Below are 144,179 nucleotides of genomic sequence, written 5' to 3'. Positions count from 1 at the left end.
TGGTGCAGAATATGATGGAGATGTTTCCAGCATGTGACAGTGGCGGCAGGGAGGGCAGTTCCTCCAGTAGGCAACCAAGTTCTCACCGGTCCACACAAACGAGGGGCACACTGTCTAAGGTCTGGGACACCTTGATGGCACCCCCTCGCCAAAGTGCCGCCACGGAGGGTCCTAGTGTCACCAGGCGTGAGAAGTATAGGCGCATGTTGCGGGAATACCTTTCCGACCACAGCCCTGTCCTCTCCGACCCCTCTGCGCCCTACACGTATTGGGTGTCGAAGTTGGACCTGTGGCTTGAACTTGCCCTATATGCCTTGGAGGTGCTGTCCTGTCCTGCCGCCAGCGTCCTATCTGAGAGGGTGTTCAGTGCAGCCGGTGGCATCATCACTGACAAGCGCACCCGTCTGTCAGCTGAGAGTGCCGACCGGCTCACTTTGATAAAAATGAACCACCACTGGATAGAGCCTTCATTTTTGTGCCCACCTGTGTAAAGCACCCCAACATGAAACTCCATGTCTGTACTCAACCTCTCCAATTCCTCCGCATCCTCATACTCATCCACCATAAGCGTTGCACAATTCTGCTAATACTAGGCTCCCTCCAACATGATTTCCCCCAACTCTGCTGGTTAGAGGCTCCCTCCACCCTGATTTCCACCAACTCTGCTGGTTAGAGGCTCCCTCCACCCTGCTTTCCCACAACTCTGCTGGTTAGAGGCTCCTTCCACCATGAATTTGCCCAAACTGGGCTGTTTAGAGGCTCCCTCCACCATGAATTGGTCCAAACTGGGCTGGTTAGAGGCTCCCTCCACCATTAATTGGTCCAAACTGGGCTGGTTAGAGGCTCCCTCCACCATGAATTTGCCCAAACTGGGCTGTTTAGAGGCTCCCTCCACCATGAATTTGCCCAAACTGGGCTGTTTAGAGGCTCCCTCCACCATGAATTGGTCCAAACTGGGTTTTTTAGAGGCTCCCTCCACCATGAATTGGTCCAAACTGGGGTGGTTAGAGGCTCCCTCCACCATTAATTGGTCCAAACTGGGCTGGTTAGAGGCTCCCTCCACCATGAATTGGTCCAAACTGGGCTGGTTAGAGGCTCCCTCCACCATGAATTGGTCCAAACTGGGGTGGTTAGAGGCTCCCTCCACCATTAATTGGTCCAAACTGGGCTGGTTAGAGGCTCCCTCCACCATTAATTGGTCCAAACTGGGCTGGTTAGAGGCTCCCTCCACCATGAATTTGCCCAAACTGGGCTGTTTAGAGGCTCCCTCCACCATTAATTGGTCCAAACTGGGCTGGTTAGAGGCTCCCTCCACAATTAATTGGTCCAAACTGGGCTAATTAGAGGCTCCCTCCACCATGAATTGGTCCAAACTGGGTTTTTTAGAGGCTCCCTCCACCATGAATTTGCCCAAACTGGGCTGTTTAGAGGCTCCCTCCACCATGAATTGGTCCAAACTGGGCTGGTTAGAGGCTCCCTCCACCATGAATTTCCCAAAACTTGGCTGTTTAGAGGCTCCCTCCACCATTAATTGGTCCAAACTGGGCTGGTTAGAGGCTCCCTCCACCATGAATTGGTCCAAACTGGGGTTTTTAGAGGCTCCCTCCACCATGAATTGGTCCAAACTTGGCTGTTTAGAGGCTCCCTCCACCATGAATTGGTCCAAACTGGGGTGGTTAGAGGCTCCCTCCACCATTAATTGGTCCAAACTGGGCTGGTTAGAGGCTCCCTCCACCATTAATTGGTCCAAACTGGGCTGGTTAGAGGTTCCCTCCACCATGAATTTGCCCAAACTGGGCTGTTTAGAGGCTCCCTCCACCATGAATTTGCCCAAACTGGGCTGGTTAGAGGCTCCCTCCACCATGAATTGGTCCAAACGGGTTTTTAGAGGCTCCCTTCACCATGAATTGGTCCAAACTTGGCTGTTTAGAGGCTCCCTCCACCATGAATTGGTCCAAACTGGGGTGGTTAGAGGCTCCCTCCACCATTAATTGGTCCAAACTGGGCTAATTAGAGGCTCCCTCCACCATGAATTGGTCCAAACTGGGTTTTTTAGAGGCTCCCTCCACCATGAATTTGCCCAAACTGGGCTGTTTAGAGGCTCCCTCCACCATGAATTGGTCCAAACTGGGCTGGTTAGAGGCTCCCTCCACCATGAATTGGTCCAAACTGGGTTTTTTAGAGGCTCCCTCCACCATGAATTGGTCCAAACTGGGCTGGTTAGAGGCTCCCTCCACCATGAATTTCCCAAAACTTGGCTGTTTAGAGGCTCCCTCCACCATTAATTGGTCCAAACTGGGCTGGTTAGAGGCTCCCTCCACCATGAATTGGTCCAAACTGGGGTTTTTAGAGGCTCCCTCCACCATGAATTGGTCCAAACTTGGCTGTTTAGAGGCTCCCTCCACCATGAATTGGTCCAAACTGGGGTGGTTAGAGGCTCCCTCCACCATTAATTGGTCCAAACTGGGCTGGTTAGAGGCTCCCTCCACCATTAATTGGTCCAAACTGGGCTGGTTAGAGGCTCCCTCCACCATGAATTTGCCCAAACTGGGCTGTTTAGAGGCTCCCTCCACCATGAATTTGCCCAAACTGGGCTGGTTAGAGGCTCCCTCCACCATGAATTGGTCCAAACGGGTTTTTAGAGGCTCCCTTCACCATGAATTGGTCCAAACTTGGCTGTTTAGAGGCTCCCTCCACCATGAATTGGTCCAAACTGGGGTGGTTAGAGGCTCCCTCCACCATTAATTGGTCCAAACTGGGCTGGTTAGAGGCTCCCTCCACCATTAATTGGTCCAAACTGGGCTGGTTAGAGGCTCCCTCCACCATGAATTGGTCCAAACTGGGGTTTTTAGAGGCTCCCTCCACCATGAATTGGTCCAAACTTGGCTGTTTAGAGGCTCCCTCCACCATTAATTGGTCCAAACTGGGCTGGTTAGAGGCTCCCTCCACCATGAATTGGTCCAAACTGGGTTTTTTAGAGGCTCCCTCCACCATGAATTTGCCCAAACTGGGCTGTTTAGAGGCTCCCTCCACCATGAATTGGTCCAAACTGGGTTTTTTAGAGGCTCCCTCCACCATGAATTGGTCCAAACTGGGCTGGTTAGAGGCTCCCTCCACCATGAATTGGTCCAAACTGGGGTGGTTAGAGGCTCCCTCCACCATTAATTGGTCCAAACTGGGCTGGTTAGAGGCTCCCTCCACCATTAATTGGTCCAAACTGGGCTGGTTAGAGGCTCCCTCCACCATGAATTTGCCCAAACTGGGCTGTTTAGAGGCTCCCTCCACCATTAATTGGTCCAAACTGGGCTGGTTAGAGGCTCCCTCCACAATTAATTGGTCCAAACTGGGCTAATTAGAGGCTCCCTCCACCATGAATTGGTCCAAACTGGGTTTTTTAGAGGCTCCCTCCACCATGAATTTGCCCAAACTGGGCTGTTTAGAGGCTCCCTCCACCATGAATTGGTCCAAACTGGGCTGGTTAGAGGCTCCCTCCACCATGAATTTCCCAAAACTTGGCTGTTTAGAGGCTCCCTCCACCATTAATTGGTCCAAACTGGGCTGGTTAGAGGCTCCCTCCACCATGAATTGGTCCAAACTGGGCTGGTTAGAGGCTCCCTCCACCATTAATTGGTCCAAACTGGGCTGGTTAGAGGCTCCCTCCACCATGAATTTGCCCAAACTGGGCTGGTTAGAGGCTCCCTCCACCATGAATTGGTCCAAACTGGGTTTTTTAGAGGCTCCCTCCACCATGAATTTGCCCAAACTGGGCTGGTTAGAGGCTCCCTCCACCATGAATTGGTCCAAACTGGGCTGGTTAGAGGCTCCCTCCACCATGAATTTGCCCAAACTGGGCTGTTTAGAGGCTCCCTCCACCATTAATTGGTCCAAACTGGGCTGGTTAGAGGCTCCCTCCACCATGAATTTGCCCAAACTGGGCTGTTTAGAGGCTCCCTCCACCATGAATTGGTCCAAACTGGGTTTTTTAGAGGCTCCCTCCACCATGAATTGGTCCAAACTGGGCTGGTTAGAGGCTCCCTCCACCATGAATTTCCCAAAACTTGGCTGTTTAGAGGCTCCCTCCACCATGAATTGGTCCAAACTGGGCTGGTTAGAGGCTCCCTCCACCATGAATTTCCCAAAACTTGGCTGTTTAGAGGCTCCCTCCACCATGAATTGGTCCAAACTGGGCTGGTTAGAGGCTCCCTCCACCATTAATTGGTCCAAACTGGGCTGGTTAGAGGCTCCCTCCACCATGAATTGGTCCAAACTGGGTTTTTTAGAGGCTCCCTCCACCATGAATTTGCCCAAACTGGGCTGTTTAGAGGCTCCCTCCACCATGAATTGGTTCAAACTGGGCTGGTTAGAGGCTCCCTCCACCATTAATTGGTCCAAACTGGGCTGGTTAGAGGCTCCCTCCACCATTAATTGGTCCAAACTGGGCTGGTTAGAGGCTCCCTCCACCATGAATTTGCCCAAACTGGGCTGGTTAGAGGCTCCCTCCACCATGAATTGGTCCAAACTGGGTTTTTTAGAGGCTCCCTCCACCATGAATTTGCCCAAACTGGGCTGGTTAGAGGCTCCCTCCACCATGAATTGGTCCAAACTGGGGTTTTTAGAGGCTCCCTCCACCATGAATTTGCCCAAACTGGGGTGTTTAGAGGCTCCCTCCACCATGAATTTGCCCAAACTCTGCTGGTTAGAGGCTCAATCCACCCTGATTTTCAAAACAAATGTTGGTGCCAACCTCAACTTACTACAAGGGCCAAATTCACTGCTGGTGACAAGCTCTCCTCACTGCAAGTGCCAAATACACATGTTTCAAGGTGTTTTCCTACTGTCAGAGAGGTGGTATTGAGTGTGTAAAGTGTGTAGTTGTTAGGCTGTGATGTTGGGGTAATAGAGGGTCTTTGGTGTGTTAGATGCCCCCAGACATGCTTCCCCTGCTGTCCCAGTGTCATTCCAGAGGTGTTGGCATCATTTCCTGGGGTGTCATAGTGGACTTGGTGACTAGAGATGAGCGAACACTAAAATGTTCGAGGTTCGAAATTCGATTCGAACAGCCGCTCAATGTTCGTGTGTTCGAACGGGTTTCGAACCCCATTATAGTCTATGGGGAACAGATACTCGTTAAGGGGGAAACCCAAATCCGTGTCTGGAGGGTCACCAAGTCCACTATGACACCCCAGGAAATGATGCCAACACCTCTGGAATGACACTGGGACAGCAGGGGAAGCATGTCTGGGGGCATCTAACACACCAAAGACCCTCTATTACCCCAACATCACAGCCTAACAACTACACACTTTACACACTCAATACCACATCTCTGACAGTAGGAAAACACCTTGAAACATGTGTATTTGGCACTTGCAGTGAGGAGAGCTTGTCACCAGCAGTGAATTTGGCCCTTGTAGTAAGTTGAGGTTGGCACCAACATTTGTTTTGAAAATCAGGGTGGATTGAGCCTCTAACCAGCAGAGTTTGGGCAAATTCATGGTGGAGGGAGCCTCTAAACACCCCAGTTTGGGCAAATTCATGGTGGAGGGAGCCTCTAAAAACCCCAGTTTGGACCAATTCATGGTGGAGGGAGCCTCTAACCAGCCCAGTTTGGGCAAATTCATGGTGGAGGGAGCCTCTAAAAAACCCAGTTTGGACCAATTCATGGTGGAGGGAGCCTCTAACCAGCCCAGTTTGGGCAAATTCATGGTGGAGGGAGCCTCTAACCAGCCCAGTTTGGACCAATTAATGGTGGAGGGAGCCTCTAACCAGCCCAGTTTGGACCAATTAATGGTGGAGGGAGCCTCTAACCAGCCCAGTTTGAACCAATTCATGGTGGAGGGAGCCTCTAAACAGCCCAGTTTGGGCAAATTCATGGTGGAGGGAGCCTCTAAAAAACCCAGTTTGGACCAATTCATGGTGGAGGGAGCCTCTAACCAGCCCAGTTTGGACCAATTAATGGTGGAGGGAGCCTCTAACCAGCCCAGTTTGGACCAATTCATGGTGGAGGGAGCCTCTAAACAGCCAAGTTTTGGGAAATTCATGGTGGAGGGAGCCTCTAACCAGCCCAGTTTGGACCAATTCATGGTGGAGGGAGCCTCTAAACAGCCAAGTTTTGGGAAATTCATGGTGGAGGGAGCCTCTAACCAGCCCAGTTTGGACCAATTCATGGTGGAGGGAGCCTCTAAAAAACCCAGTTTGGACCAATTCATGGTGGAGGGAGCCTCTAAACAGCCCAGTTTGGGCAAATTCATGGTGGAGGGAGCCTCTAACCAGCCCAGTTTGGACCAATTAATGGTGGAGGGAGCCTCTAAACAGCCCAGTTTGGGCAAATTCATGGTGGAGGGAGCCTCTAACCAGCCCAGTTTGGACCAATTCATGGTGGAGGGAGCCTCTAACCAGCCCAGTTTGGGCAAATTCATGGTGGAGGGAGCCTCTAAAAAACCCAGTTTGGACCAATTCATGGTGGAGGGAGCCTCTAACCAGCCCAGTTTGGGCAAATTCATGGTGGAGGGAGCCTCTAACCAGCCCAGTTTGGACCAATTAATGGTGGAGGGAGCCTCTAACCAGCCCAGTTTGGACCAATTCATGGTGGAGGGAGCCTCTAACCAGCCCAGTTTGGACCAATTAATGGTGGAGGGAGCCTCTAAACAGCCAAGTTTTGGGAAATTCATGGTGGAGGGAGCCTCTAACCAGCCCAGTTTGGACCAATTCATGGTGGAGGGAGCCTCTAAACAGCCCAGTTTGGGCAAATTCATGGTGGAGGGAGCCTCTAAAAAACCCAGTTTGGACCAATTCATGGTGGAGGGAGCCTCTAATTAGCCCAGTTTGGACCAATTAATTGTGGAGGGAGCCTCTAACCAGCCCAGTTTGGACCAATTAATGGTGGAGGGAGCCTCTAAACAGCCCAGTTTGGGCAAATTCATGGTGGAGGGAGCCTCTAACCAGCCCAGTTTGGACCAATTAATGGTGGAGGGAGCCTCTAACCAGCCCAGTTTGGACCAATTAATGGTGGAGGGAGCCTCTAACCACCCCAGTTTGGACCAATTCATGGTGGAGGGAGCCTCTAACCAGCCCAGTTTGGACCAATTCATGGTGGAGGGAGCCTCTAAAAAACCCAGTTTGGACCAATTCATGGTGGAGGGAGCCTCTAAACAGCCCAGTTTGGGCAAATTCATGGTGGAGGGAGCCTCTAAAAAACCCAGTTTGGACCAATTCATGGTGGAGGGAGCCTCTAACCAGCCCAGTTTGGACCAATTAATGGTGGAGGGAGCCTCTAAACAGCCAAGTTTGGACCAATTCATGGTGGAGGGAGCCTCTAAAAACCCCAGTTTGGACCAATTCATGGTGGAGGGAGCCTCTAACCAGCCCAGTTTGGACCAATTAATGGTGGAGGGAGCCTCTAACCAGCCCAGTTTGGACCAATTAATGGTGGAGGGAGCCTCTAACCACCCCAGTTTGGACCAATTCATGGTGGAGGGAGCCTCTAAACAGCCAAGTTTGGACCAATTCATGGTGAAGGGAGCCTCTAAAAACCCGTTTGGACCAATTCATGGTGGAGGGAGCCTCTAACCAGCCCAGTTTGGGCAAATTCATGGTGGAGGGAGCCTCTAAACAGCCCAGTTTGGGCAAATTCATGGTGGAGGGAGCCTCTAACCAGCCCAGTTTGGACCAATTAATGGTGGAGGGAGCCTCTAACCAGCCCAGTTTGGACCAATTAATGGTGGAGGGAGCCTCTAACCACCCCAGTTTGGACCAATTCATGGTGGAGGGAGCCTCTAAACAGCCAAGTTTGGACCAATTCATGGTGGAGGGAGCCTCTAAAAACCCCAGTTTGGACCAATTCATGGTGGAGGGAGCCTCTAACCAGCCCAGTTTGGACCAATTAATGGTGGAGGGAGCCTCTAAACAGCCAAGTTTTGGGAAATTCATGGTGGAGGGAGCCTCTAACCAGCCCAGTTTGGACCAATTCATGGTGGAGGGAGCCTCTAAAAAACCCAGTTTGGACCAATTCATGGTGGAGGGAGCCTCTAACCAGCCCAGTTTGGACCAATTCATGGTGGAGGGAGCCTCTAAACAGCCCAGTTTGGGCAAATTCATGGTGGAGGGAGCCTCTAAAAAACCCAGTTTGGACCAATTCATGGTGGAGGGAGCCTCTAATTAGCCCAGTTTGGACCAATTAATGGTGGAGGGAGCCTCTAACCACCCCAGTTTGGACCAATTCATGGTGGAGGGAGCCTCTAAACAGCCAAGTTTGGACCAATTCATGGTGAAGGGAGCCTCTAAAAACCCGTTTGGACCAATTCATGGTGGAGGGAGCCTCTAACCAGCCCAGTTTGGGCAAATTCATGGTGGAGGGAGCCTCTAAACAGCCCAGTTTGGGCAAATTCATGGTGGAGGGAGCCTCTAACCAGCCCAGTTTGGACCAATTAATGGTGGAGGGAGCCTCTAACCAGCCCAGTTTGGACCAATTAATGGTGGAGGGAGCCTCTAACCACCCCAGTTTGGACCAATTCATGGTGGAGGGAGCCTCTAAACAGCCAAGTTTGGACCAATTCATGGTGGAGGGAGCCTCTAAAAACCCCAGTTTGGACCAATTCATGGTGGAGGGAGCCTCTAACCAGCCCAGTTTGGACCAATTAATGGTGGAGGGAGCCTCTAAACAGCCAAGTTTTGGGAAATTCATGGTGGAGGGAGCCTCTAACCAGCCCAGTTTGGACCAATTCATGGTGGAGGGAGCCTCTAAACAGCCCAGTTTGGGCAAATTCATGGTGGAGGGAGCCTCTAAAAAACCCAGTTTGGACCAATTCATGGTGGAGGGAGCCTCTAATTAGCCCAGTTTGGACCAATTAATTGTGGAGGGAGCCTCTAACCAGCCCAGTTTGGACCAATTAATGGTGGAGGGAGCCTCTAAACAGCCCAGTTTGGGCAAATTCATGGTGGAGGGAGCCTCTAACCAGCCCAGTTTGGACCAATTAATGGTGGAGGGAGCCTCTAACCAGCCCAGTTTGGACCAATTAATGGTGGAGGGAGCCTCTAACCACCCCAGTTTGGACCAATTCATGGTGGAGGGAGCCTCTAACTAGCCCAGTTTGGACCAATTCATGGTGGAGGGAGCCTCTAACCAGCCCAGTTTGGACCAATTAATGGTGGAGGGAGCCTCTAACCACCCCAGTTTGGACCAATTCATGGTGGAGGGAGCCTCTAAAAAACCCAGTTTGGACCAATTCATGGTGGAGGGAGCCTCTAAACAGCCCAGTTTGGGCAAATTCATGGTGGAGGGAGCCTCTAAACAGCCCAGTTTGGGCAAATTCATGGTGGAGGGAGCCTCTAACCAGCCCAGTTTGGACCAATTAATGGTGGAGGGAGCCTCTAACCAGCCCAGTTTGGACCAATTCATGGTGGAGGGAGCCTCTAAACAGCCCAGTTTGGGCAAATTCATGGTGGAAGGAGCCTCTAACCAGCAGAGTTGTGGGAAAGCAGGGTGGAGGGAGCCTCTAACCAGCAGAGTTGGTGGAAATCAGGGTGGAGGGAGCCTCTAACCAGCAGAGTTGGGGGAAATCATGTTGGAGGGAGCCTAGTATTAGCAGAATTGTGCAACGCTTATGGTGGATGAGTATGAGGATGCGGAGGAATTGGAGAGGTTGAGTACAGACATGGAGTTTCATGTTGGGGTGCTTTACACAGGTGGGCACAAAAATGAAGGCTCTATCCAGTGGTGGTTCATTTTTATCAAAGTGAGCCGGTCGGCACTCTCAGCTGACAGACGGGTGCGCTTGTCAGTGATGATGCCACCGGCTGCACTGAACACCCTCTCAGATAGGACGCTGGCGGCAGGACAGGACAGCACCTCCAAGGCATATAGGGCAAGTTCAAGCCACAGGTCCAACTTCGACACCCAATACGTGTAGGGCGCAGAGGGGTCGGAGAGGACAGGGCTGTGGTCGGAAAGGTATTCCCGCAACATGCGCCTATACTTCTCACGCCTGGTGACACTAGGACCCTCCGTGGCGGCACTTTGGCGAGGGGGTGCCATCAAGGTGTCCCAGACCTTAGACAGTGTGCCCCTCGTTTGTGTGGACCGGTGAGAACTTGGTTGCCTACTGGAGGAACTGCCCTCCCTGCCGCCACTGTCACATGCTGGAAACATCTCCATCATATTCTGCACCAATTGCCTGTGGCAAGCATTGATGCGATTGGCCCTCCCCTCTACCGGAATAAAAGACGAGATGTTGTTTTTATACCGGGGGTCAAGGATAGCAAAGATCCAGTACTGGTTGTCCTCCATGATTTTGACAATACGCTTGTCGGTTGTAAAGCACCCCAACATGAACTCAGCCATGTCTGCCACAGTGTTAGTTGGCATGACTCCTCTGGCCCCACCGGAAAGTTCAATCTCCATTTCCTCCTCATCCTCCATGTCTACCCATCCGCGCTGCAACAATGGGACGATTCGAAGTTGCCCGGAAGCCTCCTGTATCACCATCACATCATCGGACAACTCTTCTTCCTCCTCCTCCTCCTCCTCCTCCTCCTCCATTAAACGCAGTGAAGCGGACAGATGTGTGGACCTACTCTCCAGCTGTGACGGATCGGATGCTATCCCTAACTCCTCTGTGTGATCTGAGTTATCCCTGATGTCAATCAGGGATTCTCTCAGAACACACAAGAGCGGGATTGTAAGGCTCACCATCGCATCCTCAGAGCTCACCCTCCTTGTGGACTCCTCAAAGACCCGTAGGATGTCACAAAGGTCTCTCATCCATGGCCACTCATGGATGTGAAACTGAGGCAGCTGACTTTGTGGCACCCTAGGGTTTTGTAGCTGGTATTCCATCAAAGGTCTCTGCTGCTCAACCACTCTATTCAACATCTGAAACGTTGAGTTCCAGCGTGTGGGGACGTCGCACAAAAGCCGGTGTTGTGGCACATGCAGGCGTTGCTGGAGAGATTTTAAGCTAGCAGCGGCTACTGTCGACTTGCGAAAGTGGGCGCACATGCGCCGCACTTTCACCAGTAGCTCTGGAACATTGGGGTAGCTCTTTAGGAAACGTTGCACCACTAGGTTGAAGACGTGGGCCAGGCATGGAACATGTTGGAGTCCGGCAAGCTCCAGAGCTGCTACCAGGTTCCGGCCGTTATCACAAACGACCATGCCTGGGCCCAGGTGCAGCGGCTCAAACCATATTGCCGTCTCATCGAGGAGGGCATCCCTCACCTCGGAGGCAGTGTGCTGTCTGTCCCCCAAGCTGATCAGCTTCAGCACAGCCTGCTGACGTCTACCAACGCCAGTGCTGCAACGTTTCCAACTCGTAGCTGGGGTCAATCTAACAGCGGAGGAGGAGGCGGTGGCGGAGGAGGAGGCGGAGGAGGAGGCGGTAGAGGAGGAGGAGGAGGGGGGTGTTCTTCTCGTGTCCCTGCCAGGAATGTTAGGCGGGGAGACGAGGTACACCGGGCCAGTTTGGGAAGCAGTCCCAGCCTCAACTACATTTACCCAGTGTGCCGTCAGTGAAATGTAGCGTCCCTGTCCGCATGCACTTGTCCACGCGTCGGTGGTCAAGTGGACCTTTGTGCAAAGCGCGGAACTAAGGGCCCGCCTGATGTTGAGTGACACGTGCTGGTGCAAGGCGGGGACGGCACACCGGGAGAAGTAGTGACGGCTAGGGACGGCATAGCGAGGTGCCGCAGTTGCCATCAGGTCCAGGAAGGCGGGAGTTTCAACAAGCCGGAACGCCAACATCTCCTGGGCCAGCAGTTTAGCGATGTTGGCGTTCAAGGCTTGCGCGTGTGGGTGGTTAGCAGTGTATTTCTGCCGCCGCTCCAATGTCTGAGAGATGGTGGGTTGTTGTAAAGAAACGCCTGATGGTGCCTTTGATGGTGCAGGAGAAGGAGATAAGACAGGACCAGGGGAGGATGAGGTAGAAGTCAACAAAGTGGCGGAGGCAGATGAAGTGGTGTCCTGGCTCGTCCTCTGGAGTGCATCGCCAGCACAGTCAGCAGTGGCAGTGGCAGAGGCAGAGGCAGAGGCAGTGGCAGTGGCGTGAACGGCAGGCGGCCTTTGTCCTGCCGTTGCTGCCTGCCACTGATTCCAGTGCTTGGATTCCAAATGACGGCGCATTGAAGTGGTGGACAGGTTGCTCTTCTCAGAGCCCCTAATCAATTTCGAGAGGCAAATTGTGCAGACAACACTATATCTGTCCTCGGCGCATTCCTTGAAAAAACTCCACACCTTCGAGAAACGTGCCCTCGAGGTGGGAGTTTTTCGGGGCTGGGTACGAACTGGAACATCTTGGGAGATTCCGGGTGTGGCCTGGCTTCGCCTAAGCTGCTGACCTCTGCCTCTGCCTCTAGCTACCCTTTTTGGTGCTGCACCTGCCTCAACATCCACACTACTTTCCCCGCTTGACATCCCCCCTGTCCAGGTCGGGTCAGTGTCCTCATCATCCACCACTTCCTCTTCCAACTCCTGTCTCATCTCCTCCTCCCGCACAATGCGCCAGTCAACTGGATGCCCTGACGGCAACTGCGTCACATCATCGTCGATGAGGGTGGGTTGCTGGTCATCCACCACCAAATCGAACGGAGATGGAGGAGACTCTAGTGTTTGAGCATCTGGACACAGATGCTCCTCTGTTAGGTTCGTGGAATCGTGACGTGGAGAGGCAGGTTGAGGGACAATGAAAGGAGCGGAGAACAGCTCTGGGGAGCAGGGACAGTTTGGGTTATTGTTCTGTAAAGCTTCGGAATTTTGGGAGGAAGGAAGACAAGACTGTTGGGTAATAGGAGGAGAGGAGGCAGAGTCTGACTGGCTGCTGGACAATGTGCTGTAAGCGTTCTCTGACAGCCATTGCAAGACCTGTTCCTGGTTCTCGGGCCTACTAAGGTTTGTACCCTGCAGTTTAGTTAATGTGGCAAGCAACCCTGGCACTGTGGAGTGGCGCAATGCTTGCTGCCCCACAGGAGTAGGCACGGGACGCCCTGTGGCTTCACTGCTACCTTGCTCCCCAGAACCATTCCCCCGACCTCGCCCACGGCCTCGTCCACGTCCCTTTCCGGGAGCCTTGCGCATTTTGAATTCCTAGTTAGAAATTGGCACTGTATACCAGTAGTAAAAATTGTGGGTGCACGTAACCCCAATATATTCTTTGAATTCCCAGTCAGACACTGGCACTATATGGCAGTAGCAAGAAATGAGGGTATTTGTATTCCCAATATACTCTTTGAATTCCCAGTCAGACAATGGCACTGTATACCAGTAGTAAAAATTGTGGGTGCACGTAACCCCAATATATTCTTTGAATTCCCAGTCAGACACTGGCACTATATGGCAGTAGCAAGAAATGAGGGTATTTGTATTCCCAATATACTCTTTGAATTCCCAGTCAGACAATGGCACTGTATACCAGTAGTAAAAATTGTGGGTGCACGTAACCCCAATATATTCTTTGAATTCCCAGTCAGAAACTGGCACTATATGGCAGTAGCAAGAAATGAGGGTATTTGTATTCCCAATATACTCTTTGAATTCCCAGTCAGACAATGGCACTGTATACCAGTAGTAAAAATTGTGGGTGCACGTAACCCCAATATATTCTTTGAATTACCAGTCAGAAACTGGCACTATATGGCAGTAGCAAGAAATGAGGGTATTTATAACCCCAATATATTCTTTGAATTCCCAGTCAGACAATGGCACTGTATACCAGTAGTAAAAATTGTGGGTGCACGTAACCCCAATATATTCTTTGAATTCCCAGTCAGACACTGGCACTATATGGCAGTAGCAAGAAATGAGGGTATTTGTATTCCCAATATACTCTTTGAATTCCCAGTCAGACAATGGCACTGTATACCAGTAGTAAAAATTGTGGGTGCACGTAACCCCAATATATTCTTTGAATTACCAGTCAGAAACTGGCACTATATGGCAGTAGCAAGAAATGAGGGTATTTATAACCCCAATATATTCTTTGAATTCCCAGTCAGACAATGGCACTGTATACCAGTAGTAAAAATTGTGGGTGCACGTAACCCCAATATATTCTTTGAATTACCAGTCAGAAACTGGCACTATATGGCAGTAGCAAGAAATGAGGGTATTTGTATTCCCAATATACTCTTTGAATTCCCAGTCAGACAATGGCACTGTATACCAGTAGTAAAAATTGTGGGTGCACGTAACCCCAATATATTCTTTGAATTACCAGTCAGAAACTGGCACTATATGGCAGTAGCAAGAAATGAGGGTATTTATAACCCCAATATATTCTTTGAATTCCCAGTCAGACAATGGCACTGTATACCAGTAGTAAAAATTGTGGGTGCACGTAACCCCAATATATTCTTTGAATTCCCAGTCAGAAACTGGCACTATATGGCAGTAGCAAGAAATGAGGGTATTTGTATTCCCAATATACTCTTTGAATTCCCAGTCAGACAATGGCACTGTATACCAGTAGTAAAAATTGTGGGTGCACGTAACCCCAATATATTCTTTGAATTACCAGTCAGAAACTGGCACTATATGGCAGTAGCAAGAAATGAGGGTATTTATAACCCCAATATATTCTTTGAATTCCCAGTCAGACAATGGCACTGTATACCAGTAGTAAAAATTGTGGGTGCACGTAACCCCAATATATTCTTTGAATTCCCAGTCAGACACTGGCACTATATGGCAGTAGCAAGAAATGAGGGTATTTGTATTCCCAATATACTCTTTGAATTCCCAGTCAGACAATGGCACTGTATACCAGTAGTAAAAATTGTGGGTGCACGTAACCCCAATATATTCTTTGAATTCCCAGTCAGAAACTGGCACTATATGGCAGTAGCAAGAAATGAGGGTATTTGTATTCCCAATATACTCTTTGAATTCCCAGTCAGACAATGGCACTGTATACCAGTAGTAAAAATTGTGGGTGCACGTAACCCCAATATATTCTTTGAATTACCAGTCAGAAACTGGCACTATATGGCAGTAGCAAGAAATGAGGGTATTTATAACCCCAATATATTCTTTGAATTCCCAGTCAGACAATGGCACTGTATACCAGTAGTAAAAATTGTGGGTGCACGTAACCCCAATATATTCTTTGAATTCCCAGTCAGACACTGGCACTATATGGCAGTAGCAAGAAATGAGGGTATTTGTATTCCCAATATACTCTTTGAATTCCCAGTCAGACAATGGCACTGTATACCAGTAGTAAAAATTGTGGGTGCACGTAACCCCAATATATTCTTTGAATTACCAGTCAGAAACTGGCACTATATGGCAGTAGCAAGAAATGAGGGTATTTATAACCCCAATATATTCTTTGAATTCCCAGTCAGACAATGGCACTGTATACCAGTAGTAAAAATTGTGGGTGCACGTAACCCCAATATATTCTTTGAATTACCAGTCAGAAACTGGCACTATATGGCAGTAGCAAGAAATGAGGGTATTTGTATTCCCAATATACTCTTTGAATTCCCAGTCAGACAATGGCACTGTATACCAGTAGTAAAAATTGTGGGTGCACGTAACCCCAATATATTCTTTGAATTACCAGTCAGAAACTGGCACTATATGGCAGTAGCAAGAAATGAGGGTATTTATAACCCCAATATATTCTTTGAATTCCCAGTCAGACAATGGCACTGTATACCAGTAGTAAAAATTGTGGGTGCACGTAACCCCAATATATTCTTTGAATTCCCAGTCAGAAACTGGCACTATATGGCAGTAGCAAGAAATGAGGGTATTTGTATTCCCAATATACTCTTTGAATTCCCAGTCAGACAATGGCACTGTATACCAGTAGTAAAAATTGTGGGTGCACGTAACCCCAATATATTCTTTGAATTACCAGTCAGAAACTGGCACTATATGGCAGTAGCAAGAAATGAGGGTATTTATAACCCCAATATATTCTTTGAATTCCCAGTCAGACAATGGCACTGTATACCAGTAGTAAAAATTGTGGGTGCACGTAACCCCAATATATTCTTTGAATTCCCAGTCAGAAACTGGCACTATATGGCAGTAGCAAGAAATGAGGGTATTTGTATTCCCAATATATTCTTTGAATTCCCAGTCAGACAATGGCACTGTATACCAGTAGTAAAAATTGTGGGTGCACGTAACCCCAATATATTCTTTGAATTACCAGTCAGAAACTGGCACTATATGGCAGTAGCAAGAAATGAGGGTATTTATAACCCCAATATATTCTTTGAATTCCCAGTCAGACAATGGCACTGTATACCAGTAGTAAAAATTGTGGGTGCACGTAACCCCAATATATTCTTTGAATTCCCAGTCAGAAACTGGCACTATATGGCAGTAGCAAGAAATGAGGGTATTTGTATTCCCAATATACTCTTTGAATTCCCAGTCAGACAATGGCACTGTATACCAGTAGTAAAAATTGTGGGTGCACGTAACCCCAATATATTCTTTGAATTACCAGTCAGAAACTGGCACTATATGGCAGTAGCAAGAAATGAGGGTATTTATAACCCCAATATATTCTTTGAATTCCCAGTCAGACAATGGCACTGTATACCAGTAGTAAAAATTGTGGGTGCACGTAACCCCAATATATTCTTTGAATTCCCAGTCAGACACTGGCACTATATGGCAGTAGCAAGAAATGAGGGTATTTGTATTCCCAATATACTCTTTGAATTCCCAGTCAGACAATGGCACTGTATACCAGTAGTAAAAATTGTGGGTGCACGTAACCCCAATATATTCTTTGAATTACCAGTCAGAAACTGGCACTATATGGCAGTAGCAAGAAATGAGGGTATTTATAACCCCAATATATTCTTTGAATTCCCAGTCAGACAATGGCACTGTATACCAGTAGTAAAAATTGTGGGTGCACGTAACCCCAATATATTCTTTGAATTACCAGTCAGAAACTGGCACTATATGGCAGTAGCAAGAAATGAGGGTATTTGTATTCCCAATATACTCTTTGAATTCCCAGTCAGACAATGGCACTGTATACCAGTAGTAAAAATTGTGGGTGCACGTAACCCCAATATATTCTTTGAATTACCAGTCAGAAACTGGCACTATATGGCAGTAGCAAGAAATGAGGGTATTTATAACCCCAATATATTCTTTGAATTCCCAGTCAGACAATGGCACTGTATACCAGTAGTAAAAATTGTGGGTGCACGTAACCCCAATATATTCTTTGAATTCCCAGTCAGAAACTGGCACTATATGGCAGTAGCAAGAAATGAGGGTATTTGTATTCCCAATATACTCTTTGAATTCCCAGTCAGACAATGGCACTGTATACCAGTAGTAAAAATTGTGGGTGCACGTAACCCCAATATATTCTTTGAATTACCAGTCAGAAACTGGCACTATATGGCAGTAGCAAGAAATGAGGGTATTTATAACCCCAATATATTCTTTGAATTCCCAGTCAGACAATGGCACTGTATACCAGTAGTAAAAATTGTGGGTGCACGTAACCCCAATATATTCTTTGAATTCCCAGTCAGAAACTGGCACTATATGGCAGTAGCAAGAAATGAGGGTATTTGTATTCCCAATATATTCTTTGAATTCCCAGTCAGACAATGGCACTGTATACCAGTAGTAAAAATTGTGGGTGCACGTAACCCCAATATATTCTTTGAATTACCAGTCAGAAACTGGCACTATATGGCAGTAGCAAGAAATGAGGGTATTTATAACCCCAATATATTCTTTGAATTCCCAGTCAGACAATGGCACTGTATACCAGTAGTAAAAATTGTGGGTGCACGTAACCCCAATATATTCTTTGAATTCCCAGTCAGAAACTGGCACTATATGGCAGTAGCAAGAAATGAGGGTATTTGTATTCCCAATATACTCTTTGAATTCCCAGTCAGACAATGGCACTGTATACCAGTAGTAAAAATTGTGGGTGCACGTAACCCCAATATATTCTTTGAATTACCAGTCAGAAACTGGCACTATATGGCAGTAGCAAGAAATGAGGGTATTTGTATTCCCAATATATTCTTTGAATTCCCAGTCAGACAATGGCACTGTATACCAGTAGTAAAAATTGTGGGTGTATATAGCCCCAATTCTATTGCTAGGGGACTTGCAGGGTATTTCTGGGGTGAAGGTGGGGGGGCACACCGTTGGAACGGGTATCGGGGTATATATCGGGTATACGGGAATACACTGACAGTGTATTCCATTCAGGATCCTGGGAAAGCTGGGTTGCGGCGATTGAGCCCGTCAGTGCCACGTTACACTGACAAGCTTCTCCCTGGAATTTAGCTCTTACAAGAGCTGTTGGTTGTCTTCTCCTTCCTATCCTAGCCTGTCCCTGCCTACCCAGAATCTAAGCCCTAGCTAGCTGGACGGAAACCTCCGTCCTCGGTGAATTGCAAGCTCAGAATGACGCGAAGCTGGGCGGCGCTGTTCTTTTAAATTAGAGGTCACATGTTTTCGGCAGCCAATGGGTTTTGCCTACTTTTTTCAACGTCACCGGTGTCGTAGTTCCTGTCCCACCTACCCTGCGCTGTTATTGGAGCAAAAAAGGCGCCAGGGAAGGTGGGAGGGGAATCGAGTAATGGCGCACTTTACCACGCGGTGTTCGATTCGATTCGAACATGCCGAACAGCCTAATATCCGATCGAACATGAGTTCGATAGAACACTGTTCGCTCATCTCTAATAAAGACCCCAAATGTGATTATTATCCATTATACTTGTATTTGATTGATAAGGTTTTCCAGGAGGGTATTCTAAATAAACTTGGAAAACCCGCCAGGGAGACCGATTATCTCTGGAATTAATTCCCTTACTTGCAACTACGGTTGAGCGATCGTGTTCGGAAAAGATCGGATTCCGATCAGCGAGCGAGAAAATTTCACAATCGGAATTTCGAACACGATCTTTTTAGGTGGGATCGAGATCGGTACTATTTCCCACAATGCTTTGCTTAGCCTTCACACTGAGTATACGCTCCGCTTATTCTGAGTGGAGTGTATACTCAGTGTGAAGGCTCCACTGCGGTTCCATAGGAATGAATGGAAGCAGCCGGCACACAGCCTTAACCCCCTGCGCGCCGGCTGCCTCCATTCATTCTAATGGTAGACTAAACTAACATCTCTAGTAGCTACTTACCTACAGAGTCGGCTGCTTCGGTGCCCAGTGTTCTCCTTCTTCTTCCACGCTGCTCTTCTCGCCTCGCTGCCCCCGCCTCCCATGTTAGTGTTTAAAGAGCTAGGAAGGCGGGGCTTGTGGCTTAGGAGAGTGTGGGCGGGGAGACGTGACGTCTCCCCATCCAGTACCCGCCCACACTCTCCTAATCTGGGAGGCAGAGGACAGCGAGGCGAGAAGAGCAGCGTGGAGCGGCAGCGAGGCGAAGAAGAACACCGGGCACCGGAGCAGCCATCTCTGCAGGTAAGTGGACACCAGGGAGCACTAAGTAGCCAGAGGATTTTAAAAAAATCCTCTGGCTACTTAGTGATTCACTACATAGCGTGGATTCTAACAATTACAGCGTTCAATTGTTAGATTCCATGCTGTATAGTGAATAGGATTGCTTTTAAAATCCGATCTCCGATTAATAAAAAAATCCCATTGACTTGCATTGGGATCGGAATTGGTGATCGGATTTTAAAATCGATCCTGAAAAGTCAAGATCGGCTCAACCCTACTTGCAACCTGTCCCACTACATAGATTTGTCATTATAGGAATATGTTATTAACCTCCAATCATGCCTTAGAGACTCAGCCAGTCTCACATTGGATTTATTATCCATTCCATGGAAACCACCTATAGATGGGACACCTTAGACGTCACTGCTCTGTACATGTAATAGTATGTTTTCTACAAGATGATTCAATCTTACGACCACTAATCTTGTTTATGTCATGATTGTGATGATGTTACTATTATTATTATTATTATTATTATTATTATTAGTAGTAGTAGTAGTAGTAGTAGTAGTAGTAGTGTATCATGTGATTATTATATCATGTGATGTTATTATTATTATTACTATATCATCCAGTTAATTTTTTGTCCTAAAATCCATAACTCTGTTATCTAACCTTTTCAAAAATTTTCTAAATTTGATCTAGTTGTGGATAACAATATTGAAAAATTGTTTTCTATGCGTTATTATACTGTCCAATTCCTTGTGATCCCTCCTATTTTTTACACCCCAGAATATAATAGTTTACCGGTGGTGGCCATTTTAGTTAGTCTCAGACATATTCCAGATTGTTCGGTTTAGTTAACCAGAACCCTCTTTCCAAAAGGTGAGAAGTCTGCACAATCACGTAAGCATCAGGAGTGTAGGTGCAGACATCTTTCCTTATGACGAGAGGGTTCCACTCTAGCACCACAACCCACTTGAAAATGGGGTGCAATATGGCGAAACGCTGTTTGACACTGTGTGACGGTTGTTTTGAATAAAGAGTTGTGTGTCGTAAAAATTTTTGGGTGAGCGCGTTGCCTTATATCTCGATTGGACTCCACCACCTTATTATATTATATTATTTTATTATATTATTTGGCTTAGTGGAAGAATTGCAATATTTTTAGCAATTTTAGAGAACATGAAACATTTAAAAGAAAACTCACCAAAATACTTAAGAATATTTTTTTAACGTAAAACTTGATTAAAAATTCTTGCATTGGGGCTGAAGAGTGGATGTCGCAGTTGCCGTATCTGCATACATTTTGGATGTGGGTTTGATACATTATTTCTTTTTGTGTATGGGTTATATTCTTTTGTCCTACTTTTGTACATTTTCTTAGTTTAATTACATATGGGCATCATTCCTTAATTAATTTATTTCGCTCATTGGTTGTCTATTAGTTATGTTTTGGTATATTGTTATTATTAAATTTATTATTTGGGATATTATTTGGGATACATTTTGGGATTTTTTTATGGATTATTTTGTATTTATTTATTTTGGTACATTTGATGGATTTATGTAGGTTCGTAAAAATAAAATTACACTGGAGTCACTCCCAGACTTATGTAATATAGAACTATGCCCATAATAATGAGTCCCAGTCACGCCCATTGTGACGTCAATGGGCATGTATTGGTGTGATAGTAGCCAGGCTGGCAGGCAGCCTGATCAAAATGAAGCAGGGGCTTGCTCTTGCAAGCCCATAATCGTAGGTCAGAAGCCAGATAGCTCTTGACATATATATGATGTCAATTACCGTCGCTCAGATGAAACTGAGGGTTTACCGTACCCTCGGGAATGTGTTTGAAATCCCATTGCTTAAACCAGCAGGTTTTACAGTCCCAAGATGAAAACTACACTTTTTGAAAGCTACGGCCGTCAAAATATCCCCCCTAACCCACATATGGGCAAATTCTATTTCTTGAAACTGTAGGGAACGTGGGACCTGTTATGTTTTTTCCCAGATAAGTTTACTGAGAGATCAATCCTCCTCCCGAAGGATGTTTCCCACACAGTCAAGGAACCTATGTCTAAATTCTCTGATTGACCAATAAGCGCGCCCTGTATCATTATGGATGTATATTAAGGGTAGCATGCGACTCTCCATTCATGTACCGGCATCTACCATTCAGATACATTATATCAGTAAGTAGAGAGAATAAAATAGTCAAAAACAATTGTAAGAAAGTGACAGGAAAAGTCCTGGAAGGACGCTATATCTCCCCTAGAGTCCTCTCATATGTCTGGTGAGTGAGGGCTTCAAGAGCTGTAGTAAAGCATATGGCTGTATTAACCCCTTCTCATCCCACTGTAGGAAGGAGCCTTCATGTACAGGTGGGAGCAGTTAGGCCTAATCACAGGCCTATAAAGCCTCTCCAGACTTCTGTCCTGGGCAGTTCCTGGGGGAGAGTGGTGGAGCCAGGTCCTGTCCATCCAACTGAAAACTGGTGAGACCAGTGGGTGCTTCACAGCTTGTATTTTTGTTGATTTGTTTTGTCCGTGTGGTTGAAGCAAGCCACACGTATAGACAGAGTGCTTCTGTATAGTTAGTCGCCTAGCCGGGCAGGTATTTGTGTTTGTTTTTGCCTGAAGTAAAGGCCTGTTTATTTTGTTTGCCAGCACCTTTAAACCTTTTTGCAAAATAAACGCACAGGGGTAAAACCCTGTTCAAACTGATTTTGGTGTCTGTCTCTGACTGTCTGGGTCCGCTGCTGCTACCGCTGAGCCTATCTCCCCCACACAATATATTAACCTATTAATGTGTAACAAAAATATACTTACACAGTAATGGTGTACTTACCAAGCTGCACTTCAGCCTCACAAGCAGATATAAGAACCTTTTACGCTGCCAGAAAGATCCCGATTGAATATTTCGGCGACTTCTGTTATGTATAAATGTAACAGGTCAAAGAAACAGGATCGACCAGTTTTTAAACTGTAATAAATTAAATGATACAGCAGCGGCTTAGACCCTGTGATATGGGTGTGGTAGTGACATCCTAGACCCTGCCCTATCTTGTTCATCAGACATGAAAAAAAGATCAACCAGAGGCAGCACACTATTGGCAAATAAGCAAGGTGGAGTGCGGACTGTGAATATGCCAATGTGCATGTGCGAATGAGGCCATAGATAGCCACTGCCTGGAAGTATACAATCAATGACCAGTGGTGAAGCAGTTAATTAGGATAGCCTCTCTCCATACAACTTGCTAGGAACCTCATTTGGGGGATGGGGTTGTGGTCCGCTATTTAGGTTGTCCTACAGTCCTATGAAAAAGTTTGGGCACCCCTATTAATCTTAATCATTTTTAGTTCTAAATCTTTTGGTGTTGCAGCAGTCATTTCAGTTTGATATATCTAATAACTGATGGACTGATTGAAATGAGGTTTATTGTACTAACAGAAAATGTACAATAAACAAAAATTTGACCGGTGCAAAAGTATGGGCACCTCAACAGAAAAGTGACAGTAATATTTAGTAGATCCTCCTTTTGCCTCTAGTCGCTTCCTGTAGCTTTTAATCAGTTCCTGGATCCTGGATGAAGGGATTTTGGACCATTCCTCTTTACAATACAATTCAAGTTCAGTTAAGTTTGATGGTCGCCGAACATGGACAGCCCGCTCTCAAATGATCTGAAAACAAAGATTGTTCAACATAGTTGTTCAGGGGAAGGATACAAAAAGTTGTCTCAGAGATTTAACCTGTCAGTTTCCACTGTGAGAAACATAGTAAGGAAATGGAAGACCACAGGGACAGTTCTTGTAAAGCCCAGAAGTGGCAGGCCAAGAAAAATATCAGAAAGGCAGAGAAGAAGGGCAGCCCGCTTTTTTTTTTTTTTCCATGAGCGACACGCAAAAAAACAAGCCTGGCGGTCTAAATAGACCTCCATTGTGAGGGGGCGGATTATGATGTGGATTTCACACCATAATCTGCCTCCTCTGTGCCCGTGTGAACGGGCCTTAATTTTGCTACAGTTATGATTCGGAATGTACATACCTGATATGCATTATGTATTCTCATTGCTACAAATCAAACATAACTTAAACATAGTGATTAATCACAAAAGCTCTCTTCCACAAAATCTGCTGAACCCCCCCCCCCCTTGCTCACACACAGCCTGAACCCCCCTATCATGCTCACACACAGCCTGAGACACTGCCCATCTTGCTCACACACAGCCTGAACCCCCCTATCATGCTCACACACAGCCTGAACCCCCTATCAGGCTCACACACAGCCTGAACCCCCCCTATCATGCTCATACACAGCCTGAACCCCCCCTATCATGCTCACACACAGCCTGAACCCCCTATCATGCTCACACACAGCCTGAACCCCCCTATCATGCTCACACACAGCCTGAACCCCCCCTATCATGCTCACACACAGCCTGAACCCCCCTATCATGCTCACACACAGCCTGAACCTCTCTATCATGGTCACACACAGCTTCCCCCCTCTTGCTTACACATGCTGTCTCTTCTCTCCATCTTACCTTCCAGTTTCCATTCACTGCAGCTTCCTCTTCCTGTGTAACTCGGCACTGTACTGAATAGCTCCGTCCACAGAGTCCGATCACATGGTCATGACATCATCACAGGTTCTTCAGCCCACTAGGATCTACCCTGCTGCAAAACGTAGCGTGGCTTCTCAGCTGCTAAAACCATCGGAAATATGTATATTCCGATGGCTTTAGGCGATCCCTGTGTTTTGGTCGTTCGACCGCCACCGGGGTCGCGACCCACAGGTTGAGAACCGCTGCAATAGACAATATCCAGCAAAGCAGGTTATTGAGGTTATGAATAAGGGCTCATTCACATCTGCGCCCGGCACTCCGTTATGCAGGTTTCCGTTTCCTGCATAAAACAGAGCAGGAGATGGAAACCTGCAGGATTGGGTGAGAAAGATGTCCGGCAGTGAGCGTTTTATGCTCTCCGCCGCGAAACCGGGTTTTTTAATCCGGACACAGAGTCGGACATGCAGTACTCTGTGTCCGGATTAAAAAAAAAAACGGTTTCGCGGTGGAGAGCATAAAACGCTCACCGCCGCTCACGGCCGGACCCGGTCTGTGCTTTCCTTCTTCTTGCATGTAGAAGACGGAAAGCACAGAACGGAGACCCTGAACGCAGGTGTGAACCTAGCGTAAGGAGACATACAGAGCATCTCCGAAACACGACAGCCGTTTATGAACAACATATGGTTTACATTTTGCTTCAAGCCGAGGGGGCTGTATTTCCATGCATTGGTTGATTCCATCACAAGCAACGTTTTGGATTCTGGAAATCACAAGTTCCGTGAATGGGCTGTTGTTTCCCCCTTTCCCTATTCCTTGTTTATCTTTACAAGACAAGCCTGGGAGCCTTCAATAGACTGCTGGCTGCCTGGCTAATGGACCACCACCCCTGGATCTCATTTGGGCGATGGCGATCCTATTCAAAATGGCTCCACCCTTTTCCAGCTAGGAAATTGGAGCCTTGGTCATGTTTGACTGAGGCATCAGTAGGGGTAATGCCTGAAATCAGTTCAACCTGACATATTGGCGCTTCTTCTACTCTAAGACATGGAATGGGGGCATGTGAAAAGCCAGACAGGGTCTGGTAGGGGGTGGCTTAGCTATCAGGGGAACAGATAGCCTCTGTGCATCAGGTTGTCCTGTTAGCAGCACTCTGTGTATGAGAATGGAGGGCACTGAAGTAAGGCCCCACCCGGCATCAGTGGAATATAAAGAAGATTCACACAGCTCAAAATTAAAGGGGTTGTCATGTTTCAGCCAAAAAAATGTTATGCTTTGTATAAATTCTCCAATGTACTTTCTGTCTCAGTTCCTCACGGTTTGTCTTTTTTAGTGCCTATAAATCAGACCATGGTACCATGGTCATGTCATATACAGTCCATGGTCATGTCATATACAGTCCATGGTCATGTGATATACGGTCCATGGTCATATGATGGACACACAGGTGCAAAGCTCGTTACAGTAACAGCAGTTATCAGACCTGTGCCTGATAACGAGCTGTGCACCTGTGTGTCCATCATATGACCATGGACCGTATATCACATGACCATGGACTGATTTTTATCCACTGGAAGTAAATGAATGAACAACAACAACAACAACTGGAGATATAGAAAACCCTGATGAATAAAGAAACTATATTGGAAAACTCAGAGCACTTTAGGCTAAAAGTACAATGTCCCTGCCTAGGAAAGACTAGATGTTGCCAAACAACCCCAAGCAGAGCCCCCAACCTCTGAAATACCTCCTCCTGCATGTATACTGTCCAACCACTCCAGATTCAGCGGGGCACACATTCTGTCCCTCTTTTTGTGCTTTGAAACTTAGGATGTATTTATGTGCATGTGTAGCTGATCGGAGCCCAACACCATCTTTCGTAAGTTACAGCAAAGTGACTTTCTAGTGTTCCCTTCCAATTGATGCATTTCCTAGATATATCTATTCAGTTACAACTAATGGTGACTAGAGATGAGCGAACACTAAAATGTTCGAGGTTCGAAATTCGATTCGAACAGCCGCTCAATGTTCGTGTGTTCGAACGGGTTTCGAACCCCATTATAGTCTATGGGGAACAGATACTCGTTAAGGGGGAAACCCAAATCCGTGTCTGGAGGGTCACCAATAGAGATGAGCGAACAGTGTTCTATCGAACTCATGTTCGATCGGATATTAGGCTGTTCGGCATGTTCGAATCGAATCGAACACCGCGTGGTAAAGTGCGCCATTACTCGATTCCCCTCCCACCTTCCCTGGCGCCTTTTTTGCTCCAATAACAGCGCAGGGTAGGTGGGACAGGAACTACGACACCGGTGACGTTGAAAAAAGTAGGCAAAACCCATTGGCTGCCGAAAACATGTGACCTCTAATTTAAAAGAACAGCGCCGCCCAGCTTCGCGTCATTCTGAGCTTGCAATTCACCGAGGACGGAGGTTTCCGTCCAGCTAGCTAGGGCTTAGATTCTGGGTAGGCAGGGACAGGCTAGGATAGGAAGGAGAAGACAACCAACAGCTCTTGTAAGAGCTAAATTCCAGGGAGAAGCTTGTCAGTGTAACGTGGCACTGACGGGCTCAATCGCCGCAACCCAGCTTTCCCAGGATCCTGAATGGAATACACTGTCAGTGTATTCCCGTATACCCGATATATACCCCGATACCCGTTCCAACGGTGTGCCCCCCCACCTTCACCCCAGAAATACCCTGCAAGTCCCCTAGCAATAGAATTGGGGCTATATACACCCACAATTTTTACTACTGGTATACAGTGCCATTGTCTGACTGGGAATTCAAAGAATATATTGGGAATACAAATACCCTCATTTCTTGCTACTGCCATATAGTGCCAGTTTCTGACTGGTAATTCAAAGAATATATTGGGGTTACGTGCACCCACAATTTTTACTACTGGTATACAGTGCCATTGTCTGACTGGGAATTCAAAGAGTATATTGGGAATACAAATACCCTCATTTCTTGCTACTGCCATATAGTGCCAGTTTCTGACTGGGAATTCAAAGAATATATTGGGGTTACGTGCACCCACAATTTTTACTACTGGTATACAGTGCCATTGTCTGACTGGGAATTCAAAGAATATATTGGGGTTATAAATACCCTCATTTCTTGCTACTGCCATATAGTGCCAGTTTCTGACTGGTAATTCAAAGAATATATTGGGGTTACGTGCACCCACAATTTTTACTACTGGTATACAGTGCCATTGTCTGACTGGGAATTCAAAGAATATATTGGGAATACAAATACCCTCATTTCTTGCTACTGCCATATAGTGCCAGTTTCTGACTGGGAATTCAAAGAATATATTGGGGTTACGTGCACCCACAATTTTTACTACTGGTATACAGTGCCATTGTCTGACTGGGAATTCAAAGAATATATTGGGGTTATAAATACCCTCATTTCTTGCTACTGCCATATAGTGCCAGTTTCTGACTGGTAATTCAAAGAATATATTGGGGTTACGTGCACCCACAATTTTTACTACTGGTATACAGTGCCATTGTCTGACTGGGAATTCAAAGAGTATATTGGGAATACAAATACCCTCATTTCTTGCTACTGCCATATAGTGCCAGTTTCTGACTGGTAATTCAAAGAATATATTGGGGTTACGTGCACCCACAATTTTTACTACTGGTATACAGTGCCATTGTCTGACTGGGAATTCAAAGAATATATTGGGGTTATAAATACCCTCATTTCTTGCTACTGCCATATAGTGCCAGTTTCTGACTGGTAATTCAAAGAATATATTGGGGTTACGTGCACCCACAATTTTTACTACTGGTATACAGTGCCATTGTCTGACTGGGAATTCAAAGAGTATATTGGGAATACAAATACCCTCATTTCTTGCTACTGCCATATAGTGCCAGTGTCTGACTGGGAATTCAAAGAATATATTGGGGTTACGTGCACCCACAATTTTTACTACTGGTATACAGTGCCATTGTCTGACTGGGAATTCAAAGAATATATTGGGGTTATAAATACCCTCATTTCTTGCTACTGCCATATAGTGCCAGTTTCTGACTGGTAATTCAAAGAATATATTGGGGTTACGTGCACCCACAATTTTTACTACTGGTATACAGTGCCATTGTCTGACTGGGAATTCAAAGAGTATATTGGGAATACAAATACCCTCATTTCTTGCTACTGCCATATAGTGCCAGTTTCTGACTGGGAATTCAAAGAATATATTGGGGTTACGTGCACCCACAATTTTTACTACTGGTATACAGTGCCATTGTCTGACTGGGAATTCAAAGAATATATTGGGGTTATAAATACCCTCATTTCTTGCTACTGCCATATAGTGCCAGTTTCTGACTGGTAATTCAAAGAATATATTGGGGTTACGTGCACCCACAATTTTTACTACTGGTATACAGTGCCATTGTCTGACTGGGAATTCAAAGAATATATTGGGAATACAAATACCCTCATTTCTTGCTACTGCCATATAGTGCCAGTTTCTGACTGGGAATTCAAAGAATATATTGGGGTTACGTGCACCCACAATTTTTACTACTGGTATACAGTGCCATTGTCTGACTGGGAATTCAAAGAATATATTGGGGTTATAAATACCCTCATTTCTTGCTACTGCCATATAGTGCCAGTTTCTGACTGGTAATTCAAAGAATATATTGGGGTTACGTGCACCCACAATTTTTACTACTGGTATACAGTGCCATTGTCTGACTGGGAATTCAAAGAGTATATTGGGAATACAAATACCCTCATTTCTTGCTACTGCCATATAGTGCCAGTTTCTGACTGGGAATTCAAAGAATATATTGGGGTTACGTGCACCCACAATTTTTACTACTGGTATACAGTGCCATTGTCTGACTGGGAATTCAAAGAATATATTGGGGTTATAAATACCCTCATTTCTTGCTACTGCCATATAGTGCCAGTTTCTGACTGGTAATTCAAAGAATATATTGGGGTTACGTGCACCCACAATTTTTACTACTGGTATACAGTGCCATTGTCTGACTGGGAATTCAAAGAGTATATTGGGAATACAAATACCCTCATTTCTTGCTACTGCCATATAGTGCCAGTTTCTGACTGGTAATTCAAAGAATATATTGGGGTTACGTGCACCCACAATTTTTACTACTGGTATACAGTGCCATTGTCTGACTGGGAATTCAAAGAATATATTGGGGTTATAAATACCCTCATTTCTTGCTACTGCCATATAGTGCCAGTTTCTGACTGGTAATTCAAAGAATATATTGGGGTTACGTGCACCCACAATTTTTACTACTGGTATACAGTGCCATTGTCTGACTGGGAATTCAAAGAGTATATTGGGAATACAAATACCCTCATTTCTTGCTACTGCCATATAGTGCCAGTGTCTGACTGGGAATTCAAAGAATATATTGGGGTTACGTGCACCCACAATTTTTACTACTGGTATACAGTGCCATTGTCTGACTGGGAATTCAAAGAATATATTGGGGTTATAAATACCCTCATTTCTTGCTACTGCCATATAGTGCCAGTTTCTGACTGGTAATTCAAAGAATATATTGGGGTTACGTGCACCCACAATTTTTACTACTGGTATACAGTGCCATTGTCTGACTGGGAATTCAAAGAGTATATTGGGAATACAAATACCCTCATTTCTTGCTACTGCCATATAGTGCCAGTTTCTGACTGGGAATTCAAAGAATATATTGGGGTTACGTGCACCCACAATTTTTACTACTGGTATACAGTGCCATTGTCTGACTGGGAATTCAAAGAGTATATTGGGAATACAAATACCCTCATTTCTTGCTACTGCCATATAGTGCCAGTGTCTGACTGGGAATTCAAAGAATATATTGGGGTTACGTGCACCCACAATTTTTACTACTGGTATACAGTGCCATTGTCTGACTGGGAATTCAAAGAATATATTGGGGTTATAAATACCCTCATTTCTTGCTACTGCCATATAGTGCCAGTTTCTGACTGGTAATTCAAAGAATATATTGGGGTTACGTGCACCCACAATTTTTACTACTGGTATACAGTGCCATTGTCTGACTGGGAATTCAAAGAGTATATTGGGAATACAAATACCCTCATTTCTTGCTACTGCCATATAGTGCCAGTTTCTGACTGGGAATTCAAAGAATATATTGGGGTTACGTGCACCCACAATTTTTACTACTGGTATACAGTGCCATTGTCTGACTGGGAATTCAAAGAATATATTGGGGTTATAAATACCCTCATTTCTTGCTACTGCCATATAGTGCCAGTTTCTGACTGGTAATTCAAAGAATATATTGGGGTTACGTGCACCCACAATTTTTACTACTGGTATACAGTGCCATTGTCTGACTGGGAATTCAAAGAGTATATTGGGAATACAAATACCCTCATTTCTTGCTACTGCCATATAGTGCCAGTTTCTGACTGGTAATTCAAAGAATATATTGGGGTTACGTGCACCCACAATTTTTACTACTGGTATACAGTGCCATTGTCTGACTGGGAATTCAAAGAATATATTGGGGTTATAAATACCCTCATTTCTTGCTACTGCCATATAGTGCCAGTTTCTGACTGGTAATTCAAAGAATATATTGGGGTTACGTGCACCCACAATTTTTACTACTGGTATACAGTGCCATTGTCTGACTGGGAATTCAAAGAGTATATTGGGAATACAAATACCCTCATTTCTTGCTACTGCCATATAGTGCCAGTGTCTGACTGGGAATTCAAAGAATATATTGGGGTTACGTGCACCCACAATTTTTACTACTGGTATACAGTGCCATTGTCTGACTGGGAATTCAAAGAATATATTGGGGTTATAAATACCCTCATTTCTTGCTACTGCCATATAGTGCCAGTTTCTGACTGGTAATTCAAAGAATATATTGGGGTTACGTGCACCCACAATTTTTACTACTGGTATACAGTGCCATTGTCTGACTGGGAATTCAAAGAGTATATTGGGAATACAAATACCCTCATTTCTTGCTACTGCCATATAGTGCCAGTTTCTGACTGGGAATTCAAAGAATATATTGGGGTTACGTGCACCCACAATTTTTACTACTGGTATACAGTGCCATTGTCTGACTGGGAATTCAAAGAGTATATTGGGAATACAAATACCCTCATTTCTTGCTACTGCCATATAGTGCCAGTGTCTGACTGGGAATTCAAAGAATATATTGGGGTTACGTGCACCCACAATTTTTACTACTGGTATACAGTGCCATTGTCTGACTGGGAATTCAAAGAATATATTGGGGTTATAAATACCCTCATTTCTTGCTACTGCCATATAGTGCCAGTTTCTGACTGGTAATTCAAAGAATATATTGGGGTTACGTGCACCCACAATTTTTACTACTGGTATACAGTGCCATTGTCTGACTGGGAATTCAAAGAGTATATTGGGAATACAAATACCCTCATTTCTTGCTACTGCCATATAGTGCCAGTTTCTGACTGGTAATTCAAAGAATATATTGGGGTTACGTGCACCCACAATTTTTACTACTGGTATACAGTGCCATTGTCTGACTGGGAATTCAAAGAGTATATTGGGAATACAAATACCCTCATTTCTTGCTACTGCCATATAGTGCCAGTGTCTGACTGGGAATTCAAAGAATATATTGGGGTTACGTGCACCCACAATTTTTACTACTGGTATACAGTGCCATTGTCTGACTGGGAATTCAAAGAATATATTGGGAATACAAATACCCTCATTTCTTGCTACTGCCATATAGTGCCAGTTTCTGACTGGGAATTCAAAGAATATATTGGGGTTACGTGCACCCACAATTTTTACTACTGGTATACAGTGCCATTGTCTGACTGGGAATTCAAAGAATATATTGGGGTTATAAATACCCTCATTTCTTGCTACTGCCATATAGTGCCAGTTTCTGACTGGTAATTCAAAGAATATATTGGGGTTACGTGCACCCACAATTTTTACTACTGGTATACAGTGCCATTGTCTGACTGGGAATTCAAAGAGTATATTGGGAATACAAATACCCTCATTTCTTGCTACTGCCATATAGTGCCAGTTTCTGACTGGGAATTCAAAGAATATATTGGGGTTACGTGCACCCACAATTTTTACTACTGGTATACAGTGCCATTGTCTGACTGGGAATTCAAAGAATATATTGGGGTTATAAATACCCTCATTTCTTGCTACTGCCATATAGTGCCAGTTTCTGACTGGTAATTCAAAGAATATATTGGGGTTACGTGCACCCACAATTTTTACTACTGGTATACAGTGCCATTGTCTGACTGGGAATTCAAAGAGTATATTGGGAATACAAATACCCTCATTTCTTGCTACTGCCATATAGTGCCAGTTTCTGACTGGTAATTCAAAGAATATATTGGGGTTACGTGCACCCACAATTTTTACTACTGGTATACAGTGCCATTGTCTGACTGGGAATTCAAAGAATATATTGGGGTTATAAATACCCTCATTTCTTGCTACTGCCATATAGTGCCAGTTTCTGACTGGTAATTCAAAGAATATATTGGGGTTACGTGCACCCACAATTTTTACTACTGGTATACAGTGCCATTGTCTGACTGGGAATTCAAAGAGTATATTGGGAATACAAATACCCTCATTTCTTGCTACTGCCATATAGTGCCAGTGTCTGACTGGGAATTCAAAGAATATATTGGGGTTACGTGCACCCACAATTTTTACTACTGGTATACAGTGCCATTGTCTGACTGGGAATTCAAAGAATATATTGGGGTTATAAATACCCTCATTTCTTGCTACTGCCATATAGTGCCAGTTTCTGACTGGTAATTCAAAGAATATATTGGGGTTACGTGCACCCACAATTTTTACTACTGGTATACAGTGCCATTGTCTGACTGGGAATTCAAAGAGTATATTGGGAATACAAATACCCTCATTTCTTGCTACTGCCATATAGTGCCAGTTTCTGACTGGGAATTCAAAGAATATATTGGGGTTACGTGCACCCACAATTTTTACTACTGGTATACAGTGCCATTGTCTGACTGGGAATTCAAAGAGTATATTGGGAATACAAATACCCTCATTTCTTGCTACTGCCATATAGTGCCAGTGTCTGACTGGGAATTCAAAGAATATATTGGGGTTACGTGCACCCACAATTTTTACTACTGGTATACAGTGCCATTGTCTGACTGGGAATTCAAAGAATATATTGGGGTTATAAATACCCTCATTTCTTGCTACTGCCATATAGTGCCAGTTTCTGACTGGTAATTCAAAGAATATATTGGGGTTACGTGCACCCACAATTTTTACTACTGGTATACAGTGCCATTGTCTGACTGGGAATTCAAAGAGTATATTGGGAATACAAATACCCTCATTTCTTGCTACTGCCATATAGTGCCAGTTTCTGACTGGGAATTCAAAGAATATATTGGGGTTACGTGCACCCACAATTTTTACTACTGGTATACAGTGCCATTGTCTGACTGGGAATTCAAAGAATATATTGGGGTTATAAATACCCTCATTTCTTGCTACTGCCATATAGTGCCAGTTTCTGACTGGTAATTCAAAGAATATATTGGGGTTACGTGCACCCACAATTTTTACTACTGGTATACAGTGCCATTGTCTGACTGGGAATTCAAAGAGTATATTGGGAATACAAATACCCTCATTTCTTGCTACTGCCATATAGTGCCAGTTTCTGACTGGTAATTCAAAGAATATATTGGGGTTACGTGCACCCACAATTTTTACTACTGGTATACAGTGCCATTGTCTGACTGGGAATTCAAAGAATATATTGGGGTTATAAATACCCTCATTTCTTGCTACTGCCATATAGTGCCAGTTTCTGACTGGTAATTCAAAGAATATATTGGGGTTACGTGCACCCACAATTTTTACTACTGGTATACAGTGCCATTGTCTGACTGGGAATTCAAAGAGTATATTGGGAATACAAATACCCTCATTTCTTGCTACTGCCATATAGTGCCAGTGTCTGACTGGGAATTCAAAGAATATATTGGGGTTACGTGCACCCACAATTTTTACTACTGGTATACAGTGCCATTGTCTGACTGGGAATTCAAAGAATATATTGGGGTTATAAATACCCTCATTTCTTGCTACTGCCATATAGTGCCAGTTTCTGACTGGTAATTCAAAGAATATATTGGGGTTACGTGCACCCACAATTTTTACTACTGGTATACAGTGCCATTGTCTGACTGGGAATTCAAAGAGTATATTGGGAATACAAATACCCTCATTTCTTGCTACTGCCATATAGTGCCAGTTTCTGACTGGGAATTCAAAGAATATATTGGGGTTACGTGCACCCACAATTTTTACTACTGGTATACAGTGCCATTGTCTGACTGGGAATTCAAAGAGTATATTGGGAATACAAATACCCTCATTTCTTGCTACTGCCATATAGTGCCAGTGTCTGACTGGGAATTCAAAGAATATATTGGGGTTACGTGCACCCACAATTTTTACTACTGGTATACAGTGCCATTGTCTGACTGGGAATTCAAAGAATATATTGGGGTTATAAATACCCTCATTTCTTGCTACTGCCATATAGTGCCAGTTTCTGACTGGTAATTCAAAGAATATATTGGGGTTACGTGCACCCACAATTTTTACTACTGGTATACAGTGCCATTGTCTGACTGGGAATTCAAAGAGTATATTGGGAATACAAATACCCTCATTTCTTGCTACTGCCATATAGTGCCAGTTTCTGACTGGTAATTCAAAGAATATATTGGGGTTACGTGCACCCACAATTTTTACTACTGGTATACAGTGCCATTGTCTGACTGGGAATTCAAAGAGTATATTGGGAATACAAATACCCTCATTTCTTGCTACTGCCATATAGTGCCAGTGTCTGACTGGGAATTCAAAGAATATATTGGGGTTACGTGCACCCACAATTTTTACTACTGGTATACAGTGCCAATTTCTAACTAGGAATTCAAAATGCGCAAGGCTCCCGGAAAGGGACGTGGACGAGGCCGTGGGCGAGGTCGGGGGAATGGTTCTGGGGAGCAAGGTAGCAGTGAAGCCACAGGGCGTCCCGTGCCTACTCCTGTGGGGCAGCAAGCATTGCGCCACTCCACAGTGCCAGGGTTGCTTGCCACATTAACTAAACTGCAGGGTACAAACCTTAGTAGGCCCGAGAACCAGGAACAGGTCTTGCAATGGCTGTCAGAGAACGCTTACAGCACATTGTCCAGCAGCCAGTCAGACTCTGCCTCCTCTCCTCCTATTACCCAACAGTCTTGTCTTCCTTCCTCCCAAAATTCCGAAGCTTTACAGAACAATAACCCAAACTGTCCCTGCTCCCCAGAGCTGTTCTCCGCTCCTTTCATTGTCCCTCAACCTGCCTCTCCACGTCACGATTCCACGAACCTAACAGAGGAGCATCTGTGTCCAGATGCTCAAACACTAGAGTCTCCTCCATCTCCGTTCGATTTGGTGGTGGATGACCAGCAACCCACCCTCATCGACGATGATGTGACGCAGTTGCCGTCAGGGCATCCAGTTGACTGGCGCATTGTGCGGGAGGAGGAGATGAGACAGGAGTTGGAAGAGGAAGTGGTGGATGATGAGGACACTGACCCGACCTGGACAGGGGGGATGTCAAGCGGGGAAAGTAGTGTGGATGTTGAGGCAGGTGCAGCACCAAAAAGGGTAGCTAGAGGCAGAGGCAGAGGTCAGCAGCTTAGGCGAAGCCAGGCCACACCCGGAATCTCCCAAGATGTTCCAGTTCGTACCCAGCCCCGAAAAACTCCCACCTCGAGGGCACGTTTCTCGAAGGTGTGGAGTTTTTTCAAGGAATGCGCCGAGGACAGATATAGTGTTGTCTGCACAATTTGCCTCTCGAAATTGATTAGGGGCTCTGAGAAGAGCAACCTGTCCACCACTTCAATGCGCCGTCATTTGGAATCCAAGCACTGGAATCAGTGGCAGGCAGCAACGGCAGGACAAAGGCCGCCTGCCGTTCACGCCACTGCCACTGCCTCTGCCTCTGCCTCTGCCACTGCCACTGCTGACTGTGCTGGCGATGCACTCCAGAGGACGAGCCAGGACACCACTTCATCTGCCTCCGCCACTTTGTTGACTTCTACCTCATCCTCCCCTGGTCCTGTCTTATCTCCTTCTCCTGCACCATCAAAGGCACCATCAGGCGTTTCTTTACAACAACCCACCATCTCTCAGACATTGGAGCGGCGGCAGAAATACACTGCTAACCACCCACACGCGCAAGCCTTGAACGCCAACATCGCTAAACTGCTGGCCCAGGAGATGTTGGCGTTCCGGCTTGTTGAAACTCCCGCCTTCCTGGACCTGATGGCAACTGCGGCACCTCGCTATGCCGTCCCTAGCCGTCACTACTTCTCCCGGTGTGCCGTCCCCGCCTTGCACCAGCACGTGTCACTCAACATCAGGCGGGCCCTTAGTTCCGCGCTTTGCACAAAGGTCCACTTGACCACCGACGCGTGGACAAGTGCATGCGGACAGGGACGCTACATTTCACTGACGGCACACTGGGTAAATGTAGTTGAGGCTGGGACTGCTTCCCAAACTGGCCCGGTGTACCTCGTCTCCCCGCCTAACATTCCTGGCAGGGACACGAGAAGAACACCCCCCTCCTCCTCCTCCTCTACCGCCTCCTCCTCCGCCTCCTCCTCCGCCACCGCCTCCTCCTCCGCTGTTAGATTGACCCCAGCTACGAGTTGGAAACGTTGCAGCACTGGCGTTGGTAGACGTCAGCAGGCTGTGCTGAAGCTGATCAGCTTGGGGGACAGACAGCACACTGCCTCCGAGGTGAGGGATGCCCTCCTCGATGAGACGGCAATATGGTTTGAGCCGCTGCACCTGGGCCCAGGCATGGTCGTTTGTGATAACGGCCGGAACCTGGTAGCAGCTCTGGAGCTTGCCGGACTCCAACATGTTCCATGCCTGGCCCACGTCTTCAACCTAGTGGTGCAACGTTTCCTAAAGAGCTACCCCAATGTTCCAGAGCTACTGGTGAAAGTGCGGCGCATGTGCGCCCACTTTCGCAAGTCGACAGTAGCCGCTGCTAGCTTAAAATCTCTCCAGCAACGCCTGCATGTGCCACAACACCGGCTTTTGTGCGACGTCCCCACACGCTGGAACTCAACGTTTCAGATGTTGAATAGAGTGGTTGAGCAGCAGAGACCTTTGATGGAATACCAGCTACAAAACCCTAGGGTGCCACAAAGTCAGCTGCCTCAGTTTCACATCCATGAGTGGCCATGGATGAGAGACCTTTGTGACATCCTACGGGTCTTTGAGGAGTCCACAAGGAGGGTGAGCTCTGAGGATGCGATGGTGAGCCTTACAATCCCGTTCTTGTGTGTTCTGAGAGAATCCCTGATTGACATCAGGGATAACTCAGATCACACAGAGGAGTTAGGGATAGCATCCGATCCGTCACAGCTGGAGAGTAGGTCCACACATCTGTCCGCTTCACTGCGTTTAATGGAGGAGGAGGAGGAGGAGGAGGAGGAGGAAGAAGAGTTGTCCGATGATGTGATGGTGATACAGGAGGCTTCCGGGCAACTTCGAATCGTCCCATTGTTGCAGCGCGGATGGGTAGACATGGAGGATGAGGAGGAAATGGAGATTGAACTTTCCGGTGGGGCCAGAGGAGTCATGCCAACTAACACTGTGGCAGACATGGCTGAGTTCATGTTGGGGTGCTTTACAACCGACAAGCGTATTGTCAAAATCATGGAGGACAACCAGTACTGGATCTTTGCTATCCTTGACCCCCGGTATAAAAACAACATCTCGTCTTTTATTCCGGTAGAGGGGAGGGCCAATCGCATCAATGCTTGCCACAGGCAATTGGTGCAGAATATGATGGAGATGTTTCCAGCATGTGACAGTGGCGGCAGGGAGGGCAGTTCCTCCAGTAGGCAACCAAGTTCTCACCGGTCCACACAAACGAGGGGCACACTGTCTAAGGTCTGGGACACCTTGATGGCACCCCCTCGCCAAAGTGCCGCCACGGAGGGTCCTAGTGTCACCAGGCGTGAGAAGTATAGGCGCATGTTGCGGGAATACCTTTCCGACCACAGCCCTGTCCTCTCCGACCCCTCTGCGCCCTACACGTATTGGGTGTCGAAGTTGGACCTGTGGCTTGAACTTGCCCTATATGCCTTGGAGGTGCTGTCCTGTCCTGCCGCCAGCGTCCTATCTGAGAGGGTGTTCAGTGCAGCCGGTGGCATCATCACTGACAAGCGCACCCGTCTGTCAGCTGAGAGTGCCGACCGGCTCACTTTGATAAAAATGAACCACCACTGGATAGAGCCTTCATTTTTGTGCCCACCTGTGTAAAGCACCCCAACATGAAACTCCATGTCTGTACTCAACCTCTCCAATTCCTCCGCATCCTCATACTCATCCACCATAAGCGTTGCACAATTCTGCTAATACTAGGCTCCCTCCAACATGATTTCCCCCAACTCTGCTGGTTAGAGGCTCCCTCCACCCTGATTTCCACCAACTCTGCTGGTTAGAGGCTCCCTCCACCCTGCTTTCCCACAACTCTGCTGGTTAGAGGCTCCTTCCACCATGAATTTGCCCAAACTGGGCTGTTTAGAGGCTCCCTCCACCATGAATTGGTCCAAACTGGGCTGGTTAGAGGCTCCCTCCACCATTAATTGGTCCAAACTGGGCTGGTTAGAGGCTCCCTCCACCATGAATTTGCCCAAACTGGGCTGTTTAGAGGCTCCCTCCACCATGAATTTGCCCAAACTGGGCTGTTTAGAGGCTCCCTCCACCATGAATTGGTCCAAACTGGGTTTTTTAGAGGCTCCCTCCACCATGAATTGGTCCAAACTGGGGTGGTTAGAGGCTCCCTCCACCATTAATTGGTCCAAACTGGGCTGGTTAGAGGCTCCCTCCACCATGAATTGGTCCAAACTGGGCTGGTTAGAGGCTCCCTCCACCATGAATTGGTCCAAACTGGGGTGGTTAGAGGCTCCCTCCACCATTAATTGGTCCAAACTGGGCTGGTTAGAGGCTCCCTCCACCATTAATTGGTCCAAACTGGGCTGGTTAGAGGCTCCCTCCACCATGAATTTGCCCAAACTGGGCTGTTTAGAGGCTCCCTCCACCATTAATTGGTCCAAACTGGGCTGGTTAGAGGCTCCCTCCACAATTAATTGGTCCAAACTGGGCTAATTAGAGGCTCCCTCCACCATGAATTGGTCCAAACTGGGTTTTTTAGAGGCTCCCTCCACCATGAATTTGCCCAAACTGGGCTGTTTAGAGGCTCCCTCCACCATGAATTGGTCCAAACTGGGCTGGTTAGAGGCTCCCTCCACCATGAATTTCCCAAAACTTGGCTGTTTAGAGGCTCCCTCCACCATGAATTGGTCCAAACTGGGCTGGTTAGAGGCTCCCTCCACCATGAATTGGTCCAAACTGGGGTTTTTAGAGGCTCCCTCCACCATGAATTGGTCCAAACTTGGCTGTTTAGAGGCTCCCTCCACCATGAATTGGTCCAAACTGGGGTGGTTAGAGGCTCCCTCCACCATTAATTGGTCCAAACTGGGCTGGTTAGAGGCTCCCTCCACCATTAATTGGTCCAAACTGGGCTGGTTAGAGGCTCCCTCCACCATGAATTTGCCCAAACTGGGCTGTTTAGAGGCTCCCTCCACCATGAATTTGCCCAAACTGGGCTGGTTAGAGGCTCCCTCCACCATGAATTGGTCCAAACGGGTTTTTAGAGGCTCCCTTCACCATGAATTGGTCCAAACTTGGCTGTTTAGAGGCTCCCTCCACCATGAATTGGTCCAAACTGGGGTGGTTAGAGGCTCCCTCCACCATTAATTGGTCCAAACTGGGCTAATTAGAGGCTCCCTCCACCATGAATTGGTCCAAACTGGGTTTTTTAGAGGCTCCCTCCACCATGAATTTGCCCAAACTGGGCTGTTTAGAGGCTCCCTCCACCATGAATTGGTCCAAACTGGGCTGGTTAGAGGCTCCCTCCACCATGAATTGGTCCAAACTGGGTTTTTTAGAGGCTCCCTCCACCATGAATTGGTCCAAACTGGGCTGGTTAGAGGCTCCCTCCACCATGAATTTCCCAAAACTTGGCTGTTTAGAGGCTCCCTCCACCATTAATTGGTCCAAACTGGGCTGGTTAGAGGCTCCCTCCACCATGAATTGGTCCAAACTGGGGTTTTTAGAGGCTCCCTCCACCATGAATTGGTCCAAACTTGGCTGTTTAGAGGCTCCCTCCACCATGAATTGGTCCAAACTGGGGTGGTTAGAGGCTCCCTCCACCATTAATTGGTCCAAACTGGGCTGGTTAGAGGCTCCCTCCACCATTAATTGGTCCAAACTGGGCTGGTTAGAGGCTCCCTCCACCATGAATTTGCCCAAACTGGGCTGTTTAGAGGCTCCCTCCACCATGAATTTGCCCAAACTGGGCTGGTTAGAGGCTCCCTCCACCATGAATTGGTCCAAACGGGTTTTTAGAGGCTCCCTTCACCATGAATTGGTCCAAACTTGGCTGTTTAGAGGCTCCCTCCACCATGAATTGGTCCAAACTGGGGTGGTTAGAGGCTCCCTCCACCATTAATTGGTCCAAACTGGGCTGGTTAGAGGCTCCCTCCACCATTAATTGGTCCAAACTGGGCTGGTTAGAGGCTCCCTCCACCATGAATTGGTCCAAACTGGGGTTTTTAGAGGCTCCCTCCACCATGAATTGGTCCAAACTTGGCTGTTTAGAGGCTCCCTCCACCATTAATTGGTCCAAACTGGGCTGGTTAGAGGCTCCCTCCACCATGAATTGGTCCAAACTGGGTTTTTTAGAGGCTCCCTCCACCATGAATTTGCCCAAACTGGGCTGTTTAGAGGCTCCCTCCACCATGAATTGGTCCAAACTGGGTTTTTTAGAGGCTCCCTCCACCATGAATTGGTCCAAACTGGGCTGGTTAGAGGCTCCCTCCACCATGAATTGGTCCAAACTGGGGTGGTTAGAGGCTCCCTCCACCATTAATTGGTCCAAACTGGGCTGGTTAGAGGCTCCCTCCACCATTAATTGGTCCAAACTGGGCTGGTTAGAGGCTCCCTCCACCATGAATTTGCCCAAACTGGGCTGTTTAGAGGCTCCCTCCACCATTAATTGGTCCAAACTGGGCTGGTTAGAGGCTCCCTCCACAATTAATTGGTCCAAACTGGGCTAATTAGAGGCTCCCTCCACCATGAATTGGTCCAAACTGGGTTTTTTAGAGGCTCCCTCCACCATGAATTTGCCCAAACTGGGCTGTTTAGAGGCTCCCTCCACCATGAATTGGTCCAAACTGGGCTGGTTAGAGGCTCCCTCCACCATGAATTTCCCAAAACTTGGCTGTTTAGAGGCTCCCTCCACCATTAATTGGTCCAAACTGGGCTGGTTAGAGGCTCCCTCCACCATGAATTGGTCCAAACTGGGCTGGTTAGAGGCTCCCTCCACCATGAATTTGCCCAAACTGGGCTGGTTAGAGGCTCCCTCCACCATGAATTGGTCCAAACTGGGTTTTTTAGAGGCTCCCTCCACCATGAATTTGCCCAAACTGGGCTGGTTAGAGGCTCCCTCCACCATGAATTGGTCCAAACTGGGCTGGTTAGAGGCTCCCTCCACCATGAATTTGCCCAAACTGGGCTGTTTAGAGGCTCCCTCCACCATTAATTGGTCCAAACTGGGCTGGTTAGAGGCTCCCTCCACCATGAATTTGCCCAAACTGGGCTGTTTAGAGGCTCCCTCCACCATGAATTGGTCCAAACTGGGTTTTTTAGAGGCTCCCTCCACCATGAATTGGTCCAAACTGGGCTGGTTAGAGGCTCCCTCCACCATGAATTTCCCAAAACTTGGCTGTTTAGAGGCTCCCTCCACCATGAATTGGTCCAAACTGGGCTGGTTAGAGGCTCCCTCCACCATGAATTTCCCAAAACTTGGCTGTTTAGAGGCTCCCTCCACCATGAATTGGTCCAAACTGGGCTGGTTAGAGGCTCCCTCCACCATTAATTGGTCCAAACTGGGCTGGTTAGAGGCTCCCTCCACCATGAATTGGTCCAAACTGGGTTTTTTAGAGGCTCCCTCCACCATGAATTTGCCCAAACTGGGCTGTTTAGAGGCTCCCTCCACCATGAATTGGTTCAAACTGGGCTGGTTAGAGGCTCCCTCCACCATTAATTGGTCCAAACTGGGCTGGTTAGAGGCTCCCTCCACCATTAATTGGTCCAAACTGGGCTGGTTAGAGGCTCCCTCCACCATGAATTTGCCCAAACTGGGCTGGTTAGAGGCTCCCTCCACCATGAATTGGTCCAAACTGGGTTTTTTAGAGGCTCCCTCCACCATGAATTTGCCCAAACTGGGCTGGTTAGAGGCTCCCTCCACCATGAATTGGTCCAAACTGGGGTTTTTAGAGGCTCCCTCCACCATGAATTTGCCCAAACTGGGGTGTTTAGAGGCTCCCTCCACCATGAATTTGCCCAAACTCTGCTGGTTAGAGGCTCAATCCACCCTGATTTTCAAAACAAATGTTGGTGCCAACCTCAACTTACTACAAGGGCCAAATTCACTGCTGGTGACAAGCTCTCCTCACTGCAAGTGCCAAATACACATGTTTCAAGGTGTTTTCCTACTGTCAGAGAGGTGGTATTGAGTGTGTAAAGTGTGTAGTTGTTAGGCTGTGATGTTGGGGTAATAGAGGGTCTTTGGTGTGTTAGATGCCCCCAGACATGCTTCCCCTGCTGTCCCAGTGTCATTCCAGAGGTGTTGGCATCATTTCCTGGGGTGTCATAGTGGACTTGGTGACCCTCCAGACACGGATTTGGGTTTCCCCCTTAACGAGTATCTGTTCCCCATAGACTATAATGGGGTTCGAAACCCGTTCGAACACACGAACATTGAGCGGCTGTTCGAATCGAATTTCGAACCTCGAACATTTTAGTGTTCGCTCATCTCTAGTCTTTATCCAATTCAATATAATATGATGTATCTGATAATATTCTAAGGGCTTCTTGAAAGTATTCAGTTATTTCTTGAATCACAACTCCACCACCCTTACCTGCTCCTCTTATAACTATTGCGGTGTTATTTATCAGAGATGTAAGGGCTGTACATTCACCTTTCGGGAGGTTGCCTTTAGGTCGGTAGTCCCTGTGGTCAAGCTGCCTCAGATCTGAAGTGACCGTGGCACATAAGGTTTCTATGTTACATCCTTTATGATGACATCTGGTTATGGTGGAAAAACCATTTAACGTGTTCCCTTTAACCCCAACTAAACACATAGTATAATACTTAATATTTAAAGGGGTTGTGCAAAATTAGAAAACATGGCTGATTTGTTTCTCCAGATGTGACATCACATCTGTTGGTCACATAGCCATGGTGCAGTTCAGTCTCATATGTATTTAACTGGGACTGAGCTGTAGCATTACCATGTGACCAATGGACGTGAGATCACTTCCTGAGAGGGTTAAAGCCTCCAATAAAGTTAAAGTTAAATCATCCAATAAATTTCCCCCAATATTTTTAATGTATTTGACAGATTTTTACAAACCAACAGCGGCCAAAGCTCATATCATCATGGCAGTCCAACTGTTCAAGAAGACGGCGTTTTCTTCAGTATTTCAAAAATATATGTCTCCAGTCTCTAATGAAATCATGAATTTGGTTCAATCGTATGTAAAAGATAAAGTAAGTGACTACTCCAGCCATATTGTCTATTTGTGTTTAAACCGGGTAATTTTGTCTTGACTTGAAGATATTTTTCCATAGAGACAGTTGTCATTTTTTATTGCTGATAACTATAAGAGAATTGAGAAGCATCTTACCTAACTTACATTATGTTCACATTATTTTGTTCAGCGATAGGGAAATCTCCAGCAACCACTTCATAACCGCCATATACTACATCAGTTCTCCATGTGAAGTCCCATATACAGTTCTCATATACTGCACATTAGATTAAAGGGGTTGTCACAGTAGGAATTTATGCCCTGTCCTCAGGATAAGTCAAAATTGGCGATAGATAGGGGTCCAAGCATTGGCATTCCCATTCATATTAAGAACACATTCCCATCTCCACCATGTGAATGGAGTAGCAAGTCCCTCCAAGACTACTGGAGATTGCTGGGTGCTGTTCTTAACAATCTCTAACCATAGGGAATAAATAGAGACGCAATGAGCACACACAATTTGGTTGCACAATCCCTTTAACGTCAGAAGAACTTGCAATTAGAAAATAATTTTGCAATGCTAGACAACTGTCATGCTGTTGTCATCTCCTGTGATAGCTAAATTGCCCTGAGAACAACAAGATCCAGCATGTAAAATTCAACTTCAACTCATGTCACCCCACATATACATGATAGTTGTCTAGCACTGCCAAAATTGGCAGGTTCTTCTGATGTTAAAAGGATTATGTAACCAAGTTGTGTGTGCTCATTTCATCTCTATTCATTCTCTATGGCTAGAGATTATCAAGAGCAGAGTCCAGTAGTTCTAGTTCCAGTTCTAGTAGTAGTAGTTCTAGTTCTAGCTCCAGTAGTTTCTACCATCTATAACACAATCAAATCCTTTACTTTTCGGAGGAAATAAGCTTCCACCAGTGGTGGTCCCTTCCCTTTCACCATTCAGATGCTGAGCTTGAGCCAAACTTTGATGGTCAAAACATCTAGTTGTCGGCAGTGGTGAACCTACCCCTGACGCCGCCTGAGGCGAACTACAGAAAGCCGCCCCCCTTCCCCCCTGGGAGGAGGGGGCGGAGCGTAGGGGCGTGGTGGAGCAAAGGGGCGGGGCGAAGCGAAGGGGCGGGGCTTAGCGCCGTTCGCAGGCAGAGAGCAGGCACGGAGAAGACCTGCTCTCTGCCTGAGCGTGCGGGGAGGCTGCTGGAGAAGCACTGCTTCAGCGGCCTCCCCAAACCACCGCTCGGTGCTAAGCCAGTCCAGGACAGCTTGTCCTGGACTGGCTTAGATAATCAAAAATGCCGCCCTCCCTGGGGTCCTGACATAGCGCCGCCTGAAGCGCTCGCTTCAGGTCGCCTCATGGGAGGTGCGGCGCTGGTTGTTGGCCAAACAAAATTGAAGGTGACCACTGTAAATATACCACTTGAGGTAAATACGTTTTCAATTCACCATATAGTTTTCTGTACTAATGTAGCAGGTGTCTTATGATATAATGTCCATTTTTGGTAAATATCCGTTATTGTGGATCCTGATGGATATAGTAATGGTTATACATGTGAATAGATAATTCTTTGCCATTTAAGCAACTACATATACAAAAAAGAAAACCAAATGATACCTGTATGTACCTACTATTTGCCATGGCAGTGTAACAAACATAATATATATGGAAAACATTTTGTTCTATAAATATACTCTGGCTTTCTCTTTAGACAAATGGGCAACCACTAGAAATGGCGGTGGATGTCGGCTGTGGGTCTGGACGTTACACTTTACCTCTAGCTCCTCACTTCAAGAAGGTCCTGGGAATAGACCTTAGTGACTCCCAAATAAATTTGGCTAAACAAAATGCATCAGCAGACAATGTGTCATATATGTGAGTATTATACAGGATTTACATCAGTTCTGTTGGTATAATAGGATTAGATGGTATAAGTCACACTGGCAATCCTCTTTCTTCTATCTATAGGGTGGCCCCGGCTGAGAAGTTGCCCCTGGAAGATGCTTCTGTGGACCTGGTGACTGCTGCTCTTGCTGCTCATTGGTTCACAGTAGATAAATTTGCCCATGAAGCAGTCCGAGTACTGAAGACAAAAGGGTGCTTTGCTGCGCATGCTTTTTATCCAGCCACTGAGCTTGAATACAAGGACTTATCACATGACCTAAATGTAGTGATGTCAGAGGTAACATACTGGTTTATTTTAGTCATAATGCTGATAAAATTGATATACCTTCATTTCGTATATTAAAATTCTGATGATGAAATTCCATTGGGTATTATTACTGTGGGATCTAATCCCTGGGATCAGAATGAGGGTCTTGACCACCAATCAAACAGGGGGTTACAAGTGCTGATGGGTGGGCACAGGTCTACCATACTTAGGATCTGTAGGAGCTTCAGTGGTCAGATTCCTGCTGATCAGACACATAGCAATGAGAGTTCAAATCTCAGGACGACCTCTTGAACCCATTCCTGCACCATGCTGTTCACCATGCATAGAGCTGACCTAGCACCATTAAATGGCAATTTTCAGCTGCAACGTACAACTGACACAATAGTGATAGGTGTTCGCACCAATTGTATTTAACCCCTTATACAGGGGCGTAACTTGAGGGTTGAAGAGGGTGCAGTTGCACTGGGGCCTGGGACCCTTAGGGGGCCCATAAGCACTGGCAACATTATTGAGATTGCAGCTTCCATCTGGCCAATAAGCCAAGGATACCCAGAGATTACCCTAACCACACTAAGGTGGATGAAACTCCTTAGCACCCGTAACCATCACTATCAAGAATTCACTGTAAGGGAGCCCCGAACAAAAGATTGCACCTAGACCCAGAGGTGAACCATGGCTTTCTGCCGCATGAAGCGGACGTCAGAAAGCCCCCCCTGGAGGGGGTGGGGTCTAGTGGAAGGGGCGGGGCCCGAGCGGAGGGGGCAGGGCCGAGCTGAGCGAGCGTCTTTAGTAGGCAGAGAGCAGGCAGGGAAAGGACCTGCTCTCTGCCTGAGTGTGAGGGGCGGCCGCTGGAGCAGCGCTGCTCCAGCGGCCTTCCCAATCCACCGCTCAGTGACGGTGACCCTAAGCCAGTCCAGGACAGCTTGTCCTGGACTGTCTTAGGTCAGTAAAAATGCTGCCCTCCCCGGGGCCCTGGCATAGCGCCACCTGAAGCGGTCGCTTCAGGTCGCCTCATGGGAGGTGCGGCACTGCCCAGGCCCACAAAAGTTTAGTTATGCCATTGCCTTTATATGCCACAGTCTCTGTTAAAAACAGCATGTAATTGGTGACTGCTCATTTGCCACTCCCATGTTATAGGTAGGGGGCGCTGATGTGTTGAGGCAGGACCTAATAGGTTGGCTGTCAGCATTATACTGACCACAATAATATGCCGCTATAAACTAGTATTGTAGTTTATTATTAGAATTATTTAGTCTTGTCCCCTACTAGAACCAAAAAAGTAAAAAATAAAAATAAAACAAAATCTTAAAAATCTTACAAAAATATAAAACAAATATCCCCTGTTGTATAGGCTTCCCAAAATTGTCCTAGTGAAAAATACGATCTCACAAAAACAAGTGCTCAAAGAGCTATACAGACTGATAATAAAGTTATCAGCACTGCAGATACCCAATATCTACTGAATATAGGGGATCTGCAGTGCTCCTGTTCCGTTGGGAAGGGGTTAATAGGAGCACTGCAGATCCCCTATATACAGCTAGACTGAATTCCACGTGGGGAAAAAAAGAAACAGTCCTCAAGCTCAGGGAAGGGGCAGACAGACAACCAAAACACCCCCTCCCCTTCCCCAGCATCTACTGCACCCAAAAACTCTGACCATTTTAATTTTTGAAATTCTCCAGTAGCTGCTGCATTTCCCCCCTCGGCTTATACTTGAGTCAATAAGTTTTCCCATTTTTTTGTGGTAAAATTAGGGGGTCGGCTTATATTCGGGTCGGCTTATACTCGAGTATATACGGTAGTAATTTTCTGTATACTGTATGCAAATACTGACTGTATACTTATTGGGATTGGGTCTAAAGTCAGCACCAAATTGGGTAATTCTGTATTGTACCTTTTGGGGACCTATAATTTTATTTTTATTTTTTGCAGGTATGGGATACTTTGTTCCAATATAATGTTAATGCTAAAATCATAGGACATATGTTTTGTCAGTATAAAACCATATATCAGGCTATTCCACTAGAAGACAAGGAATGGTAAGCTTTACGTATTTGATGTCTGCTTTAGGGCTCAGCTCTAATGTGAACATGTCCAGCGGTTAGCATAATATTCAAATAAAATCACCTTCTAAATAAATCACCAGAATATATTTTTCAGGATCACAGATATACCAGTCAAAATTGAGATGTCCATTCCTGAAATTATTGGATTTATCCAGTCAGTGGTTATGTTTCAGATATTCCTAGCGAAAGATATGAAAAAAGCCGAACAATTTCTTATACAGACTGAAAACAGGTACCGTATACATTCATTACAGGCTTTCATGACCTTCTTTTGCATATTGCATTTTATGGGCCTTTATACTCTAATAATTCTCCGGGACCAGAAATATGGAGCAATTCTAATATAAACTATGAAGATACAAAACCGAATTAGAATTAATCCAGATTAATCTAGTGAAGTTATACAGTGACTAAAGTTTCTATTAGACCTAAAGATATTTTTGATCTGTTTTTCATCAGCCTGACCATTCCCCCGGCATATATTTTCATTGTCCCTTACTACATAGGGCAATGAGCTGCCATCGGACTATGACATACATAACATACATGTATGACATTAGCCTGGAAGGAGTGTATAAAGTCACCTCTGAAGTATGCCAATCGTTACCGTGGCAATCAGGGTTTAAATTGGGAAAAAAAATTAGGGGGAACGATGGAATAATTTACTACCCCCCCACCTCAACCCTGATTCCGACCAACCTCCCACCCTTGCACACACTATTATGCCCCATAGTGGCCCCTGCACACAGTATTATCCCCCATAGTGGCCCCTGCACACACTATTATGCCCCATAGTGGCCCCTGCACACAGTATTATCTCCCATAGTGGCCCCTGCACACAGTATTATTGCCCTATAGTGGCCCCTGCAAACAGTATTATGCCCTATAGTGGCCCGTGCACACAGTATCATGCCGCATAGTGGCCCCTGCACACAATATTATGCCTCATAGTGGCCCCTGCACACAGTATTGTGTCCCATAGTGGCCCCTGCACACAGTATTATGCCTGATAGTGGCTCCTGCACACAGTATCATGCCACATAGTGGCCCCTGTACACAATATTATGCCTCATAGTGGCCCCTGCACACAGTATTATGCCTGATAGTGGCCCCTGCACATAGTATTATGCCTGATAGTGGCCCCTGCACACAGTATTATGCCTGATAGTGGCCCCTGCACATAGTATTATACCCTATAGTGGCCCCTGCACACAATATTATGCCTCATAGCGGCCCCTGCACACAGTATTATGCCCCATTGATGTGAACTACAAGACAATCATACACAATCGTACCCATTCGTCCACATTTAAAACCTTTGCTTTTGCCCATGTAAATATCAAGGATACTTATGCAATTTTGCAATATTACATACCATATCACTAATAGAGATTGGTGATCTTTGTAATGGAATACCTATAGGATAATAAACTTAATAATAAAAACTTAATAAACACATAACAGTCTTATAAAACACTAGACATAATTTCTATAATGTTACAGATTACGGGAGATACTTGGAGAAGAGGCCGATTCTGCCCGGCCAACTGCACATTTCAAGCACTACTGTGTCCTGGCTTGCAAACATTAAGATGAAGACCTGCCGAGTCCACGTATACAGTCCTATGAAAAAGTTTGGGCACCCCTATTAATCTTAATCATTTTTAGTTCTAAATATTTTGGTGTTTGCAACAGCCATTTCAGTTTGATATATCTAATAACTGATGGACACAGTAATATTTCAGGATTGAAATGAGGTTTATTGTACTAACAGAAAATGCGCAATATGCATTAAACCAAAATTTGACCGGTGCAAAAGTATGGGCACCTCAACAGAAAAGTGACATTAATATTTAGTAGATCCTCCTTTTGCAAAGATAACAGCCTCTAGTCGCTTCCTGTAGCTTTTAATCAGTTCCTGGATCCTGGATGAAGGTATTTTGGACAAACAATTCAAGTTCAGTTAAGTTAGATGGTCGCCGAGCATGGACAGCCCGCTTCAAATCATCCCACAGATGTTCAATGATATTCAGGTCTGGGGACTGGGATGGCCATTCCAGAACATTGTCATTGTTCCTCTGCATGAATGCCTGAGGATTTGGAGCGGTGTTTTGGATCATTGTCTTGCTGAAATATCCATCCCCGGCGTAACTTCAACTTCGTCACTGATTCTTGAACATTATTCTCAAGAATCTGCTGATACTGAGTGGAATCCATGCGACTCTCAACTTTAACAAGATTCCCGATGCCGGCATTGGCCACACAGCCCCAAAGCATGATGGAACCTCCACCAAATTTTACAGTGGGTAGCATGTGTTTTTCTTGGAATGCTGTTTCTTTTTGGACGCCATGCATAACGCCTTTTTTTATAACCAAACAACTCAATTTTTGTTTCCAAAATGAAGCTGCCTTGTCCAAATGTGCTTTTTCATACCTCAGGCAACTCTATTTGTGGCGTACGTGCAGAAACGGCTTCTTTCTCATCACTCTCCCATACAGCTTCTATTTGTGCAAAGTGCGCTGTATAGTTGACCGATGCACAGTGACACCATCTGCAGCAAGATGATGCTGCAGCTCTTTGGAGGTGGTCTGTGGATTGTCCTTGACTGTTCTCACCATTCTTCTTCTCTGCCTTTCTGATATTTTTCTTGGCCTGCCACTTCTGGGCTTAACAAGAACTGTCCCTGTGGTCTTCCATTTCCTTACTATGTTCCTCACAGTGGAAACTGACAGGTTAAATCTCTGAGACAACGTTTTGTATCCTTCCCCTGAACAACTATGTTGAACAATCTTTGTTTTCAGATAATTTGAGAGCGGACTGTCCATGTTCGGCGACCATCAAACTTAACTGAACTTGAATTGTTTTGTAGAAAGAAATGGTCCAAAATACCTTCATCCAGGATCCAGGAACTGATTAAAAGCTACAGGAAGCGACTAGAGGCTGTTATCTTTGCAAAAGGAGGATCTACTAAATATTAATGTCACTTTTCTGTTGAGGTGCCCATATTTTTGCACCGGTCAAATTTTGGTTTAATGCATATTGCGCATTTTCTGTTAGTACAATAAACCTCATTTCAATCCTGAAATATTACTGTGTCCATCAGTTATTAGATATATCAAACTGAAATGGCTGTTGCAAACACCAAAATATTTAGAACTAAAAATGATTAAGATTAATAGGGGTGCCCAAACTTTTTCATAGGACTGTATGAAGCTTTCTTTTTTATCATACTGAATAGTGCTGACTTCAGTAATACAACAAGTTGATTCATGAAATGTAGAAGATAGTATTACCTAGCAGGGGCAGAGAAAAGGGATAGGCAGAACACCAACTGTTTCTCCTCCTCTTCCAAGTCAACATCAGTCATCCAAAATGAAAAATCTCTGCTCATTTCAGCCGCTCTTACATTGTAAAAAACACTCTGCTTAATTTGCAGCGAAGAAACGGTCTATCTCCGGTCTGCACCGTCTTATCTGCAACATTCCAACTTAGTAGAATGTCACCTTAAACATGGTTTAGCATCTGTGTGAGCAGAAAAAGTCGGTGAACGATTATTGTATGCAGAAGACCACAGGGAAAATGTGTTACTTCAAGATACATCATTGGAGGCTCATGAGGATGCTAGAGCTCAAGCCCTTTGAGGAAGCCACCAAATTTGTCAGCAGGGACGACTGCAGCATCAGAGAAGTGATCCCTCTGCTGTATATCTTACAGGAAACTCTTACACTCATGCAATGGGGGAGATAAGAAGAGGAACAGTCTCCACCTCTTAGTCAACATCATCACCCAATGTTGATAGAGAAGGATGAGGATCCAGGTCTGGGTCATTATGGTAGAGGAACTGGGAATCCTATCCTGAAAGAGGGGATTCTCCTTAATATGTCACAGGCACAGCCAGGGGAGGAGGTTGACCCTTATCTGTTTCAAGAAGAAAATGATGACGACAACCACACTGGCCAAGAACACCAACCATGGCAGGACCTTGTGTCCGCGAATACAGTGGCAAGCATGGCAGACTGTACGCTCCAAGTATTATTAGCATCAATAAGGGGATGAGTACTCAATGGCATGGCTCTCGAACCTTCAGCAGGCTGTTGGTTGTATATCCAACTTGCCACAGATTTTAGGGAGGATTTTTAAAGAGAAGTTTCCGGGTCCATACAATCTGCTGGAGCAAAAAAACCTGGCAAAGATTCCACGTCAAAATCAGCCTGCAACACTCTGTGTGAACATACCCTAAAAGTCAGAGGTTTGCCTTTTAGAATTCATAGGCTTGCTTATAAATGAGCCCGGGTTATATCAGAAATATTGGCAGTGTATGTAGAGGTTGTATCAACCAATTGAGTGCTAAGATTTATTTCTGTAGATCTGTGTAAGTAATATGAACGGCTCTTTGTCACTCAGATAATAAAACTGGAAATGTTCACAAATAGCTACATACTTTGTATTTTATACTTTACCAAACGTCACCATTACTATTATTGTTTTATAAACTGGTACCATAACATTTATGGGTGTTGAGATTACTTTGCTTGTATTCTGTCAATATCGAGTCTCTATTGATTCCTGATATTAGGATGTATAGCAGCAGGTTCTTCCACCAATGGAGCCACTCTGCGACACGTGTAACGACGGCGTTCTGTTTCCACTGTCATAGTACGTGAATAGCAGAAGCTGCCACCTAATCACCATTGCTATTCAGTGTTTTGTCCATGTTCCTCAATGTTGCTATTCTTGTGCAGTTCCTGTTGCTTGACCTACAGTGAAGCAGACATGTCTTCCCTCTCAGGTATATCCTATATTCAGTTTCACTCCCAACTTCCTGCCTTAGCAAATCTTCTAACATGGTAGACTTGTTATAAGGTATGCTTGTTCCTGACCATGTTCCTGTCCTGATGCCTAACCCTTGGATCGTACCTGTTTGCACATTCCTAGCATCCACCTTGACCAACTGCACAGATCTAAATTGATTGACCACTAAACTGTAGGTACCTGCACTGACCATCTGCCTGGCACTAACAGTTCTCTTGTCTGACCCATGTATCTTGGCACACATGGGCTGCTATTAACAACACCAGGAACACCAGGGTGATCAGCGAGTCTGCTTTGACAATGTGCATAGAGGTTAGTTACAGTGAAACAATTTTGTTGCACAATAGGTTTACAACTACTCTACAAGATGCCAAATGGCAAAGACACAAAAACCACTTTGGGGTATGCACCATATAATATTGGCCAAAGAAAGAGCCAGTGTATTCATATTTGCATTCAATTGAGAATACTGCGGCTTCACAAGGTAGATTTTGACATCAATAGGATTGCTGCCAGAGACTATAAGAACCAATATTCATTCATTCATTCATTCATTCATATGGTTTTAAAGATTTTCTCTAACCATCTCAGTGTTGTCTTCATTGGTTGCCAATGGATATGACCATGAACTCAGGGACTTTCCATGTTCTAGCACTTGTCAGAAACCTGTCCATGATCTCTCCATTGTGGCCAGGATATCAGGTAGGAATAGTGTATGTATGAGAAGATAATTCAGCCACAACAAGGAAATCACAGCTGGGTTTCAGAGTATAGAAAGTTCTTGCATTCATGGTTGTATACATCAGCAACCAATCAAGACAATCTATGGTCAACACTGAAAATCTATGATCTTCTTTTCTTCTGATCTTCTTCTCTGAAAACTACAGGGTAACAGTATGATGTCACTTCATCACTTGGATGGGTTGAGAATCACTCTCTTAAAAACTGTTCACTACTTTCCATGAGAACACTTTAGTATCTCTGTTCTTTAGGTAAGAGCTATTTAAGTCTGACCCTCCTCACTTGTAGACCCGTTGTTCTGACTGGCCATGCTGGTTGTTTGGTTGTCAGAAGATGTCCACCCCTGGATACTTTGTAGTGAGACACGCTTTCTTTGCAATCACACTGTAGAGTCTGAAATCTATTCCATAGTTGGGGACATCGATCACGTGGGACTCCGTCCTGGGAAATGAATACACCTGACTCTCTCACCGCCTGGCACGGCAGGTCCCTATGGGGCCAACTTTGTGGGTCAAGGTTGGAGTTACTGAGTTTAGAAGCTATGCTCCCACTGATGGCTTGTGGTGTGAGCCAGGCTTGTGGTGTTTCACTTCCACGACGAATGGGGGGGTCAACTCAGAGAGACGTTTAGCAAGCAACTCTTGAGAATCCATACACATAATGTAGTATACAGTGCAAGCCATGAGTCAGCGAGGCACACTTTGATGCTGGAGTCTTTTGGTTGGTCTTCTATGTGGTATTTTAGATAATGTCTCAGCACACCCTAGGAAATAATCCGGGTGCCTGTGAAATATGTGTTGTATTCAATCTCAGCAGAATAAAATTATCATGGAACGTTCTTATGATGCAAAAAGTCAAGTGGTTTTATTACCATTACATTAACATAATTGGCACCACAGAAATCCAGTACAAAGTTCCTGTGGATCCTCACTTCATCCTTCCATGATATTCGCTGATTAAGGTGGAAACATCAAAATGTCCATTTTTGAATATCTAAACTGGAACTTTATACTGGACCCTGAGGCCGGATATCTCTTCCTCATATGCGAGATTTATGGGGTTATTTACACTGTGCCCAACATCTACTGCCCCAGCACTTAACACAGAAAGTTCACAGAGGTTTCCTCTGCAGACTTTCTGGTTTAATTATATCTATAGGAAAACCCCCGGTGCTTCCATAGGTACAATTGACATGCTGCGGTTTCAAAAACAGCAACATTTTTAGAAATTGCAATTGAAATTGTGTGTCCGTTGCGTGTATTTTAACGCAAAGTGGGGATAGCATTCGCTAGAATCCCATCCACGTTGCTGTGACTGTAAAACACCATATTTTTTTCTGCGGGTCAACATTTATGTCACATGGGGCCCTGGGTCTTAAACTTCTGACAGGTTGGTATAGGTACCCTGCCTGGTTATATGTTAATAAATTTGCCGACTCCCCTACATACTGGAGATGCAACTCGGACAATAGTACTTTAACTCATCTGTGGTGGTTCTTTCAAACGCTGACCCTCTTCTGGAAGGCAGTCAAGATGGAGCTACACCACATATGCTTTAAAAACTTCACTCTCTCCCAATACCTCATGATCTTCTTCTGCCCAATTACAGCCCTAGACCTTCACTCACAAATGTTGATTTTTAATCTCTTGGCTACGGCTAGGATTCTAATCTCACTAGCTTGGCACCAATAGACCCTTCCATCTCTTGACCAATGGATTGCAAAGTCCCACCGAATAGAATGATTTGAAGAGCTACAAAATTGGTAGAAGAGAACACACGCTACTTATATAAAAACTTGGCACCCATGTTTAGACAATAGGTAAACCTGGATTAACATCTCCTATCTGGGCGACAGTGACACTCCACCTGATGGCTTCCTGCTGGAGAACCTAGACTAGAGATGAGCGAACACTATTAGAAACAGCTGTTTCGATTAACACACTCTCATAGAAATGAATGGAAGTAGCCGGCACACGGGGGGTCAATCGTCTGGCTGCCGGCAAAGTCTGCGTGCCGGCCGCTTCCATTCATTTCTATGGGAGCTTGCTATTCGAAACGGCTGTTTCGAGTAGTGTTCGCTCATCTCTAACCTAGACCTTATTTGGTTTCTGTTCATGTTTGCTGATATTACACGTCTCTCCTTTTTTGCACTGTCACCACTTTTGCCTTACTTTACATTACATTGCCATATTTTCTCTGTTTAGTGCTATTTCTGTCAATAAACTAAGAACTGAGGCTCCATTCACACACAGTTTTTTGACGAGGAAAAAATCCGCTTCAGGAATTAGAAAATGCTTTTTCCTCCAGCACAGTGTATGGACCTTGAAAAAACTGCCAGCGTTTTTTGCCAATTCCACGTGGATTTTCCACCTCCCATTGACTGCGTTGTTTTTTGCAGGTGAAATCCGTCTGAAGGAAGCTTTTTTTCTGCTAGCGGAACCTATAGAACTCTATGGGGAGGCGTTTTTTCCACGTGGATTTTTTTTTTTCTTTAATGTAGATTGTGAGCTCTATATAGGGATCACAATGTACATTTTTTTCTTCCAATCAGTATGTCTTTGTAGAATGGGAGGAAATCCACGCAAACACGGAGAGAACATACAAACTCCTTGCCATTGTTGTTGCTGACGGATTTCGAACCCAGGACTCCAGTACTGCAAGGCTACAGTGCTAACCACTGGGCCACCGCGTTGCCCTTGTCCACATGGATTCTGAGCGTTAAAACCCTTGCCAAAAATCTCCTTGTGAATGGATCCTTATAAAATGCAGCAAAATCTACAACACAAAAACTGTGTTTCAACAATGCGGGGTCTCTGCCTTAAAGTCGATGCAGGGCTATAACACAGGTCACCGGTATGGTAATAACCAATAAACCAGAGTTTTTCCTTTTACTGCTTGTTAGCCTACAGGTAGCATGTGCTATTCATTAATGCAACTAAAAACTCCATGTGGTTTCTCAGCAATACAGCGCTGTACACACCAGTCTTATATATTTGCTCCCTTTTTAATCCACACCTGTCTTTGTTTCAGAAACTGAATCCAAACACATGTACATGGAAACCCACCTTTCGGTCTGATTCACTTTGCAGAAAATAAGACACCACCTCCAAGGTAGAACAAATGTGAGCAGGCACTTGCCACCATGGGTGCAATACAGATTAACACAAAAACTGCAGCAGTACAATGTAAGAGACGGTAAAACACGTGCAAATAATAAGCATGGAAAGCTTAAACCGTATTACTGCTATGGGAGTGGGGTGTGGCCTCCTCCATGTTGGACTTGTCTTCCTCCCATCTGACCAAGACTACAAAAGAGCATGTCTGTGGGGGCTGCTTACCCTGTGTTCACATTGTAGGTCTCAGTTCTTGCCTGAGAGAGGTATGTCTGTGGTTTCAGGGCAGGTTGGCTCTCACAGTTTGATCACAATGTGCTCTGAGAATGTAAAATGTATATACAAAGATATTGGGGGTTATCTATCATCAGCCACTTTTTTGGCAGGTTTTCTGTGGTGTACATTTAGGACATAGGCGCACCTCCTTGTTAAACGCTTTGCACATGTGTTAGCGCAGATGCACCCTTTTAAATGCAGCATGGGGCTATGGGGCTAAAGTCCAATGTTGCAGGAAAGTTGTGTTTTTTGTTTTTTTGTATTTGTTGCAAATTGTGCTGCTTTTTTTTGTGTTGGGTCCTGTTCAAGTATCATTGTTTTTCATCAGTGATTGTAAGCTAAAACCGAGGGGGCGAAAGCAGAGAACAGGTGCAACTTTTTCCATTACATTATTTTTGTGTAATCTGCTCTCCTGGTTTTGACTTGTAAACACCGACCCAAACCATTGAGTAAAGCTCTGATGTGTGAATAAGCCTAAGTGTGACTGATTTAATTACATTCATGATATCCAGGACTTGCATAGCACTTAAATTCAGTGGGACAGTCCTGATGACATCCTGCTATCTTGGCATTCTGATGTTGTGATTCTGACACCGATGTAAACATAGCCTTATGCACTTGGCTACATCTGGTGCATTGTTAGACCTGGTTCGCATCTGCGTTGGTAATCCGTTCAGGAACATGGGGACCCCCCCCCCCCCCCCCCCAAATGGACTACTGAATGCATTGGCAGTGAAAGCACTGACCCCATAGGCTATAATGGACTCCATGTGATCTCCGCATGGAAAATGCGGACAGGAAAGTAATTCACGATCTACTTTCCTGTCCACGTGACTCGTGCGGAAAACACACGGACCCCATTATAGTCTATGGGGTCTGTGTGCTTTCACTGTACACCACTTGCCAATGCGTTCGGTAGTCCATTTGGAGGAGTCCCCATGCGGACCTCCCGAACGGATTACCGACGCAGATGTGAACCAGGCCTTAGACTTGGTCCGGATTAGTAATTTTTCCCCAATATTTTCTTTTCATTTAACAGCTTTTTAATAGCGGCAGCTAAAGTACGTGTCACCATGGTAGATCGCATCTTCAAGAAGACAGCGTTTTCGTCAGTATACCAAAAGTATATGATTCCCGTCTCCAATGAAATCATGAAGCTGGTTTTATGTTATGTGAAGGAAAAAGTAAGAGGAATAAGAAAGTAGATATGAGAAGTTTTTACCAGCGATTTTTTTTTTTTTTTTTTTTTTTTTTTTTTTTTTTTTTCCCCCCCCCCCTTAATGCAGTGCTAAAAAAAGATCTGCTTGTCCTCGTTCTCTTGACCTGTCTAACAGATACTAGCGCTCCAAAATTAATATAATGTCTGGGACATTTTCTTATGGCAGTAGTTTCTGCAGATTGCTAAATATAGAGGTAACGCTGGGTGACGCAGTCTGGCGTGCTCTTGGTAGCATCGCTAGGTACAGATAGTTTTCTGCACTAATGTGGCGGGTGTCTTAGCAAAGTATCCAATTTTTTTTTTTTTTTTGGTGACTATTCCTCATTTTGGATGTAACTGATTCTATTAGTCAAGAAGATGTAATGCTTTAGAAATGTACGCTAACGTCTTTAAGGGATTGTACAAAGTCCAAATAAAGATGCAGTTGCTTAACAATCATAATGTCCGTAGAAAGAATATCTCCCCTTGCATCTTGCCTTCTCTTTAGACAAATGGACGGCCACTAGAAATGGCGGTGGATGTCGGCTGTGGGTCTGGACGTTACACATTACCTCTAGCTCCTCACTTCAAGAAGGTCCTGGGAATAGACCATAGTGAATCTCAAATAAATCTGGCTAAGCAGTGTAATTCAGCAGGCAATGTGTCGTATATGTGAGTATTATACAAGATTTACATGAGTTCTGCTGAAATAAGGATTCAATGGCATGGGTCACATTGGTAATCTTATATCTTCTATCTATAGGGTGGCCCCGGCTGAGAAGTTGCCCCTGGAAGATGCTTCTGTGGACCTGGTGACTGCTGCTCTTGCTGCTCATTGGTTTACAGTAGATAAATTTACCCATGAAGCAGTCCGAGTACTGAAGACTAGAGGATGCTTGGCTCTGCATGCCACTTATCCTAACACGGAGCTTGAATACAAGGACTTGTCACATGACCTAAATGTAGTAATGTCAGAGGTAACAAACTGGTTAAGGCTATTTATAATTCCATAGGGTATTACTATGTCTGATTAGGTTCGGGGGATATTGTCACTCCTTAGGGAGAGACCACCATATAGGTGTGTGGAGACTTGTTAAGCCATTAGCACTCCACTTTGCAAGGAACTATGGGAAGAATATGCAAATCCGCCTTCCATGATGTAATTAGGAAGACAGTTGCTGCCTCATTGTTGCAAACCAATAGAGGGCGCTCACTGGAATGTGCAAGCCTGTCTTAAGACAGGATTCCAGTGAAATAACCCAATAATGGCTGCTCCCTTTAGCCTCATGCCCGACCTTCCAAGAGGCCTTTGTTTAGCAATGACGCTGGGATTATTACCAGGTTATAGTCTCTCAATCAAGGACAGCTGTTTCGATCTGGTTGGATCTCATCAGCCCGATGTAGAGAGGACTATAACCTGGTAGAGGTGAGAGGCTTAGACAGGGTTCGGGGGATATTGTCACTCCTTAGGGAGAGACCACCATATAGGTGTGTGGAGACTTGTTAAGCCATTAGCACTCCACTTTGCAAGGAACTATGGGAAGAATATGCAAATCCGCCTTCCATGATGTAATTAGGAAGACAGTTGCTGCCTCATTGTTGCAAACCAATAGTCTGTCTGATTAGTGACGGTCTGACTGATGGGTCCCCCACTGATCATGACTAGTAAAATAGTCAAAACCTCCTGACCCCCCTCCCCATATTACTTTCTTTTGTAATCCAATAAAGACGCTGAAACCAGGGCTGGAATTAAGGGCCACAGTGGCATTTATTTCAATTTACACATTAGATAAATAACTTAGAACCATATGACCATAAATATCACATAATTAACATATTGAATAACATTCAAATAACCTACTTATAGAACAACAACCCTCAACAATACTTGGCTCCATCTGTAACCACCAGTTTCACCTAGAAGAAGGGGTCCCTGAAGGCACCAGTTCTAAACTACGTCCCCAAACCTCCAAATTTTACCCCCAGCTGTAATCTACCTGGCCCAGGGGCACCAACATCGGAGGGTATCTCCATCCTGGGTACCCTGACTGCAGGACATATAAAACCAATCTGGTTCACCAACCAGTGTCCACCATGTCATCCTACCACTTAACTTTCCACTTCAGCCTCCAAAGACTCCTCCTCCATACACCGGCAAATTTCCTGTCACAGCAACTGCGAATGTGGCCCTCCTCGCCTGCCCTCTTTATATAAATTATATACATTCTCCTCCTCCTGTCCCCTTACTGACCCTCTAAACTCCTGCTGGCCTGACTAGCTCCTTAGCCTCTTTACAGTTATGACCCCCCCCCCCCTCCATTACCCCTTTGGGTCCGCTGTATGGGGCTTTTCTGGAGAATGAGGCTCCTATGTGCTCCAATAGTAGCAGTGATACATGTGCAGTTCCATTCATCTCAATGGGGACTAATGAATGATGGGGGGGGAGGGGGGCGGCACAAAAGCACCATTCTGATCTGTGACTATTTCAGCAGGGGAGTTTAAATTTTGGAATGACCCTTTAGCCAGTTTCTTTACAATGTTGTACATATATGGCATTGAGAAACAGGAATTGCTGCACCGTGCATGGAGCTAAGCTGGATCCATTAGGATTGTCTCCTATAACACGAGAGAACGGCAATGAATCCTCCAGTGGGTGTTTAACCCCCAAAATAGACAGAGACTTCTAAGGAGATGTCTAGAGTTGATGCTACCTCATCCTCCATATATCTGCCTCAAATGGGCGGAGTGCCAATATGTTATTGCAAGATCTAATAAGCTGCCTGTCAGTATTATCCTTGGCGAACAGTGAATGGGAGCCATGAATACCGGGAAGCAGAATAGGAGAGGAATAGGACCTGTCCTATCTGATGCAGCCCAGACTGTCGGCCCGCACACAGGACTGTGAAAATTTTCTGTTAAGCTACCCCTCAGAAATCCAATGTAAAAGCAAATTATTTTGTAATTTAAAAAAAAAAAAAAAAAAAAAAAAAAAAAGCAAAACAAGTTTTTCTTCTGTTCCCGAGGGGTTGAGTAGCCTTTGGCTTTAACATCCGCTGCACATTAGGTAATCTTGTTTCGTACTATTGTGGACCTGTTACATTCGGGGGTCATTATTGCGCCAGGAGATGGGGTTGTGATTTAGTAGTCAAACTCTGATTGAAACCAATGATTTTTTATTTTTTTTTAATAGTTTTTTTTTGATTTTTCCAGATGTGGGATACTTTGTTACGTTATAATGATGATAGAGCACATCACCTGTTTTCTCAATACCAAACTATATATCAGGCTGTTCCACTAAATAACAAGGACTGGTAAGTTGTTACACAGCTGAATGCTATAGCCAACCTATAATACTGTATCTCTGGGGTAAGGGTATGTTCACACAGAGTTTTTTTGAAGGCGGATTTTGAGGCGGAATCCGCCTTAAAATCCACCTGCAAAAAATGGCTCCTATTGACTTCAATGGGAGCCGCTCGCTTTTTTTTTTTTTTTCCGCTAGCGAGTAGCGGAAAAAAGAAGCGACATGCCCTATCTTGCTATGGGTTCTGTAGCTGTCAGCCATGGCATCCCTGGCTCGAGACATACTCCTGTTTAGGCCCATTTATTCCGGTCTAATCAGGAGCAGGATGCCATGCCGAAATGCCAATGTACTGCATTGGCATCCTGTCGTGACTAACCACGCCAAATAAAAAAACACATGGTGGAAAACTTTTCTTCCGTGTGAACTAGCCCTTATCCTTTTAGAGTTTAATATTTTGGAATTCTCCAGTATTTTCCGTATTTCTTACATTGTTGTTACACTCAAAATGAATTTATTTCTTGCAGTTTTGGAATATTTAATTTATTTCAAAATTCAGGGGTGTAACTACTGCTACAGGTTTATTTATTTATTTTTATAGATCAGCAAGTCTCTAATTTTATAATTATAATTTAATTACCTAAGCAGGTAGCAGGCCTTATTTACTGCAGCAACGGATGCCGCCAGGTGCTGCCTGAAGATGGATGCGGCACTACCTGGCGCTGTGCAGAGGAGCTGCCTCCTTCGCAGTCCGTCTTTTAACACGCAGGGACCACCTTCTGTCCGGGCCCCTGCCTCCCGGCATTTGAATGATAACAGCAGGCCGGAGAAACTTCTATCTTCTGCCTGCTGTCCCCAAGCCATGGTACCTTCTGCTATGTCTATCCTAGTGGGCTACAGGACCTTGAGTGTCATGACGTCATCAAAGGTCCTATAGCCTACTAAGCTATGATTAGACTCTTGGGTGGGTGGAGCTATTCTGGATTGTACAGTGGGGGTAATGGGGTTGGAAGCTGCCTGTGAGCAAGAGGGGGGTGGGATGGGGGTGCAGGCAGTATGTGACAAAGAGGGTGACATGGGAGTGCAGGCTGTGGGTGAGCAAGAGTGTGGTTGAATGGGGTTTTCCTCTCATCATCACCCTCTTGCTTGCACACAGCCTGCACACCCATTCCCCCCACCTTGCTTGCTCACAGCTTGCACCCCATATTTCCTCCTCTTGCTCACTCACAGATTGCACCCCCCATTCCCTCTTCTTGCTTGCTCACAGATTGCACCCCCCCTTCCCTCTTCTTGCTCGCTCACAGCTTGTACCCCCATTCCTCCCTCTTGCTCATACACACCCTGCACTCCACATCACCTCCTTGTTCACATACAGCCTGCATGCCTGCGTACCTCTCTTGGGGGAGTTTTCCCATTCCGAAGGTTTGCCACGAGGCCCCGGCATTTCTAGTTACGTCTCTGATTGGTCTTATTATTAAAATGTGTTAATTTAAATGTCAAAGTTTTGTAATTTCCCAAGTAACTAAATCACCAGAATATACTCTTCTCTTACAGGATCCGAAATATACCGGCCAACATTCAGATGTCACTGCCTGATATTATTGGAATGATCCAGTCATTTTATATGTATCAGTTATTCAGAGAGAAAGACGTGAAAGGAGCAGAACAGTTTCTTATACAGACTGAAAAAAGGTGCAGTATACACATGGTGCATTATGGCTTCTATGTCCTCCTTTAGGTTATTGTATTTCATGGGTGCAGTATACCGCCTGCCTTTCATATCTTAGTGGTTACTTATGTTTATGGTTTGTTTTACTTTGAAAAGACAGACTTGGGGAAATGACTGCAGACTGACGGCTCTGAGAAAGAAAAATGTATTTGATAAATCTCTTTTATAGAAACGCAGCAATTCCGAGGGACTGGAAATGTTTTTTGGGACTTGATTGAATTATCCTCATGATATGTTATTAAATGTTTTTTTTTTTTGTGGATAAGATGTCGGAATAGCCTTTAGAAAGGCTATTCGTCTCTTACCATTAGATGTGATCTCCGCCGCGACGTTCCTTAGAAATACTGGTTTTTACCGGTATGCAAATTAGTCCTCTCACAGTGATGGGGGCGGGCCCCTGCGCTGGAAATGCGACGGGGGCATCCCCACTGCTGCTCGAGAACAGCGACGCCTCTATCTTCGGCTGGATCCTCCCCTTCTTTCTTTGGCATCACCTCCGACGCCTGCGCAGTTGGCTCTGCCAGTGAAACACTAGTAGAGCTGACTGCACATGCGCACAATTGCGGCCTTGGAACTATGGCCGGCATGCGCATTCGGCTCTACTAGTGTCTCACTGGCCGAGCCAACTACGCAGGCGTCGGAGGTGACGCCGAAGAAAGACGAAGAAAGAAGGGGAGGATCCAGCCGAAGATGGAGACGTCGCTGGAGCCTGTTCTCAAGCAGCAGTGGGGACGCCCCCATCGCATTCCCAGCGCTGGGGCCCGCTCCCATCGCTGTGAGAGAACTAATTTGAAACCAGTAAAAACCAGTATTTCTAAGGAACAGCGCGGCGGATATCACATCTAAAGGTAAGAGATGAATAGCCTTTCTAAAGGCTATTCCGACGTCTTATCCACAAAAAAAGGGGTTTAATGGTAGAATCCCTTTAAGGCTAAGGCCCCACATAGTGAGCCGCAGCCAAAAAGTGCTGGGAAAAAAAACCATGGTGGAAACTCGTCGCTTTTTTTTCGCTCAGCACTTTTCAGAGGTGAAGAAAGCTGGCTTTAGCTGCCCCATCAGGCACATAACTGCCACTTGCAGTGGTCCCCTAAAAGCTAAGCCAAACTCTATATTACCATATCTTGATAATATGCCAATATTGCCTCCCTTTGAGAAGCAGGGAAAGAATTCCCCCATTTTGACTTTATAGCCAGGGTGATCTGGTACTCCTCCTTATGCTTTATACTAATATGCTTGTTACTTGTAAGCAGAGAAGCATGCAGCCTGCCATGCTTGCAAGTGTGTAAACAGACTCTAGGCCTGACATGGCTACTCAGTATTGTCATGACTATCCTCTTGAAACAAAGATGGCTGTGACATCTCAAGGTCTCCCTCTGCATCCAAAGAAGAGTCTTCCTCCACTTCCCTTCTCCAGTATAGGAATCCCAGGTCCTCCACCACAATGATCCTGACCCAGATTTTGTAGCACCTCCTTTAAGTCACTATATATGTTAATAGTGACACACCACCATATTTAGCCCATGCGCCAGAGACATTGTGGTGGTCTACCCAACTGCAGTGCATCAACCATATTAAAGCCATTGTCACTGGCAACACTGATCAAACGACATAGTTGCTGCAGGCTATAGTGGAGCAGCAACTCTGTGTAGCTTCCCCAATCCAGGCTTATTAGCATTGAAACCACAAGGCAGCACTTTACATCCATGAGGAAACGAGAGGGGAAGCAATGGCTTGCTCTGGTGAAGATGGGGGTGGAAAACTGTCCAGAGAGGAGGAGACAGATGGAACCAGTATGGTGTGGAAACTGGGCCTGCACACACTGGCTGTTACTAGCACATGGCCTTCTTGCATTTCAGGATTGGGGCCGCTGCTGATCAAAACGTAACCATTGCCATGTATTGTCCTTGTCCATCAGATGTAGTTTGGAAATCTACAGTAAATTCATTTAACCATGCCTGAGACAAAATTGTGTCTAGCCGAAGATCAAATGGTAATAATACAATGGCAGACTAGATGAACCGTGTGACACTATTCAGATACAGGGCAGCACTCAAGGTCCTACTCGTTGCTTCTGACCCACTGGTGTCTTCCCTAATTGGTTTTTATCAGATAATGTATTTCTTCATACCGCCTAATCGCCACACCCTATACCTGCTTAGGGGTTTGTAACCTGAGACGTAGCATTCTGTTATTGGATTTACTTGGCATTGGAGTGCTGTGGTCCCTTCCTACTATCCGTTACATGTAAAATCTCTGATTCACCACGAATGAATTATTTATACTCTGGGGTCTTCGGCCTCTTGGGTGATGACATGGTCAGATCTCATTGGTCTTGTACAGTAAATTGACATCACCCAGGAGGTCAGAAGACCTCATGAGTGAGGACTGGTCGCCGCATAAGAACCTTGAAGAGATGAGAAAAGGTGAGTGTGAGTATTTGCTTTTGTTTTGCACCTTCCCGGTCCTCCAATTTTATACTCTGGGGTCCCCTTTGTTTCAGACTTGCAGACAAACCTCACAAATTTTCTAATATAAATTTGAATTGTCTACAAATTTAAATATGGTTATGTTCACATTCAATTTGGTGAACATGGCATGCCATAATGGGAGGGATAATGGGCAATTTCGCATGCTGGACCCTTCTTTTAAAAGCCTAAATGATAACGCATAGGGTTGAGCGATCTGGATCAGATCCCGATCAGCGATTGAGCAAATTTCATGCTCTGGATCAGTTGGAAAATGATCAGAAATTGGATTTTGAAATCTCAAGATCAGCTCAACCCTAAAAATGACTTTTCCCATAGAGAAGCATTGACTATGGTTGAGCATTCGAGATCGGGAAAGATCGGATCCCGATCGGCGATTGAGCAAACTTCACGATTGGGATCGGCTGGAAAATGATTAGAAATCGGATATTAAAATCGATCTTGAAGTCTCAAGATCGGCTCAACCCTAATAACGAATATTTCTGAATGCTATGTAAGGGAGACCTATGTCACAATAATATACAGCATATTAAGCACGTAACAGTCTTTAACTTTAATTTCTATTTTTTAATTTAAACTCCTTTTTACAGATTCCGGGAGATACTTGGAGAAGAGGCCGATTCTGCCCGGCTAAAAGTGCATGTGAAACACTGCTGTGTCCTGGCTTGCAAACATTAAGGTGGAGACCTGCCAAGTCTACCTTTTATATAATACAGAATTAATGCAAAATATGTAACCATTGCATGGAATTTAGAAGATGGGCTGAAATTCCAGGGGCAAGGATTGTTAGAACAGGGGTCAGCCTAGGGAAGCAGTAGAGGACAGTACATATACAAGCTGTAACGAATGTCATAATGCAAGAAAACAATTGAATTAACTGTACATAAATGCTGTGCATAGAATCTGGCCTTTATGTAATTTATAATGCATTATATAGGAATTTTATTACAGCCTATAAACTCAACTTTCATAAGGCACCAGCTTACAGGTAGAAGATGTTAGGTTCCGTTATATGGATATTGGTTGTTTCATTTGCTTTTTGTGAATCCATTGGAACTACCTTCTAATCCCAGCCCTATTATCCAAAAATATACCACCCTTTCTATTGGCTATACTTGTGCAGACTGTCAAGTAATTCTTAGATTACAAAGTAGCGGATATGTTTTATACCATTTATTATATGGTTTTAACAGAAATATCAATAAAGGTTATTTTTTATCATGTCGTCTTTTGGTTTGTTGTCTGTTATTTGGATATAGGTTGTTTCACTGGCCTTTTATGGATTTATTGGAATTACCATTTAGATACTTATCTTTTTGTCGTAACCATTATAGATGAATACAATGAACATGTTGCTGCTATTTTTATTTATAAAAGTAAACCAAAACCAACTCTGATTTTGAACAAGTAGTCAGTCATAGGGGCAGATTTGGATATACAAAATTAGGTGCACTAGTATTCAATGATCTAAACGATACTGCTTAATCCTCCTTTTAACTCATCATTCCTGAACATCCTGCTAGTGATTATATCTATCTATCTACTAATATTCTATATGACCCAAGGTTTCTGATTCCATTTAGTATGGTTATGTGACATTGCAACATAATGGTCCCCCTTGTATGAACCTTGTTTTGCTCAAACAAGATACGTGATACACCCAACATTCCTTCCTTGGTTTGTAAATTTGAATAATGTCTTAAGGAAATCTATTTTATTATTCTCAGAATTATAGTTTTATATAATTGTTACATCATATTGGGAGGGTGTCTGGTGAATTGTTCAGAAATTATATCTGCGTAGCTTAATTTTATGCCAATGGCTTGTCATTAATTGATTGATTGTTTTGTGTATTCAGCATTATAAAATAAACTTACCATATATACTCGAGTATAAGCCGACTTTTCCAGCACATTTTTCATGCTGAAAAAGCTCTCCTCGGCTTATACACGAGTCAGGGTCCATGGAGTACAGAAAACTGACTGGAAGGATCTAGAAGGGGGAGGTCCTTTAGTGCTACTGCTCTGTGATTGGCTTGTTATGAGGTGACTGTGATGTCATCAAAGGTCCTGTAGCCACTGGTATGTAAAATCTGCAGATAAGGTTGAGTCTAAATTCTAGTAGCTCCGCCCACACCAGAGTCCGATCACATGGTCATGATGTCAGCAACACTAGGATTTAACATCTACCCTGCAGATGAGTGGCCGGGATTCATTGTGTCTTATGGAAGATGTCTGTTATATGGAGGAGAGGAAGCTACAGTAATGTGACACACAGGGACCTTCCTCTAGTTACTCTGCCTATTACTGTCAGGCATTTGGGGTTATTAATTTAGTATCAGTAATTCCATTTGCCTCACATTAATAGCAGTTAACCCCATCATGTCCCTCATATTAACCCCTATGTGCCCCATATAAGGGTTACTAGTATGTGAGACACATGAGGGTACTAATGAAGGACCTTAATTATGAAGATACCTGATTATTACCTCCATATGTCCCACATATCAGTAAGGGCTCGTTCACATCTGCGCCCGGTCTCCGTTCTGCAGTTTTCCGTTTCCTGCATAAAACAGAGCAGGAGACGGAAACCTGCAGGAGTCTCTCACCTATTCATTTGAATGGGTGAGAAAGATGTCCGGCCGTGAGCGGCGGTGAGCGTTTTATGCTCTCCGCCGCGAAACTGGGTTTTATAATCCGGGCACAGAGTCGGACATGCAGTACTCTGTGTCCGGATTAAAAAAAAACGGTTTTGCAGCGGAGAGCATAAAACGCTCACAGCCGGACCCGGTCTGTGGTTTCCGTCTTCTGCCATGCAGAAGACGGAAACCACAGAACGGAGAGCAGAACGTAGGTGTGAACCTAGCATCGCTCTTATGTGAGGCACACGGGGTTAATGTGAGGGGCATGATTGGGTTAACTGTTATTACTATGAGGCACATGGAGTTACTAAGCTGCAATGCACATGACCAGACTTTTTATCTGCAATGGTGGATTTCACCCCCTAGGCTTATACTCGAGTCAATAAGTTTTCACAGTTTTTTTTTTTTTTTTTTTGTGGTAAAATTAGGGGCCTCTGCTTATATTCGGGTCGGCTTATACTCAAGTATATATGGTAATTGGCATTTCGGGGCTCTGCAAAAGTGTAAAGGCATCCAAAAACCAAACCGTGTAAGTCTGTTCCAAAAACCAAAATAGCGAGCCTTCCCTTCTATGCCAAACAGCTGTTTATACTCAAATATGACATTAAGTACATTATCCTGGGTACACCAGTGTCATACATGTATTACTTCCTGTGGGTTCCCCCCCCCCCCAACTTTCACCGTGTAGTTTAAATAATGTTTCAGTTTTATTGTACAGGTTATTAGGGATGCAGCAATACCAAATATGTATTGTGTGTTTGAGATAGAGAGAGAGATATATATATATATATATATATATATATATATATATATATATATATATATATCAAATTTTATACAACTCATTTGAGATCGGAAAAGGTATTTTGGGGGCTTTATTTCACACACTTTATTAAATTTGTTTGCACTTTTTTTTTTATTTGTCCATAAGTACACATGAGCCAGCGATCACAACATGTTTTTGAAAACTTTTTGACCCTTCGATTTGTGATTTCAAGTTACTTGGGTTCTCATTAGACATTATGTTCTTCCAAGACATTTTTGCTTTGAGCTTCTGTTTTTTTTTTTTTTTTTTTTTTTGTGTGTATTTCCCTACAGGTCATGAATTCTTAGTAGTATTGTTAAGGTAATACATTTGACAATTAATAGAACAGAGGACACAGAAGTGAATTATGATTTGTAATCCTGGGACTAGGCCTCCGAGGGCTGAGAAGACTATATAATAATGCAACATATTTATTTTCTTTGACTCTACTCAGTCGTGTCTGAGGTGAATCCCAGGGTGCGTCACATTTATTGCAAGCAATATTAGAAGACTTTTCAGTTACAAAGAACCTTATTTTCATGTATTTGTATATACAGTAGGTATAGCAGTGATGCTCCTGGCACTAGCAAAATGCTGCTGCAATTTTTTGGTGTTTGCATTGGTGAACCAACTACAAACATTCATACCATTTCATCTCATTCACTAAGCAGATGACAGTGGGTTCTATGTAGAATTTCTAACCTAATGTAGAGTGTTGTTATATTCAGTCCCATGCTAACAAAAGCCTACAATTCACACCTTGCCACATATAGTCACAAGTACCGAGCCAGGAGATCATGTTGCTTTTAGAAAGGATTCATAACTAGGATTGAGCGTTTAGCAGTGTGCAAGATCACAGACTAAAATATAATCATCCCCTCACCAATGCTACTGAACTTCCAGAAAATCTGTGAGTAAGTGGCATTCTAAAAATGACAGTGTTGCGAATGTGAACAGCGCTCAACATTACTCCTTCCGTCCATCTGTTGACTCATGTCAATATAGACTTACCACATTCATCTGTTTCCATGCCTTCATTGTTTGTAAGATCTGGTGTAACTCCCCTGTTGTCATGAGAGGGAGATCAGAAAAAACTTTGATCCATAGAGAGGTCTCATGCTGCCCACCATGACCTATGTGACGCTCAGGGTCCACATAAGAGTTCTGGAGAATCACTGACTTAGATACGCACAATGAAGTGCACTGTAATAGTTGTTGTGTAATAATGGTGCATTGTGTAATGAAGATTTGGAGTTGCTTGCTTATTTCTGACTTTCAATGTCTTCTCATTGTGGGGACAGGATCTAATAAAAATGTGGACGTGAGTGCTATAAAAGCAGGTCCAGCAGTAGTACTTCATCCAAAAAATAGTAGATGTCAGCAGGTTTTTTTTAAATTGTCAGCATCAAGTACATTCCAGATATAGTGAAGCTTCCACCCACATTGGGAGTCTATTCCATATATTACCAGGCATCAGTCACCATTACTGATACTATATCAGTATTACAGTCATGGCCAAAAGTTTTGAGAATGACACAAATCTTATATTTTCACATGATCTGCTGCCCTCTGGATTTTATGTGTGTTTGTCAGATGTTTTTTGAGTAACAAAAGCTTATATTGACAGTTAGAATGAGTTAATACAGCAAGTCAATATTTGCAGTGTTGACCCTTCTTCTTCAGGACCTCTGCAATTCTCCCTGGCATGCTCTCAATCAACTTCTGGACCAAATCCTGACTGATAGCAGTCCATTCTTGCACAATCAATGCTTGCATTTTGTCAGAATTTGTAGGTTTTTGTTTGTCCACCCGTCTCTTGATGATTGACCACAAGTTCTCAATGGGATTAAGATCTGGGGAGTTTCCAGGCCATGGACCCAAAATCTCTATGTTTTGTTCCCTGAGCCATTTAGTTATCACCTTTGCTTTATGGCAAGGTGCTCCATCATGCTGGAAAAGGCATTGTTGATCACCAAACTGCGATTGGACGGTTGGGAGAAGTTGATCTCGGAGGACATTCTGGTACCATTCTTTATTCATGGCTGTGTTTTTAGGCAAGACTGTGAGAGCCGATTCCCTTGGCTGAGAAGCAACCCCACACATGAATGGTTTCAGGATGCTTTACAGTTGGCATGAGACAAGACTGGTGGTAGCGCCCACCTCGTCTTCTCCGAATAAGCTGTTTTCCAGATGTCCCAAACAATCAAAAAGGGGATTCATCAGAGAAAATGACTTTACCCCAGTCCTCAGCAGTCCACTCCCTGTACTTTTTGCAGAATATCAGTCTGTCCCTGATGTTTTTTCTGGAGAGAAGTGGCTTCTTTCCTGCCCTCCTTGAGACCAGGCCTTGCTCCAAGAGTCTCCGCCTCACAGTGCGTGCAGATGCACTCACACCTGCCTGCTGCCATTCCTGAGCAAGCTCTGCACTGCTGGTAGCCCGAACCCGCAGCTGAAACACTTTTAAGAGACGGTCCTGGCGCTTGCTGGTCTTTCTTGGGCGCCCTGGAGCCTTTTTGCCAACAATGGAACCTCTCTCCTTGAGGTTCTTGATGATGCGATAGATTGTTGACTGAGGTGCAATCTTTCTAGCTGCGATACTCTTCCCTGTTAGGCCATTTTTGTGCAGTGCAATGATGACTGCACGTGTTTCTTTAGAGATAACCATGGTTAACAGAAGAGAAACAATGATGCCAAGCACCAGCCTCCTTTTAAAGTGTCCAGTGGTGTCATTCTTACTTAATCATGACAGATTGATCTCCAGCCCTGTCCTCATCAACACCCACACCTGTGTTAATGGAGCAATCACTGAAACGATGTTAGCTGGTCCTTTTAAGGCAGGGCTGCAATGATGTTGAAATGTGTTTTGGGGGATAAAGTTAATTTACTAGGCAAATATTGACTTTGCAAGTAATTGCTGTTAAGCTGATCACTCTTTATAACATTCTGGAGTATATGCAAATTGTCATTAGAAAAACTGAAGCAGTAGACTTTGTAAAAATTAATATTTGTATCATTCTTAAAACTTTTGGCCATGACTGTATATCCAAGTATGTACATGTAATGCATTAGAATATGTACCCAACTATCTTTCACAAATTACTTTTTAGGCATTGACATCAGGATAAGAAATCTGAGTTTTCTCCAAACTGTTTCTTGAAGAATTCTACTGCATCTGATCAATCTTCTAACCAACTTTCCACCAGCATCTAAAACCAGCTGCAAGAAGAGAATCAAATACTATAATCTGAACAACAAATTGTCAGAATCCTACAGAAATCTATTCCTAATATAGAATGCAGTCACCAAAAATAAGATGAAGAGCAGTGAAACCTTCAGTAATGGCACAATGTTCTTCTTTCTTGGGTTCTCAGATTTGTCTCTTACAGCTCAGACTTCGCTCTTCATATTCTTTCTCCTTTCTTACCTTCTCTCATGGATTGGTAATGGTCTCATCATATTGGCCGTCACTCTCAGTCCTCCACTCCACTCTCCTATGTATTTTTTCTTAAGAATTTTGTCATTTAATGAGCTGTTAACCATCAGTTCTACAGTTCCTAAGGCTCTCCAAAGCTTCTTCTGGTCTAGGAGGTCCATCTCCTTCATTGGTTGTACCACGCAGTTGTTTATCTTTGCAGTGGCCGCGGCCTGTGAATGTACTTTACTCACAGTGATGGCCTTTGACCGCTACATGGCCATATGTCACCCGCTCAGATACATGTCGGTGATGACTGTGAGACTTTGTTATCAATTAACACTTTGTATCTCAGTTTTTGCAATTAGTCATGCAATCATAGAATGTTTTCTGATATTCACTCTGTCGTATTGTAGAACACTAAAATGTTCGAGGTTCGAACGGGTTTCGAATCCCATTATAGTCTATGGGGAACATATACTCGTTAAGGGGGAAACCCAAATCCGTCTCTCGAGGGTCACCAAGTCCACTATGACACCACAGAATATGATGCCAACACCTCTGGAATACAACTGGGACAGCAGGGAAGCATGTCTGGGGGCAACTAACACAGCCAAGACCCTCTATTACCCCAACATCACAGCCTAACAACTACACACTTTACACACTCAATACCACCTCTCAGACAATGTAAAAACACCTTGAAACATGTATTTGGCCCTTGGAGTGAGGAGAGCCTGTCACCAGCATTGTATTGGGTACTTGGAGTGAGGAGAGCCTTGCACCAGCAGTGAATTTGGCCCTTGTAGTGAGTTGAGGTTGGCACCAGCATTGATTTTGAAAAGCCTCTAACCAGCAGAGTTTTGGGAAATCAGGGTGGAGGAAGCCTGTAACCAGTCCCTGTTATTAATGCCCCAGAACCTAAGGGATAGGCTTGTAAGGGCAAGCATTGTCTCTGATATCAGGGTGCCCCAACAAACATTTCTGAGTAGTCTACATACGGGGACTTTTCCCTGCCAAACTTGTCATCAGTACTCGAATGTGCTGAGAGGGGATAGGGAATATCACCCACACAATGGTCAGACCCCACCCACCCGGGGTTACCACACATGTAATTCCAACTTTGTAGTATATCTGATCAAGTGCCCATGTGGTCTCACATACATTGGGGAGACAACCCAGCGTGTGCAATACCACATCAATCAGCACAAATCGAATGTGCGGTGCAAAAATTTGCTATTGCCCATCCCAGCACATTTTGAGCACCGCTTGGGTCATAGTGTCTCACAACTACGGTTCCAGGTGTTGGAACAGATCGAAAATTATCCAGACCTGGGAGGAACCATACCTTGATCCTTAAGAAACGTGAAGCATTTTGGATTCACAAATTGCAGACCTTGGAACCCAGGGGTATGAACAGGGACAATGATGTGAATGCCTTCATTTGATTTTGTCATGTTTGTTTTTTTTTTAAAACATCACTAATTCTGTTTCTGTCTTCTCCTGAGGTCCGTTAGGAACTCTACTCATGAACATCTCCAACGGGCCGTACTAAATCATATCCTTTTTTAAGTGGTTGGTTATTTTTCACTTCATTTTATTTTTTATGTTTGTTTTTATTTTTAAATTTACTTTATTTTTAATTTTTATTTAGTAGTTTTATTTTCATTTTCGTTTGTTTATTTTTCATTTTATTTCCCTTCCGAACTCATCTGCTGTATTCACCAGTCCATATGCCTCATAGCATCAACTACATAGATCTGATAAAGGGGTAGTGTTTTAAAATACAAAAAATTCCAAAATGCATAACACTTCAATAAAACATTTTCTTCATCATTTTGGTCTCGATTGCCGTCCTTGAGGGAGCATGCACCCAATCCGGGTTTTTGGTAGAACACATTGGATTCTACTGTTTCCTATTGCTGCTGTCACACAGCCTATTCTGCTAGAATGCCTGTCATTTATGTGGTTGCGACCCCTCCACCAGAGCGACGATCCGGTTGCCCCTTGTCTTCCACCCTCTCCATCAACGAAAAGTGTTGTCCATTTGATCCAGAGGAAGGATCAGGGACTTACTATACCACTACTAATAATTTGGTTGCACCCACAGGAAGCGCAACCCTCCATTGTTTTATTTCCTCACCCATCTCTTTAAGACTGTTTAATTTGGACTGCCCGCATCCTCCACCATATATGGGGAAGGTAGCTTGGTACAGCAGTAGTGCAGACCCAAACAGCCAGAGACAGGGACACAAATCTTGCAGCAAAAACTGGTCTATTTAAAAAAAACAACAAAAAAAACAGCAAAATACATTATCCTTTACGTCAGGCATAGGATAAACAAAATAAAATACAGCCTTAACTTCAGGCAAAAGGCAAAACAAAACTTTGCTCGTTTGAGTGAATAACTAAACAATAACAAAAACTAACTATACATGTGGCTTAATACCAACCACATGAGCAAAACAAAATAGCATGGTGTCGTCTCACCAGACTCTGTGTTTCAAGACAAACCCAGGCACTTCCTCTCCTCCCAGGATCTGCTCTGAAATGCAGGCTCTGCCGTCTTTTGTGGCCTAGTAACAAGCCTATGATCCACACCTAGGCTGCAGCTAATTCAACATTCTCCCTGGACCATACATATGTAGAGCTTACAATCTAAATTCCTTATCAGTACCCATAGGAAACCCACACAAACACTGGAAGAACATACTAAGTCCTTGCAGATGTTCCTGGATTCAAACCTAGTACTACGTTACTTCAAGGCATCAGTGCTAACCACAAAATCACCATACTGTCCTTAAAACAGCAAAAAAAAAAAAAAAAAAAAGAAAAAAAAAGCACAATGTCAGAAAGCAGTGTACAGTAAAATGACTGGAAAAAGACAGGGCAAGGGGCAGCGCGTGCTGTTTGATGCGGTCTCACAAACGCTGGGTTGTCTCCCCAACATATGCGAAACCGCTCAGGCACTTGGTCAGATATACCACAAAGTTCGAATTACATGAATGGCAACCTTGGATGGGAAAACTCTGACCATTGTGTGGGTGATATACCCTAACCCCTCTCAGCACATTTGAGCACTGATGACAACTCAGGCATGGAAAAGTCCCCGTATGTGGACTACTCAGAAATGTTTGTTGGGGCGACCTGATATCAGAGCCGATGTTTGCCGTTACATGCCTATCCCTTAGGCTTGTAAGGGCCCATCTGTGCAATCTAGGAAATCTTCCTTAGTAAATGGGAATTTTGGGGAGGAGATTCTGAGGCCCAGTATAAGGGGCTTTGGCTGCAGATAGCAATTGAAGCCAAAGTTGCTTTGGAAATCTAGGAGGTAAGGTGGGCCAAAGGTGCAGGAAAATACCAGTAGGGGAAAGTGTAATTGATTGGCCACAAATGTGGTTAAGGATCTGCTGGACTCATATCCAATAGGGCTTAATTTTAACGCAATCCCACCCGTCGCGCCAGCATGATTGCGATGCATCAGTAGATTACTTATGGAGCAAGATGGGTCTTTTGCACCATCTCGTGGTCAATTTATATGTGAACTCCTGCAATAGAACACAATGGGATGGTCGTAGAAAGTTTTTAAATATTATCTCCTTTGGTGATAAGGAAATTTGAAGATCAGTCTCCCAGACCTTAAGAAAGAAGGCGGAAGGACAATTTTCCAAGTTCATGCAAAAAGTTGCCACACGTCAAAGGTTTTTTAAGCTTTTACCTTCAGAGGAATAGTTTTTCCAGCCAAGATGTGTCATGTACAGTGGGTTCAAGACTTAAGGGGTGACAGGCGTGTCAAAATGGGAAGCAGCTGACTAACCCATGGCTATGAGCTGTATAGATCTGATGTCAAGAAGCCATTGGCTAGGGGCCACACGGTGACTCAGTGGTTAGCACTGCAGCGCTGGATCCTGGTGTTCAAATCCCGCCAGGGGCAAAAAACCATCTGCAAGGAGTTTGTATGTTCTCCCTGTGTTTGCATGGATTTCCATCCCATATTCCAAAAAAGACATACTGATAGGGAAAAATGTACATCACGCTCACCTGCAGATTTCCTCCACTTCAAGTTTATGCTTAAAACATATAGTTCTGCCCTTCACCTCGCCAAGCAAGACTATTTCACTGCCCTCATCTCTTCTCTCTCCAGCAATCCTAAAAGGCTTTTTGAAACTTTTCACTCCTTACTCACACCCAAGGTGCAGACGCCATTCACAGACCTTAGTGCTGATGACCTGGCCACGTATTTCCATGCTAAAATTGATAAGATCCGTCAGGAAATCACTGCCCAAGCCGCAGGTGGCATTGATCCCACCACCTACCATAGCAAGGATCCCCTCACCAACCGCACTTCAGACTGTCCATTCTCATCTTTTGAACCTGTTACAGAAGAGGAAGTCTCCCAACTACTTTCTTCATCTCGCCCTACAACCTGCAGCAGTGACCCCTTCCCCTCACACCTTCTCCAATCTCTGTCACCTGCTGTCACTACTTACCTTACTAAAATATTTAACCTCTCTCTCTTCTGGAATCTTCCCATCCTCCTTCAAGCATGCTGTTATAACCCCGCTATTGAAAAAACCCTCCCTGGACCCATCCTGTGCTGCTAACTATCGACCTGTCTCTAACCTCCCCTTCATCTCTAAAGTCTTGGAACGCCTGGTCTATTCTCGTTTAATCCGCTATCTCTCTGCTAACTCTCTGCTTGACCCCTTACAATCTGGCTTTCGCGCTCTGCACTCTACTGAAACGGCTCTCACAAAAGTCTCCAATGATCTCCTAATGGCTAAATCCAATGGTGACTTCTCTCTTCTTATTCTTCTGGACCTCTCTGCAGCTTTTGACACTGTTGACCATCATCTCCTCCTCAATAGGCTCCGCTCAGTTGGTCTCAATGACACGGCGCTCTCCTGGTTCTCCTCTTATCTCTCAGACCGCACCTTCAGTGTATCATTTGCGGGCTCTGTTTCCTCCCCTCTTTCCCTTGCTGTTGGGGTTCCTCAGGGCTCGGTCCTAGGCCCCCTGCTCTTCTCTCTCTACACAGCCCCCATTGGACAAACCATTGCCAGATTTGGCTTCAGGTACCATCTTTATGCTGATGACACCCAATTATACACATCTTCCCATGACATCACCCCTGCACTCATACAGAACACCAGTTACTGTCTCTCTGCTGTCTCAAATATCATGTCCTCTCTCTATCTGAAACTAAATCTCTCCAAGACTGAACTACTACTGTTTCCACCATCTAATAGATCTGTCCCTGATATATCCATTGCAGTCTCAGGCCTTACTATAACTCCTAGGCAGCAGGCCTGCTGCCTCGGGGTTATGTTTGACGCAAACCTTTCCTTCACCCCTCATGTTGAATCATTTGCACGTTCATGTCACCTCCACCTCAAAAACATCTCCAGAATACGCCCTTTCCTTACCAGAGATACACTAAAGACACTTATTGTCTCTCTGATTCATTCTCGCCTTGACTACTGTAACTCCTTACTAATCGATCTTCCCCTCACTAAACTCTCCCCTCTACAATCTATTCTGAATGCAGCGGCCAGGCTCATCTACCAGGCTAGATGCTACAGTGATGCCTCTGGTCTGTGCCAGTCGCTACATTGGCTGCCTATTCAATATAGAATAAAATATAAAGTTATCACACTCATCCACAAGGCTCTCCATAATGCCGCACCTCCATACATTTCCTCCCTCATCTCTGTCTACCGCCGAACCCGTGCTCTCCGCTCACTCAATGACCTAACACTTACATCCTCTATTATCAGAACTTCCCACGCTCGTATACAAGACTTCTCCCAAGCTGCACCACTTCTCTGGAATGCTCTACCCCGGACAATCAGATTAACTCCCAATTTCTACAGTTTCAAACGCAAACTAAAGACGCATCTTTTCAGACAAGCCTATCACAATGTCTAACGTAAACCCTTAACCGTCCTCTGTCCCCGCTCCCACATTACCCCACATGATATGATGTCATCTCACGATAACTTTATAGGTCCAAGCTCCATCCACATGTTACAGGACACGACTGGTGACGGCTCATAAAGTTTTATGTTTGTGTAATGACAGTCACCTATATTACAGAAGTGTCTGACCCCTGTATAAGTAATGCCGCCCCTGCTACCTCTTGTGTCACCCCCTCTACCTCATAGATTGTAAGCTCTTGCGAGCAGGGCCCTCAGTCCCATTGTGTGAAATGATTCTCTTTGTAATGTATCTGTCTGTATTTTAACCCTACAAATTGTACAGCGCTGCGGAATATGTTGGCGCTATATAAATAAAATGTATTATTATATTATTATTACATAGTGATCCCTATGTGGGGCTCACAATCTACATTTAGAAAGAAAAAAAAAAAAGAAGCCATTGGATAGTGGCGGTTTGACAGATTTTTCGTTAAGCCAAAGTGTTGCAGTAGCAGGAAGACCAATTTTAGACTCTTCCACCAGCACATATAGTTTTTTGACAGGAGAACCAGTCAAAAACTTTGGAAAGTTATTTATGTGAAAATAGGTTTCTATCTAGGTCAGGAACATCTATGCCACCAGATTTTCTGGGTCTAGTTCGAGTACAATAGGCCGCTCTGTAGTGGGAGTTTTGCCAAACGAATTGGGAGAAGAGTCATAGTGGGGCGAAGAAAGCTGGGAGGAGCGAGATCAGGAGAATTTGGAAGAGATATAATACTTTGGGTAGAGTAAGCAATTTTAACAGGTTGGACCTACCCATCCATGACATCTATTGTATCTACTATGATGCAATCAACTTTTTAATTTGTGCCCAAAGGGGGGCATAGTTACATTCCTACCAACTCTGCTGTGTGGTCGAAGCCAAGAGACATCACATTATGTATGAACATTGGGGGAGTCTGAATCATTCCAAGGTCAATGACATCAAAGTCCGGTCTCCCTGATAGAACACTTTCAGCATTAATTGAGAGTAATCTTATTTCTAGGTGTCCAGGAGGTAAAATAACATAAAAAGTCTCCTCTACAACGAGTAGAACTACTATCAGGATAATTGTATTGTGTAATAAGTTTTCTATCCCTCCTTACAAGTAATAGTGGAGGGAATTCACTAAGGCTGGTATTTCTTATTCTAGTCCTCCACTCATCTCCACTATGGTTTCAGTCTAGTAGTTTGGCCAATCTGCCGGACTCTTCTTATCAGGCTGTGATCACGTTAAAAATCTCTGATCCTTTTGATTTTTGACGTCCTCCCCAATTTCACTGTTAAGGTCCTTGTGGTTCCCCATCTGTTCTCTTGGCTCATTATCTTCTTCCAAAACATTTTTAATTTGAGTTGATTTTTTCCTTTGTGTATTTCCCTACAGGCTGATGAATTATTAGTGTTGTTTTTATGGTAACATATTTGAACAAACAGACACAGAAGTGAATAATGAATTGTGCTCTTGGGACTAGACCTCCGAGACCTCCAAGGACTGATGAGACCTTATAATAAGGCAGCCCATTACTTTGCCTGAGATTTACACGTTGCCGTTAAGGTATGCCCCTATGTGTTATTATTATGTGTTTTTTAGTAGAATTTGGAATTATCTGATCTTATGGAGCTTCATCTGTTCCAATACTGTAAGGTTAGATATTGGGTTTTGTATCTTTGCTACAGTCCTATGAAAAAGTTTGGGCACCCCTATTAATTTTAATCATTTTTAGTTCTAAATATTTTGGTGTTTGCAGCAGCCATTTCAGTTTGATATATCTAATAACTGATGGACACAGTAATATTTCAGGATTGAAATGAGGTTTATTGTACTAACAGAAAATGTGCAATATGCATTAAACCAAAATTTGACCGGTGCAAAAGTATGGGCACCTCAACAGAAAAGTGACATTAATATTTAGTAGATCCTCCTTTTGCAGAGATAACAGCCTCTAGTCGCTTCCTGTAGCTTTTAATCAGTTCCTGGATCCTGGATGAAGGTATTTTGGACCATTCCTCTTTACAAAACAATTCAAGTTCAGTTAAGTTTGATGGTCGCCGAACATGGACAGCCCGCTCTCAAATGATCTGAAAACAAAGATTGTTCAACATAGTTGTTCATGGGCAGAATACAAAAAGTTGTCTCAGAGATTTAACCTGTCAGTTTCCACTGTGAGGAACATATTAAGGTAATGGAAGACCACAGGGACAGTTCTTGTTAAGCCCAGAAGTGGCAGGCCAAGAAAAATATCAGAAAGGCAGAGAAGAAGAATAGTGAGAACAGTCAAGGACAATCCACAGACCACCTCCAAAGAGCTGCAGCATCATCTTGCTGCAGATGGTGTCACTGTGCATCGGTCAACAATACAGCACACTTTGCACAAGGAGAAGCTGTATGGGAGATTGATGAGAAAGAAGCTGTTTCTGCAACCACGCCACAAACAGAGCCCCCTTAGGTATGTAAAAGCACATTTGGACAAGCCTGTGGACTGTTGAAACAAAGATTGAGTTGTTTGGTCATACAAAAAGGCGTTATGCATGGCGTCCAAAAAAAAACAGCATTCCAAGAAAAACACATGCTACCCACTGTAAAATTTGGTGGAAGTTCCATCATGCTTTGGGGCTGTGTGGCCAATGCCGGCATCGGGAATCTTGTTAAAGTTGAGGGCCGCATGGATTCCACTCAGTATCAGCAGATTCTTGAGAATAATGTTCAAGAATCAGTGACGAAGTTGAAGTTACGCCGGGGATGGATATTTCAGCAAGACAATGATCCAAAACACCGCTCCAAATCCTCAGGCATTCATGCAGAGGAACAATTACAATGTTCTGGAATGGCCATCCCAGTCCCCAGACCTGAATATCATTGAACATCTGTGGGATGATTTGAAGCGGGCTGTCCATGCTCGGCGACCATCAAACTTAACTGAACTTGAATTGTTTGTCCAAAATACCTTTATCCAGGAACTGATTAAAAGCTACAGGAAGCGACTAGAGGCTGTTATCTTTGCAAAAGGAGGATCTACTAAATATTAATGTCACTTTTCTGTTGAGGTGCCCATACTTTTGCACTGGTCAAATTTTGGTTTAATGCATATTGCACATTTTCTGTTAGTACAATAAACCTCATTTCAATCCTGAAATATTACTGTGTCCATCAGTTATTAGATATATCAAACTGAAATGGCTGTTGCAAATACCAAAATATTTAGAACTAAAAATGATTAAGATTAATAGGGGTGCCCAAACTTTTTCATAGGACTGTATATACTGATATGTCATCAGATGGAAACACAGCTTATTTTTTTCCAGATTTTGCTGCTTTTTATTGAGCCAAATCTAGGACTAGTTTGAACAAAAGGTAGAAGTATAAGAGCTTTATATATATTTGAGCCTATTTCCCATTTTTGGCTAAAAAAACACAGCAAAATCTGCAACAAAAAAAGCTGCGTTTCTGCAACGTGGGGCCTCAGCCTTGATATGCTCCAAAAATAACCCATTTATTAGGGAAAGGTGTGTGCCTGTTGTTTTTTTAGACCACATAGCGGTTATATTGCAAAAAAGCAATGGTTTTGTAGAAAGAGTAGCCTATTTCAATGGCTTAGTGGTGCCCAATACGTCGTTCGCGATCTACCGGTCAATTGCAGAGGAAGTATGGGTCGATCGCGTGACATTTTTTATTTATTTTTTTTCCTTTTTTTTTTGTTTGAACCAGCGCAGGAGAGCTGCCGCTCTCCTTGCGCTGGTTCAAACGTCTACGTTTCAGCGTAGGCGGCGTCATCACGCTGCCTACGCTAATACACAGACGTCTGCCAGGAGAAAAGGATGCGGCAGCAGTGGGAGGAGCAGCAGCATCGCGGTCGGTAAGTATGATGAGAACTTTATGTTTGTTTGTTTTATAATAGGCCGCTACCTGCTAGAGTATTCCCAGCAGGTAGCGGCCTATTTACCAACCTCCCTGGGCCTGTTCAGTGTCGCTCCCGCTTCCTCTTGTACTATAGGCCGCGGCGGGTGGTAGTGAATAGGCCCCGGCCAGGCCGCAATCCCACTACCGCTATGATTATATTCGGGAATCTTTTCAGACCCCCAAGTATAATAATCAGAGCCCCAGGGGAAGTGAGAGAACATAATAAACAATGTTACTTACCTCTCCGGGATCTGATGTCAATCTGACAATGTTGCAGCACAGGCCCCGCCCACAAAAAGTGGGTAGTAGATCTTTTGACTTGGTCATTTTATAAGTAGCTAGCAAGCTGAAAAAGTGTGAACACCCCTGGCTTATACGTTGTATGGGGCTTATTGTTTTTTGGAGACAAAAAATGGTGGCTTTGAGTCATTTGAAAAGTGACGAAGAATTTTTTTTAGTTTTTTTTAAAAGGCATAAAAAGTTATCCTGTGACGTGTGTGTGTGTATATATATATATATATATATATATATATATATATATATATATATATATATAGTGTGCTATAGTGGAGTGTGATGGTGAACCAAGCCACAGGACATGTCTGTGGAAATGGTAGCTGTGGCAACATGTGTGGTGTAGTGGCAGGGACTAACATGATGGATCAGGCCACAAGGAATGTCTGCCTTAGTGGTGCTATTTATTTTGATAAAAGTCATTTTTTCCAGGCTACCTGTGGACAATATTGACCTTTTAGGTGTCACAACATTACCAGCTATACTGAACACCCTCTCCGCTATTACACTTGAGGTTGGACAATTCCCATGGCAAACTGGGCCAGCTCCTTCCACTGCTCTAACCTACTGGCCCAGATTTCCATGGGGTCAGAGTTATCTGTTGGGCTATAGGTGCACTATACAGTAGATAACCGCACTTCAATAGGTAATGCTTCTTAATAGTTTAAGTTGTGTCACAATAAATACAACATTTAGGGTTAGACAACCTTTTGTCAGACATAGAATATTTTTTTTATGAAAGTAGTCAGGTCTTAAGCTGTTAATGAGAAAACACTATTGTGTGGAGCCAAGACATTATCATCTGTGGATTCAGTAGTCTCCTATCAGGAAGGTGGGAATACAGATAGGGAAGTAATATACCCAGTTAGGCTGGTGATGCCAAGGTAACTGGGGTGACAGCGGCTGGGCTGTGCACAAACTGTCTCAGGTACACATTCCCTTATAAATAGTTAACATTGGCGTGAAGGAGGAGAAGAAACAGTGCGTGATGATGTTGATAAAAAAGACCATATGATAATGCTATGTGTACATGAGGCCAATCTACCAGGAAGATCACGGGAAAGAGTAAGAGAACAGCCTTGCTCACTTTCCCCCGCCAGTGCCACGTTCAAGTCTATTTTTCCAAATAAGAGAGAGATGCCTTTTCATGTGAATATGTAGAGATTTTGTTCCAGCCATGACAGATCTTGATTCTTGAACATTGCCTTGGATTTATTTTTAGGCAATATGAAAAAAAATTCTCCACATGAGAGATGATGTGTGTACTTGCTGTCACAAGCAAGAGCAGAAACAAGGTCTTCCCCAGGCAGGCTTTTTGGATTATGGGCATGCACAATGACTGGCACTACTATCCCTACTGTCAACACCCACTTCATCTGATGTCACCTTGTCACCCTGACCCAATTACCAGGTCCTATCTGCAAGTGACTTATCATCGGCAATGTCATCATCATTTTCATCTTTCCTCACTTTTTTCTAACATATCATCATAGCCAAGCACACCCTCAGAATTTCCACCTACAGATATTACTCTAGCTTTGTACCAAAAAAACTACCACTAGAAGTGGCACCCCCCCCCCCTGCCACTACTACGTCCACCACCAACAACATGGTGTTCCTTTATGTCCCCTCTGCTTGTTCATAATGCTAACTGTTCTTGTCCAGCTCATCAAAAAAAGGAGGAAGACTTAATAAATTTCTTAGCAGGTGCCACATCACTACCAGGGATCTTTGTCAGTCAAGAATGTGAAGGAGACATGCTTGACAGTCCAGAAAGGACCTGCTGTAAATTATGTTTTGTAGGAGCAGGGGGAGGAGCACACACAGAAGCCTGACTTAAGATCACATCACTCCCAGATGCAATATCCTCCTGTGACTTAGTAGAACCAGGTAAATAATCAAAATTTTCATCAACATTCTCAGAAAGTACAACAATCCTGTGGCTACTAGCAGTGCCACCAAAAGCAGAAGTAGTGTACTGCCATTTTCTTGCATCACAGCCATTTTTGCTCATACAAAGCAAATAGCCATTTGTTTGGTTTAGCTAAAAACTGAACAATTTGGAATATTCAGGATGAACATGGCTCATTTCAAGCTGATTTTCTGATCTCTAGTAGGAAATCACATCATTTCATATAAAAAAGTGAATGCTCTGTCACCACCAATGTGTATAACCTAATAATTTCTTCTATATAAACTTAGAGCCCTGCACATGTTCCTGGTCTCCTGTCCCCTCCATTAAACATAAGTTTTCTTTATTTTTCTTTAGATTGGATAGAACTGAAGTCATGAGAGATACTTTATCATTTCTGATCAATGTACAATCATATATCTCAATGTGCCCTTACAGATATTAAGAGACTGTACAACATCTCCAACCATCTTCCATTTAGTTGTGTTTCAGGTCATGACAATGGGTGGAAATACAGCCTAAAGGGCAGACTCAATGGACCATGTGGCCTTTACCTGCTGTTAGTCTTCTATGTTTCTATCTGATGCTTCTCCACCGGAGATTTGTTGCAGAATGTTACTTCAACTGCACAATCTCATTATCTTCTGCCAAACAGACTACAGTCAGCATATAAAGAATTATCAAAAAGGTTCAAAAGTGGTTCTCTGTGAATTTGTCAATTGCCCCATACTAAGACCAAACGTTTCATCTATATATAAACTGGATAAATTATGGTTTGTTGAAAGAACCTGACTCCTAAAAGGAAATGAAAAGAAGAGAAACCACCAGTAATGTGACCATGTTCTTCTTTCTTGGGTTCTCAGATTTGTCTCTTATGACTCAGACCTCGCTCTTCGTGTTCTTCCTCCTTTCTTATGTTCTCTCATTAATTGGTAACAGTCTCATCATATTGGCCATCAGTCTCAGTCCTCCGCTCCACTCTCCTATGTATTTTTTCCTGAAGATTTTGTCTTTTATTGAGCTCTTATCCATCAGTTCTACAGTTCCTAAGGCTCTCCAAAGCTTCTTCCAGTTGGGTCGGAGCATTTCTTTCATTGGTTGTGCCACTCAGTTCTTTGTTTTCATACTAGCTGCGGCATGTGAATGTGCCTTACTCACAGTGATGGCCTTTGACCGTTACATGGCCATATGTCACCCGCTCAGATACATGTCGGTGATGACTGTGAGATTTTGTTATCAATTAACACTTTGTATCTCAGTTTTTGCAATTGGTAATGCAATCGTAGAATGTTTCTTGATATTCAGTCTGCCCTTTTGTGGTTCTCGTTGTGTGGCTCACTTCTTCTGTGATATTCCTCCAATGTTGAGAATAGCCTGTGCCAATACATTTATTGTTCAAGTATATCAATTATTCATCAGTGCATCTTCGACTATGTTTCCACTATTGATATTCTGCTCCTACGTCCAGATCCTGACCTCCATATTCCTTCTACACTCCGCAGAGTCCCGTCAAAAAGCTTTTGTTACTTGTGGCTCTCACCTGGTCTCAGTAATTATTTTCTTTGGGACCGCCGGGTTTGTTCACCTTCGATGGGACAATCCATTCACTTCTTATGATGACAGGATGTTGGCACTTTCCTACTGTGTCATAATCCCAACTATCAATCCATTGATCTACAGCCTGAAGAATAAAGAAATGAAGATAGCTATAAGGAAGCTCAATCTAAAAATAATAGATTTCCAAGACTATGTATGAAAAAAACTTCTTTTTATTGTAAAATTGAAGACTATTTGCTCTGTGTTCCATATGCGAATGAAATGAATTTACTATATTTAAGGAGCATGGTTATGATTATCCTCAAAGGAGAGCATACTATGGCCAGGCTTAAAGAGGACCTTTCACCACTTTTGGGCACAGGCAGTGTTATATACTGCTGGAAAGCTGACATTGCGCTGAATTCAGCGCACTGTCGGCTTTCCCGATCCGTGCCCGGTGTAAAGAGCTTACGGTGCTGGTACCGTAGTGCTCTATGGTCAGAAGGGCGTTTCTGACCATTAGCCAGGAACGTCCTTCTGCCTTGCGGCGCCTATCGCGCTGTACTGTAGAGCGGGGAGGAACGCCTCCTCCCCTCTGCTCACAGCGCTCGTCCATAGACGAGCATTATCAGGAGCCGGAGGGGGCGTTCCTCCCGGCTCCACAGCACAGCGCGATAGGCGCCGCGAGGCAGAAGGACATTCCTGGCTAATGGTCAGAAACGCCCTTCTGACCATAGAAGAGCTACGGTACCGGACCGTAAGCTCTTCACACCGGGCACAGATCGGGAAAGCCGACAGTGCGCTGAATTCAGCGCACTGTCAGCTTTCCAGCAGTATATAACACTGCCTGTGCCCAAAAGTGGTGAAAGGTCCTCTTTAAGGGAAAGCAATAGCATAACATGGTGGTATAGCTAGAGGTATGGCCAGAGATTATAACCTCGCTATATAGAGCTGTAGGGAAGCCACACCTGGACGCTACCTACAAAAAGATATTGATAAAACAGAACCGGTCCAAATGTGGTCTACAAAAAGGATGGAAGTTAATCTTGTAGATCTCTATAGAATAAATGTTACCCCTGTAATTTCAGATATGAAAAAACTTTTGGAGGAGTATGATATCCCGCTCCTTTCATAGATGGGCCTTAAGAACCTCCTGAAGACCTATATCATGCCAAAGCTATATAAATCGAATCAAATAGGCTTTATTGGCACGTCCGAATGGATATTTGGCATTGCCAAAGCTAGCGAAGTGGGGTGGGGGGGTTGGAGTCGAAGGGGAGAGTATGGGGTGGGGGTGGGGGGATGGGGTGGCTGATTTGGGGTATAACAGTCCGTGGAATCTCATCTTCCTCTTAGTTGGTGACTGCTATATGGGGAGGTGGGGTGGGTGGTTTGGGGTATAACAGTCCATGGAGTCTCATCTTCCTCTTAGTTGGTGACCGCTATATGGGGAGGTGGGGTGGAGTGGGGCGGGTGGTTTGGGGTATAACAGTCCGTGGAGTCTCATCTTCCTCATAGTTGGTGACCGCTATATGGGGAGGTAGGGTGGAGTGGGTGGTTTGGGGTGTAACAGTCCGTGGAGTCTCATCTTCCTCTTGTTTGGTGACAGCTGGACACGCATTGGGCAGCGATCTCCACAGTGGCCTCTTCTTCTCCCAGTAGGATGTAGAGTTTCCTCTTCTCGTCTGCAGATATAAAGTCTGGGATGTGGGCAGAGAGTCTTTGGTAGTAGACGGCCCTCACAACTGAGTATTTGGTGCAGTATAGTGTATATATTATGAACATGCTGCCCATTTGCTTACCCCTAACTTCTTTAAGCAAAAATGTGCCCTTTTTACTCAATATGTTTGGAAAAGGAAAATACCCAGAATAACTTGTTCCTTATTGGTGCATGGCAGGAATTTGGGTAGTATGGGGCTCCCTGATGTGTAAGCATACTACACAGCTATTCAAGTAAATCAATGTCTTGAACTGGTAAGTCCCACTAGAAATGTTACTGTCTCATGACTTTCTGAGGGAGACACATGGTGACTATTTTCTTAGAGAGCTTCGATTACCTGGAGAGTCTTCTAGGGGATGGACATCCCTTAACCCTTGCTAGCAGCTCCCTTGGAAATGTCTACAATTAAAACCAGTACTGCCAGTGCTAACCACTGAGCCACCATGTTGCCCATCTTTTTAAGCTTTAACCACCCACTGAATTTCATTGAGAGTCCTGTAAAATTAGCTCTTATGAGACTGGTCTTTCTGCACTCCTAGGAGTAGGATAGCTCCATCTAAGATGATGGTGCAAAATTTATTCTGTCGGCATCCTATGGTTTTTCTAGATATTGTATTAGTATGCATAGATTTTAACTATCTGGTATAAGATGTCTGGACTACTATATGCCTATAAAGTAGCCCCCACTAATCTGTGCTGGTGCTATAATAAACACATTGGCTCTCTATCCCATCTGTGGTGGTCCTGCCCTGTTCTAACACCTTACTGGAAATGCATGAGTGCCCATCAAGTTTGCAGCTACAAGGTGATCTATGGCTGAGCTGAAAGATACCATGACAAATATTTACAGATCGGGACCCCGTGGCTACGATTTGTGAACATATGTGGACCCCCACTGAATTAGTAGGTGACCACTTTGGAACTTTTGCTAACTCATTTGTCTGGGAATCAACTTGGCATTGATCCATAATCCCCTACTAAGGCATGCTTTTGGCTTGTAATTGGGGCTGGTATAGAAGTGAAATGGACCCAGAAATGGCTTCTACTCTCAGGCATTGGAACTGTAGTAGGATATACAATCGAGGTGAGACGACTCAACCTGCATGTACACTCCTGCTCTCCTTCCACTTGTCTCCAGAAACTCAGATGTCCACATAGTCAATACAAGACAAAAGCTGATATCATCAGGGGTTCACTTCTCACTATCCCACCAGTAGCTCCTATCACTCAAAATGGCTCCTCACCAACCATCACTGGTGCTTTATAGCTCCTCCCGCTAACCCCTTACTTTCAGCCCTTTCTTAGTTGTTCCACTAACATAGAGAACACATACAGAGGGGACAGATACAGTCATATATTGGGAACACAATCCATGGCACCACACCACATAGCAGGCATACAAGGGGTATTTATAAATATCGGGAATATCCTCTTAGAAGCCTTTTCATTTATCTGTACAGATGTAATTTTAGACTTGTCTTCCTTCTCACCCTCCTTTTACACAAGTCACCTTCAACTTGATATGGCTTATTAAAATTCTTTGACCTTGTAAGTGATTTCCTTTGATGGCCAGCCATTTCTGCATCATAACTGTATCCCCTTCCGTCCCCTGGTGTGCTAGAATGAGAAAATGTATAATACACAGCCTTCCACTGTCAGAAACACATCTAAGTGAATAAACTCCAATTTGAAAGGAACACTGAGTGTTGAATACTTTTTTTCTTCCCTGGCCCTGTATTGAATTAAAAGTGAATGTTTGGGTATCTATCATTTTCAAACTTTCAAACTGGAATTATATTATGGATTATGGGAACTGGAATATTCAGATGGGGCATTTTATCCAGGGATATTCCAGGTATTTGTTCTGATATGTTTGGATGTCTGAAGATATCTTATTTCCACCAATGTGGGGTATCCATCTCATGATGAAGTTTTTGCGTTCCCCTGCATCAACATAGTATGTTTATAGATTGGATTTGAGAGACTTGGATTATTATCCAATGTTATCAACTATGATAAAAGAAAAAAAAGTAGCCCATGAACCATCTGGCAAAAAAAAAAAAAAAAATCAAACACAGAAAATCACCTGGTAACAGAGAATGGATCTTCCCGTGCCAAAACATTTCTGCCAGGAAGATCATAATATCACCAATGACATGAAAATTTTGATTTCAAGAGGGAATTTTAAATCAAGAAAACAGTGACTGATTTATGAGTACAAGTGTATGACCCTATTCAAGACTCTGGATAGTGGAATGAACCTTTCACTTGGGTTCATGTCTTTCTATACAAATCACTGAACTAAGACAGCCATAAAGATAAAGACTCTAGGAACTGGGGATTGATTATTTGTTTTTATATGTATATAGTAATAAGCCTCTTTCCCCTCCCTCCTGAAATCCTATCCCTGTGTCCAGTTATACATAAATATGCAGCCTGCAGAAAGTGTTTTTAGATATATCTGAAGAAGAAGCCAGAGGGAGCTTCGAAACGTCATATTCTGTCATCATTATGAGTTAGCCATTAAAAAAGGTATCACCTACTGATGGTTAGTATGGTGAAAAGTATATAGGTCCATCAAGTTCCAGCAGGAGATGGGAAAGGGCATGACATTTTATACACTGCCATATGCCTCAATGCTACTTTGCTCTAAAACGGTATCTAAATCTTCTTTGAAGTTCTAGCTAATGTGACCAGGGTTGCTTTAAACAAAGGTCCCTATGGTAGCGGGGGATCCCCTTGAGACAGCGGGACAGCCTGCATTCAGGCTCAATGTTCCAGGTCGCTCTGTTATGTCATGACTCCAACTCATCTGCATCCTCCACACTCAGATGATTTAGGCACAACGGTGAAGCAGGTCATCATTCGGCCGTTGTCTCTGCTCATGGTGTCTACGGCGCAATAAGCACAATGTATTGACGTCATTTACATCATGCCTGTTGCTTCAAGAAGCTGTCGGAAGCAAAGACAGAAGGGAACACTGAGGGGGGAACAGGAAAAGGTGAGTATGAGTAGATTTTGTTTCCTTTGATATAAACTGTGGGGGCAACCTAAAGGGGACATGAAACTGTGGGAGCACCCTGGAGTGAGACATAAAACTGTAGGTAAACCTGGAGGGGGGCATTATACTGTGGGGGTAATTGTAGGGTTACATTATACTGTGAGACAACCTGTAAGGGACACCAAGAGAGGAACATTATACTGTGAGGGCAAATAATGAGGGACATTATAATATAATGAATGAACACTGAGGGGCAAGTTAATATGCGATGCCATTGCACGGCCATTATATTGTATGGGGCCACTAAAGACGTGTTATACTGTGTGAGAGCCACTAAGGGACACAATGCTAATCCTGTTTTTTATTGTTTATCACCATTTTAATCGTAGTGATAAGCCATGGGGGGTTAATTTAAGATGCATATACCTCATTGTCTTTTTCACCCTAACTTTTTTGCCACTTCTGACATACATACACACTCCACTTCCCTTCCCTTTAGCCCTGTCTTTGCAAAAGAGTGTAAAACCTGGAATGTTAACAGCCCCATCATGTGAGTACTCTAGCCATGTCTCAGCCATGTCACAAACACATTAGGTATCCCTGTGTCTGACAGTGCCCGGTCTACTGACTATAGGGTATCTGCAGTGCTCCTGTTCCATCGGGAAGGGGTTAATAGGAGCACTGCAGATACCCTATATTTAGCCAGGCTGAATTCCACGTGGGGGGAAGAAAAAACAGTCCTCAGGGAAGGGGCAGACAGACAACCAAAACACCCCCTCCCCTTCCCCAGCAACTACTGCACCCCAAAACTCCGACCATTTTAATTTTTGAAACTTTCCAGTAGCTGCTGCATTTCCCCCCCCCCTCGGCTTATATTCGAGTCAATAAGTTTTCCCAGTTTTTTGTGGTAAAATTATGGGCCACGGCTTATATTCGGGTCGGCTTATACTCGAGTATATATGGTAATCCTTGGATTAAGATACTGACCTTGCCTCTAACCCAAGAGCCCAGAGCTACAGCATAAGATGAAAATGCCAAGGACTGAGTCACCATAGTCCTTATGTTAGAGAAAACTAAGTTACTTTATTTATTTTTGGATGATGAGAATATTGATCCACTGTATTGTGTATGTTATCACGTCTCTGTTCTAAGCACTGTAGGGTTATTATATTATCCTTATATTCTGCTGTATTATAGAGCAGAAAGTTTTTAGATATTGTTACAAAACAATTATTTTTTTCCTTTGTTTCTTTGTGATAATTTTGTCTCATACATTACAAGCACAGAATAATCAGTGACTGAGGAAAGACGCCTCCAGGGAGGAAGAAGAGAATAAAAACACCCAAATCTGTACTGAATCTGCTGCTGCCGAAAAAGGAGGAAAAAGTGCTGATCATTATTGTCTATCACAGTAACTCCCTGTAGGAGACATCTCCATAATCTCATTCTAAACGTTGCTACATTGTAAACAGCGAGGTCAGTATTATGTACAATGTATGTACAGTGCCTACAAGTAGTATTCAACCCTCTGTAGATTTAGCAGGTTTACACATTCGGAAGTAACTTGGCATTGTGACATTTGGACTGTAGATCAGCCTGGAAGTGTGAAATGCTCTGCAGCAAAAAAGAATGTTATTTCTTCGTTTAATTTTTTTTAAAATTGTGAAAAGTTTATTCAGAGGCTCATTTATTATTCAACCCCTCAAACCACCAGAATTCTGTTTGGTTCCCCTAAAGTATTAAGAAGTAGTTCAGGCACAAAGAACAATGAGCTTCACATGTTTGGATTAATTCTCTCTTTTTCCAGCCGTTTCTGACTATTTAAGACCCTCCCCAAACTTGTGAACAGCACTCATACATGGTCAACAAGGGAAAGACAAAGGAGCATTCCAAGGCCATCAGAGACAAGATGGTGGAGGGTCACAAGGCTGGCAAGGGGTACAAAACCCTTTACAAGGAGTTGGGCCTACCTGTCTCCGCTGTTGGGAGCTTCATCCGGAAGTGGAAGGCTTATGGAACTACTGTTATCCTTCCACGGCCTGGACAGCCTTTGAAAGTTTCCTCCCGTGCCGAGGCCAGGCTTGTCCGAAGAGTCAAGGCTAACCCAAGGACAAGAAGGAAAGAGCTCCGGGAAGATCTCATGGCAGTGAGGACATTGGTTTCAGTCAATACCATAAGTAACATACTCCACCGCAATGGTCTCCGTTCCAGACGAGCCCGTAAGGTACCTTTACTTTCAAAGCGTCATGTCAAGGCTCGTCTACAATTTGCTCATGATTACTTGGAGGACTCTGAGATAGACTGGTTCAAGGTTCTCTGGTCTGATGAGACCAAGATCGAGATCTTTGGTGCCAACCACACACGTGACGTTTGGAGACTGGATGGCACTGCATACGACCCCAAGAATACCATCCCTACAGTCAAGTATGGTGGTGGCAGCATCATGCTGTGGGGCTGCTTCTCAGCCAAGGGGCCTGGCCATCTGGTCCGCATCCATGGGAAGATGGATAGCACGGCCTACCTGGAGATTTTGGCCAAGAACCTCCGCTCCTCCATCAAGGATCTTAAGATGGGTCGTCATTTCATCTTCCAACAAGACAACGACACAAAGCACACAGCCAAGAAAACCAAGGCCTGGTTCAAGAGGGAAAAAATCAAGGTGTTGCAGTGGCCTAGTCAGTCTCCTGACCTTAACTCAATTGAAAACTTGTGGACGGAGCTCAAGATTAAAGTCCACATGAGACACCCAAAGAACCTAGATAACTTGGAGAAGATCTGCATGGAGGAGTGGGCCCAGATAACTCCAGAGACCTGTGCCGGCCTGATCAGGTCTTATAAAAGACGATTATTAGCTGGAATTGCAAACAAGGGTTATACCACAAAATATTAAACCTAGGGGTTGAATAATAATTGACCCACACTTTTATGTTTAAAATGTATTAAAATTTAACTGAGCAACATAACTTTTTGGTTTGTAAGATTTATGCATCTGTTAATAAATCCTGCTCTTGTTTCAAGTTTGAAGGCTCTAACTTATTTGTATCTTATCAAACCTGCTAAATCGGCAGGGGGTTGAATACTACTTGTAGGCACTGTATGTATCTTTGTATGTATTATGCCTGTGAGCAATCTGCCTTCATTTCTACGCATGCAAACTATGTGTGCTTGAGTTTCTTAGCTGTGTGTGTATACTGAAATAATCCTAAAATGTTGTATGTGAAGTAAAATATACTGCCTTTCTGTGCTTCACGTCCTTTCTTGTAGGTAAAAACACACAGGCTATTTTTACTTATTTATTTTTAGAGCACCGATAATTCCATGATGCTGTACATTATTAAATTAATTCAATTGAGCTGTACATTATTATATAAATTCCATTGGGCTGTACATTATTATATTAATTCCATAGTGCTGTACATTATTATGTTAATTCCATGGTACTGTACATTATTATAGTAATTCCATGGTGTTGTACATTATTATATTAATTCGATTGAGCTGTACAGTATTATATAAATTCCATTGGGCTGTACATTATTATATTATTTCCATCGTGCTGTACATTATTATATTAATTCCCTGGTGCTGTACATTATTATATTAATTTCATGGCGTTGTACATTATTATATTAATTCCATGATGCTGTACATTATTATATTAATTCCCTGGTACTGTACATTATTATATTAATTCCATGGTGCTGTACATTATTATATTAATTCCATGGTGCTGTACATTATTATATTAATTCCATGGTGCTGTACATTATTATATTAATTCCATGATGCTATACATTATTATATTAATTTGATTGAGCTGTACATTATTATATTAATTCCCTGGTGCTGTACATTATTATACTAATTCCATGGTGCTGTACATTATTATATTAATTCCATGGTGCTGTACATTATTATATTAATTCCATGATGCTATACATTATTATATTAATTTGATTGAGCTGTACATTATTATATTAATTCCCTGGTGCTGTACATTATTATACTAATTCCATGGTGCTGTACATTATTATGTTAATTCCATAGGGCTGTGCATTATTATATTAATTCCATAGGGCTGTACATTATTATATTAATTCCAGTGGGCTGTACATTATTATATTAATTCCATGGTGCTGTACATTATTATATTACTTTCATTGTGCTGTGCATTTGATGGTTTACATACAATACATAAAATGCACAGTTCAAGTACACTACTAACAGTATCTGGTACAGTGGGATAGGGGGCCCTGCCTGCAAAGGCTTGGAATCTATGAGGGAAACGGGATAGAGACGATAGGTGAGGGTAGAAGCTGCTCAGATGGTGGTGTGGTAGCAGTAGTGGTATTGAAGGTTGTAAATTTTGAAGAGGTGAGTCTTTAAGGTCTTCTTAAATCTTGAGAGTGTGGAGGACAGTGTTATATGTTGTGATAGTGAGTTCTACATTATGCACGGGAGAGGTCTTGAAGGAGGTTGTGTGAAGATCAGATAAGAGCAGAGCGGAGTAGGAGGTCTTGAGAGAAACGAAGGTGTGTGGGTAGGTAGCAGATTAGGTCAGAGATTTATGGAGGGGGCAGTTTGTGGATGGCTTTGTATGTCAGTGTTCACATTTTAAACTCTTTTCGCTGGGATCCAGCAAAGGGTTTGGTAGAGGGGAGCAGCTGATGAAAAATGGGGGGGAGAGGTGGTTTAAACCCTTCGCCCCGACGGCACTTTTTGACTTCCTGACCAAGCTCGATTTTTCAAAACTGACGTGTCACTTTATGTGGCAATAACTTTGGAACACTTTAACTTACCAAAGTGATTTTGAGATTGTTTTTTCGTAACACATTCTACTTCATGTTAGTAGTAAATTTTGGTTGATATGTTTTGTGTTTAATTATGAAAAACTAGGAAATTTGGTGGAAATTTTGAAAAATATGCATTTTATAAAGTTTGAAATGATGTGCATTGCATACAGATAGTCAGCCCGCCAAAATTATATCCTAAATCTTATGTCCCAGATCTCTGCTTTATGTCGGCATCAAACTTTAGTCGCCCTTTTATTTTTTACGGACATTATAAGGTTTACAAGTGAAACAACAATATTCAAAATTTTCAAGAAATTTCCAAAACCCATTTTTTAAGGGACTAATCCAGTTATGAAGCGGTTTTGAAAGACCCTTGTATTAAAGTCCCCCATAAATCACCCCTTCAAAATTGCACCCCTTAAATAAGCCAAAACAACATATACCTAGTAGTTTAACCCTATACGTGCTTAACAGGAATTAGTACAAAATGGAGGTGAAATTTTCAAATTTGATTTTATTTTACTAATATTTTCATTTAGCCCTAGAATTTGCACATTCACAAGGGGTTAAAGGAGAAAACGCATCCCACAATTTGTTATTCAATTCTCCGGAGTACCATAGTACACCACTTGTGGGTGTAAACTAATATATTGACGCACAGCACAGGTTTGCGGGAAGTCCTTCCCGGCAGCGTCGTACTATTACAGTGGATGTCGGCAAGGGGTTAAGAAAGCGTCAGAGTTTAGGGTGACCTCGAAGGGGTTGAAAGCAATTGCTGCAAGACCGTGGAGAAGGGTGTTACAGTAGTCTAAGTGGAAGATTATGAGGATGAGGACTACCATTTTTGTAGTTTTAGGGGTGAGTAAGGAGTATATTTGATAAATGTTCTTGAGTTGGAGGGGGCAGGAGGTGCTGAGGGCTTGGATGTATGGTTTGAATGATAAGTCAGAGTCAAAGGTGTAATTTCACTCACTTTTTCTTCTCCGAACAACCATTCTTCCAGATGTCCCAAACAGTCTGAAGAGGACATCTTAACTTTTCCCCAGTTCTCTGCCATCCAATCCCTGTACTTCCTGCAGAATGCCAAGCATTAGCATGAATCCTGTGTCATGCCAGCCGCAACCCCCCTAAGACCATTCACGACTTGTTGGGACTTCTTATCCAGAGCATTGGGAGCATTCACAACTTTGCCTAAGAACACTGCTATGAATAAAAAATGGTATCTAAACATCCAAAATGCGCAACTTCTCCCATTCATCCAGGAGAAATCTGGTTATGACCAATGATGGCGCACCATTATGTATTATGGATAAATTATACAGATATATTATTGTATCTTCTATGATTGTTCTCAGAACTACATATTAATCTTGTTTTATTGCTTCCATAACATTTCAGAATTTCCTTATCCAGCTTCATGGGGAGAGACTGGCCTAGTAATGTAACTGAGTTTCTACTTCTTGGATTTTCAGACTTTGCATTTTCATATCAAGTGTCCTTTTTGGCTTTTTTTGTACTCTCTTACATTTTGTCCCTGATCGGAAATGGACTTATCATCCTGACCGTGACTCTGGACAGTCATCTCCACTCACCAATGTATTTCTTCTTACGTAATCTGTCAGTCATTGAATTGTGTTCCCCCAGTGTTGTAATCCCCAAGACACTTGAGAACTTTATGTCGGAGAAGAGGTCGATCTCTTTCATGGGCTGCATCCTGCAGATGTTCATTTTTTTGACCCTTGGAATTTCAGAGTGTGTGTTCCTTGGGGTGATGGCTTTTGACAGGTACATGGCCATTTGCCACCCTTTACAATATAGGTCTGTGATGAGTCCCAAGCTATGCTATAAGATGACAGTGGGATCATGGATGATTGGATCTTTGATATCCTTGGGCCAAACCAGCTTTATTTTTAGCCTTCCTTTTTGTAACTCATACCTCATCCCTCATTTTTTCTGTGACATCCCACCTCTCCTGACCCTGTCATGTGCAAATACTTTTATAAACGAGCTATCCATCTTCATTGCATGCTTTTGTGGAGCTACGCTCCCTCTGCTACTGATTCTATGCTCCTACATAAACATTCTCAGGTCCATCCTCCTCATACGCTCTGTAGAGGGGCGACATAAAGTGCTGTCCACATGTGGCTCTCACCTGATGTCCGTCCTCCTCTACTATGGCACTGCTATGTTTATGTACCTACGTTTAGGCTCTGAGACTTCCAGCAACAATGACCGGATGATTGCTCTTTTCTATTGCCTTATCATACCGACCATCAACCCCTTCATCTACAGTCTGCGAAACAAGGACATGAAGAAAGCAATATGGAGACTTATCTGGAAGAATGTTGGTGTTTTTTCACAGAGTTGTTAAAGCTATAAAACCATCTCTACCTGTTAACTATGAAAGAGGTGGCCAAACAGTAGTATCTCCAACATGGTCACTATGTCCTAGTGTAGCATTCCCATAAAACACAGTATTCCCTGCCATGGTCTCGTCCAGCAGTGCCCCAGCGCTTCTTCTGATTGGAACTCCAGCTACCTAAGGATAGGAACTGTGATGTCATACACATATGTCACCTGTGACGTCCCATAGTATTAGGTTGTTGAGGCCACTGATTGCCGCCACTGGTCACATGAGGCAAGAACTTCTGCCAGAAGAAGATTGTGGGAGCAGCAGGACTGAACCATGGTGAGTGTCAGTGAACCACTGGGGATATGTGTATTTTTTTTTTTTTTAATACTCCTTCTCCAGATTTTGTCCTGGACAACCTCTTTAAAGGAACTCTATCATTAGAATCCCGTTTTAAGCTAAGCCCATGTCGGAATAGCCTTAATAAAGGCTATTATTCCCCTACCTTTAGATGTCTTCTCCACGCCGCCGTTCCTTAGATATTCTGGTTTTCGTCCATATGCTAATTTGTTTTCTTACAGCACTGGGGGCGGTGCCCAACACTCAAACAGCAAAGGGGCGTCCTCGGTGTTGCGAGAAAATGCTCCAGTGCTGCCTTCTTCTTATTCACCTCCTCTGCCTCTTCTTTCCTGTTTGGCCAGAAGAAAATGGGTGACTGCACCCACTGCGCATGTACATTGGCCATTTTCCTTTGGCCTCTCCCATTCAGCCACAGGAAAATGGCAACGGACATGCGCAGATGGTGCTTTTTGAAGAAGACGTGATGGAACAAGGAGGAATAGGTGGAGGAGGTGTACAAGAAGAAGGCAGCGCTGGATAGTTTTCTCGGGGGAACGCCCCCAGCGCTGTGAGAGAACTAATTAGCATATGGATGAAAAATGGGATATCGAAGGAACGGCAGCATAGAGAAGACATCTAAAGGTATGGGAAGAATAGCCTTTCTTAAGGCTATTCCGACGTGGGCTTAACTTAAAATGGGATTCTAATGAAAGAATCCCTTTAAGTACATTAGAATTTTTTACCTTGTCACACATTACTTCCCAGAAGCTCTACAAAGGTTAAAAGTCCAGCCCACCAAACCACACTGTGGGAGGAACACCTCAGAGGAAGCAAGGAGCAGTGGCAATGATGCTTTGAGACAATATTGTGGGCTAATCTGACAGTGGAGATAACCACGTGCGTCATACAGGAAAAGTCATCTTTCAAGGATTTCTCTGTAAGCAGGGGCCATAAATAAGTGTTTGCCCTTCTGGTCCGACATCCTAGAGTGGAAAAAAGAGTTGTGTGCCTTCCAGACACTGTCCACTGGAGTTAATAACATTTTATCTGATTACTATTTTTATCTCACATTGGGCTGAATCCCATATCCTTATTCTTAGTGCCCAACTTTATGGACACATTTGCCAGTTGCATCCCATGTTCCAGAAGAAGAAAGACTGCACCTTAACCCCTTCCCGCCGATGGCATTTTTTGATTTTCGTTTTTCGTTTTTGACTCCCCTCCTTCTAAACCCCATAACTTTTTTATTTCTCCGCTCCCAGAGTCATATGAGGTCTTAATTTTTGCGGGACAATTTTTTCTTCATGATGCCACCATTAATTATTCTATATAATGTACTGGGAAGCAGGAAAAAAATTCAGAATGGGGTGGATTTGAAGAAAAAATGCATTTCTGCGACTTTCTTACGGGCTTTGGTTTTACGGCGTTCACTGTGCAGCCAAAATGACATGTCCCCTATATTCTGTGTTTCGGTACAGTTCAAGGGATACCAAATTTATATGGTTTTATTTACATTTTGACCCCTAAAAAAAATTCCAAAACGGTGTTAAAAATTTTTTTTTCTAAAAGTCGCCATATTCAGACGGCCGTAACTTTTTTATACGTGCGTGTACGGGGATGTATAGGACGTCTTTTTTTGCGGGGCCAGGTGTACTTTTTAGTTCTACCATTTTCAGGAAATATTATTGCTTTGATCACTTTTTATTCAAATTTTTATCAGAATTAAAACAGTGAAAAAACGGCGGTTTGGCACTTTTGACTATTTTTCCTGCAACGACGTTTACCGAACAAGAAAAATATTTTTATAGATTTGTAGAGCGGGCGATTTCAGACGCGGGGATACCTAACATGTATATGTTTCACAGTTTTTAACTACTTTTATATGTGTTCTAGGGAAAGGGGGGTGATTTGAACTTTTAATTCTTTTTATATTTTTTAATATTTTTTTTAACTTTTTTTTTTTTTTTTTTTTTGCATTTATTAGACCCCCTAGGGTTGTTGAACCCCAGGGGGTCTGATCACTAATGCAATGCATTACAATGCTAATGCATTGCAAAAAATCATCATCTCTTTTGCAGGCTGCATAGACCAGCCTGCAAAAGAGAGAATTTGCAGACCGGCTGGGAGCCTTTAACAAGGCTCCCGGCTGTCATGGCAACGGGGGGTCGGCCCTGGAGCATGCTCCAGGAGCCGGCGATCCCTGCCAAAATGGCGGCGCCCATGCGCCGCCGGGAAAATGGCGCCTCCGGCGCCTTTGACAGCAGCGCCGGAGGGGTTAATGCCTCCGATCGGTCCGGGGACCGATCGGAGGCATCAGAGCCGGTTGTATACTGCTTAAAGCAGTAGACACCCGGCGTCTATGGCGGCCGCCCGGCTCCCGGGCGGTCGCCATAGTTACAGACCCGACATGCGCCGTACTATTACGGCGCATGTCGGGAAGGGGTTAAAGGGATTCTATCCGAAAACGCAGTTTGAGCTAAGCATACGCCTGAATAGCCATTAAACATTATTGCACATTCCTTTATATAGTATTTGGATTTTTTAGATGACATTGGGGCTATGTACATTTCTTGGGATCCTCTTGGTTTGGGATCCTACTTATTTTCATGAGTAAATATGATTGTGTAAGATTTTATATTTTTTTATATTACTTATATGCTTTAATAAAGACAACGCTTGGTTCTCCAACTTTGGTTCTCCTGTGTATTAATTTGTGCCGTGTTGTATAACATTGATATATGGGGCTTTGCTAAAGCATATCAGCCCAGTGACTTATTACGGTGTACTAATAATATAAAGTCATTTTCCTATTCAGTGCTGATATCCAGGGAATAGTCCCCAGAGGAGGCTTGTGACTATATAAATGGAGCTGTTCCTTAATTGTGTGCACTACTCTCATGAGAAGTCAATGTGCTCGCTGCTGCAGATCTCCAGAGCCAGGACCAAGAGATCATGTTATAAGGTGATTGAAATCAGTGACATTACATATATATGGTAGGGGCTCACTGATCATGAACTGTATTTCTATCCATATACTCAATATACTGATTTCTGAATTTTTTTTTACTGAAAATTACACAACCTAACCCTAATGTCTCCCATATCAGAATTTCACAGTCTGGTCATCATACTAGACCTCAGGAGCTTACAATCTGTCTTATTTAGGGCCATTCACATAGCCAAGTTCTGGTCAGGGCTCGTTCACATCTGCCTCCGGTCTCCGTTCATACAGGTTTCCTGCACAAAACAGGGCAGGAGACGGAAAGCTGGAGGACTCTTTGAAACCCATTAATTTGAATGGGTTTGAAAGGTGTCCGGCTGTGAGCGCCGGTGAGCGTTTTATGCTCTCCACCGTGAAACCGTTTTTTTTTTTTAACCGGACACAGAGTTGGACATGCAGTATTCTGTGTCTGGTTTAAAAAAAACGGTTTCGCGGCGGAGAGCACAAAACGCTCACCGGCGCTCACGGCCGGACCCAGTCTGACAAGTTTCCGTCTTCTGTATGCAGAAGACGAAAACCTGAAAATGGAGTCCGGGCGCTAGTGTGAACCCAGCATCATACTGTATGACCTCTGACTGCTAAATTTTTATCACGTTCTCAAAGGGAGCCTCTGTAATATTATTACTGTTACTCTAGAACTAGTAGTATCACTGGGGTGGATCTACATAGTCCTAAAATCTCTGCAGAACTAGATCCAACGAAGAGAAGAACCAGACTGTGCTACAATAAAATTGCAGTCTCCTACAGTGCTAGCCAAAAGTATTGGCCCCCCTGCAATTCTGTCAGATAATACTCGTGTTCTTCCAGAAAATGATTGCAAGCACAAACTCTTTGGTAATATCTTCATTTATCTTGCTTGCAATGAAAAAACACAAAAGAGAATGAAAAAAAAGTCAAATCATTGATCATTTTACACATAACTCCAAAAATGGGCCGGACAAAAGTATTGGCGCCCTCAGCCTAATACTTGGTAGCACAACCTTTAGATAAAATAACTGCGAACAACCGCTTCCGGTAACCAGCAATGAGTTTCTTACAAGGCTCTGCTGGAATTTTAGACCATTCTTCTTTGGCAAACTGCTCCAGGTCCCCCCTGAGATGTGAAGGGGGCCTTCTCCAAACTGCCATCAAGAGATCTCTCCCCCACAGGTGTTCTATGGGATTCAGGTCTGGACTCATTGCTGCCACTTTAGAAGTCTCCAGGGCTTTCTCTCAAACCATTTTCTAGTGCTGACCTGAAGTGTGTTTTGGGTCATTGTCCTTCTGGAAGACCCATGACCTCTAAGGGAGACCCAGCTTTCTCACACTGGGCCCTACATTATGCTGCACAATGTGTTGGTAGTCTTCAGACTTCATAATGCCATGCACACGGTCAAGCAGTCCAGTGACAGAGGCAGCAAAGCAACCCCAAAACATCAGGGAACCTCCGCCATGTTTGACTGTAGGGACCGTGTTCTTTTCTTTGAAGGCCTCTTTTTTTCCCCTGTAAACTCTATGTTGAGGCCTTTTCCTATTTTTGTTTCATCTGACCAGAGAACATTCTTCCAAAACGTTTTTGGCTTTCTCAGGTAAGTTTTGGCAAACTCCAGCCTGGCTTTTTTATGTCTCTGGGTAAGAAGTGGGGTCTTCCTGGGTCTCCTACCATACAGTCCCTTTTAATTCCGATGCCGACGGATAGTACAGGTTGACACTGTTGTACCCTCGGACTGCAGGGCAGCTTGAACTTGTTTGCATGTTATTCGAGGTTCTTTATCTACCATCCGCACAATCTTGCGTTGAAATCTCTCGTCAATTTTTCTTTTCCATCCACATCTAGGGAGGTTAGCCACAGTGCCATGGGCTTTAAACTTCTTGATGACACTGCGCACGGTAGACACAGGAACATTCAGGTCTTTGGAGATGGACTTGTAGCCTTGAGCTTGCTCATGCTTCCTCACAATTTTGCTTCTCAAGTCCTCAAACAATTATTTGGTCTTCTTTATTTTCTCCATGCTCAATGTGGTGTACACAAGGACACAGGACAGCGGTTGAGTCTACTTTAATCCATTTCAACTGGCTGCAAGTGTGATTTAGTTATTGCCACCACCTGTTAGGTGCCTCAGGTAAGTAACAGGTGCTGTTAATTACACAAATTACATAATTACACAACTTTGCCTAAGAACACTGCTATGAATAAAAAAAGGTATCTAAACATCCAAAATGCCCAACTTCTCCCAATCATCCAGGAGAAATCTGGTTATGACCAATGATGGTGCACCATTATGTATTATGGATAAATTCTACAAATATAATATTGTATCTTCTATGATTGTTCTCAGAACTACATATTAATCTTGTTTTATTGCTTCCATAACATTTCAGAATTTCCTTATCCAGCTTCATGGGGAGAGACTGGCCTAGTAATGTAACTGAGTTTCTACTTCTTGGATTTTCAGACTTTGCATTTTCATATCAAGTGTCATTTTTGGCTTTTTTTGTACTCTCTTACATTTTGTCCCTGATCGGAAATGGACTTATCATCTTGACCGTGACTCTGGACAGTCATCTCCGCTCACCAATGTATTTCTTCTTACGTAATCTGTCAGTCATTGAATTGTGTTCCCCCAGTGTTGTAATCCCCAAGACACTTGAGAACTTTATGTCGGAGAAGAGGTCGATCTCTTTCATGGGCTGCATCCTGCAGATGTTCCTTTTTTTTGACCCTTGGGATTTCAGAGTGTGTGTTCCTTGGGGTGATGGCTTTTGACAGGTACATGGCCATTTGCCACCCTTTACAATATAGGTCTGTGATGAGTCCCAAGCTATGCTATAAGATGACAGTGGGATCATGGATGATTGGATCTTTGATATCCTTGGGCCATACCAGCTTTATTTTTAGCCTTCCTTTTTGTAACTCATACCTCATCCCTCATTTTTTCTGTGACATCCCACCTCTCCTGACCCTGTCATGTGCAAATACTTTTATAAACGAGCTATCCATCTTCATTGCATGCTTTTGTGGAGCTACGCTCCCTCTGCTACTGATTCTATGCTCCTACATAAACATTCTCAGGTCCATCCTCCTCATACGCTCTGTAGAGGGGCGACAAAAAGCGCTGTCCACATGTGGCTCTCACCTGATGTCCGTCCTCCTCTACTATGGCACAGCTATGTTTATGTACCTACGTTTAGGCTCTGAGATTTCCAGGAAAAATGACCGGATGATTGCTCTTTTCTATTGCCTTATCATACCGACCATCAACCCCTTCATCTACAGTCTGCGAAACAAGGACATGAAGAAAGCAATATGGAGACTTATCTGGAAAAATGTTGGTGTTTTTTCACAGAGTTGTTAAAGCTATAAAACCATCTCTACCTGTTAACTATGAAAGAGGTGGCCAAACAGTAGTATCTCCAACATGGTCACTATGTCCTAGTGTAGCATTCCCATAAAACACTGTGTTATAGAGTTGACTTTTTTTGCATTTTGAGACCTGCTTACATGTGAGACTTTTTTATTGTAAAAGGAACAGTCGCTCCCCTGGAATTATTGTTGGTAGCCTGCAGAAGTGTTTTATCACTTTCAATAAATAAATAGTTAAATCAGTTGGCTTACCATTGTCTTGGAACAGTCTTCAAGGATGCACAACCTGCGCTCCGGACCTTCTTGAGCGTATAGGACAATTTTCAGTAATGGAGAGAAAGGTCCGCACTCTTGATGTTCCTCATAAAAATTAACTTTTAATGCATCGGTTTAAAATTCTTTTACATAAAGACACAAAGAGTGAAACGTTAGAAAACCCCCCAAAACAAATAGTGTTTTAAAAATCGCACATTGCACCCAGTGCTACGTCACTTGCAATAGCAGCGCCGCTATTATGCAATGCATTGCATAAAACCGGCGCTTCTATTGCACCCTATGCTAAGTAGCCTGCAATCAAAGCGCCGCTATTATGCAATGCAATACAATGCATTAACCTTATAATGCATCGCATTACGAATCACACACCCTGGGGATCCAGACTCCTACAGACTGCAATAAATGCAGAAACAAAATTTACACAAACATGCACAAAAATAACAACCTCTAACCCAAAAAAACAAACAAAAAAAAAAAACACCACTTTCCCTAGAACACTTTAAAAAAATCATTACATACTGTGAAACACATACATGTTACTTAGGGACTAGGGGCGGCGCCGACAAAGTCGCGGGTACTGCTAGTGCTTTAATAAAGACAACGCTTGGTTCTGTAACTTTGGTTCTCCTGTGTATTAATTTGTGCCGTGTTGTATAACTTTGATATATGGGGCTTTGCTAAAGCATATCAGCCCAGTGACTTATTACGGTGTACTAATAATATAAAGTAATTGTCCTATTCAGTGCTGATATCCAGGGAATAGTCCCCAGAGGAGGCTTGTGACTATATAAATGGAGCTGTTCCTTAATTGTGTGCACTACTCTCATGAGAAGTCAATGTGCTCGCTGCTGCAGATCTCCAGAGCCAGGACCAAGAGATCATGTTATAAGGTGATTGAAATCAGTGACATTACATATATATGGTAGGGGCTCACTGATCATGAACTGTATTTCTATCCATATACTCAATATACTGATTTTTGAATTTTTTTTTTACTGAAAATTACACAAACTAACCCTAATGTCTCCCATATGAGAATCTCACAGTCTGGTCATCATACTAGACCTCAGGAGCTTACGATCTGTCTTATTTAGGGCCATTCACATAGCCAAGTTCTGGTCAGGAAAATCAGATCGTTCTGTTGGATTTACAGACTGGAACATGGCTTACTGAATTGAATTCGACAGGTCAGTTCTGGTTATAATGTATAAACCATTTTCCTGGCCTGAACTCAGCTGTGTGCAAAGGCCTTAAAGCAAACACACAATCCTGGTTTCAGAGGATGCAGAGAAACTGGATTATCGGGAAAAAATGGATACATAAAATGTGACGTCTAATAAATATCATATAAAATGTGTGTATTTATATCCCAGGAACAATCTCACTAGTAAATAAGAATGTATAGGAGTGTAACTAGGTGTAGAAAAATGCCTCAGGGCTCGTTCACATCCGCGTCCGGTCTCCGATCTGCAGGTTTCCTGCACAAAACAGGGCAGGAGACGGAAACCTGCAGGACTCTTTCAGACCCATTAATTTGAATGCATTTGAAAGATGTCTGGCTGTGAGCGCCGGTGAACGTTTTATGCTCTCCGCTGCTAAATCGTTTTTCTAAAACCGGACACAGAGTCGGACATGCAGTACTCTGTGTCCGGTTTAAAAAAACGGTTTTGTGGCGGAGAGCATAAAACACTCACCGGCACTCACGGCCGGACCCGGTCTGACAGGTTTCCGTCTTCTGCATACAGAAGACGGAAACCTGAAAACGGAGTCCGGACGCTAGTGTGAACCCAGCGTCATACTGTATGACCTCTGACTGCTAAATTTTCATCACGTTCTCAAAGGGAGTCTCTGTAATATCATTACTGTTACTCTAGAACTAGTAGTATCACTGGGGTGGATCTACATAGTCCTAAAATCTCTGCATAACTAGATCCAACGAAGAGAAGAACCAGACTGTGCTACATTAAAATTGCAGTCTCCTATATCCCTCAAGTATGTCTTCTAAACTCATGGGGGCACATTCAGGGGTGTAACTAGAGGGAGTGAAAACGGTGCAGTTGCATTGGGGCTCAGGAGTCTTAACCACTAGTATCAGTATTGAAATTTGCACCACTGCTGCTACCGAGCTACCTTCGCCACACTACTTACACTACTATTGTTAGGGAATTGTGAGGACAGCAATTCCCCGGTAGCTGTTGACCCCTGGGACGGGACACAAGAGACAGTGAGCCCTAAGCTGAAGCCCCCAACTGCCCCTTCCTATTGCCAGTCCTTATGCTACGTAATAGGCGGCAACCACGAAGACGTTCCCTTCCTGGATATGTGAGACGCAAAACGCAGACAAGACGGACAACAACAAAGGGAGGTCAGTTAGTCAAGGGTCAGTAAACAGTCGAGCGATGCAGTGCCAAATCGGAGTCCAAAGAATAGTCAGTGAGGAAAGCCAAAGGTCAAGGATTAGAATGCAAGCAGAAATAGTGACAGTAAGGAGCAAGTATGCACAAGGCAATAGCAAGCACTGGTGTGAATGAGAGCCAAGGCTAAATAGGGAGGAAGAACCCGCCCCTGGAGTTGACAGGAAGGCAGGCTGTCAATCACAGGCAACACAAAAATAACCACTTAATGGACAGAGGCAAAAAGGGCAGAAGACGGGTGTGGTGCAAATACAATCACAGAACTAGAGCCGTGTTCACACAGTGCGACCAAAAACTTTAAGCCAAGAACCAAACTGCACCCGCCTCCTGCACCGCCGCATGCGAGCAGAGGGTGGCGCAGTGACCCGAACAGGCAGAGATGTTACAACTATACATTCTTATTTATCTTTATTAGTGAGATTGATCCTGGGATACAAATTTCACATATTTTATAGGATATATTTATTCGTTAAATTTTAAGTATACTTTTTTGAAAACTTGTCTTCAATTAGCAAGTTTTTCTAGATAAGTCATTATAGGTGGAGTACAGCTTTGGGTTCACAGTATAATACTGTCCTTTTGTATTTAAGTGGTTTCCGAGGATGCCGGTACATCAGAATGTCCTTGAAATTCTTGGTAGGAAATCCAAAAAAAGACCTGATAACACAGAATATATAAAGCTCGGGGAGAAGACTTACAATACGGGGAGAGCATACAAATTATAGATTCTATGTCACACTATGACACATTTCTATGTCATTTCTATGTCTATGTGTTTCTCATATAGACAATGGGTCAGATACAGATCTTTGCTGTAGCTTCCTGTGTCTTCTTAGGCTTACTGGTCATCTCTACCCAGAGTAACGGTAATTGTTCAGATCACCAAGTCAATCTGTGGCCATACATGTAAGTCTTGTTAGGGACCAGGCCGCATATTCCTGGACCCTTCATGCATTCTTGGCTTTGAATAATATTTTCTTCCAGTAGGATCCTTTGTAGCTGATTTGATGGGAATAACAATTCACACAAATTTCACTGAGTTCATTCTTCTTGGTTTCTCGGACTTCTCTCCCTTGTCTCAAGCTTGGTTATTTACCTTCTTTGTGACGGCCTACATTCTGTCACTAATAGGCAATAGTCTCATCATTCTGGCTGTGACTCTGGACCCCCTCCTTGATACTCCTATGTATTTCTTCCTTAGAAATCTTTCATTAATTGAGCTTTGCACAACCAATGTAGTCATCCCAAAGGTTCTAGAGCTCTTCTTGTTTGTTGAGAAGACAATGTCCTTTGTGGGTTGTATAGCTCAGATGTTTGTGTTCTTTTCTCTAGCTGTGTCAGAATGTCTCTTGCTTATGGTCATGGCTTTTGACCGTTACTTGGCCATTTGTTACCCATTAAGGTACATGTCTATCATAAGTACAAAGCTATGTCACCAGTTTATTTGTGGCTCCTGGACCATCGGATCATTGGTGTCTTTAGGGCAAACCACCTTCATCTTCACCTTGACTTATTGCCGTTCTAACTTGATTGCTCACTTTTTCTGTGACATCCCACCACTGTTGTCCTTGGCCTGCACAAATACTTTTATGAACAAGATATCCGTTTTCACTGCATGTTTTTGTGGAGCTACCCTCCCTCTACTGCTCATCCTCTGCTCCTACATAAACATCCTGAGCTCCATCCTCCACATACGCTCCACAGAGGGACAACATAAAGCACTGTCCACATGTGGCTCTCACCTGATGTCCGTCCTCCTCTACTATGGCACAGCTATGTTTATGTACCTACGTTTAGGCTCTGAAACTTCCAGGAACAATGACCGGATGATTGCTCTTTTCTATTGCCTTATCATACCGACTATTAACCCCTTCATTTACAGTCTGCGAAACAAGGACATGAAGAAAGCAATATGGAGACTTATTCGGAAAATTTCAGGTGTTTTTTCACAGAGTTGTTAAAGCTACAAAGGAGTGGTATCTACAACATGGCCATCATGTGGTAGTGTAGCATCCCAGGGAAACACTAGGTTAAAGAGTAAACTTATTTGCAGTTTGAAACATGCTTACATGTTATTAATGTGTATGGACTGTTCTAACTGAAAATGGAACAAACCTTTTGGCTGAAACTGAGAATGTTGTACAACCTAGGTAGTTCTATTAAGGTGGAGGAGACAGTCTTTCTCCTTCCTAATCTGGGAGAAGGAGTTAGCTGGAGAACCTGTTAGGCTGATAGTACTCAGTTACCAGTCAGATACATGTTAGTATTGCAATCAGGAGCATAGCCCTGGCCAATAGGGGTGGAAAAACCTTCCAAGATTTGTTTTGTTTCAGGTTTGGGGGGTTCGGATTCCGATTTATTTTGGATTCAACAAGTTCACAATGGACCACACCTTAAATTGGCTTGCACTGCATCGGCATCCAGCCACGCGCTCCGCTCCAGATTAGGCCCAATGAATGGGCCTAGTCGGGAGGAGGGAGTTTCTTCAGGCCGAATCGCGAGACGACTTGGCCTGAAGAATGAACATCTTCCTTCTTTTTTCTGGGAGCCGGAAGAAACGGACACTTCCTACTTTGTATTGGTATTGTGTACAGGTATCTGAATACAAGCTGGACACCTAGGAGATCTCCTTGCTGGAGATCTTCTCTAGTTCTTTGGAACTTCTCTCTGCTGGCTGAAAGCTGACTGTAGCTTTACTACAAACTCCTGAGATACTAGAGACTTCCACCTTGCCTTAAGTATCTGCTGCTGGACTACTTCCTCAGGCCCCCTGTGGGCTATCCATATGCTGTCTCCAGCCTCCCCAACCTTACCTGACTACTCAATTCCTGCTTCCGTATCACTAGTATTGTGACACACACTTCCATTATGATCCTCTAATGACGTATCTCAAAATAACACATTGTCCCTGTGGTCTGCTGCATGCAGTAACCATTCATCGCCTTCTGCTTCTCACGCAGATATTCCAGTATGTTTAAGTTCGGGTTCCACTCAGTTGAAATGTTGCAGATAAGTCAAATCAAGCAGGGTGTTCTTGCAACATAAGATTGGTTGAAATGCACAGATATTTTTCTTCCCAGGAGGATCGCCTCTTTTAAGCCACTATATAGGTTAATAAAGCAGTGATCCACCAGATTTTAAAAATGTGCCATATAGGGACAATGTGTTACTCCTCCCTAACTTCAGTCCAGCAACAAAATTGGAGGCATTACTTCTGGTAACACTGCCCAGTTGGAGTTGGCAAGGAGCGATCAGGTGGGATACTTTTTGCAGGATACAGTGAAGAAGCTCCTCCGCTGTCTGGCTCCTCTTACTCAGGCTCATTAATTGCAAAACCAAATGGCAGCATTTCACCCTAACTCCATGAAATGAGGGTGGAAGAGACGGCTTGTCCTGGTGAATATAATAGCAGGAAGCAGTTCAGAGAGCAGGATCCAGAGGAGATGGATGAGATCCTGAATGCCACTGGAACTATTGGGGTAGACTTAAATCCTGGCCTTGCTGCCTTTCTTGACTGTGCGTGGCACTCAAAACATTGAGGGCCCCTTCACACGGCGTAAGCGCTCGACTCATTCCGAGCCGTACACGCGAGCGCTTCTAAACACTTCCCATTCACTTCAATGGGACCGCTTTTAAAGTTGGCTTTACGCGCGCTCCCATTGAAGTGAATGGGAAGTGTTTAGAAGTGCTCGCGTGTACGGCTCAGAATGAGCCGAGTGCTTATGCCGTGTGAAGGGGCCCTTATATGAAAGTCATGTATTGTCCTTATTCATAACTCCTGTCGAATGTATACTATAGGACTGGTTACTTCACCTGCCACCATGACCAAGAGAAGGACCAAATCAGTGGTCCTGAGAAAACTGACAGAGTTCTTTGGACCCCAGGGGCCTTGATGGCAATAAGAGAGGCACTGGAGACACATCATCTGCCTCGCCAGTGAGCAAAGAACCTGTGACAAATACATAAACATAATCTCCAATGGAACAAGGCAAAGACATTGGGCTGTGAGATCTTGTTCGTATAAGAGATGCATTTCCATGCTGATAAAGCTCCTAAAATCTCACATAGACAATTTTCACAGATTTTCATGGTCTCCCGCACAGCGAAGAGTAAAGGACTGCTTTTAGCAATTAGAAATACGGTGTCCTTAACCTTGCAGTTTACCTTTTTAGTACCCCAAGGTAGATATGTTGGGATAATTTGTGAAATGAACAATGTATTACTTACTATATACAGTGGCTTCCAAATGTATTCATACCTCTTGAACTTTTTCACATTTTGCCACCTTACAACCACAAGCTGAAATGTATTTTATTGAGATTTTAAGTGATAACTAACACAAAGTGGCTGATAATTGTGAAATGGAAGGAAAATGATACATGGTTATCAAAATTGTATTCATACAAAAATCTGAAGAGTTTAATATGTAAAAGTCTTCAGCCCCCTATATCAATACTATGCAGAGCCACCTTTTGCTGCAATTATAGCTGCCAGTCTTTTGGGGTCTGTCTCTACCAGATTTGCACATCTAGAGACTGATATTTTTTTCCCATTCTTCTTTGTCAAATAGCTCAAGCTCAGCCAGATTGACTGGAGACGTCTCTGAGCAGCAATTTTCATGTCTTGCCCCAGATGCTCAATGGGATTTAGTTCTGGACTTTGTCTGGGCCGTTCTAACACATGAATATTCTTTGATCTAAACCATTCCACTGTAGCTCTGGCTGTAGGTTTATGGTCATTGTCTTGCTAGACAATAAATCTTGCTGGAAAGTCTTTTGCAGCCTCCAACAGGTTTTCTTCCAGCATTTCCCTGTATTTAACTTCATCCATCTTGCCATCAACTCTGAGCAGCTTCCCTGTCCCTGCTGAAGAAAAGTGTGTGGTGTGTTCAGAGCATCTGCCACACACAGCGTCCCCAATATGGCTCTTGGCAAACTTCAAACGGCACTTCTTATGTCTTTCTTTCAACAATGGTTTTCTTCTTGCCACTCTTCCATAAAGGTCAGATTTGTGGAGTGCACGACTTATTTGGACAATTGGTTCAGCTAATTGCAGTTTGCTGATAAAGCCAAGTCTGTTATCTCTTTATGTAAACACACAGATAACACTGAGTCCATTCTCTACAAGCATCTGCATATTATGTGATCTGTATAAGTATTGTGATACCTCCTCCAGAGTGACCATGGGCCTCTTAGCTATATCTCTGACCAGTGCTCTCCATGCTTGATCTGACAGTTCAGGTGGGCGGCCATGTCTTAATAGACTTGTATTTGTAGAATACCTTTTACATTTTAGGATGATGGATTGAACAGTGCTCCTTGGGATGCTCAAAGCTGTTTTTAGAACATGTTTTTAGAACCTATCTGCTTTAAACTTCTTCACAACTTTAGCCCTGACCTTTCTGCTGAGTTCCTTGATCTTCATGATGCTTTATGTTCACTAGTGTTCTCTAACACATCACTGAGGCCTTCACAGAACAGATGTATTTATACTGAGACTAAATCACACACAGCCAGACTCTATTAACTCATTAAGTGACTTCTGAAGGCAATTTATTGCACTGGATTTTATTTAGGGGTATAAGAGTACAAAGGGCTGAACACTTTTGCACGTCACACTTTTCAGTTTTTTTATTTAATTAAAATTTTGAAAACCATGTATCATTTCCCTTCCACTTGACAATTATCTGCTACTTCGTGTTGGTTATCACTTAAGATCTCAATAAAATACATTTATTGTAAAATGATAAAGCGTGAAAAAGTTCAAGGGGTACTAGTAATACATTTGCAAGCCACTGTATAATGTATACTTCCCAAAAAACAATGTAACTTTCTTTCCCCCCTCCTCCCAGAGATTAAGGCCACTACTAAAGGCCCACTCATTATAAGGGGAGACTATAATTTTGTCATGAACACCATGATAGACTCTACGGTTGGAAACAGAAAACCATCTGATTTCATCTTTGCAGAGATCATATATGATGCATGGCGATGCCAACATGGAACTGAGCGGGATTATATGTCCTCTGCCCCCATGGTTCGATCAAACTGAATCCACTTCTATAGGAAATGTCACATGGTCGGACAAGGCCCCTGTCTCTATTCAGGGAGAAGTTTAGATCCCCTGCCCCATCTCAGTGGCGAATAAATGACTCCATGCTCCACTATCCTGATTACCAAGACACTATTACAAAGCAGCTTAGGGAATTTTTCTCTAATCCACATATTTTATGGAATTCACATAAGGCTTTTATGCAAGGTGTGCTCATAAATTTCTGCTCATAGCATAAGTATGAAAGAGATACTCTAGATGACTGAAACAAATACTCCCCTTAGAGGAAGCCTGCAATCACTCTTAGGGCCCTTCACATGGCGTAAGCGCGCCGTTCATTTAGACCCGTACATGCGCGAGCTTCAAAACACATCCCATTCACTTCAATGGGAACGCGCGTAAAGCCGGTTTTACGTGCGCTCCCATTTTAGTGAATGGGATGTGTTTTGAAGCGCTCACGTGTACGGGTCTAAATGAATGGCGCGCTTACGCCGTGTGAAGGGGCCCTAAGCTGACCAGTACATTAGAACACTCAAGCACTTCCAGCTACAATCTTACCTTCACAATAATAAGATAAACTTATGTCTATCTAGGAGGCTCAAACAAGATCATGCCCAATCTCGTACAGAGTTTTTAGTGGATTCCCAGGGGAATAAAATAACCGACCCTAGGTTAATCTCTTATTATGAAGCCTTATATAATATCAAAAATAACCCTCAACTACCTATATTAATAATGTCTTGGGTTTAAAGTCATTTCCTAAGGTTCCTCAATTACAAAACCTTTCCACACCATTTACGATGGAAGAAATTACCACTGCCATCTCATGTTCGAAACCACATAAAGCCCCTGGTCCTGATGGTTACTCCAATACATACAATAAGCTTTGCTCTGCCATATTATTCCTCCATCTTGCATCCTCCTTTTGGTTATGAGCTGGGGTTAGGGTTCTAGGTTGTAATTGTGAGTTGAGGTTTTGTGTTTGATCATGGCTGGACACACTGTAGGATTACACGTTGCAGCCATGAGGTGTGGTACTGGCTTTGAGTATTGTATTTCAGATAACATTGGGGTTGGGGTGATGTGTTGGAGTTTTGAGACTAGTTTATGGTTATTGTTCTTGGTTGCAGTTCGGCTCAGCTCTGTGAAGGAGATATAGGTTTGGATTTTGGTTTGGGTTGGAGCCAGGGTTTTCGATTTTTATCTTGAGTTTGGGTTATTGTTTGGGGTTTTGAATTTTGACTTCGGTTGTTATATTGTATTACAATGATTTTCTGATTATTATTAATCCCAATGGTTATAACGTGCACCAGATAGTAATAATCTGAAGGGAATGATCTTTACATTTGGCAATTAAAATAATGTTCTTGTTTACTGTTGAATTGCAAGAAATAGTCCCCAGTGGAGTCTTGTGAATTTACAAATGGAGCTTTTCCTTAGCACATGTGCTGCTCTTGTCAGCCGGGAGTCAATGTGTGCGCTGCTAAAGATTTCCATAGCCAGAACCAAGATATTACGTTATAAGGTGATCGCTATGAGTGACTGGGCACTGATAATGAACTGCATTTATATCCATATACTTATTATATGTACGTAAAGACAACAGCTACACCAAACACTACACAAGCTGCAAATATTTCTAGGCAAAAGTACCATATATACTCGAGTATAAGCCGAATTTTTCAGCACAATTTGTGTGCTGAAAAAGCCCCCCTCGGCTTATACTCGAGTCAAGCCAAAAAAAAAAATTTAATTTTTTTTTTTTTTTTTTTGGGGGGGGGGGGGTCTATGACCAACCACAATAGTAATGTATAAAATCTCCCATAGAATAGTGGAAAAAAAGAGAAGCTTTAAAAAATATATAATAAAAAATAAAGTAAATGAAAGTTCTAAATCCCTCCTTTCCCTAGAATACATTTAGGGTGCATTCACACGGAGTAACGTGCCGCGTTACTGTGTGTGCCGGGGGACTCTTCTCTGTTGTTACCATCTTTTTTCACTAATTCTTTGACTCTGAAAAGTATCAATTTAAGTATTATTATGGTTAGAGCATTACAGTATATAAGTTTGGCAGATCAGAATAAGAATCAAACTTCGCTAAAACAGCATAAATTTGGTGGTAATTGCTGGAAATTAAGGCTAAGCAACTTTGATGTCACTTCTCGTCACATAGCCAAAGATAGATATGTAGTTCTTTCAATAATGCAATCAAGCAATAATGCATTTGTCTAAAATGGTGTGTGCCAAAAAACCTGCAAATAGAGATGAGCGAACAGTAAAATGTTCGAGATTCGATATTCGTTTCGAGTAGCCGCTCAATATTCGACTACTCAAATCGAATATCGAATCCTATTATACTCTATGGGGGTAAAATGCTTGTTTTAGGGGTAGGCAACATTCGATCAAATTATACTTGCCAAGTCCACGAGTGAGGGTCGGGCTGGATCCTCCGAGAAGTCTTCTCCGTGCAGCGTCCCTGCGGCATCTTCTGGGTAGAGCCGACTGCGCATGCTCTGCCCAGGCCCGATGCCTGGCAGAGTGAATTCAGAGCCGGAAGACGCCGCGGGGAAGCTGCACGGAGAAGACTTCTAAAGGTAGGAGAAGAACCAGCATTGATTGGCCGACTGTATAGCATTCGGCCAATCAATGCTGGTTCTGCATCAAACTTTTCCATTCGAATAGCGAGTGGTACTTGATCGAGTACGAGTATTTTGAATACCGTAATATTCGATCGAATACCTACTCGATCGAATACTACTCGCTCATCTCTACCTGCAACCAGACTTCACGCCAGAAGCATAACAAATCAGTCCCAATGTATCATTGTCATCATTCCTGAACTGACAATCTCACAATTTGTCTTATTTAGGGTTTAATCTGGCTTATTTAGGTCTAGATGAAAAAAATCTGTTAATATATTAGCTGGATTTACTGGCCTGGACTTTGGCCTGGACTTAATTTAGGAAGTTGTCTCTGGTCGTCTGTGCTGTGTTGGAACTGGTAAATCTATTCTGAACTCGATCCCACCATGTGGCCATGTATTTAAGTCTTGTTAGGGACCATATCGCATATTCCTGGATCCTTCAAGCATTCTTGGCGTTGAATAATATTTTCTTCCAGTAGGATCCTCCGGAGCTGATTTGATGGGACTAATAAGTCACACAAATTTCACAGAGTTCATTCTTCTTGGTTTCTCAGACTTCTCTTCATTGTCTCAAGCTTGGCTATTCACCTTCTTTGTGATGGCCTACATACTGTCAATCATAGGCAACGGACTCATCATCCTGGCTGTCACTCTGGACCCCCTCCTTGATACTCCTATGTATTTCTTCCTTAGGAATCTCTCTTTATTTGAGTTTTGCGCAACCAATGTAGTTGTCCCAAAGGTCCTAGAACATTTTCTGTCCATCGAGAAGACAATGTCCTTTGTGGGTTGCATAGTTCAGATGTTTGTCTTCTTTTCTCTTGCTGTGTCTGAATGTTTCTTCCTTATGGTTATGGCTTTTGACCGTTACTTGGCCATCTGCTGCCCACTGAGATACATGTCTATCATGAGTACAAAGCTGTGTTACCAGTTAACTCTTGGTTCCTGTGTCATTGGATCATTGGTGTCTTTAGGGCAAACTACCTTCATCTTCACCTTGCCTTATTGTCGTTCTAACATCATTCCTCACTTTTTCTGTGACATCCCACCTCTTCTGACCTTGGCTTGTGCTAATACCTTCAGAAACAAGTTGTCTGTGTTCATTGCTTGTATTTGCGGAGCAGCCATCCCCCTTGTCGTCATACTTTGCTCCTATGTAAACATCATATACTCAATATTCCTCATGAATTCTGTGGAGGGGCGACAAAAAGCTTTGACTACTTGTGGTGCTCACCTGGTCTCTGTCATTCTTACCTATGGCATGGCCATGTTTATGTATCTGCGTTTAGACAGAAATGGTCTTGGTGAAAATGACCGGATAATAGCTCTGTTCTATTGCATAATCATTCCTACGATGAACCCCCTGATTTACAGTCTGAGAAACAAGGACATGAAGGCAGCTCTGGGGAGACAAGTCTTGAAGGCTCCTACCTATTTAAGTTGTAAGGTCCTCGTAAAGCATTAAAGACCTTGTCTGTCCTCTTAGATTAAAAAAAAAAAATGACTATGCCATCTGTACATTGCTGATCACCACTACCCGTCCTGGTGCTTCTCCTGTTAGTCACCATACTTCTTGGTCCTTCTTTTATTTTAAGCAGTTGCACAATGCCATTATATATGTTGTGTAAAGGAGCAGTCCTATTGAGTAAACCATTTCTACATGCCACCTCTTGTATGGTCAGTTATTCAATTACTACTAGAGGTAGAGGTATTGAGTATGATGAATACCCCATCAATGTATATATTTGGCAGGGGTAGTTTATCATTCTATGTATGTTCTTATATGTGCTAAGTATGACTTTGCTTCAGCTCTTTGAATTGCCCAGTAGGATGGAAAATGTGATCAAGAGTCAGAGACAGAGTGTGACAGGCTTGTACAAGCTTCAAAAGATGATCAGATGGACATTTATGTATCCCAGACTCACACCCTCCATCCCATGTAAAGAGGTGAACTAAGAGACCAGGTACAGATGAATATGCATTGCACTTGTCTAAGTGAAAATCAGCTGTACAATGGACTTTTTTTAACGGCTATTAGACGGCTGCGTTAAAGGGGTATTCCCACGTCGCATACTCACCAGTCTTCACTGCTGTAAAATCTTCTTTCTTCCTGTTTTTTTGCGTCATTTGGTGGGCGGGGTTTCATATGCAACCTGCCGTTTAGCTCTGCCTCCAAATTACCGTGTAGCTCTGCCCACCACATAGCATGATCCTATGGGGTGGCTGAAGGGCCTGTGATGTCATCAAAGGTCCTCAAACAACACTATATACACAATATTGGACGATGAGTACATGAGTATAGACATTGTCTTTTCCATAGAAGATTATTATCATTACTAGAAATCGATTAAATGGATATTAGACTACACAGGGTAAGGAATGAGAAACCAATTTACATGCTACAGGACCAAGACTAAACTTGTAATAAAATCAGTTTTAGGTCTGTTACGTACAGAGACTGCCTGTCTCTGCGATAATGAACACAAATTATTTAGCTAACCTGATAAATGGGAGAACAGAAGACGAGTTCAGAAATGAAAGCAGCTCCTCTCCCCTAATCTATCTGAGAGCAGGAAGCTAGGTCACATGTGATGTAGACACAGGAATAGCTAGATACACAGGCTCGCTCCCTGCACTTAGCCCCTCCTCCCTCCCCCCTAAGAGCAGGCAGCTACATCACTTGACTTTTGAGCAGATAAGTCAAGGGCTGTGTCAACAATGAATTGAATAAAGTAAGATAGTGGACAAACAAAGCAGTTTTACTGAAGCAGTGCATTTAGGAAAAGCCTTACATCCACATTAACAAGCAGTATAGATAGGATCCTTGTGATGGGACAACCCCTTTAAATTCACTATATAGGGGTTATTCACATGACCAATTTTTTTTGACAGCCTGTTTTCACAGACGTTAAAAAAATAAGTCATGTCCTATTTTTACCTGTTTTCATGGATCCCTCGATACACTCAAAAGTATGAAAAAGTTGTGAAAATAGGCATGGAAGGAACATAAAATTTACAGTATAGAGAGGCGCTCAGCAATGCACATACTCATCACACATACTTGTCACGTAATCGTAAATCACATTTGAATCAAAAACACACTTTAGATAAAAACACACTCACTAGCTATCAGATAGCTTTTACAGCTGTCCTGAGGTGCCCTGACTGCTGCAAATGATTCCTATTCCTATTGTTGTAGATAAGACATAGAATCCATCAGTCACAATAGTTGATATCACATCTTATCTATTCACCCCCTCCTAAGTTGCCTACATTGGACCCAATTGATGACATTGTGTGTGCACCTATACCCAGAGAGGACATGACAGCATTGTATGTTTTCTATCAGTGCACAGAGACATCCAGCGTTACTACTGATGTGCGAGACGCCTATCAAGAGGAAGACATAAAACGGATAGGTGGACATATGAGAGACCGGTCTACAGACATGGCCAAAAGTTTTGAGAATGACACAAATGTTCTATTTTCACATGATCTGCTGCCCTCTGTTTTTTATGTGTGTTTGTCAGATGTTTTTATCACATACAGAAATATAATTGCAATCATATTATGAGTAACAAAAGCTTATATTGACAGTTAGAATGAGTTAATGCAGCAAGTCAATATTTGCAGTGTTGACCCTTCTTCAGGACCTCTGCAATTCTCCCTGGCATGCTCTCAATCATCTTCTGGACCAAATCCTGACTGTCATCCTGGCAGTCCATTCTTGCACAATCAATGCTTGCATTTTGTCAGAATTTGTAGGTTTTTGTTTGTCCACCCGTCTCTTGATGATTGACCACAAGTTCTCAATGGGATTAAGATCTGGGGAGTTTCCAGGCCATGGACCCAAAATCTCTATGTTTTGTTCTTTGAGCCATTTAGTTATCCATCAGGCTGGAAAAGGCATTGTTGATTGCCAAACTGCTCTTGGACGGTTGGGAGAAGTTGATCTTGGAGGACATTCTGGTACCATTCTTTATTCATGGCTGTGTTTTTAGGCAAGACTGTGAGAGAGCCGATTCCCTTGGCTGAGAAGCAACCCCACACATGAATGGTTTCAGGATGCTTTACAGTTGGCATGAGACAAGACTGGTGGTAGCGCTCACCTCGTCTTCTCCGAATAAGCTGTTTTCCAGATGTCCCAAACAATCGAAAAGGGGATTCATCAGAGAAAATGACTTTACCCCAGTCCTCAGCAGTCCACTCCCTGTACCTTTTGCAGAATATCAGTCTGTCCCTGATGTTTTTTCTGGAGAGAAGTGGCTTCTTCGCTGCCCTCCTTGAGACCAGGCCTTGCTCCAAGAGTCTCCGCCTCACAGTGCGTGCAGATGCACTCACACCTGACTGCTGCCATTCCTGAGCAAGCTCTGCACTGCTGGTAGTCCGATCCCACAGCTGAAACACTTTTAAGAGATGGTCCTGGCGCTTGCTGGTCTTTCTTGGGTGCCCTGGAGCCTTTTTGCCAAGAATGGAACCTTTCTCCTTGAAGTTCTTGATGATGCGATAGATTGTTGACTGAGGTGCAATCGATACTCTTCCCTGTTAGGCCATTTTTGTGCAGTGCAATGATGACTGCACATGTATCTTTAGAGATAACCATGGTTAACAGAAGAGAAACAATGATGCCAAGCACCAGCCTCCTTTTAAAGTGTCCAGTGGTGTCATTCTTACTTAATCATGACAGATTGATCTCCAGCCCTGTCCTCATCAACACCCACACCTGTGTTAATGGAGCAATCACTGAAACGATGTTAGCTGGTCCTTTTAAGGCAGGGCTGCAATGATGTTGAAATGTGTTTTGGGGGATAAAGTTCATTTTCTAGGCAAATATTGACTTTGCAAGTAATTGCTGTTAAGCTGATCACTCTTTATAACATTCTGGAGTATATGCAAATTGCCATTAGGAAAACTGAAGCAGTAGACTTTGTAAAAATTAATATTTGTATCATCCTCAAAACTTTTGGCCACGACTGTATATTTACTGCTCTTATCTATAAGCCTCTCTGTGTTACAGGACTGGAGTTGTATATTAAATGATTGTTACCCACAGCCCCTTCCACCGCACCCCTATGGACCCTTTAGGCTAAGGCCCCATGTAGCATCCCACTTCAAAGAAGCGCTACAGGAAAAATCACAGCTGCAATGCATCGCTTTTCACAGAAAGTCCACAGAGGTTTCCTGAAACCTCTGCAACCGCTGGTGTTTCCATTAATTGACATGCTACAATTTCCAAAACCGCACCGGTTTTGGAAATCACAGTGTATCTGCTGCAGTATTTTACCGCATGTGGCCACTACACAGTGACTGTAAGATGCCACGTGTTTTCAGCAACAGTTACGCCAGGTGGGGCCCCGGCCTTAGGGTATGATCGGAATAACTCAATGAGATCCAACAGGTCATTTCATAGATTTAATTTTGGACAGATTTAAATGGAACATATTTTGGATTTCAGTTCAACTAAACATTTACACCCACACCAGGGGCTCGTGTACATGATAAAGCTTCAATAAGCCTCTTCTACATGACCATGGGGGTCACCCAAGTTTTTGCTGCTTCTACTGACTTGGTTTAACATTTTTCCAATTACTCCAGTATTTGACATACGAGTGTTTCTGTATCCTCTAGTACAGACTGTAGCTTCTGGATTTCTTCATTCTTTTGATTTATTATTTGTGCTAGCTGATCTATCAGGCCATTTGCTGAGGCCGGGCTTTGTTTCTGACACACTGTATCAATTCTACTTTGATTTCTGTCCACCAGAGAATGTTCATGATTTACGTGCGCCTTACAACCTCTGTGCTCACTATGGCTCATTTCGTCATCTTCTTGTCCAGATATTGGGTTCCTCAGTCTGTATTGTTGGGATTCTTGATGTTGCCTTTGTTGCTTCCTGTAGTTCTCTCCAGCTTGCTCTTGATTTAGATTGGTCCTCGTTTCATTAATGTGTTGCTTTATCTGTCGAAATGTTTGCTCCATCTTCTGGATCCTTTCATCTTTACTTTCTATGGTCCTATTCTTGTCATGCAGATCCTTCGAGAGCTCCTCTATAGTGATGTTTGTCTTTATTCTGTCTTGTCTTTCATCATCTTCTTTCTTCTGTAGTTCCCTCTTTAGTTTGTCAATGTTCTTTTCCATCATCTGGATTGTTCCCTGATTTTCTGCTATGGTCTTTTCAGTGTAATACAGATCATCGTGGAGCGTGTTTATAGTAAGTTCTGCCTCTTTCCTGCTTTGTTTTTCAGCATCTTCCTTTTCTTGTAGTTTCTTCTGCAGGTCTTGGATTCTCTGTTCCATCTTCTCTATGTTTTCTCGGTTTTCTAACTGTTTCTGAGCAACTGCATCACTCAACTCCTTGAGTTGTCTTTGAAGTTCCCCATTTTCCTTTTGCAGCGTTTCTAACTTTTGACTCCTTTGAGTGAATTCTGTTTGTATTATTTTCTGACACTCCTTCCATTCAGTATTTATTATATTCACCTTCTCTAAAAGGGGTAAAGGAAATACATCTTGGATTGTGCTATCCTCTTGCACAGCAGGTTTAGGGTCTAGATGCAATTTTTTGCGGTCTGGCCCCCCTGAACCATTGGCATCTCTCTTGATTAAACCAGGAGGATAAGAACAGATAGGCTCTGTAATATGTGTTGTAGATGAATTGCCTGAATTTGGGGACATGTCATCTACCCTATCTGCGTGAGCATCTGCTTGTTGCGGTTCTGGAGAGCATTGGAAATCAGGTTCAAATCCAGATGGTGAATAATCTACAAAGAGAGGACCAAAAACATTGGGTTAATTTTTATCACTTGGTCTGTGCATGAAAATATTCCTATTATTTTATAGAAAACTGCTCTAACAACATGAACTACAGGTAGTCAATACAAACTGTACAATAATTTACAACAGCTTTTATTGCTCATGTGTAATTTTTTGAAATAATTTGCCCTGATTCTGTTGTGTTCTATGGTGGGCCAATTGTATTTAGTGGACGCATGCTGTGCCCTATCCTTTTGCCAGTATTATATGCAAGAGATTCCTGTCCCAAAGTTTCCTGAGTGCATTGTGGTTCCTTTGGTACATGCATTGTCCAATCAGCTCAGAAGCCCCAGGAGTGCTGGCGCAAGGACAACAGAGGGCCACCGAAAGAATCACATAATGTCACCGGTTTCAATGTGATAAACATAATCTCCTCAGGGTCAATTTATGGCTTAAATTGACACCGATCTATGATACACGTGTGTTTCATATGCCAATTCTAAACATTTTGTTTTTTTCTAAGGGGAGTCTATCATCGGGGATTTCGTTTTTTAAGTAAACACATGTTGGGATAGCCTTTAGAAAGGCTATTCTAGTTCAAACTCTCTTTCTCTCCTTCTCGCAGCCGTTTTTGAAATATATTGTTTTTGGCAGATATGTAAATGAAGCTCACGGAGGACCAGTATCATACCTTGTACCTGAGCACCACCGCGTCATACCTTGTACCTGAGCACCAGCGCGTCATACCTTGTACCTGAGCACCACCGCGTCATACCTTGTACCTGAGCACCACCGTGTCATACCTTGTGCCTGAGCACCACTGCGTCATACCTTGTACCTGAGCACCACCGCGTCATACCTTGTACCTGAGCACCACCGCGTCATACCTTGTACCTGAGCACCACAGCGTCATACCTTGTACCTGAGCACCACAGCATCATACCTTGTGCCTGAGCACCACCGCGTCATACCTTGTGCCTGAGCACCACCGCGTCATACCTTGTGCCTGAGCACCACCGCGTCATACCTTGTGCCTGAGCACCACAGCATCATACCATTGATGCCGCCTCCTCGGACATTCCGCCATTCCTTTATGCAGATAAGCTCATCCTCTTCACTGCCTAGCAACTGCATCTATCCTCAATGGGATCCAAATCCTGCACATGCAGGACTATAATAAGCCTGGCTAGCGGAACATGCGCAGTACGCGTGGCCCAAACCCATAGTGGCCACACGTACAGCGCATGCACAGGATTTGGATCCTGCTGAAGACAGAGGTGGCGGCTAGGCAGTGAAGACGATGAGCTAGTCTGCATAAAGTAATGGCGGAATGGCCCAGGAGGCAGCATAAATGGTATGACGCTGTGGTGCTTGGGCACAAGGTATGACTCTGTGGTGCTGCCTGAGCTTCATTTACATATTTGCCAAAAAACAATATATTTCAAAAACAGCTGTGAGGAGGAGAGGCCGTTCCAATGTGTGCTTACTGAATAAATGAAATGATAGACTCCCTTTACAGCGTACCTCACCTTTCGGACAACTTTTGATGTAACAGTAACTTTTCGAAGTCCCCTCATATTCTCTACCACGCAGCCCCACAGGTACACAGTAACATTCAGTGAGAGGCAGGAACAGCTCTCAATACAGAAACAAGAGTGAAAAAATCCAGGATTTCAAGAAAAAAAAAAGACTTTTAACAAACTAACATGTTGATAAATTTCCGTCCGAATCTGCTGAAATGACACTAAGTGTGTGAATATCTGTAGCGTATATATCAGGGTACCGTTTAATAAGACACAGAAGATGCCATGACTGGTTGATACTTACCCATAATATCATCGATTTGTGTTTCTTTCAGTAGGATTTGCTTTATCTTTTGCAGGTTCTCAGCGTTATCCTTTTTTTCATTGAACAAAAATAGGTCCGTGGCCAGTCTACCAATGCTCGGCTGGTTGTCCAGGATCATCTTCTTCCTAAGTGGGTCGGTATTCTGCACGTCGTCCATCACCACAATGACATTTTCTTTTTCTGTAGAAAAGTACAGAAAGAAAACATCAGTCTACAGAATGACGGCCACCGGGACTATCCACATGAAATTTCGTACACACCAAGAGTCTCAGAGAGTTCCTTGAGCTCCTCAGTGTACAAGGCGTCAGTGACATCGGTGACGTTGAGTCGTCCTTGTTTTAGTGAGTGATACAGGATGGCAAAGGTGCATTTCTGGAGCTCAGAGTAAAGATCTGTTGATTTATTAGTAATGTAGACGGCACGGAGATCATCTGATCTAATCATACACGTGGTCTTCAGCCAGTCCATCAACCAGTCATAGTTACTTCGTGCACACCTTGAGAAGATGCTGACTTTCAGTCTGGATTTTCTGGGTTGTATATCCTGATATCTTTTGACTGTGTCTTTCTGTAACCGATTCTGTGGGGGATCTGGGGATGTTGTGTTGCGTATCAATACCTGTAAAACAATATTTATGAGCAGGCAGCCATGTCTATCTGTATGAATATCTGCCAATAATAACAAGAAGAGCAAGCACGGCCTAAAGGAATCTATATAACTGGCTGTATACATCACCACAACTCAGTATGTATGCAGCTCCCTCTGTAAGGGCTCGTTCACAGGGGGCAAGAGGGGGCGGATTTTGACGCCGAATCCACTTCAAAATCTGCCCCCTCACAATAGAGGTCTATGTAGACCGCTAGCGTTCTGTTTTATGCCAGCAGTGTGTTCCCGCTCGCACAAAAAAGAAGCAAGCTGTACCTTTCTTCAGGTGGATTCCTCGGCTGATTAAGCCGCTGTGTCCGCCTAGGCCCAGACTAGGCCCATTCATTTGTGCCTACTCCGGAGCGGGAAGCCGCCACTGTCGGAAGCCGCAACATTTTGGTCCTATTCTGACGCGGCTTCCTGCCCAAAATCAGGACCAAATTATGCGGTCACTAGCCCCATGTGAACTAGCCCTAAGATTCTCTGGGTACTATTTTAGCAAACAGATCCTCTCATATAAAGTAACGGGGACATCTGTGTCCATAAATGCCTTGAGGCCAATGGACTAAATTAGCGGGATGTCCATTCGTGATTAACATCAGAGCTTTGATAATTGGATGAATTTATTAATGTTTCATTGTATTGAGTATAAACAACATTAAAGCTAAGGCCCCATGTAAGCGGATTGCAGCCAAAACGTGATGCAGAAAAAACCGTGGCGGAAATACATGGCGCTTTTTCTTGCAGCGCTTTTCAACAGAAAGTCTGCTGAGTTTTTCTCTGTGCACTCACTGTTTCAATCATACCTATACAGAAACTGCAAGCGTTTGCCTGAGTATAATTGGCATGCTGCGATTTCCAAAAACACAACGGTTTCCACTGCAGGAATTTTTCTGCAATGTGTGAATGTGACTTTTTGCCTTGCCATTTATGCCAGGTGGTGATTTCAGCCTAATGGAGTCTTCCAGGCTAAAAATATCGATGACCTATCGTAAAGATAGATCACTCATTTCCTATTTGTGGAGTCTGACACACAGCACCCCCATCAATCATCTGTTGATACAAAGAGAATTAAGCAGGAAGCAAACAGCGCTGTTCTCTGTGTAGTGGCTGAACTGAGTCACTGCAGCTTAGGTCCCTCTGAAGTGAATGGGAGCTGATTTGCAGTATCCAGTGTGACCATTACACAGAGAACAGCGCTATCTGCTTCCTGTTCTGTGTATATCAGCTATCAGCTGCTGAGAACACCTGATTGGTGGGGAATATATATATATATATTTTTTTTTAGGACTTACTTGAGAATGTCCTGAAATGTCATTGGTCTCGTGCGTCCAGGGACCTGTGCAGAAAGTCAGAGTTAATAATCAGTTATGTTTTGATGTGACAATGTTACACATGGGTGATGTAGACATTATAGGCATTTACTGGCCTCATCGTGTGTCTTCTCTCTGGCAATATATCCATATAGAGAGATTGCTGAGGATTTTAGTTTAAGAACCTGCACTAGAATGTCCTGGTAACAGCAATGGTGACCGTGTTTAGTATTAGGGAAAAGAAAAAGAGAGGAAGGCGGAAGCACGGAGGGCCAAAAAACAAAACATAAAACTGAACTTTCATTGTGCCATTAAAACATAATGTAATCTGATGGATCTTTCTCCAGTGTGTTTCAGATTGACAATAGCATATAAAAGGCCAAATCTTCATAAGTCCCTCTTAGGCCCCGTGCACACGATGTAACGCAGCGCTGATTCTGACACGTAAATTCATGTCAGAGTCAGAATCAGAGTCAAAACTTCAAAACAGAATCCCATTGACTTCAATGGGTTCCGTCTTACGCGCGCTACACATTGAAATCAACGGGAGGCTTTTTAACCCATTGATTTCAATGTGTTACGCACGTTAAACGGAACCCATTGAAGTCAATGGGATTCTGTTTTGAAGCGCTGACTCTGACACGGGTTTACGTTACATCATGTGCACAGGCCCCTAGTGTGTGAGGAGTTTTAGTATCGGTGGTACCATGTGCCAAAGGATGGGTAATACTTACCAATGTCCCATCTTTCATGTTTTCTTGTTACTTCCTTTAGGATTTGCCTTATCTTTACCCAGTCCTCGATGTTCTTCTCTGTTTCATTGAATAGAAACAGATCTCTTGCCAGTCTACCAATGCTCGGCTGGTTGACCAGGATCCGCTTCTTCTCGGTTGGGTCGGTTTTCTGCAGGTCGTCCAACACCACAATGACATTTTCTTTACCTATGAAAAGGAGACAAAAACCAAACAAAACACCATCCAGTTTCTCAGGATTTACTAAAATGACGTCTCTCAGCACAATCCACATCAAAATTCTTACATACCAAGATGCTGAGAGAGTTCTTTGAGTTCCACGTTGTACAAGGCGTCGGTGACATCGGTGACGTTGAGTCGTCCTCGTTTTTGAGTGTGATACAGGATGGCAAAGGAGCAGTTTCGGAGCTCAGAATAGAAATGTGTGGATTCATTACTAATGTAGACGGCACGGAGATCATCGGATTTCATCATACACGTGGTCTTCAGACGGTCCATCAACCACTCATAGTTACTTCGAGCAGACCTTGAGAAGATGCTGACTTTCAGGCTTGATTTCATGGGTTCCTTATGACTTTCGATTGTGCCGTTCTGAAAACGGTTCTGTGCGAGATCTGGGGATGGTTTGCTGAGCTATAAAACAAGATTTATGAGCAGGCAGCCATATCTATCTGTATAACAGACCCCATTCTTAAAGGGCAGGTGAATAGACATCAGTAATATAGTTTCATGTATCAAAGGGGTCTTCCATGCTAACTATAATGATGACCTATCATACTCAATTAAAAAGGAACAGGTGTGCAGTAACTCAACATGGCCACTACATAGAGAATGGCGCTGTTTCCAGCTTTGTACTTCATGTGCTGACTGCTGAGAACAGCTGATCTACAGAGTTCCGGGTGTTGACTCCTCTGTTCTCTGTATATCTGCTGTTGAGAACAACTGATTTTTGGGTGTCTCCGGTGTTGACTCCTATCAATCTGATGAGCTGTTAGAGATGGGTGAATCTCATGAGATTTGTGAGGTTTGGCTGATATTTGGAGAATATTTGTAAGTTTTAGCCCCTAGATCGTTTTGGGACATCAGCATGAACTGGAAGTGCTATTAATATATTCTGGGGTCTGCGTCGATCAGAGAACACCAAAGGACCATCAGATGCTGGAAGGATGTCCAGGAGAGTTGATACAAGGTGAGCATAACTGTTTGTTATATTTATTCACCTGCCTTGGGCCTCTGCTTACTAAATTCTGGGATCTGAGTAGACCCCAGAGTATAATAGCGTTTCATGGGTGATGAACGTTTTGGGCCACACATGATTTAGAAAATTTGGTTTGAATCTACTTCAGTCAGACCATTCTCCCTTTGAGCTATCCTTAGGATAGGTCATCCATATAGTTAGCCTGGAAACCCTTTAATTTCAAGAATGAGGAAATTTGCAAAATACTATCAGGAGCACGAGCAGTCTATGGAAGATTTTATTGTACCGTATCTTCTAAATGCTCGGTGTTCGGAGAATTGACTTTCCAATCGTTTGGGTTATTTGCATCACTACAGCTCTGTATGTATACAATGCCTTCTTTAAGATTCCCCAGGCTCACTCTCTTAAAATGTAAAGAGGAGATTTGTATTGTGAGACGGTGACAGGCAGAGTTCTGGAGTCCATCTATATCAGCCCAAGGTTTCTGACTCATGTGTGGTCCAGGGTGGGTCTGAAGTAGGGTCTCAGCCCCAACTCTGGGTACTGGGCTCATTACTGGGTCATAAAAGGCTGAAGAGCCTGCACTTTAGGGAAGACCTAGGAAGAGAGAGGAGGCGTCTGGGTCTGTCCTGATACAATGAGTCTGGTGAGACTGTAATGTGCTTATCTGTAGTAAGACACACGCATAGTTAGCTTACTGTTTAGTTAGTAGCTCAGATGAGCAGGATTTTGTTTCTTACTGTTTTGCCTGAAGTTAAGGCTGTATTTTATTTTGGTCATTTTCTGTGACTGATGTAAACATTTATTTATTTTGCTCTTTTTTAAATAAACCAGTTTGCTGCAAGATTAGTGTCCCTGTCTCTGACTGGTTAGGTCCACACCATTGCTTCTATCCAGCTATCTTCACATTGTGGTCCATTCATGATAAACAGTGGAGCGCCGAAACTTGCACCAATTTATCAAGGTTTCATTGTATTGACCAAAGATGATGGAAGTAAACTTACAGCACTTATGATTTTGGAACAGCCATAAGAGAAGACATTATTGAAACCAGACTTCTGCGGAACTGTGAAGAAAGTAAGAATTAACAATGAGCTTCTTGATGCCAGCCTTGTATGAACTGATGATGTTATTATAGACATCTACTAGACTCATCCTACGTCTTGTCTCTCGATAGGAAGATTATATACCCAGGAACTTAGGCAGATGACCTGCCCTCAAAATGTCCTGGTCACCTCTGAGTACTACTACTCAATAGGATACATGGAAGGTCAGTGTAAGGCTGTGATCACACTAGTATTACTGTAGGAGATGCTGAATGTTTTCCGCATTTTTAGTTCACACTGAGGTCAGTGAAGTTCATCTTAGACAATTGATGAAAAATGACTACCAGCTTTCCTATTTACCCCACTACTAAAAATAAAAGAAAGACAAGAGAAATTGACCATGTGCTTGTGTATAAGGCCAAGGCCCCACTTTGCGGAAACGCAGCTTTTTTTGTTGCATATTTTCTTGTGGTTTTTTGAGCCAAAGCCAGGAGTGGCTTGAGCAGAAGGCAGAAGTATAAGAACTTCCTATATATTCCCCATTCCTTTTGTAACCATTCTTGGTTTTGGCTGAAAAAAACACAACAAAACCTGCAACAACAAAAAAGCTGCGTTTCCGCAATGTGGGGCCTTAGCCTAAGGCTGTGATCACATGACTGTGGCTGTTTTGTAGCCATCAAAAACAGACACATCTCCTTTTGACAACTGTTTTGCATCCATATGGTGTCTGTTTTTGCCGATCCTCATACACTTTTGTCGAAGGAGTGATCCATGAAAACGCCATAAACAGAACACATCCTGTTTTTTAGGGGGCCACTCACATGGTCCATTAGTTAGCGGTTGTGTGAATAGGTTCACATATTTGCACTGATTTTAGTGCCGTCACGTGGCAGAATTTTATAAAAATGTCCGTCATGCGGCTGCTTTTCACATTTGTGTGGATAGAGTCTTATCAACAGTGTACCAAAGGAGGCCAGTAGTAAATATGCAATATGTGCCAGGATCTAGGGGATGGACATCATCAATCCACTCTGCCCTGGCCAGGGTGTCAGCAAACTGTACCTTTATCTGGATCGAAGGAAATCCTGGCTACACCTTTGCCATAGAGATTCTAGTTTTAGTTCATGACACAATAATACCACTTCATGCTGAGTTTCTGCTCCTCATCCTCCATAGACATGATATGAGTTGGGTCCATCCTTCATCATCTTGCACTTACTGACTAAGGCTGGTTGCACACGACACGTACTTCTGAATTGCCGTGAATTGAAGGCATGGGCGGTGCACAGGGGATACACGGATGTCACCCGTGTGTCGCCTGTGCTTCAGTGGGCCCTTACATTAAATGAATAGGGGCCACAAAATAGTAAAGCACACTGTTCTCAGCCACGTTCTTCTGCAAGAGTCTAAAACCTCCAATTTTCAAAAAAGGGCAACCATTTGCCCAGACCTCTAGATCAGACCTGGGCAAAGTCCGGCCCCCGGGCCATATCCGGCCCTCTGACTGATTCAGTTCGGCCCGCACAGCTTTGACTAGGGAGGTGTGTCTAGGGGGCATGTCTAGGGGGGCGTGTCTTAGTGGCGGCAGAAGATGGAGACATGTGAGTGTGTCATAAGGTACTGAGATGTAAGGTGAGCTGCAGGGTGGAGAGTGTGTGTGTGTCTATATGTGTCTGTATGTCTATATGTGTCTGTCTATATGTGTGTGTCTGTGTGTGTGTGTCTATATGTGTCTGTCTGTCTATATGTGTGTGTCTGTATGTATGTGTCTGTATGTGTGCTCGTCTATATGTATCCGTCTATATGTGTGTGTCTATATGTGTCTGTATGTATGTGTGTGTCTGTATGTGTGTGTGTGTGTCTATATGTGTCTGTCTGTGTCTGTCTCAGTAACCTAGGGGCATGGAGATGGAAGGGGAATGTTATACTAGGGCAGAGATGGCAGATGGAGGGGGGAACATGAAACTGGGGGAGAGATGGAGGGGGGGACATGAAACTGGGGGTAGATGAAGAGGGCACTTAGACTGGGGGGACATTAAACCATGGAGGTAGCTATAGGGGGACCTGTCTGCCTCTAGTTGCCTCCAGTTTAATGTCACCCTCCAGCTACCCCTACAGTTTAATGTCTGCTTCCCGATTTTAATGTCCCCCTCTAGTTGCCCCCAGTTTCATGTCCCGCTTCAGCTGTCAATTTATTGCCCCCCTCCAACTACCCCCACTGTTTAATGTCCCCCTCCAGCTGCTCCAGTTTTGTGTCCCCTCTAGTTTCCACCAGTTTATACTGGGGCACCAGGAGAGGGACTTAATACTGTGGGGCAGTTGGAAGGGAACATTATAATGTGGGGACATATAATATACGGGTGACTGTAGGAGGATTATACTTTGTGGGGGCACGTGGAAAGATGATTGGGAATGGGCGGAGTCAACATAGAAGTGGGTGGGGCTAAATTTGCCATGGCACGGCCCTCTAGCATAGTTTCAATTTCTTATGCGGCCCCATGGGAAAATTAATTGCCCACCCCTGCTCTAGATGGACTGTAAGGGAATCTGAAAAAAGTCTGATTATTAGTAGCATTTACTATAAACAGTTTTAGGCCAGGAACACACATTGTAAAAAAGCCACGATTTGATTGTAAACTGCAGTATGTCAATTATACCAACAGGAACATTGTTGGTGTCTATATAGGTATAATTTAAGCAGAAAGTCCACAGAGAAAACTCTTCAAACTTTCTGTGAAAACTGCTGCAGAAAAAAACGCAATGCGATTCTCAGTCTTCTCCGCCAAGGTTTTTGGTTTGGCCTTGCATTATATGATAATATTTTGCTGTTATTTTGTGGCTCTTTTTTTTTTTTTCCATTATTTTACCTTTTGACTTGTAGGCTTTGACTTGGCATTCCCCACTTGCTGCTTTATTGCCAAAGACCTTAAAAAACTCTTCCATCTTTTTATAGGCTTCTTCAGTTTTGCCACTTTGGGGGAAGAGAAGGAGATCAGATGACATGTCCTTCAGCCAAGGTTGTGAATCCAGGATCCTCAGCCTCTCGCTATCAGAGAACTTCTCCAGATCATCCAACACCACCAGGACATTATTTCTGCCTGTGAAAGTGAATGACACTACCTAGAGATCATGTGACAGAAGAAGGATCCAGACAGAATAGAGCCAATACTTGATAGAGGAGACCAAGAGCCACAAAGTTCTTTAGGCCTGGTTCACATCTGCATTTGATATTCCGTTCAGGGAATCTACTTGTAGACAGGGAGGAATACCGAATGCATTAAAAACCGGTGAGCAATGGACCACACGGACCCCATAGATTATAATGGGATTCGTGTTTTCCACGAGGTGTCCGCACGAATCATGCGGAGAGAAAAGTATTTCAAGCAGCACTTTCCTCTCTGTATGTTTCAAGTAGACACCGCGCAGAAAACACATGGACCCCATTATAGTCTATGGGGTCCGTGTGGTGTTATTGCTTATCGCTTTATATTGCATTTGATATGCCGTTTGGGGGGGGTCCTTAAGTAGACTAACTAAACGGAATACCGTACGCAGATAAGAACTGGGCCTTAGTCATGATGCCTCATTAACGTATTATTCCTGGCCACAGGTCTACATGAGAGCCCTGAGTAATAAGTATTAAAATGTCACCGTTACCTAGAGTTTTGGAGAGATACTTCAGCTCCTCGTTGTACAACGCCCCTTCTACATTAGTAATATTAAGACGTCCCTGACGTTTGGTATGATAGAGAATCCCGACCGAACAACTTCTCACTTTTCTCTCCCACTCTAATGAGTTGTTGTTGGTTATTTGCAGATACTTCACGTCGGCCACGGTTTGACAAAACATATTTCTGATGAAGTCCAACAACCATTGCAAGTCCTTCTCAGAAGATCTGGAGCTGATCCCTACAACAGCCATGCTTCTGCAGAAGAAAGACACAAGTTATGACCTGAATCAATGATTTCTTCAACGGACACGGTATACTCACTGGAATGGTGCTATGTCAAATACTGTTACAAAATGTTGCTCTAAATTTGGCAATGTGAACATAGTCTAAGAACAGTTATATACCTGGAAACACATTAAGGCCAAGACCTACAGTATAATGTGAACATGCAGCATTTTGGCCACGATGGAAACACTGGGACAAAAAAGGCATCAAATGACAGCACAGGTCAGAGTGATATAGGCCAAGTACACAGTTCAGCCATATTAATGTGACCACCGTCTACTTTTGATGTCAACGTTAAATAATCAATTGCAGAAGGCACGTGTCATCATTGTGGAAGGCACGATGGATCAACACAAGTATGCATCTATCCTTGCGGACCATGTTCACCCCTACATGCGAATTGTTTTTCCTCAGGATGATGGCATCTACCAGCAGGACAATGCAACGTGTCATAAAGCTCGCAGTGTACGTGCGTGGTTGGAGGAGCACCAGGATGAGTTTACCGTACTCCCTTGGCCAGCAAATTCCCCAGACTTGAACCCAATAGAGAATCTGTGGGACCACCTTGATCGGGTTGTTCGCGCTATGGATGCTCAACTGTGTAACCTAGCGCAGCTGGCCACGGCACTGGAGTCGGCATGGCTCAACATCCCAGTGACATCATCACAACATCCCCTCTCTTCCTGCATGTCTCGCAGCGGTCCGCTCTGCCAAAGGGGGTTATTCTGGATTTTGACAGGTGGTCACATTAATGTGACTGGACTATGTACAAGAGACCCCATAGTATAATAGGGGGAGGCCCAGGGATACTCACCTTCCCTTACATTTTTTTGGCCTTCTTGCTGTGTTCAGCGCTCTCTCTCTCTTGCTGGCTCTCTTCTGGCCTTTTCCAGCCTCCTGGTTGATGAACCATGTGACCGCTGAGGCCCAATCACAGGACTAGGTACTGACCCTGGGGCGCATGACGTCACTCAGGAGAGGCTGGAAGAGACCAGAAGAGGACCGAATGCTGCAAGTAGGCCCTAAAGAGGTGAGGGAAGGTGAATATAACAGTTCGATATTTTTTACACCTCCCTTAGGCCTCTTCCTATTATACTCTGGGGTCTGAAGAGTCCTGAGTATAATAATTACACTTCCGGTTTGGGAGTGATGAATTCGCAAAATTTTGGGTTTGGGTTGAACCCCAAACTTTTGGAAAATTTGTGTCAAATCTGGTTAGATCTGAAACAGTTCACTCATCTCTACTGGTTATAGATACCGTGTGTCAGATACATTGTTGCGGACTTTGTGCTGAAACTTTCATATCACAACAAGGTATAAACGCTGCAGATAAATACAAGGAAGACGGGGAGAAAAACTAAGCAAACTAAAGCTGTCTATACCTGTGTGAATACTGACAGACGGAACTCATCAATGACCGGTCCACCAGATATACATGATACAATCACCCCATAATAATCCCATAGCCTTCACACGGAGTAAACGTGCGTGTATTTTTGCAAAATACATGTGTAAAAATAAGACTCCCATTGACTTCAATGACATTTTACAGGCGTATTTTTACACATTTAAAAAATATCATTGAAGTCAATGGGAGTCTTATTTTTACACGTGTATTTTTACATGTGTATTTTGCAAAAATACACGCGCGTTTACTCCGTGTGAAGGCTCCCTGAAGTCTCCATTATAGTGCACCCTATAGCATAACTAGAAGCCTTAGTGGTTTTTCAGTGCATACAAAATATATAGGAAAGGGCCAGATTTACAGGCAGTAACATAGTAAAAAGTAACGTACCTCTCCCTGACGCTGCACTGCTCTGGTCCAGATGTGCCCGGGTCAGTGCACAGACATCTCCGAGTATTTCATGTATGGTGGGCGATCCCAGAAACTGAAGTGCAACAGAGAAATATCTGACCCGGAGCAGTGCAGGGTGGAGGATAGGTGAGTAACCCTCTGCTAGGTCACTGCTCCCCACATTTATGGTCAATGACCTGGTAAACGCCTTCACTTCCTTTTTAAGTAACAAAAAGAAAGCATTAACCCTTCTGAAAGTATTCTTACCCTGCATGATTTTCCCTCACCTACCTATAACTTTTGCACAGCACTGTATATATATATATATATATATATATATATATATATATATATATATATATATATGTTTGTCTCCTCTGTACGTTGTCGCAGTCGTCTATAATAAGAGTATTGCCCCTTGTCCTATCACACACCAGAGGCCTCACCTTTCTTCTCTGAAGCCGATGTCTTCTTCCCCAGCGTTGTCTCCCTCTCTCCTTGTCTCTGTCTCGCAGCCACTTGCTCTGTCTCTCAGTTTACAGGTTGTTGTCACTTCTGTCTTTCTCTCTGTCTGTCTCTCCTTCTCTCAGTCTCCGGGTTCTTGTCTTGTCTTTGGTTTCCTATAAGTCAGTGTGACTATTCTCCTCTCCCCCTCTCCTCCTCCTCCTCCTTCTCTCTTTTAGTTTCACTTTTACTTTGTCTGATATATTTCTGTCTTTGCCACACCCTGGAGGAAAAGAGACTGAGCAGAGTCTGCAGCTGTCACATGTCAGGGTAACAGAGGGGTCTGTGTATGGAGGGGTCAGTGTGTGCACTGAGGGGCTTAGTATGTACATCTAGGGGGCCAGTGTGTGCATCTAGGGGGCCAGTGTGTGCATCTAGAGGGCCAGTGTGTGCATCTAGGGGGCCAGTGTGTGCATCTAGAGGGCCAGTGTGTGCATCTAGGGGGCCAGTGTGTGCATCTAGGGGCCAGTGTGTGCATCTAGGGGCCAGTGTGTGCATCTAGGGGGCTAGTGTGTGCATCTAGGGGTCCAGTGTGTGCATTTAGGGGGCCAGTGTGTGCATCTAGGGGCCAGTGTGTGCATCTAGGGGGCCAGTGTGTGCATCTAGGGGCCAGTGTGTGCATCTAGGGGCCAGTGTGTGCATCTAGGGGCCAGTGTGTGCATCTAGGGGGCTAGTGTGTGCATCTAGGGGGCCAGTGTGTGCATTTAGGGGGCCAGTGTGTGCATCTAGAGGGCCAGCGTGTGCATCTAGGGGGCCAGCGTGTGCATCTAGGGGGCCAGCGTGTGCATCTAGGGGGCCAGTGTGTGCATCTAGGGGCCAGTGTGTGCATCTAGGGGGCCAGTGTGTGCATCTAGGGGCCAGTGTGTGCATCTAGGGGCCAGTGTGTGCATCTAGGGGCCAGTGTGTGCATCTAGGGGGCTAGTGTGTGCATCTAGGGGGCCAGTGTGTGCATTTAGGGGGCCAGTGTGTGCATCTAGAGGGCCAGCGTGTGCATCTAGGGGGCCAGCGTGTGCATCTAGGGGGCCAGTGTGTGCATCTAGGGGGCCAGCGTGTGCATCTAGAGCAGTGATGGCGAACCTATGGCACGCGTGCCAGAGAGGGCACGCAGAGCCCTCCATGCTGGCACGCGTGCGGTCGCCCGGATCGCTCACCAACAGGGAATCCGGTACAGGATTCCCCGTTGATGAGCGATCACTGCCTTCAGTTGTATGTGCAAATGCACATACAGCTGAAAGCTGTCAGGGTAGGCCGCGGATCGCGCGACCGCGGCCTACACTGGCTGCAGAGTTTGACCTCTGCCCCGACGCGGGCGCGATGACGTCATCAGCGCCGCCAGTGACAAGAAGGTGGATGCCGGCGGCTCTTCAGGGGTGAGTATGAGAGTGGCTCACTGTGTATATGATGTTGGGGGGAGCGCTTATAATACTTGGTGGGGTGTATGATACTGGGGGGAGTGTATAATACTGGGGGGGCTTATAATACTGGGTGGGGTGTATAATACTGGGGGGAGTGTATAATACTGGGGGGGCTTATAATACTGGGTGGGGTGTATAATACTGGGGGGAGTGTATAATACTGGGGGGAGTGTATAATACTGAGGGGGCTTATAATACTGGGGGGAGTGTATAATACTGGGGGGGCTTATAATACTGGGTGGGGTGTATAATACTGGGGGGAGTGTATAATACTGGGGGGAGTGTATAATACTGAGGGGGCTTATAATACTGGGGGGAGTGTATAATACTGGGGGAGTGTATAATACTGGGTGGGGTGTATAATACTGGGGGGATTGTATAATACTGGGGGGAGTGTATAATACTGAGGGGGCTTATAATACTGGGGGGAGTGTATAGTACTGGGGGGGCTTATGATAATGGGGTGACTTATAATACTGGGGGGTGTACTAAAGAGCATATAATACTGAGGGGGGCCTATTTATAAGCACACAATACTGTGTGTGGATGCCACTGTGGAGCATATAATCCTGTGGGGGGGGGGACACCTACTGCGGAGCATATAACACTGGGGGGCTACTGTGGTACTGTGGAGAATATAATATTGTGTGGTGGGCCCACTGCAGAGCATATAATACTGTCTGGGGTCCCCTCACTATTTATATCACACAGTATCTGTTTTATAGCAGACGTGATATTAGTACAGGATGTAAGAATATTACACGGTAACTATAAAACAGATCCTGTGCGATGTAAATAGTGAAAATTAATTGTTCAAAGTACCAAATGCCGAGACCTTTACATTTCAGTACAACGTTGTTTGTATTATTGAAAGCTCTGTAAAGCCCCACATGACTGTAATTTTTGGTCAGTAACTGTCCGCAATTGTGGATCCGCATAGTATTAAGTCTATATTGTCGTGTTGGCACTCCGCGAAAATTTTGTGGGTTTTGGGTTGCAGTTTGGGCACTCAGTCTCTAAAAGGTTCACCATCACTGATCTAGAGGGCCAGTGTGTGCATCTAGGGGGCCAGTGTGTACATCTAGGGGGCCAGTGTGTGCATCTAGGGGGCCAGTGTGTACATCTAGGGGGCCAGTGTGTACATCTAGGGGGCCAGTGTGTGCATCTAGGGGGCCAGTGTGTACATCTAGGGGGCCAGTGTGTACATCTAGGGGGCCAGTGTGTACATCTAGGGGGCCAGTGTGTGCATCTAGGGGGCCAGTGTGTGCATCTAGGGGCCAGTGTGTGCATCTAGGGGGCTAGTGTGTACATCTAGGGGGCCAGTGTGTACATCTAGGGGGCCAGTGTGTGCATCTAGGGGGCCAGTGTGTGCATCTAGGGGGCCAGTGTGTACATCTAGGGGGCCAGTGTGTGCATCTAGGGGGCCAGTATGTACATCTAGGGGGCCAGTGTGTTTATCTAGGGGGTTAGTATATACACCTAGGGTGACAGTGTGTGTATCTACGGGGTTAGTATGTACAGCTAGGGGGTTAGTATATACACCTAAGGGGTCAGTGTGTGCATTTAGTGGGTTAGTATGTATATCTACGGTGTCATTTGTGTTTATAGGGGTCAAAATACACACCTAGGGTATCAGTTTGTGCTTCTAGGGGGTCAGTGGGTATACCTAGGTTGCCAGTGTTTACACCTAGAGAGTCAATATGTACACCTAGGGTGTCAGTGTGTGCTTTTAGGGGCTTAGTATGTACACCTAGGGTCTCAATGTGTGAATCTAGGGGGTAGTATGTACACCTAGGAGGTCAATATGTACACCTACAGTATCAGTGTGTGCTTTTAGGGGTCAGTATGTACACTTAGGTTGCCAGTGTTTAAACCAAAGGAGTCAGCATTTGTAACTAGGGGCCAGTTATTACAGTTCACTGATACTTTAAGCTCATATTGTCAGGGTCACATCTGATGACTTTTGGGTCTTATAATGGTGGAATCAGATATAAAGTCATGGAGATCACATTATCATTATTATAATTATTGCTTATTAGAGATGAGCGAACACTAAAATGTTCGAGGTTCGAAATTCGATTCGAACAGCCGCTCACTGTTCGAGTGTTCGAATGGGTTTCGAACCCCATTATAGTCTATGGGGAACATAAACTCGTTAAGGGGGAAACCCAAATTCGTGTCTGGAGGGTCACCAAGTCCACTATGACACCCCAGGAAATGATACCAACACCCTGGAATGACACTGGGACAGCAGGGGAAGCATGTCTGGGGGCATAAAAGTCACTTTATTTTATGGAAATCCCTGTCAGTTTGCGATTTTCGCAAGCTAACTTTTCCCCATAGAAATGCATTGGCCAGTGCTGATTGGCCAGAGTACGGAACTCGACCAATCAGCGCTGGCTCTGCTGGAGGAGGCGGAGTCTAAGATAGCTCCACACCAGTCTCCATTCAGGTCCGACCTTAGACTCCGCCTCCTCCGGCAGAGCCAGCGCTGATTGGCCGAAGGCTGGCCAATGCATTCCTATGCGAATGCAGACTTAGCAGTGCTGAGTCAGTTTTGCTCAACTACACATCTGATGCACACTCGGCACTGCTACATCAGATGTAGCAATCTGATGTAGCAGGGCCGAGGGTGCACTAGAACCCCTGTGCAAACTCAGTTCACGCTAATAGAATGCATTGGCCAGCGCTGATTGGCCAATGCATTCTATTAGCCCGATGAAGTAGAGCTGAATGTGTGTGCTAAGCACACACATTCAGCACTGCTTCATCAAGCCAATACAATGCATTAGCCAGTGCTGATTGGCCAGAGTACGGAATTCGGCCAATCAGCGCTGGCCAATGCATTCTATTAGCCCGATGAAGTAGAGCTGAATGTGTGTGCTAAGCACACACATTCAGCACTGCTTCATCAAGCCAATACAATGCATTAGCCAGTGCTGATTGGCCAGAGTACGGAATTCGGCCAATCAGCGCTGGCTCTGCTGGAGGAGGCGGAGTCTAAGATCGCTCCACACCAGTCTCCATTCAGGTCCGACCTTAGACTCCGCCTCCTCCGGCAGAGCCAGCGCTGATTGGCCGAAGGCTGGCCAATGCATTCCTATGCGAATGCAGACTTAGCAGTGCTGAGTCAGTTTTGCTCAACTACACATCTGATGCACACTCGGCACTGCTACATCAGATGTAGCAATCTGATGTAGCAGAGCCGAGGGTGCACTAGAACCCCTGTGCAAACTCAGTTCACGCTAATAGAATGCATTGGCCAGCGCTGATTGGCCAATGCATTCTATTAGCCCGATGAAGTAGAGCTGAATGTGTGTGCTAAGCACACACATTCAGCACTGCTTCATCAAGCCAATACAATGCATTAGCCAGTGCTGATTGGCCAGAGTACGGAATTCGGCCAATCAGCGCTGGCCAATGCATTCTATTAGCCCGATGAAGTAGAGCTGAATGTGTGTGCTAAGCACACACATTCAGCACTGCTTCATCAAGCCAATACAATGCATTAGCCAGTGCTGATTGGCCAGAGTACGGAATTCGGCCAATCAGCGCTGGCTCTGCTGGAGGAGGCGGAGTCTAAGATCGCTCCACACCAGTCTCCATTCAGGTCCGACCTTAGACTCCGCCTCCTCCGGCAGAGCCAGCGCTGATTGGCCGAAGGCTGGCCAATGCATTCCTATGCGAATGCAGACTTAGCAGTGCTGAGTCAGTTTTGCTCAACTACACATCTGATGCACACTCGGCACTGCTACATCAGATGTAGCAATCTGATGTAGCAGAGCCGAGGGTGCACTAGAACCCCTGTGCAAACTCAGTTCACGCTAATAGAATGCATTGGCCAGCGCTGATTGGCCAATGCATTCTATTAGCCCGATGAAGTAGAGCTGAATGTGTGTGCTTAGCACACACATTCAGCTCTACTTCATCAGGCTAATAGAATACATTGGCCAATCAGCGCTGGCCAATGCATTCTATTAGCTTGATGAAGCAGAGTGTGCACAAGGGTTCAAGCGCACCCTCGGCTCTGATGTAGCAGAGCCGAGGCTGCACAAGGGTTCAAGCGCACCCTCGGCTCTGATGTAGGAGAGCCGAGGGTGCACTTGAACCCTTGTGCAGCCTCGGCTCTGCTACATCAGAGCCGAGGGTGCGCTTGAACCCTTGTGCACACTCTGCTTCATCAAGCTAATAGAATGCATTGGCCAGCGCTGATTGGCCAATGTATTCTATTAGCCTGATGAAGTAGGGCTGAATGTGTGTGCTAAGCACACACATTCAGCTCTACTTCATCGGGCTAATAGAATGCATTGGCCAGCGCTGATTGGCCAGAGTACGGAACTCGACCAATCAGCGCTGGCTCTGCTGGAGGAGGCGGAGTCTAAGATCGCTCCACACCAGTCTCCATTCAGGTCCGACCTTAGACTCCGCCTCCTCCAGCAGAGCCAGCGCTGATTGGCCGAATTCCGTACTCTGGCCAATCAGCACTGGCTAATGCATTGTATTGGCGTGATGAAGCAGTGCTGAATGTGTGTGCTTAGCACACACATTCAGCTCTACTTCATCGGGCTAATAGAATGCATTGGCCAATCAGCGCTGGCCAATGCATTCTATTAGCGTGAACTGAGTTTGCACAGGGGTTCTAGTGCACCCTCGGCTCTGCTACATCAGATTGCTACATCTGATGTAGCAGTGCCGAGTGTGCATCAGATGTGTAGTTGAGCAAAACTGACTCAGCACTGCTAAGTCTGCATTCGCATAGGAATGCATTGGCCAGCCTTCGGCCAATCAGCGCTGGCTCTGCCGGAGGAGGCGGAGTCTAAGGTCGGACCTGAATGGAGACTGGTGTGGAGCGATCTTAGACTCCGCCTCCTCCAGCAGAGCCAGCGCTGATTGGCCGAATTCCGTACTCTGGCCAATCAGCACTGGCTAATGCATTGTATTGGCGTGATGAAGCAGTGCTGAATGTGTGTGCTTAGCACACACATTCAGCTCTACTTCATCGGGCTAATAGAATGTATTGGCCAATCAGCGCTGGCCAATGCATTCTATTAGCGTGAACTGAGTTTGCACAGGGGTTCTAGTGCACCCTCGGCTCTGCTACATCAGATTGCTACATCTGATGTAGCAGTGCCGAGTGTGCATCAGATGTGTAGTTGAGCAAAACTGACTCAGCACTGCTAAGTCTCTGCATTCGCATAGGAATGCATTGGCCAGCCTTCGGCCAATCAGCGCTGGCTCTGCCGGAGGAGGCGGAGTCTAAGGTCGGACCTGAATGGAGACTGGTGTGGAGCGATCTTAGACTCCGCCTCCTCCAGCAGAGCCAGCGCTGATTGGTCGAGTTCCGTACTCTGGCCAATCAGCGCTGGCCAATGCATTCTATTAGCCCGATGAAGTAGAGCTGAATGTGTGTGCTTAGCACACACATTCAGCTCTACTTCATCAGGCTAATAGAATACATTGGCCAATCAGCGCTGGCCAATGCATTCTATTAGCTTGATGAAGCAGAGTGTGCACAAGGGTTCAAGCGCACCCTCGGCTCTGATGTAGCAGAGCTGAGGGTGCACAAGGGTTCAAGTGCACCCTCGGCTCTCCTACATCAGAGCCGAGGGTGCGCTTGAACCCTTGTGCAGCCTCGGCTCTGCTACATCAGAGCCGAGGGTGCGCTTGAACCCTTGTGCACACTCTGCTTCATCAAGCTAATAGAATGCATTGGCCAGCACTGATTGGCCAGAGTACGGAATTCGGCCAATCAGCGCTGGCCAATGCATCCCTATGGGAAAAAGTTTATCTCACAAAAATCACAATTACACACCCGATAGAGCCCCAAAAAGTTATTTTTAATAACATTCCCCCCTAAATAAAGGTTATCCCTAGCTATCCCTGCCTGTACAGCTATCCCTGTCTCATAGTCACAAAGTTCACATTCTCATATGACCCGGATTTGAAATCCACTATTCGTCTAAAATGGAGGTCACCTGATTTCGGCAGCCAATGACTTTTTCCAATTTTTTTCAATGCCCCCAGTGTCGTAGTTCCTGTCCCACCTCCCCTGCGCTGTTATTGGTGCAAAAAAGGCGCCAGGGAAGGTGGGAGGGGAATCGAATTTTGGCGCACTTTACCACGTGGTGTTCGATTCGATTCGAACATGGCGAACACCCTGATATCCGATCGAACATGTGTTCGATAGAACACTGTTCGCTCATCTCTATTGCTTATTATTACTTAATTATAAGAACCTATTTATTGCTAGTTCACCTGTGATTTCTCGGCACTATGATATATAAAGAGGGTTTACATACTTTATTGTACATAACACATCATACAACGATGACCCTCGACATAAGGGCTTACAGTCTCCAAGGGGGATGGAGACAGTCCTTGAGGGTAGAAGATGTTCCCATAGTATTGTTACTGTCAGGAATAGATTGTAAATGTAGTATTTGTGGCCCCATGATATAAATGGGTTCAAGAGGCAGAAGATGTGGACAACATACATAGGTATGTAAGGAGACAGTTTGGGTAAAGGTCCTTCAATCATGACACAAATGGGCTACTTTTGTAAGGCCTCATGCATACAAATGTATTTTGTAGTATATGTACTATACATTTGTTTAACCTGTGGGACTGAGGACTGAGCTACTGGTTTTGTCTTCTTCATAATCCATCAGTTGTCACCATGACATCAGGAAAACTGGATGTAGCAGTGACCTCTCGAGCAGCAGAAGACAATGCTCTATGGCTACTCAATCACCTGAGGTCCCAAACCTACCGAGGTCTATTGGGCAAAGTCACCTACCTGCCTATAAGCAACAGAAACCAATCAGAATGGAGATCTGAGATGCAGAAACATTCCTTCTCCATCCTCTACCACAGCAAACATCAGGGGAGGATAAACCTCACAGACGTCACAGACTCCTTGTATGACCATGAGCTTCAAGA

The 144,179-nt window shown here is 44.1% G+C and overlaps 8 protein-coding genes and 1 pseudogene across 8 annotated transcripts; 8 read left to right on the top strand and 1 right to left on the bottom strand.

The window, feature by feature from the left end:
• The first annotated feature begins 43,635 nt into the window (after positions 1-43,635).
• Positions 43,636-49,588, top strand: LOC142216528 (uncharacterized). Its single transcript, XM_075284402.1, has 6 exons — positions 43,636-43,746; positions 45,449-45,612; positions 45,706-45,919; positions 47,843-47,949; positions 48,071-48,208; positions 49,480-49,588. Exons 1-6 carry the CDS (start codon positions 43,636-43,638, stop codon positions 49,565-49,567), a joined length of 822 nt encoding a protein of 273 aa, XP_075140503.1. The 3' UTR covers positions 49,568-49,588.
• An 8,404-nt stretch (positions 49,589-57,992) lies between these two features.
• LOC142216534 (putative methyltransferase DDB_G0268948) lies at positions 57,993-66,308 on the top strand. Its single transcript, XM_075284408.1, has 6 exons — positions 57,993-58,103; positions 58,626-58,789; positions 58,881-59,094; positions 61,328-61,428; positions 62,970-63,107; positions 66,221-66,308. The coding sequence occupies exons 1-6, from the start codon at positions 57,993-57,995 to the stop codon at positions 66,306-66,308; spliced, it is 816 nt and encodes a 271-aa protein (XP_075140509.1).
• Positions 66,309-72,389: 6,081 nt separating this feature from the next.
• LOC142216767 (olfactory receptor 2H1-like) lies at positions 72,390-84,930 on the top strand. Its single transcript, XM_075284800.1, has 4 exons — positions 72,390-72,915; positions 73,791-73,898; positions 84,304-84,423; positions 84,908-84,930. The coding sequence occupies exons 1-4, from the start codon at positions 72,390-72,392 to the stop codon at positions 84,928-84,930; spliced, it is 777 nt and encodes a 258-aa protein (XP_075140901.1).
• Positions 84,931-85,355: 425 nt separating this feature from the next.
• Positions 85,356-86,306, top strand: LOC142216766 (olfactory receptor 5G29-like). Its single transcript, XM_075284799.1, has one exon. The coding sequence runs from the start codon at positions 85,356-85,358 to the stop codon at positions 86,304-86,306; it is 951 nt and encodes a 316-aa protein (XP_075140900.1).
• Positions 86,307-97,017: 10,711 nt separating this feature from the next.
• On the top strand, positions 97,018-97,971 carry LOC142216765 (olfactory receptor 5F1-like). Its single transcript, XM_075284797.1, has one exon. It carries the CDS (start codon positions 97,018-97,020, stop codon positions 97,969-97,971), a length of 954 nt encoding a protein of 317 aa, XP_075140898.1.
• A 5,699-nt stretch (positions 97,972-103,670) lies between these two features.
• Positions 103,671-104,625, top strand: LOC142216764 (olfactory receptor 10C1-like; annotated as a pseudogene).
• Positions 104,626-107,925: 3,300 nt separating this feature from the next.
• LOC142216763 (olfactory receptor 10AG1-like) lies at positions 107,926-109,284 on the top strand. Its single transcript, XM_075284796.1, has 3 exons — positions 107,926-107,931; positions 108,111-108,189; positions 108,311-109,284. The coding sequence occupies exons 1-3, from the start codon at positions 107,926-107,928 to the stop codon at positions 109,282-109,284; spliced, it is 1,059 nt and encodes a 352-aa protein (XP_075140897.1).
• A 7,233-nt stretch (positions 109,285-116,517) lies between these two features.
• Positions 116,518-117,483, top strand: LOC142216761 (olfactory receptor 10AG1-like). The gene has a single exon (XM_075284794.1). The coding sequence runs from the start codon at positions 116,518-116,520 to the stop codon at positions 117,481-117,483; it is 966 nt and encodes a 321-aa protein (XP_075140895.1).
• A 4,027-nt stretch (positions 117,484-121,510) lies between these two features.
• On the bottom strand, positions 121,511-135,919 carry LOC142217418 (uncharacterized). The gene is made up of 10 exons (XM_075285656.1): positions 135,768-135,919; positions 133,228-133,496; positions 132,438-132,668; positions 129,529-129,590; positions 127,617-127,959; positions 127,309-127,515; positions 126,557-126,600; positions 124,877-125,234; positions 124,596-124,796; positions 121,511-122,776 (listed from the first exon to the last, which is right to left on the bottom strand). The coding sequence occupies exons 2-10, from the start codon at positions 133,490-133,492 to the stop codon at positions 121,605-121,607; spliced, it is 2,883 nt and encodes a 960-aa protein (XP_075141757.1). The 5' UTR covers positions 133,493-133,496; positions 135,768-135,919; the 3' UTR covers positions 121,511-121,604.
• Positions 135,920-144,179: the final 8,260 nt, after the last annotated feature.

Source organism: Leptodactylus fuscus, chromosome 8 (genome assembly GCF_031893055.1).
Source record: "Leptodactylus fuscus isolate aLepFus1 chromosome 8, aLepFus1.hap2, whole genome shotgun sequence".
Classification (NCBI taxonomy): Eukaryota; Metazoa; Chordata; class Amphibia; order Anura; family Leptodactylidae; genus Leptodactylus; species Leptodactylus fuscus.
This window is presented reverse-complemented; position numbering and strand designations above follow the sequence as displayed.

Coding starts and splice junctions, on each gene's coding strand:
- LOC142216528 (XM_075284402.1), top strand. CDS start 43,636: ATGGCAGTCCAACTGTTCAAGAAGACGGCGTTTTCTTCAGTATTTCAA. Junction 43,747..45,448: donor AATCGTATGTAAAAGATAAA/GTAAGTGACTAC, acceptor CTTTCTCTTTAG/ACAAATGGGCAACCACTAGA. Junction 45,613..45,705: donor GCAGACAATGTGTCATATAT/GTGAGTATTATA, acceptor TTCTATCTATAG/GGTGGCCCCGGCTGAGAAGT.
- LOC142216534 (XM_075284408.1), top strand. CDS start 57,993: ATGGTAGATCGCATCTTCAAGAAGACAGCGTTTTCGTCAGTATACCAA. Junction 58,790..58,880: donor GCAGGCAATGTGTCGTATAT/GTGAGTATTATA, acceptor TTCTATCTATAG/GGTGGCCCCGGCTGAGAAGT. Junction 59,095..61,327: donor TAAATGTAGTAATGTCAGAG/GTAACAAACTGG, acceptor TGATTTTTCCAG/ATGTGGGATACTTTGTTACG.
- LOC142216767 (XM_075284800.1), top strand. CDS start 72,390: ATGAAGAGCAGTGAAACCTTCAGTAATGGCACAATGTTCTTCTTTCTT. Junction 72,916..73,790: donor GTATTGTAGAACACTAAAAT/GTTCGAGGTTCG, acceptor CTACGGTTCCAG/GTGTTGGAACAGATCGAAAA. Junction 73,899..84,303: donor GCAGACCTTGGAACCCAGGG/GTATGAACAGGG, acceptor GTTCTTGTCCAG/CTCATCAAAAAAAGGAGGAA.
- LOC142216766 (XM_075284799.1), top strand. CDS start 85,356: ATGAAAAGAAGAGAAACCACCAGTAATGTGACCATGTTCTTCTTTCTT.
- LOC142216765 (XM_075284797.1), top strand. CDS start 97,018: ATGGGGAGAGACTGGCCTAGTAATGTAACTGAGTTTCTACTTCTTGGA.
- LOC142216763 (XM_075284796.1), top strand. Junction 108,190..108,310: donor CATCTCTACCCAGAGTAACG/GTAATTGTTCAG, acceptor TTCTTCCAGTAG/GATCCTTTGTAGCTGATTTG.
- LOC142216761 (XM_075284794.1), top strand. CDS start 116,518: ATGGGACTAATAAGTCACACAAATTTCACAGAGTTCATTCTTCTTGGT.
- LOC142217418 (XM_075285656.1), bottom strand. CDS start 133,492: ATGGCTGTTGTAGGGATCAGCTCCAGATCTTCTGAGAAGGACTTGCAA. Junction 126,601..127,308: donor ACATGAAAGATGGGACATTG/GTAAGTATTACC, acceptor CTTTCTGCACAG/GTCCCTGGACGCACGAGACC. Junction 125,235..126,556: donor ACATTTCAGGACATTCTCAA/GTAAGTCCTAAA, acceptor ATTGTTTTACAG/GTATTGATACGCAACACAAC.